Genomic DNA, 119,931 nt, shown 5'->3' on the forward strand with positions numbered 1-119,931 from the left:
TGAGTCAATATTTTTGCATTTTTAATTTTGCGAATAGCAGCTGACTCATGAAATTCGCGAAATGAAAACCTCGCGAAATATTTGGCGTATACAGTATGCTGCTAGTCAGTGGCTGCAATGGTGGTGTATCTGTGACCAGCAAGATTGTTTTTGTGTAATGAATATACAGGCAAACCCCGTCATAACAAACATGGATGCAAAGAGGTTTCATTATTACCCACGCCGATGAAAATCGGCAGGGGGTTATGTAAAGGGTTCCGTATGTTTGTTTGTTTGTTTGTTTGTTTGTTTGTTTGTTTTTTTGTTTGTTTGTTTGTTTGTTTGTTTGTTTGTTTGTTTGTGTACAAGATAACAAGAGAACGGGTAAACGGATTTGCACGAAATGTTCAGGGAATGTTTGGATAATGACAGGAAAGAATCGATTAGATTTTGGTGATAATCGGTTGACCCTTGCAAATTCTGTGTGACCTTGAAGTTTTGACCCCATGGTATAGTGACCATTCCGAAAATTTCCCGTTTCTCACTTTGCGATTTTCCGCTACCATACGAAGACATAAACTCCCCAACGATCCGACTTCGCTGCTCAAATGTTCGTAAGAATTCCGAAATTTACGTTTAGGCCTATTTGAGGGACTATGTCCTTCTAGATTTATGAAAGTTCGTTCTCCGTCATCACAAACTGGCCCGTATTTGATGATTTTTCAAATTAACATTGATTGTTTTTTTCGTTGGAGGAGCATTTTGCTCGGTCGCAGTCACACTGCACGATATGCGTGCTCAATGTCAATGCGTGTGCAAGGCCGCTGAAAATGCATCGCGCTCTACACTGTTGGTGCAAAATTGCACCGGGGACGTTGCGGCGCTCGTTGGTGGCCGAATACTGGTGCAGTAGACATTTGCATTCAACCCTTGCATTGAATAATTCCCGTAGACACTAATCATAGGGGTAATTGCCTAGGGGGTACGTAAATTTTGTTTTTCTTTTTTGCTTTTGTGGATACCATCAAAGATCGTACACTCATACGACCTTTGATATTTGATGATTTTTCAAATTAACATTGATTGTTTTTTTCGTTGGAGGAGCATTTTGCTCGGTCGCAGTCACACTGCACGATATGCGTGCTCAATGTCAATGCGTGTGCAAGGCCGCTGAAAATGCATCGCGCTCTACACTGTTGGTGCAAAATTGCACCGGGGACGTTGCGGCGCTCGTTGGTGGCCGAATACTGGTGCAGTAGACATTTGCATTCAACCCTTGCATTGAATAATTCCCGTAGACACTAATCATAGGGGTAATTGCCTAGGGGGTACGTAAATTTTGTTTTTCTTTTTTGCTTTTGTGGATACCATCAAAGATCGTACACTCATACGACCTTTGATATCATCACACTCTCCGCTTGCTATAATCAAAATATCCCGCAAGAAAACGGCGTATTTCTCGATTTTTAGCGCTTTTTCCGCGACCCGTCGCGTAGACAATACTCTTAAAACTGGACTTAATTCGCGCGCGCTTGGAAAAGTTCCGATTCTGCACTTTTGACGGTGGAATTTGGGATTTTCGATGGATTTTTGGAGGAGACTTAAGGACTTTCCTGTACGTGAATGAGTGTTAATACCGTATGTGTAATTATGTGATTTGCGTGTGATGTGACTGTAGAACCAAAGATCGTACACTTCAGTGTACGATCTTTGGTAGAACTCACTGGCTGGTGATAAAGCACACTGGCAATTAAGTGGCCGAATTCTGTAGATGACCGAATGCACATTATGTTTACCCCGACTTTGTACTTAGGCGTGGGTCTGCCGCCTTTGACGGCCCCTCTCTAGTTTACAAGATGTTCCTGATACAGATATTTTTGAGTATTTGAAATGTAGCAAGGTCACACCAACTGTGCAGTGTACCAACATTTTGCATCCATAGCGTGTGGAATACAATATGCTTATTATTGTACCATTTTTTTATTTTTTTTTTTTTGCGCACATGGTTGTAGCAGATAGTGTGACTGATTCCCTGGCTAATCAGTGAATACATGTACTTCCTCTCTTGTGTATGGATGGTAGGATATCCACAGGAAATGTGATATTGAAATTAAGAATGTTCTCCACCCTCCCCATTACTATTCAATGTTTACACTTGCAGACCCACAAATAAACTAAATACACTGTATATTCATAGTGAGCAGTCCTATCAATGGTTTCAGTTTGTTTACCAATGTACTCATTCTGTTCAAAACATGCTGTATTTGACCAAAAAAAAAAGAGGAAAAGGAAATAAGCTTAAAAAGGCTACTTCTTCACTTGCAAGTGGGGCGGAATGTGTCGAGACGGTGTGTAGTTTTACACATACATGTATGTATTTGTGTGGCAAGCTACAGATGTTCAATTTAGAGATGTTTTACTGTGTTAAGAAAATTCCTATAGTCTCTATCTTGTTATAGTGAGGTTCACCCAAGTATATATAATATATATGTGTGTGTATATCATAATATATATATATATATATATATATATATATATATACACACACACGCGCACACATATTTGCGAAGAGTTTCATCACAAAATGGACTAAGTGCCATTTTTACACATTTTAAAGTAAGCCCAATATCAGAGTGAAATAAAACCTTCCCAGTTATACCTCATTCGTAACATAAGTAATATTCTTGAAGTTATGATTAAAAATATACTGTTTTTTTTTTCTTTTATAGTATTTTTTTTAGCAGCTTTAATCACAAATATCTCGATTTAATTAAAATGGAGTTAGCTCATTTTGCGATATATACATTATATATATATATATATATATATATATACTCTATATATACAGTGGAAACTCGGTATAAGAAGATCCTTGGGACCAAGACAGTTTGTTCTTTATATCAGATATTTTGTTGTATTGGTAGTCAATAAACAATACAAAAACAAAGGAAATAGATTCATTGGGACCGGACAAATTCGATTTTTATATCAGGGCCCTGTTTTATGAAGCGTTATAACTGATTATTACACATACAAGCCACTTTTCCGATACAATAATACCATGTATCGATATTCCTGCAAGGAGTTTGCTTAATGACATACAATATTGTTAGCATAATACCTGTCCTATGCATTTTACATTAACCGTATCAATGGAGAAAAAGAGTACAATATTATTTCCAATATTGTACTCTGCTGTCAATATCGCACTCAAATGTTTCTTCATACGCGCGCGCAGTATCGCTCGGATAGAAAGTAAAGTGCAGTGGCATTGCGCGATGAGGTTGAGAAATGCGCGATGAGGTTGAATACACGTAAATCGTCTGTGCTGTCTGCGGCAGTCGCTCGCTGATATATGCATGTACAGTACTGCACTGTACTGTGTGTAGATACACGTCCGTATACAAGTTGAAAGGTTAGGTTTTGTAAACAATATAATGGTGAGTGAAACCCTTTTTCATTTTTTGTTTATTTTTTTTGTTTGGGGGGAATTGAATGTGGTGTTGTCGTGGAAAGTGGTTTGTATGTATAATAATAATAACAATGGATTTCTTTCGTGGTATATCAGATATATTGCATTCATCAACATGAATATTGCACTCGTCTTCGACTCATGCAATATTCATGTCGATGAATGCAATATAACTGATATACCACTCAAGTGCATCCAATATTTACATAATATTGGATGGCCTTGAGATTAATACAAGGAAATATTGGACGAGCTATGCACAAATATTGGACGAGTCGAAGACGAGTTCAATATTTTGCTTAGCGAGTCCAATATTTCCTTGTATTAATCGAAATAAGACATTCAATATTATCATTATTATCCTACAGAGGATTAAGATCGAATTTTTAGTGCTGTAGTAGTCCTATGGCCTACTACTGTACTTATATAATGTACCGCGGTACAAACATGCATGCAAATTATGCAAGCGGCGGCGGCCGGCTACATGTATGTATTTGTATATCGCGCGGCGCGCGGGCTATCTAGCAGTAGCACTGAGCTGATCAATCGTGGCCTACACACACACACACAAATGCAACTTGTTTTCATCAAACCTAAATTTAAATTCCTGGTATGAAAGTGATATTTTGAAAAATTGTACGCAAAACAATTTCAATTATTATCCATACAGAGGATTTTTAGAGCCCAAATACAAGTGTTATTTTGTCGACGCACCTCATAACCTCCAACCCACTTAAAAAGTTTGTTGAACTCGACCAATATTTTTTGCCGAGGCGACCAATATTTAAAATATTGGACGGCAAGAGGGGGATTCCCCAAAGTTTTTATAAACTGCACCGTGATTGGTTGAGATATATATGAGATGACCTGAAATAAGAAGTAAAAACGTCTGTGATTGGTCAATCACGAATTAACTAGAATATCGTTTCTTCTAAAATTCTGTGTTTATACAAACAAATGTCATATATCAATTAGTTGAAATTGTTTTTCACACAATTTTTCAAAATATCACTTTCATAACAGGAAGTTAAATTTAGGTTTGATGAAAACAAGTTGCATTTTTTTGTGCATGCAGGCGCAAGGCGACGATTGATCTGCAGCTCTGCATGCTCAGCGCTACTGCTAAATAGCCCGCGCGCGATATAATGTAGCCGGCCGCCGCCGCTGCGCTTGCATTTGCATGCGCGATATGCATATTACAGTTACTGTACATGTACGTACGTGTGTATAAGTACGTTATATACAGCACAGTAGGACTAGTTGTGGTAGTAGTAGCCTAAATCGATCTTTCACGATCTACGGTAGATGTGACGTGAATTGTTTCTCAGATCTCGGATACAAATACATCTAATTCTGGTCTAAATTAGCTAGATCTCGGTCTAACAGTAACATGACGGCTACCTTTGATACATAGATCACTGTTTTATCAGAGACTGAAGTGGATTAACTTGCACTGAAGAGTGTACATGTACCATACCCCATGTCAGGATCACTACACAGTAGGAACAGCACTCGGAGTCGGAGACAGAAAGGGTAGGCCAAAGTGAAAACATTCTTTGCTAAAATCCTCTGTAGGATAATAATGATGATATTGAATGTCCTATTTTCGATTAATACAAGGAAATATTGGACTCGCTAAGCAAAATATTGGACTCGTCTTCGACTCGTCCAATATTTGTGCATAGCTCGTCCAATATTTCCTTGTATTAATCTCAAGGCCATCCAATATTATATAACTAATTGATATATGAAATTTGTTTGTATAAATACAGAATTTAAAAAGAAAAGATATTTTAGTTGATTCGTGATTGACCAATCACATACGTTTTTAATTCATATTTCAGGTCATCTCGTATATATCCCAGCCAATCACGGTGCAGTTTATAAAAACTTTGGGGAATCCCCCTCTTGCCGTCCAATATTTTAAATATTGGTCGCCTTTTTAAGTGGGTTGGAGGCTATGAGGTGCGTCGACAAAATAACACTTGTATTTGGGCTCTAAAAATCCTCTGTATGGATGATAATATATAATTAGTTGATTTCTATGGTAAGTCTATGGCAGCCTGTGTGGTAAGGATATTTATAATCGATTATATCTTTTGATAAAACAGGGCCCTAGTATTTGTAATATCAGATCTCTTTGTATTGAGTTTCCACTGTATCATAACACAAAAAATGCACAGACATGATTGTACACACACACACACACACACACACAGTCAACCATCATATTGATTGGAGAGCGAAAGTCAAAACAAGCACATCTGAGGCCTCTGGGTATAGTTGTTTTTCTGGAAATTTCTCTCATCATAATCCTCTTCTGTTTTCTTAAAAATGGTAGATAGCGAGTCTACACTCATCGATGACCACATACATATGATGCAGATTTAAAAAAAAAAAAAACAGAAACCAAAATTCTGATATTTCACAATGAGAAACTGCTCTTCCACAGAAACACAACACTGGATAACATACAGTTGCTCTAATTTCAACAAAGTCATACATAATAATTTAACTCCTACACTTTTTAAAATAAATACATCAATCAGAATGAAATTGAGAACAATGCAAACTTGAATTCTCCACGTGCCATGAAGACATTGACTGTTGGATGCAGAGGGATTTTAAAGTTGCATAACCCCCTCAACTTTTGACCAAAAAAAAAAAAATTCTTTTGTGACGGGTCAGGAGCAGGGAGCACTGAAAATCCATTGTAACCTTTGTCACTCACAGTTATAGTAACCACCACACTAGGACCTAAAGAGTATGGGATATATGGGATATACTCTTGGGCATTTTATTCCCCCAGTAAGTCCGACTCTCGTTCACCCATCCCAAAGTTCCTCTCATTTGCATAATTCACGCAGACTTATGAAAAAAAGAATACTGGTAACCCGCAATAACAAGTTCTTTTTGATCTATCAGCTCCATGTTTTGCAGACTGGCCGGCACAGATGAGGAATCTTGCAAAATTTGTGAGCCAGCTGAACATTTTGTAGCCGTGGTACACGACAACTATGGAGCAAAGATAAAATGGCATGAACAGAAAAAAAAAAACCATCCTTGCAAAATATAAAACAAAGACTATCATGGTGGAGGAAATTTCCACACACATATAAAAGATATCCCAGAATTGTATGAATGATGTACATTGTATGGTCTTTGTTTAACAGATGGTGTACCTACTCATGTTACCTACATCTTCCCCCCTTTTTTAGCGGTCAAATATATGAACTGTATCGCCTCAACCTAAGCCTATATAATGTTAATATCTATATATTTGTTTTTATAAAACTGACAAGAAACAAGAACCAGCTTTAAAAGGTGCCTTAGAAAAAAGAAATTAATAACAAGAGCTAACTGTTATCCTCCAATGTCCTTGGCAAATTCTATTTACAAATAACTGGGAGGGTATCAGCCTATATGTCTAACAGGGACAGAAGGAGGGTTAGAGATGGAGGAGGAGGAGGAGGAGGAAGAGGAGGCGGAGGAGGAGGAGGAGGAGGAGGAGGAGGAGGGGGAGGAGGAGAACGGGGAGAGGGATTCTATTCACAAATGGGGACCCCTTTGGAAGTCAGATATTTTTGGCACATGCTCTTTTGATACCAAATCACCAAGAAACAAGAAAAAAAAAGGGGGGAAGAAGAGGAAAAAAACACACCTAAGCAGATCTCTTGCAGCGCTTCTTTTCTATGGCACCAGCTGCAGAAGTGAGTTCCTTTTTTTTAGTTTTTTGTTTTTCTACAAAGGTTAAAGTCACATTTACATACTCTCTGATAAGAGTCTTTGTCCATTCATTCCCAGAATTGTTCATAAAAAGGGGATACTTTTTAGTGATCATGCTCATACCCATATCTACAGGGGAATACGAAATCTACACTACCTACGACACCTGCAAGAAGTCTGAATAAGATCTACACCGAGTCTGAGTTGCCTTTGAAAGATTTGACATTCTTGTGGGCATTTCAGAGAGAGGGGATGGAGCACAAGACCAGCTCGGAATGCTTTCAGATTTAGGAAAAAACTACCTGTGCTTATCACACAGATTTTCTCTCTGTTGTTGGTTTTTGTTTTTTTATTCATTTCTTCAAGAAGTTAGGATCTTACCAAGCTAACATGAAACTGGGAGATCTTGTAACCAAAGCTTCCTTCCCCCCAAATGTTTGCACTGGAACATTTTTTATTGCTCTGAAAGCACCACATCTGAACTGTCCTATATTCACGCCCGTTTCTTTCCCACGTCATGAAGACTTACTTCCCCCTTCAGACATCCCTTACAGGAACGATACATGTATACCCATGCACACTCAGTCACTGCAGGACAATAGTACAATCAAGTTGGGAAAGAACAAAAAAGTGGCCGATATGCATTTGAATGTCTCCGGCATGCACTGCATAGCAACAAGTGTTTGTCATATGATATTATAGATCTAAAATTGACATCAAATCATATACTAACAAGAAGCAATGTAAAAATGCAATTACCTGTCATTATTTCAAATTCCTGGCACCCCTACACATTTTGTTCCTTTTGCATCCAAATGAGGATGATGCATGCAAACTGGCATATTGTAGACCCTACTGCTTAACCCAAGAAAATAATACTCTTAAACCATAGTCTGTGAGATACCTAATATCTGACACTTGATGTCCCCATTCCAACACACGACGTTGCCACTGAATTTATAGCTGTGCCTTGTGTACCAGTATATCTCGTACATCCAGGGCCCCGTCTTATATAGACTTCAAATCAATCGCAACTTGCATTGCAGCTCTCAGTAAACTTGTGATTGATTTCTATCACAAGTCTTTATATGACAGGGCCCAGGCTTACAACCTTTTCGTAAGTTGAGGGGCCCAAGGGCGTTTTTGGCATTGTCAACTCTTTGGCACTTGTGCCCTTCTGCTCCCAAAGTGACAATGTCTTTCAGTTACAAAGTTAAGATGCTGATTTAGATTCTAAATGACACAAGTTGACTCAAACGGCTGCAACATTCGGGGGAAGCGGGAAGGAGGGAACAAAACGTCACAAATTCTGCGGGCATTGGTGGCATCAAATGAATCCATGGACAAAATACAATTCAGCTACAGTTTAGCCAACATATACTAGTACTCCATCAACCGTCTCATGGCAACTGTGGTGGTGGGGGGGAGGGGGGTAATTCTTGGTGCTACGCCAATCCCCAAGCACAGCTCTGTCTGAGGAGCTTTCCGGCATTTTAAATGTATCAAACTTTCTCTCTTTCTGTTTTTTTTCTGCTTTTGGCAAACAAAATCTGTAATTTTTCTCCCTCAAATGCCCAACAGTTTTGATCACTTGTCATTTACACACAATTGCAAAATACAAAATTATGAAATCTTCATTCTGAAAGCAGTCACGAGTTAAATATATTCTACAAGTTGATCAATAAAAAAAAAGAGAAAAAATGTGCTACTGTGCAGAAGAGGGAAAAAAATACACATTGACATTGGAAAAGGGAAATGCATAACAGACTGCACATGTCAGCAGAAATTAACAAGAGAATCATTGACTAGGTGATAGGATTATTAAAAAAACGGCTGTAACAGAAGACAAGCATCCCCATAGATCATCTGTTATATACACATTAGGGAACACAGCTTGGAGATGTGTTCACGAAGGTTTTTTTTTTTTTTATTCCACCGTGTCTCGTGCCGACACAAAAACCTTCTGATATTCCCATTGTTACGCTTTCTCTCAAACACTTACATTCTTTGTTTTCACACTCCCACTCTCACTCTCTCTCTTTCTCTTCTTCTACTTTATCTATCTATCTATCTCTCTTTCACTTTTTACATAAATTACACCATGAAAGAGTATTCATTCTTTGTACACCATAGTACATATTATACATACACACAGAAAAAATTAGTGTATTATCTAAATATTAAAACTACCATGATCTGATCGCACAGTTGTTTGACAGGGAGTTCCTGGCATATCAGACTGGGGGAGGGCAAAATTTGTCATGTCGAGACATCTCGTCAGCATTTCAAAGACTCATCATTCACTACGTATCAACGTCATGCATAGAAAATTTTCTTACATTTTCAGTGTCCGTACACTATGCCAGACCATTCAACAAACTGTTGCCCTTGCAATATATCTGATTATCACATGAATAAATAAAAAAATATGGGCTTTACATACATACATTACATTTTGACCCCATCTTGGACGTTGTATTCTCCAGTACTGTGTACCAATTGGGGGGGGGGGGGGGGGTGGGGGTGGGGAGAAGAAAAACATGGTTCAATTAGAAGTAAGAATGTGATTCAAGCTGGTGTAGCTCAGTGAGAGTGTACAGAAAACTCAGACTCCGTCCCCACCTAGAAAGCCTGCCTGCGGGCTAGTTACTTCTTGTTACAACACGGTTGGCCCCGTTCACACTGTACTTCTCATTGCATCTGCAACACATGTACAGGTGACCTCCAAGATCGCCCTCCTTGCTCTGCTGGGAATACACCACCATGGCATTGCAACTACACATAAAAATGGGCAGGGTTTTCATAGCAGAGGAAGAAAGGTCACATGACCAATCAATGAGTCACGACGGCATCCACGGCCGCCTCAAATTGGGTCCAAGACAGGCCCCAAGGGTGGACCTCAGAGAGAGTCTTGAGGTAGACTAAAACTGAGCAGCCTCGAGGCTGGACTAGGTCTTTCTCTGGCACATGCTCGTTCGTGTCAAAGGAGCACTAACTTGTATCTCTATTTGCCTTGGAAGTACCAGGGCTTAGTTACTCACCAGCAGAAATGGGGAAGGAAAAAAAGATATTAAAGATCATTCTGTTCTCTACAGGCATTTCCAACGCCTTCACATTGTACCAACATGAGAAAAATGTTCTTTGCCATTATGTCCTGAGATAAGCACATTTGTTTTTAGGATAATTTCATCCACAGTACTAGCACTGAACAAAAAAATGAAGAAAAAATCACAATAGAGCTACAAAGAAGTGCTGAGACTCAATACTGTTGCTAAGACCTGTAAAAAATTACACACTAGATTTTGTCTCTGTTTTCGGTGTACACCGGACTATAGTACTACTATGCCCTAATGCGTAGTACAAAAAGCAAGATAGCCTTTATTCTTATCAATGCTATAACAAATCATGGCGCAAGAATAAAAAGAACAACTTTGTGGTACTATACGATGTAATAACATTCATTTCTTACTGCCAAGGGTCAAGTTACGCTGCGGTCGAATTTCTGAAGCCTAATGAAATCCAGCAGTCGGTTGCAACTTGCTGCAACCAAATATTTGATCATGGGTTGTTGTTGTTGTTGTTATTTCTCTCTCTCTCTTTCCAGAGCTCTCAAGCTTTCAAGCTTTAAAGTTCTCTTGCAAGAATATCACCTTGCACCCACTGTACAGACTTGGTCTTGGAAAGACTTGTCATGAATGGGACTGACTATACTTCTGTCGAGATGCTTACATTCATAACTTCCCGTATACTCTTGATCATACAGCAAACCAAGTTGAGGCACGCTCCTTTAACCTCCCTGGAGACCATGATGATATGTATGACAATGAGCACCTACTTCAGTTTGTATGTGAGGGACTGGCAGACATTTGCCAAACTTTGTATGATACTAACGGTGGCCTTCTCACTGGAAGCCTCCTCGCAAAAATCTTTCATCATCCTACGATCACAACGAGGAATACTCTGAAGCTACATTTTTTTCTTTGTTAATATCTCTCTCTTTTCCAAGTCGTGTCCCCAAAAGTTTAATCTGGCTTCTAGTACCTAAGGTCTACCTGAAATTCTTCAATATCTCCAAGAAAGAATCACAAGCAAGTTACAAATATTTCCCAGGATATCGACAAAGTCACTTTTATCAGTGTTCTGATGTGGTCTTCCTGTTCAGTGAGATGAATCATTTCTGTCCTAAACTTCATTTTCACTCATTTTTTTTTGGGGGGGGGGGGGATAAGCCATTATGCCCCCCCCCCCCCCCCCCCAATAAGTGACTTTAGGCTAGTACTATTCTCCCATGTTATATTCAATGTCATTAGGGCAATGTCTGCTCTCCAACATTTGCTCTTTAGTTTGAAGTTCTTGATGTTTCTAATCTAATTGCAAATTCATTGGGTTTGGTGAGAACAATACCGTAACATAGTATCATTCAAGACAGTCATTTGGAGAGATGATGATTGTGAAAAATCATTCCTTCCACCACCACACCTCTACATCACCCAAACAGGGTAGAGCATAAGATATCAAGAAATATGCAGGCTATATGAGACAGTGAGAGAGAGAGAGAAACAAAAAACAACAACAATAAACTGCTAATTGGAATCAAAAGTTGACAAGAATGGAAACTTGACCACTGCAACCACATCAATTGTGTAACAACTTTAAAGCCTACTAAAGCATTAAACACGACAGTGCATTACTCTTCTCTTTTGACAATGTGGTTGGATTTGACATGCTCATGACATAGACTGGAAAGACCGTTTAAAAAATAAAAGTTCTCAGAAGTTGTGTAAATCTACTGAAGCCACATATATCGAGGTTTCACAAAGATGCTTTCATGTTTGCCATTTGTTTGTTTATTTTGGGGGAGTATGAAGATAAATCCATCCATGATATGACACAAGATGCAAAGGTGTCCTCCGGAGGGAGAATCATCCTCTTCATATTTGTTCAAATTTGCAGTAGCAGTTGGTGAGCTCTCCTAAATTTGAAATTTGTGAATCTCGACAGTAGTCCAGTACCAGAACAAGGGACTTGCTCGTTACGAAATAACTATCATCGCTCTATTGAACAACATCCCCCCTCCCGCTCCTCAAAAATCTCGACTCGGTTGGGAGCATCATGACCAACTGCATGCAAAATTGATTATCTCATGCCCTTGGATGAATTTCTTCTCATTCTGGCCACGGGCTCTCAGAACACGACCAACAAGAGCTTGTGTGGATTTTACCAGTGGCATGTTCATAAAAAGGAGAGGGTTAGCCACATCGTCGAATTTCAGAGCAACAAACTGTCCGGACCGAGACCTCTTACAGAATCTTGACTCTAGAACTGACTCTCTTTGCTGAGATGGCTCTTCCTCGTCCCATTTGAGAAATTATCTTCATCTTCAACCCCTCTCTGACGCTGAATTTCACCCGTACTGTGGCAGCTAAATTAGAACTGTACTTTTCATTGAATCTTACACGATACGCCCTTTCACACAAGAGATATAATAAGGTAGTTCCACTGTGAGTACGTACGCAATTCTCCTCTCTTTTTTTTCTAAACTTTTGGTGGAATGTGTCTCGATCACGCTGACAGAAAAACAAATGAAGAGGAAAAGACCTTCAATCTACATTTCTATAGCATACAATTACTAAGCAACATAGGTCAGTACTTGGATATCAACAAACGGATATTTTTGGTTAATTAATCTCTTTCACTCCTTTGGTCCCATCGTTTGACTCCAACGCAACATAAATTTGTTTAATAAATTAACAATCATCTGAAAAAACAAAAACAACCTGATTACAACAACAGCAATAAAGTCAAGACAATAATGAACAACTGGGCTAACAATACAGCTCATCGACAATACAGATTACACAGTGACAGCAGTGCAGTAGTAATGGACTGGATAGAACTTGGCTGTCTGAGGCTAGATGCACAAGCCTTTGACAAGAAAGAGACAGAGCAGGTAAATGTTTGATTTCTTGTCTTTCTGATAAAAAAAGAAAACTACACTTTTCTGAAAAAAAAAAATGAGTAGTGAAGATCCACCCACTGTGACAGCTGTCTGTCCCTATTAGCACATTCCTAAAAAACTCCTCTTTTTTCTCCTCCAATCCTTTCATTCTCAAAAAAAAAAAAAAAAAAAAAGAGTAGAGACAAGAAAACCACTTGAAGCTAGACAATATTATGAGGGTGGGAAGGACCATTCAATATCAGAATTCTTGTTGTTGTTTATAGTTCAAGTCTTTGTAGCATAGTCCACCAAAAGAGATGGTTAAAACTTTCATTTTGCTCCTAAAAATATAGAATGATATCATTCCTTATGTATTAGTTATGTTAATGATGATCAAAGATTTGATTTTTTTTTTCTTAATTCTAACATAAAAGGCCAAGGAACAGTAATGAAGGATTGTGGTAGGGCAGTTTCTCCTCTAAAACTCTCTAGGAAGATTCAAAATATGTTTCATACCCAACTACAAACTCCCACTTCTTTACAACTGAGAAATCTAGGATTATGACATTGAGCATGTTACACAACTCACTTATGAAATTTCTCTCCCAGTGACGTACACATTACATTTTTTTTTTATGCCTAACCCGTTCACACGCCACCTCTTTTTCAAAATCTTGAGAACCATTTCAGAATCTCAAGAACTGTTTAACTGGCATGATCTGTTTTTAAAAAGGGAAGAAGGAACATCTCTGATGCATTAAAAAACACTACGGCTACCCAGGAAAGCCCGAAACTGCTGGTACGCCCAAGCATCACACCTTCACGCTCTGAAATTCATACTTTTGTACACATGATTCTATCGCCATGCCGACTGGACGTGTCGGCGTTTGTGCCAGCGGCTTGAGTTTTGTGCTCCGACGGTCCACTTCTCGGACACACACATACACACAGGGACAGCAGCTCATATGGTAGGCTTCAAGGTTGCACTTTTTAAAGCCGACCCTCCTACAACACGGAGAATAAAGTGTCGGGACACTTGTTCACGGTCCAAAATTTGGCAGACCTTTGTTACACAGGGGAGAGACCCAAGATGCCTACACTGATCTGACATGAATGCTAAAATATTTTTTGCTTCTTTCTACACAACACTCCTGTTACACATTTAATCAACATGTTTACATCTGCATAGGAGTGCACCGAGCAAACAAACAAAAATAAATACAAATAAATAAATGGGGGGGGGGGATAAAAACCATACCTCTCATACATGAGGATTACTCTCGTCTCTTTGATAATGCTTTCTGCAGGCATGACTTGCGAAACGGCAAGGCAGCAACTGAGAGTCTTTCGTGCATCATTCCAAAGTCTTGTGTAAAGGACCAATATGCATTGCTGGTGGGCAGTGATGACTCACATCCATACAGAACTTTAATCTACATGACAGAGTATTGTGACAGGGATTTGGTCAGTGTTACTAAATAAAACAAAACAAAAACAAAAGCTATGGTCTGCTATGCAGCACTGTAATGTCAGTCTAGCGCACCAGATCAAACTTTGCTTCCAACGAGTGACTGATGAGGAAAAAATCTCTGTGGAATGGGGGTACTGAGAGACTAAAGGTTAGGACAATGATTTTTTTCTTTCATTTTTGTGTGTGTGTGTAACAGAAGACCATCAAAGGCTAGACTTCAAGGCTTGTCAAAAGATCATGGGTGGGGGGAAACCTATTGTTTTACATTGGGTAGGCCGCTGATTGGTTGGCAAAAGTACAAATACTGTCATTCTTTACCTTTAAGGCAGCCATACTTGTATTATAAGATTCATTAGGGTGGGTGAGTGGGCAATCCAAAATAGAACACGCTTTCAAAGACTTCAAAATGAGGCTCATGAAGCAGATGCATCCAGTTATATCATTATCCCTTGACATATGGTATTTCCGCCAATTCCCTTTCCCTCTCCAGAATCTAAAATGTCAATGCGAACGAACCTTCTACTGCCACTTTAATGAGTCACTGAGCATATACGTGACAATTCTTGATTCTTTCTAAAATCTTGGCATAGCAAACGAAAATAGATGATTAAATCCATGACATATTCTTCATTGATTATGTCTTTCATATATCATTTACAGTAGGTAATTCCTTCAAAATGTGTGTGTGAGTGCTTACTTGTACTGGTAAATTTGTTTTTCCTCTTTCTACAGATTCCAGCTTTAAATATGTACCAATAATGATGAAAATGAAAATAAAAATTCTGTCCATCTGCATAGCCAGAATTGTGAGAATTCAGCAAAACTCTGTCATCAGAGTGTAACTTGGGGGGCGGGGGGAAGGCACCACAATAAAAGTAACACATGATCTTATGGATTCTACCAATGGCTATTGCATCTCAGTGCTTGTTGCTTTTTCTTTTTTTTTCTCTCCTCTTTTTTTCTTGGGGGGGGGGGGGTTGAACTTAGGGGCATGGATGTCTGAGTTATTGTGCGAATCACAGTCACTAGCCACCAGCAATGCACCGATTATATCATTCACTGACCTTTTTGCATGTAAACACAGTCTGGCAGGAAGGGGAACATTTTATGGCAGCTCAGTAAGGGAGTAAATCAAATATTTACCTAGCTTATGTCTGTGAATTTTGAGCAGTCTTGGACAAAATTGGACTCTCATGTTGTCTGTAATGCGCAATTTCAAGCATATCTTGCTTTCGTATGTTCACTTCTGAATGCATTATCAAACTTTCTGCATGTAATCCAGTTTTCTTAATGGGAAACACCTCCTCGCAAAAGCTAGTCAAAGTCGCCGGTTCTTCTAACACTTTATTAGTCTGCCTTACAATATTACATATACAATGTATAACAAAGTACTTGAAAGTGATTATCTTAAATTCTGCAAAACAGAAATAATACCAAGATTAATGATTTTGTTCTTGTCAAATTCCACCATCATCTCTCTTGGCCAGTGATGTCATTTGCGAAAATATCAACAGGCAACATTCCCTCCCACTTCACTCCTAAAGTTGGACACCCAAAACTGTAATCATTGGTCTGCCCAGACCCACAAGGAAAGAGGATCAAGCGAACAGATGACTCGAAGGACACCTCCACTCATTAGCAGGAAGATGAACAGATCAGCTACCCTGGGCGGAGTCATCTGTCGTGGTGTCTTGACTTGGCGAGAAGATCCGTGGGTCGCAGCTGGGGACGTGGCTACTTCGAAAAGTGCAGCTAGCACGAACTTGCAGTGGGGACCTGAAGCAAACATACTACGCACTACTCGGTAAAACACGCTGGCCCCTGCCATCCAGGAACAGGCGTGGAAATCTACAGGCGTGGCATTGTCCCCACAGATCGGACGGAGGGACTTGCGCGTCGTCATCTACGAATTCCATACCATGAGGGGTTTGGCCGATAGCATCAATCTTCTTAATTAGAGGGGGGAGGATACCCACTCCTGTTAAACTCAGTCTGTTGTGTAGACACCATGCAGACACTGTGTAGACACTGTGTATACACTAAGGTTCCAACTGTCCACAGAGTGCTGGGAATCGTCATACAACTGCTTGTACTGTACTCGCAACAATACAAATGACCCCAAAATATGAAATAAAAGAGAGAATAAGAATAAAGATACATTGGCAAAGAGAACTTGTTCTCGTTCTCTTCCTTTCTCTCGCTCTATCTCTCACTCTCTCCATCTCTCTCTCTCTCTCTGTCAGGGAGAGTCCAAAAACCGCTATCATACGAGGGAGGACACGCTCGTTTGGTAGATGACGTCATCGTCGTCGTCCTCTCCCGAATCCGTGCCAGAGGAGTTCTGGTGGTCGAGGAGGTCGTTCTCGCTCGGTGACGGGCTGAGGTTGCTCTCGCTGGGCTCGGGCGTGGGTGGCGCCTGGTCGCTGGGTGATCTCGAAAAGAACAACTTGACCTACGAGATGAACACAAAAATAATTTTGGGGGAGGCTGATATTAGTAATCAACAATTACAAAGCTGAGCTCCTTCATTAGATGAAGAGATATATGTGATTCCTAATGACAATACTGAAGTGTTCAAAACTTACATAGATCAAACATGCTCACATCTTTGCTTTCTATTTTTCAGCACAAATGTGACTGCCCAGCTCAAAACCCATACATGCAGGCAAGAATGATTTTCCACTTTTCTACATATCTTTGAGAGAGTAAACTCTCAGCTTTGAAATGATATATAACATGTGTAAATTGGATTATCCTTACCCATTCTGAAAATGAGTGAAATAAAAAGAGAGTAACAGAAGATGAAGTTTCATAGCAAAGGGAGAAGAGTGGCTTTTAAGAGTAGGGTCACTTAGGTGTGCTAAGCAGAAGATGAAATAAAAATGTGTTCTATTTCTCAGTGAAAGCAGCGCCTGTCCAAGAAAACATGGCCCAGAAAATTGCTAATAAATCAATTTGAGAGTAGGTAGAGAAAAAAAATGCTCTCCCAAGTAAGTCAAACTTTAAAGATTTGAGTTGGTCAACCAACCCAAATGACATATTTTGGTTACTTACAGAGAATCCTCATCTGTAACTTTTTGTGGGTTTTGAGCTGGGCCGTCATAAATGGTCTTCAGATGGTTGTTTTACACAATTTTGAATTTTTGCTAGCCTATATATAGGTTACAGCTAAAGGGGAATTTGTACATCTGCATCATCCAATCCAATCATCCGTGTCACCGTCGAAAAAAGAAATTGACTTGACTTTCTGACACTATGACAACTTACACGTCTTAGAACGAGTCTAGCTGCAATCATAAAGATTCTACTTTTTAGTAAAAACACCTCACATGTATGGCCATTATGACAGTTTGCATAGATATAAAAATCATTGTGAAGATGTTAACAATCGCAGTGAGTTCTATAACGATAAAGGTATATATAATCATTTCTCACAACAACAAAAAAAACAATCATAGGTGAAGCATACGATGATTCGCTCCTACTGCTGAGCTTCGTAAAGGTTATGCTTTTGTGATGTATATATGCTTATGACTGAATTCCTGATTTACTTTACGAAGAGAAATGAGAATGAAATAAATGAAATAAATAAAATAAAAAATAACAATAAAAAAAGGTATCTGAGCGAAACGTCATACGCCTCAGCTACGATTTTCCTTGCGAGACAAACGATTATACATACCTCTATCGTCATATAAAGATCATGTATATCAACACTGCAAGGAGCTCCTTGTTATGAGTAGCATTGAACAAGAAAAGCCTAATATTGCTTTTTTTTTTCTGGCATTCTGAAAGGCAATGTACTTTGGCTGTCGCAACATCCTTGATGAGTCAGACACAGAGTCATTAAGAAAATTTGTCTTCTGAGAGAGAGAGACAAAAAAAAAAAAAACAATTAGGGAAATCAGTAACGTTACGTGTGCATCAGACAATAGAAATCTGAAAATGACAGCAGCCGAGCAGCAAAAATGACAAAATTACAGGTGCCCCCATAATGATGCTCTTAATGATTTGACTTTGTTCAGTTCATCTCAAAAATATTTCATCCTTTGTTTTGCTAATTGCATCCAAAGTTACTGTATATTACCCCCGTGTAAATTCTCTTTCTAGAATTGAATTAACCTTCAGAAAATTTGCATCCCACAACTAATGGCAGTATGGTTTTGATTAAACAAAACAAAACAAAACAAAAAAAGATCAGTCACATTTTGCACAATGACAACATTTTCAGGTAAATTGGGCCAAAATGAAGGCAATGCTAATTTTAGACAGACAATGACAGAGGGAGATTAGCTGCCATCACACTTGCCAGACTTCTCGAAATTCAACTCCGCGATCTTTTCGCAAACTTTGCTCGTCCAGTCACACTGGCAGCCAATCTTCTCAAAGTTTCAGTTTTCCAAGTTTGGGTCACCGGAGTGCATGCGCAACACAGAAGAAAGCGCGCACCGTCCGACAGCTAATGATTGTGACGTAACAATGCACACACGTACCTCCCATTGAGCGCATGCTTTGGCAGCACCACGATGGAATGGTCACATGGCAAACTTCACAAACTTTCAGTTGCGTGTGTCTGGACTTCGAGAAGATTTGCAAGAATTCAGGAAATTTCCCTAGTTTTAGTGAGAGGTTTTGGGAAGCTTGTTGTCACACTGGCAAAACTTTGAGGATTCAAACTTGGTAAAGTTTTGTCTGTGTGACTGCAGCTGCAGAGAAAGAGAGATGGTGGGGGGGGGGAACAGACAGAGAGAAGGGGAGAGAGGAACGGTTGCAAAAGTTTTCTCACCCTCAAGTTTGGTGAGAAGACTTTGTTGGTTTTATCCTTGTTGGCCTTGTCGATCTCGTCCTTCTTCAGCTCAAGCACGAACTCCTCGCCCCCGTTGGCCATCTCCTCCTCCTCCTCCTCGGCGAAGCAGGGCGCCCTCGCCTGCTCCGACAAGCAGGAAGCCGTGCTGTTGGTGCTGCTGAGGCGTGAGTGCCTGCCGCGGCCCCGCTCCTCCCGGTCTTGTTGGATGGGGTGGACGATGAAGTAGGTATTGAACCAGAAGTGGAACATGGGCTTCTTGTCCTGTGGTGACCCCGCGGCCATTTTGGTTTGGCAACAGAGAGGGGAGGGGCATGGTAAGGGGTTGGGGTTGGGGAGGGGATAGGGAGAGAGAGAAAAGATGACCCAATCAGCAAGTATCATAACCATACACACAGTGGCAAATATCTTCGGATCAAACATGCACAATCCTATACGGCAAATACTGTTGTGAAAAAAAAACAACCTGTGACTCTTTTAAGGCTGTTCCAATTTACGACATAAAACTGATTAGGCGAAATATGGGGCATGCTATTAAACTGAACAAAAAATTCACTTTGTCTCCTAAATATGATTATCATCATTACACTTATGATGAAAGAAGTGAATGTGTAATTATGTAATTACGAAAGCATATGTACATTCATGATAGTAATGATGTTCATACAGTAGCATTTTAGATAACACTGACTATGCTAAATATGGGGCATGCTAAACTGAACCAAAAAAAGATTCACTTTGTCTCCTAAATATGATTATCATCATTACACTTATGATGAAAGAAGTGAATGTGTAATTATGTAATTACGAGAGCACATGTACATTCATGATAGTAATGACGTTCATACAGTAGCATTTTAGATAACACTGACTATATTAAATATGGGGCATGCTAAACTGAACCAAAAAAAGATTCACTTTGTCTCCTAAATATGATTATCATCATTACACTTATGATGAAAGAAGTGAATGTGTAATTATGTAATTACGAGAGCATATGTACATTCATGATAGTAATGACGTTCATACAGTAGCATTTTAGATAACACCGACCGTGACAAAAATATACTAATTAAAATTGGTTGACACAGACAAAAAGATCATCATTACACTTATGATGAAAGAAGTGGCGGTGTAATTTTGTAATTACGAGGGCATGTATACATTCATGATAGTAATGACATTCGTACAGTAGCATTTTAGATAACAATTGGACGCATGGCACAGTGTGAGTCAGTTAAAATCAATGTATGATAATTGATTAATCAAAGAGCAGAGATTCTAAAGCCCATTTTATAATACAACAGAGAGTGCGCATCTTTGTGGTAACTGTTGTAGTGACATATACATGTATTCAATTTTTTATTCATATTTCTATGGTTAGACGACTTAACATTACCCTGTCAATACATACAGTATCAAAAGCGTACAATTTTAAATCCATCTGCTGTCTCCTGCAGGGTGTATTGATATATAAGTTTATAAAACACCTATATGAAATGTAGCTATCCGATTGGTCGATTGCCCATCACATCACATTTAGTGAAAAGTTCCATTGCCCACTGGCTGACGTCATCCATTTCCACTGACTCCCGTGTTAAACTCAAGATTGACTCACAGATTTTGTTCCATCACACGGCTCTGATGTCACAATAAACAAACATTTGCCGCGCGCACTCAACAATGACAAGTACGCTTACAAGAGCGTACTTTTGTCACTCATTTGTGTAAACAACTTCGTTTCGCGTACCTGTATGTACGTACACGGTGACTGCGACTGTGAGGCTACTCATACGTTTTTCACAGAAAATGGTTGCCAATTCTGTGCTAAGTTCAAGAATCTGTGAGGACCAAATCTGATGACGTTCACGGTGTTGCATAAAACAAATAGTGTATGGTCTTTACTCGTGCAATGGAACAAAATTTTGCACTCGGTGAAAGATGATGCGCACTATTCAACTCGGCTTTGCCTTGTTGAATAGAGCACCTCTATCTTTCACCTCGTGTGAAATCTTGTACCATCGCACTCGTGACCATTCACTATTTGTATAATAATCAGCAGTCATGCTGTGGCCAGGGGAATGCTCAGCTATTACCTATTTCCACCTATTACCATTACCTTCTTCATTCTTTCTTTCCTTTTCATTCCCTCTATGTATGAACCAAGCTGCAATCTTGGTAGAGCCTTGATCAGCAGGCAGCTATTAAACACATCTCACTCAATGTACTGGAAGTTTCATTCCCATCCTCTCTTTCTCTCCTATCTCCCCCCCCCCCCCCCCCCCCCCCGGCAATGTTTTGTTTTTACTCTACTCTGGTGCCTGTTGCAGCAATCGAGGAGTTGTACACTGTAGTCCGTGGTGAACTATTCTAGCAGCCCTACGAGATATGACAGGTAAACGAGACAATCAGATGCAGTCCATCTTTGCAGATTTCCGGCCATAATGCGTGTTCCTTGATATCCCGTACAGCATCATTTCCTTCGGAGGTCTAAAGGTACATTAGACACTGAATACAATTTGGTGCTTTCACTTTGCCCCAAGATAGGACAGCTTATCCCAATCCCCCCTCCCCCCCCCCCCCCAAAAAAAAAAGTTTGATTTCATTTCTTCTCTCTCTCTCACTTTTTCTCTCTCGCTATGTGTGTATGTTTATATGTATGTGTATACATATATATTTATTTATTTTTATTTTTTATTTTTTTGTCTCTCTCCATCACTACAAATTTTCACAGTTTTATTTTCAAATTCTGAATCACAGATTTCCCATGGCAATATGAACAATTCAGTTCCCTTGCTCTAAAAAAAGAATTAAACTAAGGACCAATTTATAGAAAGATAACAAAAATCTATCAATATCTCCCACCTGAATGAACATGGTGAAAAAAAAAATCAGTTGAGGGACACAACGATTAGCCCATATCTACACATTTAAATCGATTAAATGAAAACCCAAATATACACCAATGCATACAGTTGTACCTACAGTTATACCTACCTACACTATACATGCATTATACATACATACATACACACACACATACACACATTCACACATACACATACATAGATATATACATGTATGTGTGTAGGTGTGCATATATATGCACCTACACATTTCAAAAGTGACGCATTGGTAAACTTGATCCCATCATCAGTTAAAGTGTACAGTACCTCCTGACCTCGAGTGTTCCACTAAAGACCACTCCACAGGAAGGAAAGGCGTAGCAGCCCTCTCACTTCCTTGTAAAAGGTTAAGTGCTACAAATAATATATATTACACACACTCACACCTCTATATCTATCTATCTATCTATCTATCTATCTATCTATCTATCTTTCTTTCTTTCTTTCCTTCTCTCTTTCTCGCTCTCCTTTTCTCACTCAAGAACTCCCCACCCCTTTAGACAGACAAGCTTACTACATACATACACACACATACTGTATACGTCATATATTTAGCAAGTCTAATTTTTCTGCAAATCGGGACTTCCCGCCACTTTAGCGAGTGGTCCAATTCACGATTGTGGAGTACAAGTACTGAACAGAGAAGTGTATGTATGCCCATCACATACATGTCAGGATCACAGTTGATAGTTTTGCATGTTTTAATCTAAATCTGCAAAAAGCACCGGACTCGAGAAATTCGTGAAAATAAAAACTCACCAAATATTCGGGGTATACAGTAACATATGGACACTTTTATAAGATCCTTACCTGTGGACGTATTGTAAAACTAGAAATTTTCATATGCATGAGACTTTCGCGAATTTCGCAGGGAGCCAAGATTTGCAAAAGTAAAATGCACACAAAAAGTTTTGTCTATACAATGCACTGAATACCAGTGGCAGTTCGAGAAAATTTCATGCTGCAAAAAAAAAACAAGGACTGTCGGCTCCAATTCTAAAAAGTTTCATGGGGCCAATGTTTTTTGTTTTACAGTATTCACAGTATTTTGCTTCCCACCTTGGGCTCAGAGGCAAAGAATATTGCAGATCACCACAGACCTGCACACTTAGATTATTCTGTCAACTTATCTTTTATTATGTATTGTGATGTAATTTATATATTCAACTTCTGTAAAATATTTATATGTTTCTGTAGGAAATGAAAAAAGAAAATAAAAGAATGACCTATCGCTGCACTCACAGTCATGTCATTGCATTTAATTCTCCGCAGAATAATTTTAGGATTTTTGTTGTTGTTGTTGTTGTTACAATAGGCATGGGATTCTTTTTTCTCTTTCTATTTTTTTTTAGTTGCTATTTTCTAAGGGGTTGAGGTCATTTACAGTCTTCTAGCTTTCCTCATTAGTCATTAGGGTACATTCTTCATTGCCTATTTATATGTCGGAACAATGTTTGCTTTTATCATTACCATCTATCTTTAGTAATACCTATAAATACACAATATACATACATCTATAGACGTGGGGAAAAAGATGATAATGCTTTATATACTGAAATATAAATGTTTCAACACTACCATTAATTGCAAGCATGTCCTTTTATCCCATGTTATTCTTATTTTATGCTCAGTTTCCTTGCAAGGGACTGTAATTATATTTTTAGAAATGTGGGCGTCTAGATTGATTGTCTGTGGTGTTTTTTTTTTTCTTTCTTCTGCCCTGGGCAAAATTACTCGTATCTCCTAATTGTAACCACCCCAGGCTGAGGAGTAAATAAGTTGTGTGTACCAGGTTAATGGCAGAGCACAGTAAATGAACCATCCACACACTGCTTCCCATTCAAATATTCCCCAACGGATATAAACTGGCCCCTGCGGCTGGCAATTACGGTCATCCAATTGCACTAACACGATCACGAATGCAACGAGCGCGCACGCCGGGGCCGGAAGGATAATTCAGTTTGGCGCCCCCAGACGCCTACCGGCGCAATGGAGAATTTGAACGCAATCTAATCCCGCACGAGGGCGTCCTGTCTGTGGGTCTCCATACTCCTGCAGGCATCTGCCTACCACAACTCTTCCCCCCTCCCCCCTCTCTTAGAGCATGTTCCGTTTGGACTCATCACGCCACATCTGTAATTTAGTAATCTGACCGTCCCCCACCGACATCCACCTGTAAATGTATTCTTACAGGGGGATCAAACTTTGCAGAAGTATCATCACACATTTGCCAGTCAGTGAACCAGAAAGAAAGAAAAAAAAAAAAAGGTGGGGGGGGGGGAAAGGAGGGGAAAAAGAGCCTTCATTCAACAGGCTAATCACCACACATCAGCTTTATGGGGAAGGCAGACATGGCAAAACTGTGCTGGGCAGGTGGTCGGGTTGGAGGAAGCTTGGTGGCAGTGGGATTGGATATCCATCCAGCACGTTTTACACCCAGAGTAAATCGCTAGTGTAACCACATCCTGTCTGCTTTCACACTTGCACCCTTTACCCCGGGACCGAGATGACAATGAGATGTTGAATAATGCCCGTCTCTCACCCCTATCCCCCCTCCCCCTCCCCCCCCTCCCCCCTCCCCCCTGCAGCATGTTGCAGACATTCATATGGCCACCACGTCCCCAGTGCGACACTCACAGTTCAATAATGCACAGTATGCATCCCTTGTCGGCAATTAGGCGACCAGCCGCTTTTGTTGTGGGGAGACTTCCCTTTGTGCGTATCAAGTGTCATGCGCGATTATGCAGATGTAGAAACCACAGAGTACTATGCTATCAATGAATCATATACGGGACTGTGGTATTAATGTTGAAACTAAAACAAGGGGAGCTGTTCTGTCTGTGCGTATGTGTGTGTGTGGGGGGGGGGTAGGGGAAGGGAGGGGTGGAGGTTGCCTATGTTTGTTGGGGGAGGTGGGACTGGAGGGGTTGGAAGGGGAGTACACTAGTGGTGTGGTTAAGAGTGCTTATGTGCATGGAATATACTATAATTTTCAGCCGAATGGTTGCATACCATCGGAAATGGGTAATGACTTACGCAACGACAACGGCCATCTACCTTCCCTTTAATCCATCATAATGGTGGAGAGAGTTTTGCAGTCTCTAGATAGCATTCTGGTATGACAGCTACTGGCCAATGCCCCCTCCCAGATTTAATAGCCATTTGACATTCTACAGACTTGGATCAACGTAACGGTAGGTGCAATAACGAACACAACGAAGGTGTTTCACTTCATATTTCCACATTCGCACAATAGGTCAGATCATGCTAGAATTACCATGATGATATTGTCAGTGTTTCACTGCAATGAAACAGTATAGCTGAATTTGAAAAAAACTATTTTGGCATATCATGCGCAGCGTGTTGCTGCCACATATTTGGTACATGATATCACATACATGTACATGTGCTAGCTAGCCACAATGAGTTGTGCGCAAACTATCATGATGCTATTCATTATGTGCTGCTACGCTGCCAAAATATTCCATTCAGAGGGAAAAACTTGCTCCATTCTAAAAATTTGGTTTGCCATCACAAGCAGGTTATTTGGTTTCACACTGCACATCAATGCAATAATGACTAAAACTATCATCACATTACTTTGGGAAGTATAACACTGCCTACAGACACATACGCACACAAACACACCGAGCTGAGTTAGATGTACTTTTATGTAGATAATTCTGAGGTGTAATAACCCAGAACCAATGAATTTTCAACCCAAAGACCATCATATCCTTAGTCGGGGGTGCCGCAGAAAGTTGCCCATAGCTGAAGAGCCCCTGCTTCCTTCACATTATCTGCCTCATGTATTTAACAATTTGGAAATATCTGAGAGCAATAATGTTACGCTAACACGACATTCTTAAGCTTAAAGATTAGCTCAAAGTTTCAATCTTCAATGATTAGCTCGTAGTTAAGCCTCATGTGGATGCACTCACATGTTAACAGTCTTAAAGATTAGTCGATGATTAGAATCATATGAAATCCTAGGTTTTATGCTCTATTATATCCACGAGTTGCAGGGGTCCCCACTCGTAGTTCAATGTGGACAAGGGAAGACATGATAATCAACAAACTTGAAAGTTAGGGTGACCTCTCAGTGAACCCTATTCCTCCTCAGCTTCCGGGTCAAGAGGTGAACACACATAACATGGACAGACAAAGCTATCACATTTTTGTCTGTCCATGTAAGTATGTTCACCACTAAGTCTAGAAATGATATAAAACACAATGTTCAATAGAATTTCAGGGCTATTATTGTCTTTCCTAATCAGTATTAGGCCATTCACTTGAAAAACATATTTGACTGTCATATGTTAGTACATATATAGATGTCTGTCCAGCGTTACATACGTTACCCCCAAATTTTTCATTTTGGCAAAAATTCTAATAGATTGCTTCTATGAAGCAATTTTGCAGCAAAGTCATCTCTCATTAAACTGTTCTAAAAGATCCTATCACATTGGGGGTCATGCACACTGGAAACAGAAAATGAAGCAACATCCCTGAAATATACCCTTTTACTGTGGAAGTGCCCACATCTCTATAAACACGATGAATTCACAAGTTCTTGTCAAATACAGACATCATAGGCTAAATGAGCTACATAAACGTAACATACTCGTGTATTTCAGAAGGGAGCCTGCAAGTTTCTAGTTTCTTGTAACTACTCTTCAATCATATGTTCAGAAGAGACTGATGAAAAGTAACGGAAGTTATGTCATTCTAGATGCATGCTCAACACATCAGAAATTAAGATTGTAGGATCAGGAGTGTCCATGGAAACTACTTAACAAAAGTTTGAGAAACAAAATGTGTTTATGATATTGATAACTACATAGATGCACTTCTACGCACAAACATACATATAAACAAAACACAAAAACTCACACACAAAATAACACACAGACAAAAGAAGCAAAATATTACCATTTTTAGGAGCCCTGATTTGTGATAGAATTCCACTTTGACGTCATCATGTAGCTGTAACGGTTTTGGCAGTTCAAATTCGACGCACGATAGTCCTTTCTTGATTCCCTGGAAATGCACAAGGTTGTAAAGAAAAGGAGTAAACAAACAAAATTAGGCAATCATGAGCTGCATCGTTTGCTTCCTAAACTGTGAAAGCAACATCCCCAATCAGTTGCCGTACACAAAAAAAAAAAAACAAGGAAAAGTAGAAATTACGCGTTGCGTAATATATGTCCCCGCCGGAAGTAGCATTTTGTAACAAAATGTGCAATATAGGGAAAAAATCAAGGTCAAAGGTCAAAGAAGTCAAAGGTCAAAATTCTGTGTACAAGTTTTGAAGCCCTCACCTAGTGCCATCACATAAAGCAAACGGAATTGAAATCAGGTTGGAAATGGCGAAGGAGTAGCATTTTGTAGCAAAATGTACAATATAGGTCAAAGGTCAAGGTCAAAGGTCACGACTGAAATTCTGTGTAGGAGTTTCAAAGCTCCCATGTAGTGCTATCATATAAAGCAAACAGAATCAAAATTGGCTCATAAATGACAGAGAAGTAGCAAATTGAAGATTTTGATCACACACGGACGCACACACGGACGGACGGACACACGGACACACACACGTACAGAGCCCGTTTCATAGTCCCCTGCTCGAACTCGTTCGGCGGGGACAAAAATCCCCCAATGCCTTGGAAAAATTCAAGGCACAACAATCATAGAAAACAGGCCATGACTTACTACCACAGAGTAGCTTTTTGGCTTCTCATTGTTTATTCAAGATATATACTGCGGCAGCACAGTTTGTACAACCCATGGCTTTCAAAGCAGAAGAAAAAAAAAATGTTACATTTCGTTCATTTCTTTTTCTTTCTTCTTTTTTAATTGTTATGTCTTTCTTTCAGCAGCAGACCAGAGTTTATTTTAAACCTCAAGCCTTGTGTAATTGGTGTTGTAAGACCAGATAAAGAACTTATTTACGTGGATGTAGGGCAATTTGTCAATCAATTGCAACGGAAACATCTCGATGGAAGAATTTCATGAATTTGAATAATTACACAGTACCCGCTGCATGCTATAAGGATTAGAACCAACACTTGCTGTCTGGCGAAAGCTCGGCAGTCTAGTGGAGATGATGCCTGTCCGGAGATCAGGAGGTTGTAGGTTCGAATCCTGCTTGAGTACGTATGCCCATGATTTTTTATCATGGCTACCACTAAAACACTGATCAATTCAGTGCTTATTTACGTCGGATGTAGGGCAATTTGTCAATCAGTTGCAACAGATAAAGAACTGCTCTAGCAGCAAACCTCAAACATTAAAATAACCAACACACACTTCTGTTAAGACAGCAACAGGATGTGGAATGTACTGTATACACCATATATTTTGCGAATTTCATGAGTTGAGTGCCATTCGCGAATTCTAACAATGCATGGAAATATCAAATCTGATCCCGATCATAGTGCGACGTGCACACGTGCATTTCTCCGTTCTGTACTCCCCTTTCGCAAATTTAACCGTTCGCAAAATTGTCGGGAAGTCCTGATTGCCGAAAAATTAGACTCACTAAATATATGGCGTATACAGTATTATGAAGATATATAAGTTAAAAGGGGAAAAAGCAACAAAAATATTCTGGTAACAAGCTAAGAACAGACACTGTTCTTTCAAATCTTTTTTTCTTTTTTTCTATTGATTTTCTTTTTTTTTAAAGGTGCTCAGTCTAGATGTGTAATATATCCAGTGACCACAAGCAATACATAAAGGCATGTTGTGCTGCCCTTTTAACATTAGAAGTATCTTAATGGCAACAGTATATCACTGTTATTATCTCACCCACATCATCCACTTTGATCAGGACATTTAAAGCTTCGAGTGCGCCGATTTCTTCTCCGTGAAGCCAACGACTTTTCTGCTAAGGAATTATGCAGCTTCCCATCGTGCACATTTTTTTTTTCCCAACCAGTTGCCATTTACGTGTGTTCTCAATTTTCCCCCCCACAAACCGACACCAAAATTTGATCTAGGATGCAAGTTTGGAGGTTGCACCAAACGGGCAGTGCAAAAGGACACTGACACATTATGGTAACATGTATTTGTCATGGCCACAAGTGCAAAAAAAAAACTGCTTCAGATTAGAGACTGCTTTCTAGAGACATGCCCAGTAGTTTGGGCATATAAGAGGGGGAAAAAAAATCTGGACGATAAAGTTTATCTTTCTGCAGCAAGATTCAAGCACAACCAATGCCACAAACTCTAGAATGACTAACTGGTCTTTTGCATCAAGTTTAAATCACACAGTACTCCTGTTGCTGACTTACATAAAAAAATAAAAATCGTAAAAAAGAAAAAGAAAATAGACTTACACTTATCATTCAAACACACCTCATCTTTCATTCATACGATTCAAGAAAGCACATAATTTTCTCAGGAGGTTTGAACCTGGATAATTTGGCTGCAAGCACATTATCACAAAAATGTGGACTTCAAGCACCGCTCTGATAAACACAGAAGTTTGCGTCCCCAGGACAGGTAGCTGGTGAAATAAATGGGTTGATTGCATCAATAAATTCTCACCGACACGCTATGTTTTTGGGGGTCAAAACAGGGCTATAAAGACAGCAGGTGAATGCTTAAAATTATCTCTCAATAGATCTTTTTACAAAATATCTCAGGTGAATAAGACATTGGACAATGCCTGATGTTTCATATCTCCACCCCCCTCCCCCCCCCCAAAAAAAAAGAAAAGAAAAGAAGAAGAGGATCTTGACCCCACAACATGTACGTTGTCATAATGGATACTTCTTCGTTTTTTTGTTCTTTATTCGCAGTCTGTCTCAACTATGCTGTATGTGATTTTAATAGCCAGGAATGAAATATGACGACGAAATACCTGCATACAGGCCTGATATCTCATTAACTTTCAGAGATGATCTGACTAAGCCAGTTTCACACGTTTGCTGCAGATGACAGGTCTAAGTTTCTTATGACAGTCATCAGTGATAACAGAAACATATACTTCATAGGGGTGCTCAATCGATACTGCTAGGCGACTTCTCGCTTGCACATACAAGCTCTTTGACGGCAGTGCTTCCTTTAATTCAACCAACAAAATCGGGCCACACACAAATGAAAATGCACATTAATTCCGCTGTTCCACCGAAACGCCCGATTCATCACATACATACACCGCAAATTTAGTTAAAACCCATCCAGTCAACCACAAGGAACTTGCATACCCCAAGGCTTTGGGTTGTGTGTGTGTGTGTGCATGTGTTTTGTTCTGTTTCGTTTCGGGATGGTTTTGTTCTGTTTTTCAACAGATGTATTATGCCTGCCGAAAGTATGTCAGTTCATAGGGGAAAAACAATTACTCCAGGAGGAAGCATAATTGAAATTCAATTATTGACAAAGAAAAAATAATAAAATAAAGAAGAAGAAGAAGAAAGGAAGAAAAAAGGCCTAAGTTATAAAGGATATGCAGGGCACAAGATAAGACATTCTGTCATTCACGTCACAGAGGATTTTCTGAAACTATGGGAACTTCATTATTATCCACCTCTACAGAAACAAAGAATTATTTCTGCGTCTAGACTGGTATTGCCAGAAAGTACATTGCAAATATTGCAAACATCATATTCATATTGCAATTGCAAACACACTTTTTGCTCCTGTTCTACTACCACATCTGTTCTTCTACTCCAGTTCAAATTTTTTGCAATTTCCTTCTTTTTTTCTTGTATTGATAGTCAGGATATGTGTCAATTTAATACCTCAGTGACATCTCTCAAAAATCTTGATATTAACTTACCCTCTTAGCAAGTAGATGCACTGGATTGCACTAGAAAAATTCCAATGGCATGATCATATGTCAGTATGTTGGCACATTGAAATAATGAATACTGTAAAAGTGGATATTTTCGCGCAACAAATCTTTTAGCACTCGGCCAGGTAAGAAGAGTTTCGCATGTTTTTAATTCTGCGGTATCAAGACACCAACTACTGGAACATATGGCAAGAAAAAATATTTGGGTGCCTTTATTTTTTGCGCTAGTTTCTGGCTGTTAGAAATGTGCGAAAATTTCTACTTTTGCAGTAGGTTATCTATGCCTAACTCACACACACTGGGAGAGGGGGCAAATCGACATTCATTTCATATTTTTGGGTATTCTAACATTGATAATGGATCTCTGAAATGATATACTGAATTGCCCAAGTTGAATATCTTTTTCTCTGGTGTTTCGTCAAGATGATTTCATACAATATTCTTTGTATTAATTATTCCCCCCCCCCCCCCCCCCCGCAAAAAACAAACAAACAAACCTATATATTTTTTTTTTAAATTACCCCTAGGATATCAGTATTTAGCACAATAAACTAATTCCAGAAAATTTCCCTTATCCTATTCAAAGCTAACAAGTCTGAATTGATACAACCAGCTACACACAGCACTCTACCTGATCAACGAGCCTTTCTAATCTAAGCATCTGTCTGACTGGGTTTTTTTTTTTTTTTTTTTTTTTTTTTTTTTTTTTTTTTTTTTTGTCCCTTCAACATGACTGAAACATTCCCCATTTCCATGGCCAAAACATTCCCCATTTCTATGTAAATTGTCATGCTAGATCTTCAAACTGATCTTGTGAGCTACATTTTCCTTTACTTGATTCATCATCACCCAGGCTGTCTACATTTTCAGTTGGTCTGACAAAAAAAGAAAACAAGCAAACACCTTTCCTCAATTCCAAATAATCATGCCACTGCATTTCCACGTAACTCTTCCATCAGATTATCAAACAATCCTGCAAGTGGCATTCCTGATTCATGATGTTTTGCATTTCATTGCCTCAACTTCTTAACTCCAAATTCCGAGTCTGTTCCAGCCCATGAAACCCCCGCAGCATTCCAAAATGCTTTTAAAAATGCACCTCACTTCAAGACGGAGAATCACCAGAGGTCTTGCACATGCTCACACATCCCCCAAATTTCCCGGAAAGGCGACATTTTTGTGGTCAGCACCAAATCTCACACTTCGACTGATATTCAATGTGGTATTGGATACCACTTTGCTGACTGAACTTTGCTAAATACTCTTTGATGATAGCTTTCTGGGGAGACATTCACTGGACTATCACGTCAGGCAAATAACAGGAAAATGTCAACTACCAGTATTGACTACATCTGCTACAGTTGAAGACAAAACAAAAAAACTAAAAAAACGAAACAAAACCACAACTCATCTCATCTGGAGTAATCACTTCAACCAATATTTTCCACAAAATGAAAGTCCCTAATGCAACCATCATACGCTCCCAGCAAATCTCATTGTATTCTTGCTCTTTCTTTAACCCTTTGGATACCTTTACATCGTTCCGATACAGATTCTCGAGAGACCGGAACTCCAAATATGTGCTAGATTAGCCCTGAAATGGATAATAATCATCCCTCCTCCCTCCCTCCCCCCCCCAAAAAAAAAGGAAGTTTGCTTGGCTTTGTCTGTGCTAAGTCTACCCATCACTGCTAGGTAAAGTTACCAGTGTCACATAAAAAAAAGAGCCCCCTGTTCACGCAAGCCTGTTTATACCAAAACTCGATAAAGAAACAACATATAAAGAATCACCGTATAGCCGACAGACTGTTCAGACGCTGATCTCGACCGTTCTGGAAAACGTCGCATAGATGCGCAGTTTCCCACTGCTCATATTGTTATGGTCATGACATCGCCCGTTTCGTGCGCACTCCCATTAAGCCTCGTCCAGTTATACTGTTCTTTGGTCGCCATACCGTTTAGAAGCATAATGGACATGATGGAATGCTGATTTGTTATCGAGTACTAGTTTGAAACGATGCTCTGACCGTCATTTCGTTTTACATTGTTTTATTATAAGTTGTTTCGTTAGTCAGTGTTTAGACGTATAAACTAATCGTATAGCTATACCATTTTCATATAAATTTTTTGCATCTGAACACCTTGAGGGTTATCATTGAATGGATGCGGTTGGGCAGGACGCAGCTGCTTCTGCTGCTTCTCACCTTGACAACTTCCTGAGTATGAACTTTGACCTTGTGCTGGTGGACCGAGAAGAACGGCGAACACGTGCCGCTGCTCATCATGGGTATCGTGAAGAGCTGCACCCGCTTGAGTAGCACCATCTCCGACTTGTAGATGGCATTTTGCCTGACCAGCTCCCCGTAGTACTGTACATAGCGCCTCTGACTTGGAATAGTGACCCCTGATTGATGGAGAAAGAGGGGTAGAGAAGGGGGTAATGAGTGAGCCAAGATGACGTTGCCCCCCTGCGGTCAAGCATTTTGAAATGCTTCTGTACTCCATTCTAGAAGACAGGCTTTGGGCTAGGCACATATACACAATTGAACATATCGTGATTACACTGAGCTCCCTTCTTCTATTGTCAACAGATCTATCAAGGAGTATTTCAAATGCCTTTGTCTTAATTAAGCACATACAATGTACATGTAGACAATGCTAAATCACTCAAAGTGCTTATTAGCTCTACACTGATACTACAGGTTGTCACTGATGTATCTGAAAAACCACTACTATGAGAAGCAATATTGTCCTATGTCTCTTACAAACTGTTCTGTCTGCAAACCCATGTGGCTGCACTTATTAGTCTGCCTGCTCCTGTGACCGTATAGGAACATGGACCCCGTTCACATAAAAAAACATCAACGAAAGTTTTAGATGATTGTTGTGAGAGGGTTAATGAGTTCAAACGGAATAGAGTATGCATATTTCAGATCGTCTAGGAGTTGCGAGTGCATCAGACGGAGATCCCATTCGAACAGACTCTCTCGAACTTTGAACCGGTAGGGTGGGCGGAACCTACCTTTCCGTCTGTGGTCCTGACGTTGCCGTAGTACTCCATTGCATTGGCCGCCGTCAAGCACCGCCCCTGGTGCAAGAGAAGGGCGCACACCATCACCCCTGTTCTCCCCTGGCGGAGGAAGATATCAAGATTAGAGAGGGAGAAAAAAAAGAAGTGCCTTTGATTCTTGGAAACATACCCTCTTTCTTTTATAACTCTTATTGTCACCACTGGGACAAAAACTGCACAATTAAAAGATGCTGATGGCATTTTTGAAGTGTTGGCCCCGTAAGGATTAAATTGGATCCTTCGTGCAAATTACAAGAAGGGGCAAATAATCTCCTATTAATATGCAGCTTGAGAGACCCATGGTAATGTCATTCCAGATGTGGTTATGATATCCCTTCTTTGCCTCCCCCCCCCCCCCCCCCATCAAAAGAAGACATTACTATAGTCACAGCCAGCTCTGCACTTCTAAAAGCCATCACTTCATAATAGATTCTGGGGCACAGGCCATGTGTTAATTCAAGCAGCCCATAAACGAAAAACTACAAATGTTGCATGAAAAGAGCACTACATGAGTCAAAAACAAGGAGCAAAACTGGGCAAATACATAGATTATGATTGCTTTGAATGTCAGAGAGTCACATTAAATGTTAAATGGACATCTCAAAATCGTCAACTTGTAATGCAAAGTTCTATAACACCACTGCATACATTCCTTCCCATCTGCTTTGGGCCGGGAAATGTTGGCAACTTCTCGTTTGCTTGCCGTTTTGTTGTTCATAGGTAATTGTTTTCTTCTGTGGACGAATTTTCAAAAGCCTCTAAATCACTAATCTACATTGGATTCTTAAAGGGATTGTACAGTTTTGGTTGAGACCTAATTTTGGGGTTTCTAACATTTTTGGTGAAATAATGAGAAACCTCTTATGAAATATGAAAGAGCATGTAATCTTATGAGGAATTCAACGTTTATTTGATGAAAATTGGTTTTGAAATGGCTGAGATATCCAAAAAAGAGCGATTCTAATAAAGTGTGGGACCCACACTTTATTACGATCGCTTTGTTTTACTTTGTTTTTGGATGTTTCAGTCATTCCAAACCTGATTTTCATCAAATAAACTTTGAATTCCTCTTAAAATGGTATGCTCTGTACTATATCATAAGTGTTTTCTTGGTATCTCATAAAAAGTTAAAAGCCCAATTCTCATCTCCACCAATACTGTACTATCCCTTTAAATTCACAAATATTTCTCTCTCAGATTGGCAAACTTTATACGTAGATGTCTTTCCGATTTTGTGCACGACTCTTCTAACAATATATATCAAGTTTATCTCTATTTTTTTCATATGCATTAGGATGTTTTGCACTCCTTTTGCTCTCTTGGCACTATAAACCTGGAACAAGCAAATTAGTTGCAGAAAGAGATGTCCCCTGGAAGTCAATTCTGCAGGTATGTGATTGTATACACTAGATTAGGCACTGAACTTCTCACACTTAGGCTTGAACCCATCTTACAGCCATATTTACACCCACACAAGAATACAGGGCCTTGTTGCAACAAGAGATAAATTTCCAATCAAATATACATCACCTTCATGCTCAATTCTAATTGGTTTAAAGGGGACTGCTGGACTGAGGAAGACGTTTGTTTATGTGTTGTTGCTTTAAAAACACATGCCAATGAAATAAACGAAGCATGGCTATGATTTTTTTGTGAAGATAACACCACTAAATAATTGATGGCCTCTACCATCTTTATCTAGCAAATGAATTCCGTGTGTGACTGTCATCGGTTTTGGTGTTTTAGTGATATCATACATTTTATGCTTATTGTTTCTAAATTATTTGGTCCATTATTCCTTGGGGAGGTTGCAGAGTCAACTGTCATAACACTAAGCCCCAGAGATCACATCCCACGGATAGTGACCATAAAAAATTCCAGCATCCTCTCAAAACGACACAGTAAAGTCACTCCTCAGAGAGAAGGGACACATTTCACTCATCAAGTCCAAGAATTCACATTCCTGTGGTTTGATGGTATATCCTTTTAATTGCAAATTTTACTATTCATCACTATTGTAATTGAGTACCAAAGTGTGATGTCACAGCTGTTCATTGCTGTGGAATAAACTGGTTCTAAACAACCTCACCTGCCCGAGTGTCTCACCGTGTGCCTGGTCCCAACCCAAGCTATAACAAAAGGCTGTTACATCATCTCTTCAGTACTCTATAGTTTCATAAAGTATAGCAAACACAGGAAAAAGAGTTCTTCCATTTGAGCCCTTTGTTATTCATAATCATATATGATTTTTTTTTTTCAGTTGCAAAAATTCTGAATACCTTTTTATCGCTATTTTGTAATTGATTCTCCGATTGGCAACACATTTTAAAAGACTAAATTATCTTTTCTCTCTCACTTTGGCAAATTTTGTACACTTCTTTCTAATTTTGTGTAGATGACATGAATCTGAGTGGTTCCATCTAATCTTTCTCCAGACTTCGACACGCGGTGAATTTTAGAGTGGCCAATTTAATGATGGCAGGAATGATAACATTTTTGCAGGGAAAATTCCACCAGGACTTGATGGGTTAAAGGAATGGGTATAGTATTGGCGGAGATGAGAATTGAGCTTTTAAATTTTTGTGTGTGAGATACTAAGAAACCACTTATGAAATGTTTGTTACAAAGCATACCATTTAAAAGGAATTCAAAGTTTATTTGATGCAAATCAGTTTTGAAATGGCTGAGGTATAAAAAAACAAAGTAAAACAAAGCGATCCTAATGAAAGGTGGGTCCCACCTTTTATTGGGATTGCTTTGTTTTGGATATCTCAGCCATTTCAAAACCAATTTTCATAAAAGAAAAGTTGAATTACTCTTGGAATTGTATGCTCTTTCAAATTTCATATTAAAGGTCCAGTTTACCTTTGGGAGCAGTCATTTGCAATATGTTCAAAATATCGCCTTTCATGCATATGTGTAAGTCTGTCGTACCACAAAACACCCTTCCATGTGAAAGTTTTGTAATAAAGCCTAAGTTTTAAGGAGATGTCAGTATTTTTCTCAATAAACTGTAGCGGTATACGGTGTAGCTTGGAAACATTCCTATTATAACTATTGTTCACATTTTGTATATTTAACAACACTTAGAATTATTTTTACTGATTCAAAATTTCACAGTGGTTATTTCTATCCCTAACTCACACTTAAGAACTATTTTAAAGCACTAATGCTGGGTTTTTGTTTCATCTGCAAATGGTAAATTATGCCTTTAAAGAGGTGTCTCATTATCTCTCCATCAAAAGTTAAAACCTGAAGCCAAGTCTCAACAAAACTGTACCATCCCCCTAAAACCATGAAACATTATTATGATGGAGTCCGTACCCACGAAGTAATATCAGACATTTGTAGCTGCAGAACTTCCAACATACTTGCTACGGAGCAATGACCGCAAGTAACATCCGACTACTTGTTGCCACAATCTGGAACTTTTGATGCGCTTGGACATCCATGTGTTTCTTGCTTTATTATCCCTTTTTTCCCACATTTCCTGCTAACTTCCGTCAGCTGATATGACTTTGACAGAGATTGTATATCTGTAAAGGTCATAGCCAGCGAGTCGACAGGCTTTTGTATTTCATCCCCCCCCCCCTCTTTTTTTTTGACAGCAATGACAGTGAAATCAAGGAATTTCAGGAGATGGGGTTGCAACAGTCTTATTCCCTTTGAACCGGCGGCAGCGCCGTCAATTAAAAATATGTGAAGTACATGTCAAACTAGATCTGCCTCACAGATAAGGAAGATATTACTGATTCATGTCTCATTGCATATGACCAGCCTCTATCTAAGAAAGATATGTCTTCATGATGATAATTACTCTTCACCGTCCTCACTTATAATATGAAAGATGAGAGGTACATAATGGAAACACATAGGGATGCGTGAATAGAAATTGCTAAGATTGCTGAAACCAAAATCAAAATTTCTCAACTAGACATGTCCGGACCCTAATCTGAAATATTAGATTTTAAAGAACAATACTTGAAGATTGTACCATATCAGCTTTATTTAAAAAAAAAAAAACAATCCCAAAACCATAGTACTGTAGTTTGGAGATAGAGATAGTGCTCCATGCTTTTCATGTACACCCAAATAGAGCTGGGGTGCACTGGTGCAGCGTTGTCACCACATTCTTTGAATATGAAAATTGAATAGCACTGCCACTGTTTTGAGTTTTTACGGGACCTTAGGGAAGATCGTTCCTAATTAACACATGTGGGATCATGATATGGCAAAAAGCTTCCCCTTTTACTAGAAAAAAAGAAAAATATATGAATATGTACATCTAAATAGAGTAATGAACTATGCATACCTTCAAGAAAAACAAAATACAAAAACAAAACATTAGAGCAGGTGAAAGTTTCTTGAGGCTGAACCTGGATATGAATCAAAGCTGCATGCAAATGGGAGATCCCTCTGAGCTAATCATTTCTCTGTCTCCTATTCACTAATGCTGCAGGTGAATGCCCTGCTCTCTATCTCAATCAGAAGGACAGGTGATCCCAAGGGGGGGGGGGGGATCTTAGGATGGGTGTCAGCAGCATCATAGACAAGCAAAAAAAACAAACCAACAAAACAAACAAATGCATAACACAGATTGGACAACCTTCTCTCTGCCACCTTTTTCTTCCATCCAATCCAATCCAAAACCACTCTCCCTCTGCAGTAGCGTCAGTATCAAACCACACGGGTGATTACTTTCCTTGCACTGGTTATTCACGTATATCTATTCGGCTGAAAGCCCGGAGATCACAAAGGGGGAAACCGTATATACACAGATGGATTGTAACAAAAATATTTGGTGCGAAACGTTGCTCTATCTTTTAATATGCTGTCGGCCAGGAGACCTCCCATCATATCCTTATGAGAAGCAAGGGCAAGCTTAGGGCAAGGTTGTCATTTACTTGACTGTACCTGTAATTCTTTCCTCTCGTAAAATCTTTCAAGGCAATGAGAGTAATGATAAATAACAATAACAATAACTAGAAAAGCACTCGTAGAGCACAGACCTCTGCCAAGCAGCTCATTTCCACCCACTATACACGCATACTGAAAATCGCCCAATATTTCCCAATATAGAAGCCGTTTGTTTACATCATCAGCTTCCAGTTACGCGGCGCCTTGCCTAAGCAGAGCACGCGCTTCAGAGTGTGTGTGCAAACCTCTAATACGCGCAGCTTGAGCTCCCAAGTTCATTGACCCTATCTGCTAAAAGATCAAAAATCCTTCAAAAATCCATAATACCAACAATGGTTGCTTTCATCACTGCCATTATCATTATCCTCAGAAGAAGAAAGCAGTGTCAAACTACTGTAAAGAATTACATCTGCCTCAAGTCATTCTTCTTTTTTTTCTTTTTTTTCTTTGAAAAAAGGAAAGAAAAGTTGCAAAGTTTTCTGACTGGCTTTCTTCTTCAGCAGCAACCAGCCAAGCCAGGAAAGCAAAAGGGAAACAAGAGCCTAAAATGTTTTGGCCCAAAGTGTGTACAAACAGACATCTGCTAGGTGTCATTTTATGCAACTGAAAATGTGCATTTCAAACAGTCACATGTGGTACCATGTCTGATGCAGAAGTCCAAACTCAGTGAGCTGAAGGCCTACATAAATACTAATACCTACCTCTGCATATTTGGGACTGGTATGGTTATATCCATATGAAAATTAAATGGGAATATATTACTGTCAAAACTGAGATATTGAGCATATTTTCCTATCAGCCCTTAAAGTACACCTATCATATGGTGTTTATTCAGCAGCATATGTTTTTGTTTTGTTTTGTTTTGTTTTTCTTTTAGGACTTTCATACAACCACACTGCAGTGACTTTGAACCAAAGGAGTTCCCTGTATCAAGTTTGAGTGTATGACTACAGGTTGAATGCTGTCATACTACTGCCACGCAGGGTATAACTTTGAGTGACAACCAGCCTTTATAATATGAAGGGCCCCTAATCGATTCAGCTCACCCCCCCCCCCCCTCCCTCCCGCCACCAAAACTGTACAAATATGGGGCTACCATCTCCAAAGGTCACTAGCAATTGCAAGTCCAGCTTGTGTTGGGAAAAGATAAAGAATTCCATGTCCATCTTGAAAATCTTGCACGCAGACCGCTTCTGGACTCCACCCGCTACACAGGCTGAGGGAATGGGGGCATTATAAATCCATGGAGGCGGTATACATAGCCATGCCAGTCGGGCTCATTTTGACGGGACAGAGCGGCCGTCCAGGACACTGCACTATCGAAAGTGGTCGCCTCGTGCGACAAAGCCAAGAGCGTACCGTCACACTGGGTATCCTGCGATTCTCATTAACTCCTGCAAATTTGACTAGCTAGCAAGTGCAAAATGACAAGGGGAGAGAGAGAGGGAGAGAGAGAGAATATGGATGGGAGGAAGAGAAGTGACAAAAAAAGGACAGTCAAAGTAATAAAGTCACTTTAGCATGAAGCTCTCCTTTGACCTTTGACCCAGCTGAACACAGGGGTCAAGGGAACGTTATGTTGGAGCAAGATGAGGAATAAAGCTAGAGAGCTGGAGGTGTTTGAGGCACATTTTGGAGGCTTTCTCTGTGTCGCAGCCTCTAAATCCTGCCTTTTTTCCCCTTAAAAATATGAGAAATTATAGTTAAACCTCTCATTTGATGACTTTGTTATGACATGTGTTCATTTCAGTTGGAGATCTCACAGCGTTCAAGTTTGCAAAACTATGAAAACATTAATGGTGGCACATTTCAGAGCTCGGGCACCGGCCATCATTTGATGGGGGAAAACCTCCCCATCTCAAAAATGGGAGAAATTTCACTGTGGCTCAAACATTTTGCACAGCATTGTTAGAAGATTAATGTAACGTACTTCCAGGCAAGCCTCCAAAATTCCAAGAATTGGTACACCACCCCCTATTGTCATAGAGAGCAGTCCCATGGCTACAGAAATCGACATCCTGAAACTCAATTTCACTGCAGCCTGGATGTCCCTGCTTTGTATCGCAGGGGTTCATTTCACATTCTGATATAAACAATGCAGTCTACATTTTTCATCGTCACACTGCGTGCGGTACTAACTTTCAGACGTGCAGTATAGAAATGTAGAAGAAAAGTAAACGTAGCAATTTGAAGAATACTTTCGCTGCCTCTTGCTAATGAAGCCATTGTGTTTTGGCTAACACCCAACAAGTGCCACATATCTTCATGCAGAGCCACTAGAGGATGACAAGGCAAATTACAAAGAGTTTGCAAAAATAAAAAGAAACCTTTGAATTCCCGTAAACTCCTACATGAGTGCCTCTGGAGACGGGGAAATCCCTCTCTCGCACATCGGTGATGCCAGTCACAAAAACTGGTTTGCAGCTTCCACAGCGCATGACTCACTTAAGATGGCAATTTTCATCTGACACCTGGTTCGAAACTCCTTTTATTTTTCTTTCGGATACGTGAGGCATCGCACAATCACATCATCATGAATACGACAAAAAATCAACAAGACAAAGGCCAAGCAATGTCTCACCCACATATCACAATTTGTAATTGAAGTGTTTTTGAACGTATAAGTTTGTTGATCTTTTGACCTTTGACCTTGTCCAGCTTAACCAATATACAAATTTGACTGGCATCTTTAGGTGATGTACCTGTGGTCTGAGTCTTGTGGTCAAAGTTGAAGGCTGTAGAAAGTTATTGAGAGCCCACAACATGGCACTTAAATCAGGGAAAGTTCATAGACACTTTGACCATGTCAGAATTCACCAATATTCGAACTTGACTATATCGTTAGGTTATGTATCTGTGGTGTGAGTTTGGTGGTCATAGCTCAAATCTGTGGAAAGTTATTGAGAGTACACCACAATACTATGAGTAAAGTGCTTATCAGGACAAGTTCATTGACCTTTTCACCTTTGAACTTGTCAGACTGCAACCATATTCAAACTTGACCTGCATTTTTAGGTTATGTTCCTGCGTTGTGACTTTGGTCATAGGTCAAAGCTGTGGAAAGTTAGGGAGAATACATCAAATAGTTGATGCTAACGATGACGGAAGAGGCCGCCACCACTGACAATGCTAACGATGACTGAAAAGAAACTGATATAATGTCTCGCTTTGGCTACATGGAAGAGACAACAATAAATGAAGGAAAAAAGCAAAACTGGTCAAAAACAAATTTTGCCAAGGTAGACTATCTATCATATAAAGCCTTCACAGCATATCTTAAGGAATACTGATTTCTTCATTCCTTTCCATTTAGAAATTATCAGCCTTTTCCCCCCTTTAAGAATGCTGGTCATAATGTCAGATCATTCCTCAGTCGATTATTCCAGAGAAACAAAAAGAAAAACTAAATCTAAAACATTCATTTCCTTGTTGGGTTTTTCAGGGACAACTTTCAAGGGATGATTGCACATCAATACATTCAAGTGTTTGGAAATAAACTGTGGTTAACCTCTGTATATCCAGGGCTGCACACTAATCCATATATTTTCTACTGGTCCGACCTGTCTGTCGGATCAATGAGTACCCAGTTTTTCCATTTTTTACTGGTCCATTCCTGAAAAAGTTACTGGTCCAACAATGATTTCTACTGGTCAGGGACCATCAGACCAGTGCCAGTGTGCAGCATTGATATATCCCCTTTTTCATCATTGCCAATAGTCTTCATACTAGCAATAATCTATATTCAAGATTTACCTGACTTCTACATATATTTTCATTCCATTGTGTTCATTCTTACAGGACAAGAGCATTATACATTGCTGCCCATAGAAAAAAAAAATGAGCAACTTTGCCAGAGGAGGTAAAGAAACAACAAAACAATGGAGGATTGTGATTAAAATAAGCAATGACTCTCATTAAAAATGCTTTTAAACCCCATTAAAACTTACTCAAGGATAATACCTCATTATGTGTACAGACACTCATATATTATCCTTTTTTAAAACTCTAACATGTAGCAATCTGTACATCTTTCAGTATTTAAAAATGACATTTATAAGCATTTAATGCCCTACCTACAATGCATGATAATCCATCACTTTTCTTTCTCCAATGTCTTGCTCCCATTCATTTTGCTGAGTGCACGGTTCCCCAGTCACTGAAAGTGTACCAACACCCTGGAAATCAAATTTGTGTACAGCTAGAATACACAAAAAACAGCCATATACCTGTGATAGCCCCTGAAAGTATACATATCTCTGTAACAATTTGGCACTCGCGCTCCGCGCGTTTAAGTTCTGCTCCGTAAGCACCGGCACTGATATGTGTGTATTTCAGCTATACACATACATTTTGACGACAAGTATCCAGATTCCATGTTCATCGGTTAGCTGATCGCGTGCATGCATTGTATATCACAATCGTTCAAGATGTATTTGGAAAAAAATATAGACAGTGCAATGGTTTGATTGAAAGAATTGGGTGATCGACTAGTCTATGTCAAGTCATTTTTGTTTTTGTATACTCTCTAAGATTTACATTTATACCCCAATAAATAAAATCAGAGTGCCAAAAAAATTTCAATATTTTGAAGAGGGCATGTCTCAAGTATATTCTACAATATAGCAAACATAATACTCAGAGTATTGGTACACTTTAATATCCGAACAAACATAATTTCATTCGCACCATCCATGAATCCATAACATTTCTGTTGATGCACCTTACCTTAAACCTGACCTCTTTCAATGATAATGCATCTGGTACCTCTTCACCTCTTACAGTTTGCTGGCTTCAAATTAGCTTCATTTTGTCATTTGCCACTTCAATAATTCAACTCTCATCTCCGACATGAGATCCTCGCGATCCCATTTGTACCCAATCCACGAGGACACGAATGGCACTGATCATATAAAACTGTTGTAATACCCGCAGTTAGGAAATTGCAGGTCAGCTCTGAGTATTCAACATGTTGCCAAAGTAACGGCAAGAACTGCAAGGACTATCCGGTAAATGTCATCATGAAATGCCCCCCCCCCTTCTCTGACATATTTTGTATCAAATTTGTTGCATCCCATGCATATCATCTAATCCAGTTTTGTGCCTCGTCTACAACATCATTAGCTTGCATGTCAGTTACTTAATCCTGTCTCTGTCACCCGATTTTTTCTTCTTTTTTCTCCCTATTTTCATTCTATCCATTCGCATCTCTCCACTGTCAATCTAATCCGTTTTCCGCCCATCATCTCTTGCAACAGCAAAACGGTATCAACCTGGCACACTATGCCATACAAGAAGAAGATTTAAAGGGATAGTACAGTATTGGTGGAGATGAGAATTGGGCTTTTAACTTTTTATGAGATACCAAGAAAACACTTATGAAATAGTACAGAGCATACCATTTTAAGAGGAATTCAAACTTTATTTGATGAAAATCGGGTTTGGAGTGACTGAAACATCCAAAAACAAAGTAAAACAAAGCGATCGTAATGAAATGTGGGTCCCACACTTTATTGAATCGCTCTGTTTTGGTTATCTCAGCCATTTCAAAACCAATTTTCATCAAATAAACGTTGAAGTCCTCATGGAATTACATGCTCTTTCATATTTCATAAGAGGCTTCTCATTATCTCACCAAAAAATGTTAGAAACCTGAAATTAGGTCTCAACCAAAACTATACGATCCCTTTAATCTCTTGCACCTCAGAGGCAGCATTTCTTCCTTTGCATCCAGTCTCTGGCTTTTTTGCATGTCATCCCTCCTACAGCTACGGTACTTTTTGGATCTCATCTGTTGCATCCACTATTTTCCACCTCTCCTTTTGAGGTGGTCTTCTTCTTCCTCTCATCCTTCTTCTCTTTCTACTACTACTACTATTTCTTCTTCTCCTTTTTTTCCACCTCCTTCTCCCACTCCTCCTTCTTCTTTTCCTTCTTCTCTTTCTCACCTTTTGCATCTCAGAACTTTACAGACTTCGGAGACCCCTCCTCCTCCTCCTCCTCCTCCTCCTCCTCCTCCTCCTTCTCATCTCTCATACTTTTTTTCTTCTTTTTTTGTTGTTGTGTGTGTCTATTCCTATTCCTGAAATGCTCATCTCGAAATTCCACAGGGGTAATGAGAGGTGTGTCATTGCTGGGCGGCCTTCCCAGGGTGCAATATCCAGGCCACAGCACCCTCATTAGACTGCTAATTGGGTAGTCCTCTCGCCTCATTAGGGGGCCATTAACTACTCTTTGCGGCTATGAATAGCTGCGGGTACTCCCAGCCAACACGCCAGAATCACATGCGCCTCTCACGGCGAGAGGGGCAAACTCGGGGGCCGGTACGAGAGAGGAAAGAGAGGCAGACAGAGTTCACTGCAGATATCCACCTCTGATGGTGCATTTATCATTCGCTTATAGTCATGTGCCTTTCTTTGTCAGGGCCTCTATACCATGCCATTACTTAGTGAGTTTTTTGTTGTTGTTCTTTTAGTTTATTTTTCTATAGGTTTCATACATTGATTGCAAAGCAGACAGGGAGAGCTCATGTGACAATGTGATTCCCTGCAAACCTGACTTAGACGTCCAATTCAAAACACCATGGTCAACCTGACTTCAAACTGACAGAGCAATAATGGAAAAACAGCATGGTAGCAGTTCAATCAAAATTAGATACAAATTGACAAGACTATACAGTTCTACAGTTTCGTGTGTTTTGGCTGAATAGTGGCAGTGGTTGCAACTACATATATCAGCGGCCATATTCCTTTTCCCTCTAAAAATCCTCATTGCTATTAAAGTTACTGTAGTGTAACAAGGATGTGATGCACAGAGGTTTTTTTTTTTTCGGTTTCATGCAAAAAAAAAAAGAAAAAGAAAGAAGAGAACATCAGCAACATTTTGTTCAGCAGTCTGCGGGAGACTAACGTAGCCATGACATCACCACCTCATGTTATTTATATACGATGTGGTTGTTACTAATATTGCCATTCTGCGAAAACATGCGGAACTGCGAAATGCCACACCTTTCTTCTTTTAGGCCCTACTTCAAGTCTGATGAAACCTCTACCTGCCATTCTGATTCTGTTTGTCTGATTATACTCTCTCCATTACCATCGACTCAAATGTGGCATGGAATTGTGATTCAAGAATTGTTGATGCCTTCAAGTCTGAACTACAGACCTATCTTTTCCAGCAACTTTGTGAATAATGTGTGACATATTGTGGGAGATGGGCACCTTTGAATGTTCTTAACAGACAAGTAGCGCTCTAAATGCTTGCATGCATCTGTCAAAATCTACCTAGTATTAAAAATATAAGCTGTTTTTAATAGTTTGAATACTGCCAGGTAACACTATGAATTTCTCCTTACTTTAAGTCATTTAGATTAGCACCCTCACAGTTTGACACAAAATGCTGAGAACTACTATGTGCCCAATCTCTTTGTTATCAAGTTAATCAAAGCAACAACAACAACAACAACAACAACAACAAAATCAGATGATGTTAACCACCAACGCAAAGAAGATAGTGTACTACATGATAATCATTGTTCTTTTACTTTTCATGAATTGAAATGTGCTTCTGGGGTTAGAATATCTACCATTATTGTTTCAACACACTAGACTGCTGAATTTCACACTAATTTTATCACATGTAATGGCTTGATATCAATTTAAAACATGCCTACTTTCAGCCAAACATTCCTACCATGTCAGCAGTACACAATTTGGAAATATTCCTTTTAATTCCATTAAACAATACTTGAGTACTCGACGCATTTTCCTGTTGGTCCTTCCTATTGTGGGAAAAAATTCCTCTTTTTAAAATCAGTAGAAAGCCAAAGTTATAGAATAGTACGGGTTTGAGCTCAATTTGAACAATGCTTACAATTGGCTTGAAATTCAGTCAATAGTACATCTGGGCATATCATGGGAAACTCAAAATATCTGCTACGGCCCTGGGACCAGTGCATTGGTTGCAAAGAAATCGCATGGGGTTCTGTACTGAAAGAGATGAACAAACTAATGTATTTTCTCGAATGACTATGAATGCAGTCAGCTCCTTCAACCTTGCAGGATATGTCACACAAAACAGAATGACCTTGATAGATCTCGTGAAGAGTCATGAAGGGAAAGCTGTAACATTTCACACACAACGTGAGCAAATATGGAGTTCGGCAAAGGTCACGTCAGTCACATGATTGGGACAACTATTTCACAGGCCCACTACACTCCACTGATGGTTCAGCGACATTCATATGGTCATGGCTCCGTTAATATTTGTCTGATCTCTTTTGGGCTACGTCTTCTATAACATATCATTTATTCATATGAAAAAATTTCTGTATCTGTGAACGTGCTGGGTATCAGGATTTGTACCAATATCTCTTGTGTGAGATGATCCTTTAGATTAAACTAGAGCCAGACAGTGACAGGTTACAAACAGGAGAAAGAAATGTTGGCCTTTTACATCTTTCTAAAAGGCTGACCGAGAGGTAAGGTCACTAATAGAATCCATAATGGGGCGTTCGTAGTCCAACATCACCGTGGCGACTCACCTTTCCCGCCTTACAGTGGATGACGGCGACGTTGTCTTTGTCTCGGGCAAGCCACTGGATGACGTCCTCGCAAAACGGCCTGATGAGACCGATCTGGGGGGGATTGTGGTCATCAAACGGGTAGTGCGCCACCCGGTTGTCGAACCTCGATGTGTCATAATTCCGCTCTGAACATCTGGGGTGGTGTATTGGGGGAGAGAGAAGAGAGAAAAACGGCAGAGGCAAACAGGGATTATTAAGGTTCAATTGGTCATCCACTTCCTTGCCGAACAATGGACACATTTCTTTACATTGTTGTAGCCATTCCTCTGCAGTTTGGATGACTGCTTGAGCTGATGGTTTCAATAATACCATTCAAGTGTTCATTACACATTCAATTAAACTGAAAGAGGTAAATCGTCGCAATCAAAACCGCACAGTAATAACTTTACTGACCACATAGTATCAGTGATAATGAAGAAATGTATGTTGGGGTTTCGCAAATGACATTATGAATTTGAAGTGATTTCTGTACTGTCGCATTGATGAGCTCAACGAGTTCAGGGAAGGCGACAAAATTGTTTGTTTCTTTGAATTCCAGAAGGGGCACACAAAACAAACTTTGACTGTACCATGGCATGAATCTATACATAGTCCCACATATTCATATGTGTGTGCAGGTCATGATTTGTTTTGTACATAATCACATCCATGCACATGCTTTTCCATTAATTCACATGAATAAATGATCTATCATTGTCTTAAAAGAATGCATCTGAACAGACTGCCCTCACTACATCTAGAGCATTGTGACCCAAATAAGTACTGAATAAATCAGAAATGAAAGAAACAAAGATATTCCTCTCCCCCTTCCCCTTTCAAACAGGTCAAAATTAAGTGATCTTTTATCAATAAAACAAATGGGAAGTATTCCACATGTAACAATGTCATAACATGACAAAATCAGTTGTATCCATGTGCTTCTCGCATGTCATGGATGTTTAAGACCTGCACTTCCATTTTCAACACAATTGGCTGACTTTGCTACAAATTTATCCAATTATGCTTGAATTTCACTGTTTTTATTCAAAATACCTTAAAACTTATAGTGAATGTACGATAGATATTGCTTCAGAAATTATTTGTCTCTATAAAAGAATACCCACATCAAACAGATTAAAAAACTTCAGGGAATGTATGAAATATGAAGATTCAACATTATGATCTAGTTTAGTGTCAATGTTGACACACTATCCAAACACATAAACATGCACAGCGGCTGAAACTTGACATAATTTGTAATCCCGACGCTGGGATATCGCAGAGTCGCTTTCATCGTATATGTCCACTCAGGAATTCCACAAATGCACAATAAAAGTAAACTGACATATTATTTCTCTCATTCGTGATACATTTATATAAGGGTGGGGTAGACAGATTTTGATATCATCAAACCTACGGAAGAAATGTGTTGACTTTTCACATAAATATTTGACTGAGTCAGATTCTACATAATTTGCTATTTGGGGAGGAGAATTTTTTTTTTTGCCAACAAGAGAAATCCTTTCATTTTTTAAATCAAATTCCAAGAAATTTGGCAGTGTAAAAAACCAATTTTCTCCACCACTTGTATTCATATGTTACAAAATATTCCAGCTTACGTACTTGCAGTGCCATATATATATATATATATAAGAAATTAACATGCAAACTGAAGAATCATTACACTTTATGGCCAAATATAACACAAACTCACTAAAAACATTCATGCACTCTCAGTATGTTCGCATAGTGCGAACACCAATCCTCCAGCCAACAGGGCTGTCTTTAGGCATTATACTTACAGATTGTACACTTTATAATGATCTTGATGATGGGAGTTTAGGAATCTGCAGAGAGAAACGAGATAGAAATATAAAGAAATACATGAAGATAATGGATAAAGACAAGGGACATTAGAGATTTAAAGCACCAATCAATCACTTTTACTTGGCAGCTTCTGCTATTATCATTCCTGCTCTTTCCATCATACTGCATTCGCTTTGTTCATACATCTTCGGAAACATGCATCAAGTATCATGCCACTTCCTGCAATAATTTGCGGCAGTATGAACGCACAACCCCCCCCCCCTTTTTTTTTTGGATAAATTCAACCAGACTCACAGATACAGGCTCATATCACATAACTAGCTTTTGTACCTGTACAATCAAATATATGCAAAAGAAATGATAAATAAACTTAAAGGGATGGTATAGTTTTGGCAGAGATGAGGATTGGGCTTTTAACTTTTTGCAAGATACCAAGAATCCACTTATGAAATAGTACAGAGCATACCACTCTGAGAGGAATTCAAAGTTTGTTTGATGACAATCGCTTTTGGAATGGCCGAGATATTTAAAACAAAATAAAACAAAGCGATCGTGATAAAAGGTATGGGTCCCACCTTTTATTAGGATTGCTCTATTTTGGGTATCTCAGCCATTTCAAACCAATTTTCATCAAATAAACGTTGTAATCCTCTTGGAATTACATACTCTTATATATTCAATGAGAGGTTTCTTATTATCGCACCCAAAAATGTTAGGTCTCACCAAAACTATGATCCCTTTAAAACAACAATCACATACATTACACGCCCAGCATATACATTTAAAGCTTCATTTGCTCAGAAAGGACCCTGCTTTAGTTGTTTAAAAAAAAATTGCTATTATTGGGTAGTGGCTGTAATTGACCAATGTCGAGGTCACTTATGACAACTGTGTATTCAGATGCTGTATACAGCGACATGTCTGTCTCCTTACTCGCCCCCCCCCCCCCATTTTAGGGAGGGGGGATCTTTCACCGACATCAACAATTTGGTGAATACAATCACAGCTCTGCTCTCAACACAAGCTCAATATGAAGTATAAAAGTTGTAAACCTCTACTTGCATATATCAAGGGTTCTCAAACCAGACTCTGGGTCTTTCTGCGGCATAGACAAAGGGGACGACAACTTGGTGCCAAGGTTTGATGCAGTTTAATATTTTGATGCACACTGCAAGCTACAGAAGTCATTTCACAGATATTGGGGGGGGGGGGGGGGGGGAGAGGGAGGGGGTGATGATATGCAAGATAAGTGCCCGCCTCTACTCTCGAGCTTTGAACAGAATTCACATGCAATGCCTCACTCACCACATACACCATACATTTCGCTGATCGTGACTTCTAAGAAAAGCTTGCTAGTGATTATTGAATTGGCAATCGAAATTCACAGTTATGGTATAAGAAATAAATATCATCAGTTTCCAAGAAGCAAAGTAAGTGATTTTCCACCTTGGAGACAATATTCATTGCATTTGTGTTATTTGGTTTGTTTGGTTTGTTTTTTGAGGGGGGGGGAGGAGAATTTTTTTTTTTTTTTGCAAATTTTAGTCTACATTGTATATCTTTCAATTTTTTAACAGTAAAAATCCTATGTGTTCATAAGAATCTTTTTCTGTAAACATTACTCTCTCCCAATAAAAACCTGCCACGATTCTTTGCAGGTTTCTCATTCTCTTTCTCCCCCTTTGTTTCTATGTCTCCAAGCGTTTTTTTTTTTTCCCCTCAAATTTTGAAGAAGTCTCCAATAGCTTGATGTGAGGTTGATGACCTGTCATACATACTCGTATCATCAAATATTCTGAACTGTTCTTTTCCCAATTGTGCATCATAGCTGATGCTCATATATGCCGTCAGCAATGGATAAACTTGTGTGCCCAGTGCTACAGGTTGTGGAATGCAAGCGAACACCCTTCAGCCACACGAGAAGGGTTACCGGAGAGCCGGCCCGATCGACATCGGGGTATATATAGCCAAAGAGTGTGCATCCTGGGAATTTAACAGGGGGATGAATCAATGCCGTGCACGGCGCCGCACCCTCAGAGACGTGGAGCAACGGACAAATTTAGAAGGTCCTGCATCATTTTGTAGGTTTTCGATTACGCTTTTTATGGAACGCACCAGGCTCTGTGGCATGTTTCTCCTTTGCACTGGAGGACGTCAGCTCTTTATGTGCGTATAAGGGGTAAAACAGTCCATGCACACTAAATATAAATACTGACATTTAGGGCTGCGCAAATTCACAGCGTCACTATCCATGCAGGCATCCGCTGCACAAATCCCTCGTCAAAGGACTGAATGATAGTTAATGAGTTCTCAATTTTTCAAAGGAGGCAAACGTCTTTTATAGGTGGCAATCACAGGTGTCAGAACTTGACAGTGCGAGTAGAGATGAAATGAAACTTTTCTGATTGCACCATGCCTCTCTCAGCAAATGAATGCAACAAATTTAATAGCCGGTTTTCCTTATTAAAGCAAGTACTTCATCACCAACCTCACTGAGGGAAAGTTTTGCACTTTATACCTAGACAAATTGTGCCCCCAATGTTTGTAACTTTCATTGTAACTTTGATAGTAAGAGTTTCAGTACAAAGCATGAATTTCAGCTCATATGATGAAAAATATTAGAAATACGCACATATGGAGCTTGCATCTGGGTCACCTAATATCTCCTGTCTGTCACGTACACTCTGAGAATTGACACACTGAAATTGTTTTTACACTCAAGTAATTTGCATTATCTCCTGATGACAACAGTTCATAAAAGATCTAAATGCTGGCAGAAAGTGCAAAAACACACCTCGTTGCAAACTGACTTCCATTCATAAGCAGAATAACATCAGACAAACACAATGGGCCACAAAAGTTTTGTCAAGATCAGACCTAGTAAACGAAGAGAGTTATAGACTTGTACTTTCACACAATGTCATTATTGCCAAAGCCTGAGATTTGTTGCCACTCCAACACACAAATCATGAGAGGGAAAGACATCATCACTTCATAATCATTCTAATTTTGTTTATGCACATAAAAGTAAAAAAATATTAATAATAACAGTAAATCACATAATTGGTCAATATTCAGCACTCACAACCTCTTCTCCCAGAAAACTCATCACTGCTAGACTATACTATCAGACAATATTTCAGTGCCAGGAATACCATTTCCTGTCCTTCATTTCATACAAAAAACTAGATATATCGCTACGGCTACTGATATGCCTCCGCCATAATGCATGGTTCTCCTAATAGGTCTATAGTACAATGTCTTGACAATGTGTGATGACAGTTTCACACAATTGGCAAAATATTAAAATGACAGGTTTGACACAAATGTGCTGAATGTTCACTTTCCTAGAACTAGGTTCAATTGGATGAATGATTAAAATGTTAGAGTGCAGGTATTTGGGGAATTGATGATTTTTACTTGACTTTTGACCCTTTTATAAGTTTATGCATTGAGTAATTTTCAAGGTATTGAGAAAAAGCATAATTTCAGTATCAAATGGGAAAATAGCATTATCTAAACCTGGTCTTTGACCTTTGACCTCACAGTTCCAAAGAGAATCACTGTTAGGTTGAACATGCATAAATATGTAAGTTTCATGATGATACCTTGGGTTACTTTCGAGATATGGAGGAAAAAGTGCAATTTAGCACTTTCACTTGACCTTTTACCTTTTGACCTTTGACCTTTAGGCAAGAAACTTCCCCAAAAATATATATTGGGTAATAAATGCCATACATCAAGTTTAAAAAAAAAAAAAAACAACCTTCAGGCATATTGCATTTTAAGGAAAGTAGTGATATTTTGAGGAGTTGACCTCGACCTTTGACCTCCTGACCTTTGACCCATGACCCCAACTTCCCTAGATAATCACTGCCCATCGGTACAAGCATATATACTAAGTTCCATGAAGATACCTTGAACCATTTGCGAGATATGGAGAAAAACATGAAATTTTAATTTTTTTTCACAAAATAACCTGTGACCTTTGACCTTTGACCCTGTGACCCTAAAATCCACACAAATTATTATCCCCCAAGGATATACCCTCATACCAAGTTTGATGTAAAACCATCACACGGTTCTTGAGATATCGACAAAAACAAAACGGGACGGACGGACGTACGGACGGACGGACGGACGGACGGACGGACGGACGGACGACCCGAAAACATAATGCCTCCGGCCACTTCGTTGCGGAGGCATAAAAACAAAAACACACTAACTGCCAAAAAAAGTATATACATGTGTCAATGACATTATCAGCTCAAATTTGTATCATACCTGGTTTTAAGTTGTATTGCCATTATGTAAAAAAAAACTATTGTGAAAATTCAAAATTCAATGGCTTTCTTATGTTAGGCCCAGTCTTGACGAAACATTTATTTGTTCGATTTTTACTCCCTTCATTTTAAATAGAACTTTAACATGGTGTGGAATTGCACTTCAATTTATCTAAATCCTGCAAAGCACTTTAAATGACTAAGCTTTAAGCTTTTCTTCTTTTTTTTTTAGCACATCCGGACTGAGGCACAACTTGCGTGAGACTCTGCAATGAGACGTCTCTGCAGAATAAATTGCCACGTAACATGCGCCAATGCAACATGCACTTCTCATCATTAGTCGGCATTCATAACGACAGACGTTCTTCCCTCCGGTGGGCAGCCCGAAACAAAGTGAACGCACATTAATCAAACTAGCGCAAATCTCGACACAATAAGCCTCATCACTCTCAAACCATTGTGTCGTATTACATTGTCTAAAAAGTGTGAAATAGAATTTCCAAAGACAGACATCTCCGTTTGTGCACCAGAATGGACTGCCCCTTGAGATTTTTTTTTTCTCTCTCCCCTCCTTTTCTTCTCACCTTTATTCTTCAGATCATTCTGCATCATTGTAAATATTTTCACTTCTGCTTTGAAAGACTTTTCTTTCTTTCATTACCCACTACTTTCACTTTCGTACCAGACGGGTACTCAACAAGCGAGCTGTCTTCCGCAATGATTCTCAACCTGCACTGTGGATTTGATGGCTGTTCTTATATTACAAAAACCAGGTGTAAGAAATCAATTAATTTCGTATCAGAGTACGCTAAGGACGTGCTGCCACATGCAGACCAAATGATGATATCTCCTCCTTGTGTCTGACGTTGTCATTAAGGAGTTATGTTATCGCTGTACTTAGACGCACATGCGGAAATTTCCAGACAGCCGTCTCATACGTTCAAAAGGATCCTATTACATTCTGCTTTAAAAAGAAGGAACTTAAAAACTGCTCTCAATCACGCTTTGGATTACCAGTAATCCTTCATAATGCTGTAAGACAAAATAATGTGTGATATTCTTGAAAATGAATATTACATATTGACTTTATATAGCGTACAGAAGATGTAATGTGGATATTGCACTTTGAAGTCCTCATCTTTTATCTCTAAATAATAAAAAAAAAGAAACCAAACAGAGCACTATTTCATACCTGTATCAACTTTTTAGGGCAACTAAAACGAAAGAAAAAATAAAGTAACTGAATAAGATATAAGTTATGTTATTATCTATAACTGAAAATTGTGGCCAAGGATATAAAAAAAGACAGCAGAATCCCCGAATCCCTCCAAAACGATGCTTGGTGCACTCTACAGTGTACCTACTCTATAGGAATACTACACATCAATGCTGCAGAAATTGGCCTCCTCAGATCCAACGACATGACGTAAGTGGATAGCCCCAATCTCTTTCGAAAAAGTCACATGATTTTTTTCGCCTCCACAAAAGAAATCATGGAGGTCTCGCGCCAGAGGCATTTCGGATTCACGTGCTGAGAAGAATGAGAGTCTTGTGGGCGTTTGCTGCAATCACAAAATCAATACTGAGCAAAAAAAAAAAAGAAAAAAAAGGGACATTGGAGTATGGGTATCTAGACAAAAAACAAAACAAAACAACAGAACAAGACAGAACAGAAGGAGGAATATACAGGGAGGAGAGAGGAGAGAAGGGAGAGAGGGAAAGAGTGAGAGGGAGGGAGGATGAGAGGGGGAGAGAAAGAAAGAGAGAACGGAGGAGGGCAGACTGTGTGCAACAGCACACAATGTATCATGCAATACGATGCCTGGAAGATACAATATTGATGAGCCCTTGCCGGCAAGGGCGGGAGAAATCATAACTTGATGAGCAAAAGCCTGCACGGCATGCGAAAGCACAGAAGCATTTCCCTATCACGCGAAGAGAAAACGTGACTTTTATTGTATAACTTTACAACAGGATATATGATTCTAAGAGGATTACATGAACATACATGCTTTTTGAAACAATGACTGCAGCTCATACTGAATCAAAAGATCCTTTTTTCCTTTTTTTTTTTAACATTTGATTTCTCTCCTCCTTCAATGATGGGGAACACCATAGAATTATGCACACGGATCTATTTCATATCTGTTTTTGTCTTTTGGAGCTGTTTGTACATTTTTTGTTTTTGTTTTTGTTGTTTGGATGGGGTGTTGTCTTGACACCATTTTAGGAAGTGTCTTATCATGACAACAGGTTATAAATTGGGTCAAGACAAAATGAAGAAATGAAATAGATTAAAGGCACATACGAGAAGGTCAGGTGCTAGATTTTTCTCTTCAGAGAGGGAACGAGAGGCAGGCATTGTGGCCATGAGACAGAGGATGGATGACCACTGGGGAAATATTGGTGTTACGTGCAAACGTGGAAGAATCAAAGGAAGAAGAGTGAAGTGGGAACTTACTTGACTACGTGCTCCATGTCGTTGCGGTACACCCGTTCTAGGCTCTCCGCGGGGAACCCCATGGCGATAATGTTGGGGCAGATATCTGTTGCAGCGCAAAGAGTTAAGGTGATGACGATGTAAAATGGCGCTGGATCCACAGCCTGAACAAAGGAGAGGTTACAGCACACACACACATACACACACACTAACACACACACACAACATATTGTCTAATTAGTACACCTCTGCATCTTTGTACACTAATGCATCCCATGTAATTTGATTCTTCTTTTGATGATGCATGAGATGGTCTACTCAAAAACAACAACAACAACAACAGCAAACTGAATTGAAGTGGTGATCAAAACATCTATAAGGAATAAAATAAGTACATAATGATGCAAACAATCAAAGCGAGGCAAATTACATTAAGCCTCGGTTACACCAGAGCCGAATCAGCTGTGAATCCACCCGAATACACGTATTCAATTCAATTCGTTTATTCATCTCATTATCTGATAAAACAATACAGCAGTATTGAATTTTACAATACAGAACAAAAAAGATAATCAGTCATTTATATCTGTAAAAATGAAAAAAAGAGAACTTGAAAAAAGCCAAAAAGGCCTTGTAAAGTATTAAGTGTAAGTTCCCTTATGTACGAATGTGCCCAAAATAATTGATTTTTAAAGTACAAAGTGTAGACATGGACAGAAAACCAACAAATACAACAAAACATAACAAAACAGAACAAAACTTAAGACAAATGATATGATAGATTGACTATGTGTGATTTGCTAGAAGGTACATTTTCAAAAATTTCTTAAATGAGGACAGGCTATTGCGTGAACAAATATCTCTAGGAATCGAATACCAGATCAATGGAAATTGGTGACGTACAGAGTTTGAAACCAGATTTGATTTTACTACCCACATATGAAATCTATTGCAATTTCGAGTGTTGTATTTACGAATTTCATTATTGGTGCAAAACATATATGAAATATTATGAGGTAGCATACCTTTGAAATAATAAAATCCCAAAACAGCGGTATTATTCAGGTGGATTCGGGAGCATTCTGTTCTCCTTCCCCGACTGGGCAAAAATTCTGGAGGGATTCTGGAACATTTGTGGAGAGATTCGGCTCTTTTTGAAATGTTAAAAACCAGCCGAATACCCTCTAAAATACTCCCGAATGTGGCTATGACAAATTTCATTCAGGCCACATTTGGGATGTATTCGGATGGAATTCGGTTGGATTCGGGGAGGCATTTGGCCCATTCTGGACAGATTTGGGCCTATTCATATCACTAGGGGAGTAATGGCCCGAATCCTCTAGCCAAATAAACCCGAATATCACAAATACAGCCGAATCTGCCCAGAATGCCCCGAATACCTCCCCGAATCCATCCGAATCGTTACCCAAATGCAGAGCAGAATACGGGCAAGTGAGCCGAATAGGCCAGAATGCGGCCAAATAGCAGCCGAATAGGTCAAATGAGCGGCCAGAATGACCCAAATAGCCTCGCAAATATAGCCAGATTGGCCATACGCGTGCAGGGAGGCCTCGTATTCGGCGCATTTGGCCATATTCGTCCCAATTCGGGTCGACATTCGGGTGGTCATTCTGCTCTATCCAGCTGTAATCGGGGCATACGGCTCGATTCTGGCCACATTCGGCTCGATTCTGGCCACTATTCGGGTTGGCATTCCGCTTTATTTGGGATGCCCAAAATTGATTTGGGTCAATTCTTGGTAATGCTGCTCTGATTCGGGACCTGTTCAGAACCTATTCGTCTCTGATTCAGGGAGCTCCCCGTGAATCAGAGACAAATACGTTCTGAATCCCCCAAATCCATCCGATTCAGGCCATATTCGGGCAGAATCAGTCCAAATTTATTCAGGAGAATTCGGTTCTGGTGTAACCCTGGCTTTACCAGTAGTCAGCACTTGAATACACAATACCTGTTTCATATTTTCAGATGGAATGATATACGCATGTAGACAATGTACAGTGAGTCACACTGGAAACAAGTGCTTTCAAAGAAGTTTCCTTGCATAATTGCATGTATTTTCATATTGGGTAAAACAAAATAAGGGTCATAAAAGCAAGCAATGCAAAGGAAACTTCATCTCCTACTGAAATAAAAAAAAGAACAACAGTAATTATCTGTCACTCAAATTCGGATGTTATTTCATTTTATCTTTCAAATTAGTTAGTAAATGGCTACTTAAAAACAATTGGTAACAGATAAGACTGTTAATTATATACTTGAACGTCAAAAATCAAACACATACATGTGGGCATGCAATTGTGCACACCACAAACTTTGTACCCCACTGGTCTTCCGGTCCAGATATAGACAAGATATATTTACAATAACCCATCGCGTCAGAATAACAACATTTTGGTGGTTTGGTGAGAGCAGTATCTTTACATCATATCTTCTTGACTATTCATTGTTAATATTTTGCAGAAGAGGATGTTGATGATCATTTACTGAGTGTTTCTGTTCTTTGAATTTCAAAAATTAAAAATTCCTGTTTCTGTCTCAAATTGGCACAATTCTAAAAAGAATTTTGCCAACTCTGTGCAGATTTTATAAACTTAAACTCTTCCATCCTTCTATTTTCTTTTTTTCTTTTTTTTTTTCATATTGACTGATTCGGGTTTGTTGAGGGCAGCAGACATTTTGTGGCACTGGGCACAGCCATGAGGTGTCTTAGCCGACCCCCCCTCCTCTCCCCAACCCCACGGGCAACATGTTTATCGCACACTTGTAACAAAGGTTCGCGCACTAAGCAAGCATTCGCGCACTCAGTACGACACGCCCATTGGCTAAAACAACCATGCATCAGTTTTTCATTTCGTGCGCGGAAGAGGGTGGTGGAGAGGGGGGGGGGGTCGGCTAAGACACGGCATAATGGCGCTGCCCATGCCAAAAATACACATAGCACGTCACAGAATCAGTCAATACAAGATATGGAGGGAATTTTGAAGAGTTGAAAAAAAAAATGATTTCAGGAGCAATTTCTCCATGGACTTGATGGTAGAATAATGTCACATCATTGTAAGAGTGAAATTTTTTACGCATTTTGCCCACGAAACTACCACAAATACAACAAGCGTGTAAATTTCATCTTTTACACCCAACAGAGCGTGAAAAATTCACTTTTGCAGTATCAGATTTTGAGCGATGTGAGTCACTACTACATGTAGTAGGACTTACACAGTGAATTGTTCAGGTAGTTCTTTTGGTTGGGATTTTGAGACAAATTATAATCCCAGCAGTAGACTGAAGTATGTGGATCAGGGAGGTGTGCGGAAGAAAACAAATGGAACTGTGGGTTCTGCACAATGAACTCTATACATCATGCCAATTGCGTGGAATCTGATGTTACATCACGGCTTGAGAGAGTCCATTACATGAGCATGTGTTTCAGATATATTTAGCATTGTAACTCATCCATTTACTACTAGCAACAGAACACTGAAGACATATAATCCCACATCAAAATGAGGAATATATTGGAAACTTCATTATTACAAAGAGATGCCGAGGAACTCGTATCACACAAAATCCCAGAATTATGAACGCAGATTTGGGTGAGATGCTCTCGGCTCCTCAACAGCCATTCATTATCACATAAATTTTCATACGCATCACAACAATTATAAACAAATACCGTTTAAACAGAATGATGCACAAATACTGTTTAAACAAAAAGAGGGTAATCGTGGCTCTATGTGCAACTCCTCTCTCCTCGCTTTCACACGTACTGAGAGTGCTTAGTTTGTAACACAATTGTAACGATGCATCACTAGAATTGTGTCTCAAATTAAAACATTCTTGTCATGTGAATGCAAACTGGAATCATGGAGGGTATATGAATTTAATTCCAGTCGTGTTTCAAATTACAGTCTGGGGGTATTTTCCGATCACATTTCACAAGAATTACGGAGCGAAACAGTCGTGTAAACAGATTGACCATCAATTGTAGTTTTTTTTTTGGGGGGGGGCAGGGGGAGGCGGAGCTTTCGGTGACCTTTCAATCACTTCCGCAGAAAGACTGCACTCCTGAAATGCTCGTACTGCAGTCAAAGCTCATGCTACTAATGGCTCAAGAGTGATTGAAGATTGACAGAAAGAAGCCAAACTTCCCCTCCTCACTCTGAAATCCAAAACTCGCAGAATTAGCAAAGCCTTTATTGGTCATATGAACAAACGATGATTTGAATCATAATTTGCAATCACGTTTGTAATTCAGCATTATAATTATGTATCGCAATAGGCGTGAAAACAACCTTTGTTTACGTGCCATTGAGATAACCATAGCACTCTTCTCTTTCTTTCTTTTTCCTCTCTCTTAATACTCATCATAGACATGCCTTGATATGTGAGTGCCAACATTTCTGATGCTGAATCAAACTGCTCTCGGTCAAGTACCAGAGGAGATGTGACAACGACAATAAAAAATGTAAATAAACATAAGAAAATAATGCAGAGGTCGCAACAGCACATGCTCTGAAGGTGTGTAGCAAATGAAACGCCAGACGTTTAACACTCTCAGACCCCTAAATCTCAGTGACATTATATACAAGTTGCCGATGGTAATGTCACCAAGGTAGTTGAATCCGCTTTATGGTAAAAACATCAACGCCTAATGTAGAAATTGGTAGATATTACTGAGAATTCATAACAAAGAAAAATAAAACATGACTACCAGATCAAACTTTGTATGTGTGTTAAATGCTCAAAGTCATAACTTCTTCAAAAAGTTCAGTGACTTTGTAAAGAAAGGATGTGCTATCAACACGAGTACATACCAGGAAAAGTGAGTTTGGTTTTTCTCTTTGTTTTCACAGAGATAACGATTTGTTGCACTTTTTCTTTTTAATGTTGGTTGTGGAGTTTTACAATGGGGTGGGGTAGGCCGAGCATGAGGCGACTAATAAATCATATTTCAGCGTGATCATTAAGTGAGCTTCTGTCAGTTCAAAGTTGATATCATAAATCTCTGGCATCGGGGGCTCCGTTGGTATGGCCCAGCCGGAAATAATGCAGTTGGTAGCGATAAGAGAGGTGGGCAAAGTTCGCACGGGCTGAGAAGTGTGCTTCATAAGAAGCACGAGGCAGCTCATGTACTGTACTCTCCCAGTAAAACTGGGGTTTAAAGGGAAATAGCTTCCACGGTATCATCAGATATAAGGCTCAATAGAGTGCTAGTTTTCTTTTCTTTTCTCACCTGGCAACATGGACAAACTATTTGATCTCTAGTAATCACACCTTGGATAGTCTCTTTGTACAGAGTCCATAGTGGCATAGACATGTAGGAAAAAGAAACAACTTGCCTTAAAAAAAAAAGAAAGAAAATTCAAAATTATTCAAATCATACTTCATAATGCAACAGCTCTCCCAAGAATGATGGATGTATGTATTACCCTTGCTGCCATACTTGAGTCAGTGATCACAGTTTTCAGTGTCTAATATCTTCACCACACTTTTAGCAATCTGTTCACATTTGCCTAAATATCATCATCCATGTTGTGCAATTGTATAATTACTGCATTTCAGTCAATTTTGTACTAAAGTCTCCAAAAAGAAAAATCTTTGTTTTGTATACTGCCAATGCTCTCCATGGAGTTAAATGCTAAGACTTAACAGATACTGTAAAACACGATATATTCGCGGCATGAATTTTTCGTGAATTGGAGCCGACGGCCTTTTTTGCGGCATGAAATTTTCGTGAACTGCCATTGGCATTCAATGCATACAGTGTAGACAAGAACTTCTGCGTGCATTTTAATTTCGTGAATCTTGGCGCTCGCGAAATTTGCGAAATTAAAATGCATGTGAACATTCCTCGTTTTACAGTAATCAAATAATAAAAGCTAAGGTAAAACCAGCAAGTAAGCCCTATATCTTGCTGTTTCTCTATGACATGTTTGACTTAGAATAATTTTAAGCACGGCACGTACAGTATTCAAGATCTCTAAAAAATGCTGCACATTTTTTATATCTCGGCCAGAACACACACACACACACACACACACACACACACACCCATTCCCCAAAAGAATGGGAGTACTGAATCTATGACTGAAGCTGGTATAGATTTATTCCAATTCAACCACGACAAGATTCTCGAGATGTAACGGGGAAACTGTGTGTGCCTTTAATGCACATTTATTATACAGATGAATCACAATACTGCACAATATTAGAGATAAAACAATCGAGACAATCACATAAAAGCGTCTCTCAAATAGATGATATATGCACTTCCCTGCCAGGTGACATTGCCAATCTGAATGTGCTGCAAATTCTCAAAGTTGTATTGAGATATAACCTCTCTACTGTCATTATTCAAATTTTTGTGAGTATTCATAGTGCTCACTTTCCTGTCTCTCTATATAAAAAACTACGGCAAATATATTTTCCTACAATACAGCAATCAAGAAGCATGCTGATGACAGAAAATAGTATGCACCATATCTTTTCATCGTTTCTTTAAATAGATATTTCTTCTTCCGTAATATCAGCACCACGCATGCATTTTTGAATCCTATATGTGCATGACAACACAGTGCATAGCCCCAAGACATGCGCAAATAACAGGAAGGAGAGATAAAAGCGATGATAAAGCACAAGAATTACACATTTGTAGCATAAATGTAGCAATTTCATTTTAGTACAGAGATAAAAGATAACACAGGAGACATCTTCGGGGGGGGGGGGGGGGGGGGGGGGGGGGACTAATTGTCTTCAGTTCTAAAAATGTCACTAGATATTTCCCTGTTCTTGTTCTGTTTTTCCTCCAGCACCGTTTCATTTTCATTTTCCTTGGTAACAATAACAGAGAGGGGACTGCATTCAAATGCCTCTTCAGAGCCACTTAAGCACAGAAGAGCCATCGATATAAAATGTAAAATCTGATTGGTAGAACGAAATGCGTAATAGCATAGTTTGAATTTGCAATGTGCAGTGTAATCATGTACAACATTTAATTAAGTGAGAGTCACATTTCCATCCAGGTTGATGTAACATTACACTGATGCCCAATTTTGTGTGTAGATTTTCAAGGAAAGCACATACCAAAGGCAGGGCTACAACCACAATAATGGCGACTAACAGCACAAACCACAGGCCAATGACACCAAGAATGGGGGAGGCTCAATGTACTGTAAAACATGATATATTCGCGGCATGAATTTTTCGCGAATTGGAGCTGACGGCCTTTTTTGCGGCATGAAATTTTCGCGAACTGCCACTGGCATTCAATGCATATAGTGTAGACAAGAACTTTCGCGTGCATTTTAATAGCGCTCGCGAAATTTGCGACATTTCAATGCACGCGAACATTCCTCGTTTGACAGTAGTCATAGGTTGAGATATGGGAAGGGGAGAACATTAAATATGCTATAAGCCTGAAGTGGAGGCTAGTTGCTCCTCCAGCTGCCAAGCTGTCATCAGAATTTGTGGATTGCCACTGACCTTGACCTGTCCTGGACTAAGCAGCTGAGTTGCACTTGCAGGTCAGAGGTCAAGCGAGGTGACGGGTAATTGATCTGCAGACTGGTTCATCTGCAACATGTGATAATCATTCATCCCCGCCACCACTGATGGGTATTGTCAATGACGGTTTTTGGGAGGCATGATGTGTGTGGGTATACAAGTGTGTGTGTGCGATATAACCAGTGTGTATAGAACAGTGCTGGAGGAAAGAGCAAAGCTACAAGAGCCTCGAAACCTACTGCCAGTCAGTATTCCAGTCTGCACCACTGCAACTTTTCACATTATCATTTGCCAGTTTTATATTGGGGGGTTGGGGGGGGGGGGGGGTGAAGGGTGCATCACATGTACATCCATTGGTGTAAGCCAGACGCTACTATACACAGAAATTTCACAAAACCTACTGGACTTGATACACTTCACAGAGAGAATGCTTCAACTCAAAGAAATGTCACTTGGTTGGTCCACAAAGATTTTTATAAATAAAAGACAGCACTATTTTTTGACCAAATGGTACAGTCACAAAATATTGGATGAATTATATCACTCTGGTAAATTCTGTGCATCATCTACAAAAAGACAGGGAGAAAAAAAAAAATACAACATGTCTGTGTCTGGAACTTGCAATTTCAAATGGACTTGTCTTGGAAAATCTGCAAAAAAAGAATTCTCATTGTCACACATACTTCTTGTACACACACATTACACACGCATACACACATAAGCACTGGACAGTCTACATAGTACAGCTATGTGATAGCATCCATGCTTGTATTACAGTACATTTGTATTCATTTACTTTTTTAATGTATTCATGTGCTTTTCTTCCCCATCACATACAGTTTGTGCATTGACATGGTACATAGCTATGCCCTTGCACTAACTAGTAAATTGGGAGTTTCCCCATTAGGTCTACATAGCACAAGCTCCATGCAGAGCATACAATGTATTTATTCATATCACTCTTTTCACCAAAGCAAGATTCTAGAATACCGTTGGACATTTTCAGAGGGGTCTGTATTTAACGGGAAAAACCCAACGCCCCTGTATAGATACTACCATAATGATATCGTAATGCATCACTTTGCGCTCGCTCTCCATAAAACTATTTGCTAAACAAGTGATAACAAAAGGTATACTTCTCCCCTCTGAACACAGAACCATACACATACATACCCAGCCAGCATCTCTTCAGGGGAAATTCCCCTGAGTAATTCCTGGGAGCAATTTACAGTCTGTTGCGCAATCACAATCCACACCCCCTGCCAGTCCCATTGCGAAAAAAAAAAAATGATCTGAAAACATTATCTTCTCCCAGTACAAAAAGTATGTCCATACGGCTGTACAATTTCAATCACACATGTATCAGTAGCTGAAATCAACGTAAGTGATAAAGTGGATTTCCAGCAACTATGAAACCTGTGGTATGGGTAATCCCTATTTCAATGTACGAATGATATCCATAATCATCCCATCAAAAATGTTCAATGTCTCCAGTAAATCCATTCATAACTAAATTAGCAATGTGAATGAGATTCTAAGTAGTACAGTTCTCATTGTAAAGGTGGATATTTTCGTGCACATATTTTTTTTTCTTCATCCAGCTGGGTATAAGTTGAATTTTGCATATTTCTAATTCAACAAAATCAAGACATTAAATTGTGGCACATATTACAAGCAATGATATACTACCATGCTTTGATTGTCGTGCAAGATTCTGGTCAAGCGAAATGTGCAAAAACTTCCACTTTTACAGTACCGTGACATTGCAAACATGTAATACCACTCTTTGTTGTTAGCACATCAAAAATTTTATTCAAATAACAAAATGCAATAAAGTATACATCTACTTGCTATCATACAGCAGTGGAATAGCAGTTCAAGGTCATACTTTTTTTTTTCAATTACAGTGGACAACTCTCTGTGATATTTCAAGGAGTCTGTAGCCACAGGGGTAGGCTTTGTTTTTCATGAATAAGAAGTGATTAAAAATACACAAGATGTTATCAAAGATTTATGTAAAATTGGACAAATATATATACACCTCAGGTCATTTGAATGTCAAGGAGTCAATTACAATGATATACTGAGGGACTCCTACCTGAGCTGTTAATGTTATTTCACAACCATATAAAATTTATTGCGCATAATTTTTTAATGTATTTCACAATGTGACATGTCAATGATGATTGTCTCACTGGTTTTTGTTGTTGTTTTTCATTTCTAAAAACATACACGTTCATTGCGAATATATGCCTGGGGTTTGCAGCGGGCAGTTTGTTCTCATACACCATCTAAAATTGGGAAAGTAAAAATCATCACAAAAGTGAGAGGAATTATAATATGTACATGTACCTTGTCTACTTGCACACACAGCTTGTGAGGAGTAATATACAACAGATAGCATTATAATGTAATATAGCCTACAATGTACACATGCAGCACACGTCTTTTCCAAGGTGACAATGGAAAGCCAAAGCCACACAACATACTAGAAATCACATATCATCAATCTTGCTTCAGATCATCTGTCCAAATATTTCTCTCTGATCTGGCATCCATTTCTCTTTTTCTTCTTCTTCTGTTTTTTATTTTTTTACTTCATTCTTTTTTCCTTCTCTTTTTTTTTTTTGGGGGGGGGGGGGGGGGGTAGCACTGCTTTTACGGGCAATAACAATTCATTTTTGCACTGACGTTCTTACATCTATTACACAGAGTAAAATCAGACAATCAGAATGGTAGAATTTTCATGAAATCTAAACAAAAAGAAAAAGGAAAGTGCTACAAAATTCCTATAAATGTTTCATGTTTGCCCGGAACAGTGATGTTGGCTGCATTCACAAGGTGAAGTGAAAGAAGGAAATCATAGTTTCACAAGCCTCCCACTGACCTACATACATAGATAGTCACCAATTTCCCATTCCTGAAAGCGTCTGGAAAAAAGAATGACTCGCATTCTTTGTAACAAAGTATCAAAGTGATGTGATAACCTACGGTATACAGGAAAGGTGATATCTAACTGGTAAGAGGTTGTAATTGCTGTATAAAGTTACTGATAAGAAGTACTTTTATGATGTAAATGCGATTTACGAATATAATGCTGTGCACAAGTCAATGGGAGTGTTGAGAGGTGCTGACTTGTGTAATTACCACGTGGCCTCACCTGCATACAGTTGTGACCAATATCTTTGAAATGGGACGTATGTCCAATATCGACCATCATTCTCTCCATGTGTAGTTTCACACCATTCATAAAAGTATACTTGGAACATTGAGTGACAGTGCACATTTTCAAGAAGCATCAAGTCCCTGACATCAGTAGTCTCTCTCTACAGGCTCTATCTCAAAACTCGCTGCAACGTACAGGTTCATTCACAGCTTGTAGCCATGCATGCAGAGCTACGTATGTACGTGATGACATTACTACTGTGCTACACATACACAACGTACAGTAATGCAATCATAGCACATATGTTCATTTAAAATTTTTGAAAATGCAAATGCAAATGAAAGGCTGCTATTAGAACATGCAATCCAAATGTTCAAACATAATTTGGCATACATGTACATTTTTTCTAAATGCTGGTATCTCTTGTACATGAGAATTTCTCCTTTGCTTTTTTTTTCACAATGTCATAATTAAAGTATATCTTGGCATCCAAGAAATTCATAATCTTGCTGCTATTATTACTAAACAGCACTATTGTTCCCCCATGATAACTGCTTTTTCCCACTTCAAATGTGTGCTTGTTTGAGTAACTGAGACACAGATGCTTCTCAGACGCTCCTGTGGTTTCGGTTGCCTTATTCAATAGAACATATTCTCCTATAGAACACGTGCAACAGCAGCATTCATGCCATATCAAAGCATCATGACCCACATTTGTACATCACATCGTTTGATAACGGCTTGTACTCTATGATGGCGTGTACCAGTATGAATCATAGGACGCCCATTTTATATTCAGCAATGGTTTAACATAAACATGATCTCAGGTTCATTCACACTCTTCTCCCAATTCCAGTACAGGGGGTTCCCCCTTGATTTCCTCTCTGGCAGATGCTAGAGGGAGAGAGAGAGAGAGAGAGAGAGAGCGTGATCTATTGCCTTATGTGTAAACAGTGGTTTGCATAAAGCATTGAAAAAAAGTTTCTACCTGTTGGAGAGATATACCATGGACATAAAACATCATACAATCTGGTGTCAAAACCTGACTGGTATACAGGAAAGGGCACGCAATCAATTTTTACCTCCGCCAAGGGAGGAGGTTATGTTTTCATTACCGTTGGTTTGTTAGTTAGTTAGTTTGTCCATGTGCAAAATAACTCAAAAAGTTGAGAACGGATTTGGATGAAACTTGCAGGAAAGGTTGAGAATGACACAAGGAACAGATGGTTAAATTTTAGCAGTGATCTAGCAATTTTTGTGGGTTTTATGAAGGATTTTCGCTATTTTGGCAGGTAGGGTCAATGAACTTGGGAGTTCAAGCTGCGTATCTTTTAGGTTTTCATATGCGCACAAGAGTGCATGCTCTAGTTTCTGGTCCAGGGTGAGGCGCGCCGGCATTGATGACTTAACAAAAGGTTTCTATATTGGGAAATCTGGCGATTTTCAGCATGCATACGTATGGTATGGGTAGAAATCACTGTTCTCTGCGGAAGAACAAGATCTGTGGTGGAAATTAGCTGCTTGGCTGAGGTCTGCACTCTCAGAGTGCTTCTCTAGTTTAACAAGCTACAAAAATGATGCGCAACATCATTTCAAAATCCTGTGACCATCGAAAACAGACTCGAAACAAGCCCATTCTCATCAGAAAAACTCATAATACAAAAAAACAACAACAATGTATTACTTAACCTTTCCGTTCATACTGCCACAGCAAAGAAAAAAAAAATTGCAACGTGATGACGACACATCTGCATCTATGATGTGAGCAACAGCCTGGCTGGCTTGCTGCACATCTCACGTGTCACGCACCGCAAGGTGTGTATAAGAGTGAAAAGTCAGTGGACAAAACTCCAGGTTTTTCTGTGTCGACCAAGGCGGTGATACTTCCCTGGTCAAACAATTCTCATGGCAAATTATTGAAGCACACTTCAGATTCGATATGTTGGGTGTGTTTGCATGTCTGCCTCTTTCATATACTGTAAATGTTAATATTTTTGTACAAAATTAATTTTTCGCACCACCAAGTGGGTCAAAAAAATGTATTTGCTGGTTCTTGAATATACGCTGCACAACTGCTTTACATTTATATGCTTTGATTAGGTGATCTACAGTGTACACCTAGGGCTCTGTTCAGTTGCCAGCAAACATTTCTTTTGGTATTGATGAATACTTGCAATATGCTTAAATGAGAATCTAGAGAGATCGAGAAGTGTTGATAGACAGGATATAAACTTCAAATAACTCACATGGATCATCTTACATATGCATAGTATGTATACAAAACAGTGTATGTATCACAGCCAAAGTCAGCGGATAGTGGTACCTATTCTTTCTTCCTTTTCATATTTTTGTGCTACTGCTAGATTTAGTCATTACAGGGTAATATATCAGTTGGGATAAACAGGAGCACTAAATGCGCTGTTTGGTTTAATATGGCAAGGATTATTTGGATAAAATCTACTATTTCCAGTCATATTCAAGGACCAATGGAGGACACCAGGGCCCTTCTGGATAAGGGTATGATTGATCACATATGACCCACACACAAGAGCCATGCATGCTTGACTTTCATCCTAAACTGAACAGCGAAAGTATCTGAGAGTCCTATCCGGATTGATCGATAGCCAAGTTCTTTTTTTTTTTTAATTCTTTCGTTCAACTTGCAAATCAATCATAACTCTAAGGGGTCCAAGCAACATGCCGGAGTTAAAGGACAAGTTCACCTTCATAAACATAAGGATTGAGAAAATGCAACAATGTTTGTAGAACACATCGGTGAAAGTTTGAGGAAAATTGGACAATCGATGCAAAAGTTATGAATTTTTCAAATTTTTGTCTTGGAACCGCTGGATGAGGAGACTACTACAGCTTGTGAGTCATATGCGTACAACAGTATAAAGAAAATGTAAAAGAAAATTCAACATATTTTCACTTTTTTCGCATAATAAAAGAGCACTTGACTTGCCTCTTTCTAAAGGCAGGGGGAATAATATTACCCATAACATTTGTCGGTAACGAGTCAGGGGAATGTATACTTTTTTCAACAGATGGAATTTTGTGAAATTCTCTTTATATTTTCCTTATATTGTTGTACGCATGTGACATCTAAGTTATTAATACACTGCAGTAGTCTTCTCATCCAGCGGGTACTGCACAAAAACTTCAAAAATTCATAACTTTTGAACGGATTGTCTGATTTTCCTCAAACTTTCAATGATGTGTTCTACTAATATTGCTACATTCTCTCAATCCTTATGTTTATGAAGGTGAACTTGTCCTTTAAAGCATGTAAAGCTAAATAGGACAGATACGACTTCATACAATGAATACAAAAATTTGTCACAGCTGCTAGGCCAGCTACAGTATTCGGCTGAAAAGAAATTGCCCTATCGTACCATCTTGTTCTGTTGTAATAACGGTAGCACCCGAGGACATTCTACTCTTCTTCGTGGTGATTCATATTTCTCAAGAACACACGGCCAATCTTTAATCACTTAGCAGCACGCAACGCAGTGCCTCTAGACACTCACGCACACGTAATTCTACTTCTGTATGGACAAAAATCTATTTGCGGTTTTCATACGTGGTCATTACCACTTTCTATCCACATTTAACAATGAGGCACAGTCCACGGCAATCTCAATAATAAGACATCGAACAAACTATCAGCAGATCTATCAAGGTCTACATTTCGCCTGTAAAGTTACTATCATTAGCACCATCATACCACAGCCTCAATACCATGCCCACCTCCTCCTCCTCCTCCCCCTCCTCCTCCTCCTTTTCCTCCTCCTCTTCCTTCCCTCTTCCTCCTCCATTCCCTTCTCCTCATCTTCACATTTGTTTCTCCCTGTCATCTTGAGGCAACTAAAAAATGCTTAATCTTTGTTTCTCTTTAATTGTCAATATGAAAGCAGTCAAATATACATTGTAATCTAGAAATAAGCATTATTCTGAAGGCATTTAAGATTTTCATGAGAAAAGCAGTGACGTAGGGTAGGACAGCTTATGAAAGTGTGTGGCTATTATAAAAAGTGAGTCAGCAACAAAACAGATTTTTCTCAAAAGTTAGAGTGACTTGTTTAGACTGTGAATCACTGTGACTTAGGGGGTAGGTTTGCATACATGCCAAACACTTTTCATTTATGGAATGTTCTGTAACATTTTGTGTGGTCTTATTAACATGCTGCATAATCATCTTTAAAGAACTTCTATTGCATTCTCTGCAACATTAAATGACTATGGGAACAGATCATTGTTATCGGCACTAAGGTGGATTTTCTTTCTTATTGGTGCTATGCTCTCCATATCACAACAAATTATAAATGTAATCATTTCCTACTTATCTCAAATTTTAAAGTTTTACTGCAGAGTGAAGCAATTCCTCATCTTTTAAAATACATTGAAATGCTGAACATGCTTGTAAGCAGAATGAAAAGCATGAAAAGCTAGCTCATTTCAATGAAAATTAGTACAAATTAACTTTTCCCATTATGTTGTATATTAATTATCTCCATTGATTTTACAATACAGTCTTTTCAAGAAAAAAAAAAAGGCCATTCAATTGACAAAATTGGAAATTTATCATCCGCAGTCAGTGATAATTAGTCTACACAGACTGAAATGAAAGACAGTGTATATGATGTGCTATGGTCATATAAAGAGCACAGCTCACTTCAGCTAGGCTGTCTGTACATACAGTGTATATACAACTTCAGCTTGCCGCTTGCTACAGCTGTGGCGCATGTGACGCCGTGCAGCCAGCCGTGTTTGCATTGGTTCCCTAACTTCCTGGCAGCGGTTCCGGTTCTGTTTTCTCGAGACCCCTCGGAGTACGAGTACGGAAAGTTCCCTGTTTCAGTTTTAGTTTTCACAACCCGCGGCGCGTGCACACAGTACACGGGCGCATCTCTCATCAGACTCTCTTCCCAAATGGAGGGGGCAATGCAATTAAACCCTGCCAGACAGACTCGTCTCATAGATCCTATACAAAAGTACTTGTTTGGAGAATGATAGCCTGTGTGCCACACAAACATATAAAGGCAACGCACTTTGTCTGCAATGAGGTCTCTGTGTTTCACAGAATCTTCCTATATGATTTCCTGTGGATTGATGAGATTATCTTAAAAATTATACATTTATGTCACAAAAAATTTATCGCCTATCAAGCAGAGAAGCTGACATACAATGTTTGTAATACTACATGTAGCTGCATACAGCAGTGTACAGTCCAAGTGTAACATTTTCTATTCTCTTGAAAGTCCCATTTTTGATGAAAATTTATGCCAACATGACGAACTGCTTAGACAAAGAAAAAGAGTCTTAAGGAATAACAAACATTTATTTGAATATACATGTACATCAATAAACAAAACAAAAAATCATGAAAACATGGCATCAAACTGGTGACTCAAGAAAGCTATCTTCTGTGATGAATGAATTATTTTTGTCTGTCACAACCTTTTAGAAGCATAATCACCTATCCCCTAAAAAACAAAAACAAACAAAAACAAACAAAAAACAAACAAATGAATTAAAAATTAGAAGGGGGAGGGGCTCCGTAGTATGTATTGGATCCTCCACAGGAATAGCCTTTTTGAATGGCTTCATGCTATTGTTAACACTGACAACTGCACGTGAAGCAAGCCATAGTCAAGTGCATTTTGACATCTGTGAATGTGATCACTATTCACGAGCCAGTACAAAGTCTAATCCTTGCACTATTCCTGCTATATGATTCAGCGCATCGCTTTGACCAACGCATTGGACATTGCCAAATTTGCCCATTGGCTAGCAGTGCAAAAATGTACAATATGCATATATCACAGCCTTTTCAACACATACTCTATCAACTGGTTGTGATTTTTGTTACCAAATTTTAAAAGCAGATTCAAAGACTCCAAACCCAAGCACCTCTAAAACAGGAGATTCTCCCCCCCCCCCCCCCCCCCCCCCCCCCCCCCCCCCCCCCCCGGACCTACAATTTGTATATAAAGCAAGTTTGAGACTCTGGTCGTGCGAACATATATATACAGGATATTATGAGACGATAGCACACATCACAAGTTCTAGGTGCTGCGTTCCTTGCAGCCTGGTCTAGGGCCAGTTTCAGGGCCATGGATGTTCTCTGGCGCTATCTCAGCCTTTTATAATTTTGTACACATAAATTTAATGTTGGGTGGGAGAAAGCTAAATTCTAAGACAGAGAAAATACATCTGGAGCGGGAGACTCACAGCTGAAGCGAGAGAGCGGGAGATTTTGGGGAAATGGTCTCAAAGCACCAGAATTGGAGTCTCAGTAGATTTCAGTAATTCAAAATTATAAGTTGCAGAAATTAAGATGGGTCTATAAAGGCCCTCTCACGTAGGTTGTTTTCACACTGAATTGTAATGCTGAATCACAAACACAATTGCAATTAAGATTCGAATCATTGTTCGTTCACACGACCGAAGAAGGCTTTGCAGATTCTGCGGTTTTGATTTTCAGAGCAAAGAGGGGAGGTCTGGCTTCTTTCCAAGATCACATCAATCACTCTTGAGCCGTATTAAAATATGAGTGCTTTGACTGCAGTGCGAGCATTTTAGGAGCACGGTCTTCCTGCGGATGTGGTTGAAAGGTCACCGTAAACTCCGCCCCCTAAAACACGATTGGAGGTCAATCCGTTCACACAACCGTTTGGTTCCTTAATTCGGGCAAAACGTGACTGGAAAGCATCTCTGGACTACCATTTGAATCACAATTAGAATCACGATTCAAATCACCCCCTGCGATTCCAGTTTGCATATTTCACAAAAGGAAGAATGCTCAATTTGAAACACGATTCCAGTGATGCGCCTTTACAATCATGTTTCAAATTAAGCACACTCAGTACGTGTGAAAGCAAGGCGAGTCTTGCCTCACCCTGATGGCTTAACTCTTGCTTGTGCGTCAACCCCCTACTTGTTTCTCTGGCAGTTTTATACCGTATGTTCCCCAAAAAAAATTATAATGGGACCCTCCGCACTGATAACTTTAAAAGTAGTGAATCAATCCAAATACAATTTCAGTGTATGAAACAATGTATAATTTATTACCCACATCTTACAGAAAACCCCATCCAATTTGCTGAAGTGGTCAAAGAGAAATCAGGAGTTTTTGTAGAGCATAGTCAGGAATCCCTTCACTCCAAGTTCTGTCCATTGTGTTCACACATTATGAAGTTCCACAGGCATCAAAATGCTGAACTTGGAAGAATCAGATTTGTGACATGCATTACAAATATCTACATTTCTCTGTGACCGCTTAACTAAATTGAATGGGGTTTTTTGCAAAATATAGCAATGATGTTATATTTTAAGACCTTGAAGTAGCATTTAGACAGTGTAATCTTATTAGAAGTTATCAATGCAAAAAAAAAAAAATCTGACTGTCATTTTTTGGGGGAACATACTGTACAGCGAGCTGGTCCTTAACAGAGATTATTACATGCACAGAAAATGAATGACTGCCCTGGCAGTACACCAAGTGTGTGCATCTTATCACATTGTAATTTTGTGGGTAGTTCTATACGACAATATCATCGCAAAGAACAAGCCATCAAACAATAAAGACAGTACAAATATTTTCTTAACAGATGAGTGAATTCATACATTACATTAGCAATCTCATACATTCATGTGGAAAGATTCCAAGTTCCTGACAGAAGGTATAAATCAGTTGTAATTCCTTAGAAAGAGGCGTTCTCCTCATGCCCACTGATGGGTGATGGGTAGGCGATATTATCGGTCACTTACAGGGAATAATTTTCTAACTCAAATTTGATTAGCAATTTCAGCTGATGAACAATATTTCACATAGTATCCTGTACATTTCTATGGAAGAAAACTGCTACACAAAAGATAGTTTGTGTAGCAGTGGTGTAAAAGTGCATAGCAAATTGCGATGCGATACCAGGAAAATTATTCCCTGACTTACCCGGGCAACATACAACGTAAAAGCACAACAGACACTCATGTAAAGATTTGATAGCCTTCCAGGAAAAAAAAAAGCAAAACAAACATATCACAAATTTGAAATGATTTAAAGAACAACTGAAATATAGGTGCCTGTCTACATGTATGTATATCTATACCTATGATAATGAGGCAAAATTGTGGGTAAAAGTTTATTTCACCTGGCATTCATGCACGTCCCCTATTAAATACAATGTATAGGCCTACATCTAGACACAATCAACGGGATGAGTTCTAAAATGAAACCAATTGATACCGTGCTATTGGAGTTGAGATTTCCATCACTTGAAACAATGTCATTAATTGTTGGTAGAGACTACACATACAGTGGAAGAAGATTTTTTTTTAAAACCATTATTGGGTGCTGTAGTGTGATGTCTGAATAATTCCCTAATCATATCATCACATTTGTGTTATTTTTTGCTCTAACATTTCACAATGATTGCAATTTTATATTTTGCATTCTACCTAAACTTTTCTATTCTGTATCAATGAATGTGGTTAAAAATGAACATATAGCTCTAGATAAATGTTATTCATTTATTCATGCCGTATACGCACAAAGTGGGAACATACATGTAGCTTTCCTGATTATTACGTAATGATGCCATATGAGACTTTGGAGTTGTCTCCAGCCTCCTTTGGTGCTTGGGGCACAGACTGAGGAGCAAAAGAGAATGATACGGTGGGGGTAGCCTTCCATGTAAATCAAAACCAGTGAAACAGACCATATATCGGGGGTGTATAGGACAGTAAATAGTTCTTTGGAAGTGTTGGACAAAGTGCTCAAGACTACAAGATTGTAGCACCTTGCGATGGGACACGTGCTGGTTTTGCCACTCCCATGATCCCTCTTGAAACTTCCTGATTCTCACCGACACACTTTGAAGCTAGAGGGAAGTCATGTTCTCAGACATCTAGCAATGAAGCACATTATCACCACCAGGGTTGTCTATACAGCTTACAGGTGACATGCGCAAGGACGGTATCTATCATACAAGTATCTATCCTCATACAAGAAGTCATACCAGTCGAAACTGAATTCATACAAGCAGTGATGGATGTAGACAAGAGATGGGACCGTCCCCCTCCCCCCCCCCCTTGCAGCAACTTGGAAGTGTGCCGCTTGTCATCATTCCAGACACCTCCGGGGCAAAATTACTGCCTAATTATGAATTGATGAGTTGAGTGGAGACAGCGATCACGCCACATCGCTGGCCAATTCCATTGGCGAGTTAATTAAAACAAGGTAATCATGGCGATTTACATTCCACACGAGACGTGCACGGACGCATACATGTACAGCCTGTTCCGTCTGCAGAAATGTCTTGAAGGAGGCGGTGTCCAGAGTAGTACATTACAGACAGTTGAAGAAAATCAAACAACAATGTCAATGCCATGAAAATTAGTCACTTAACGTCACATATCATGCATGATGACCTCATATCACATGTACAGATTGGCTGTATTGGTCATGTGACACAGACCATTTCACAGCCACTTGTTAATAAAATGAAGTGTCCTAAATTTTCCTTCTCTGGAAAGAGTTACATGTATATTAAATGTTCTCAACGATACTTCGATATGACTGACACGGTTTCCTCATGAATACCAACATCATTTCTGGTATTCAAACAAAGTTTCTTGAAATGCTCCTTCACACAAAACCAAACTTTTCTTTCCCTGAAACAAACTTACTCAGTCTTTTCTTTCTCCTTATACACTGTATCTGCTCTACTTGCAACCATTTTCATACATCTCTGCCCACTCCTTGGGTTAAACCTTTCCCCTCCTCCTCCTCCTCCTCATTCTCTCACATCCTCACCTTCTCATGCGCCCTTTTTTGACAGTGGCTCTCTTCAATCGGCCATCCCCATCACGTACCCGCGAGGAGTTCCGCACTCACAATGACCAAACGAACGCACCCGCAAGAGCAGATGACGTCATCTGCATCGCGCAGAGAGCGAAATAGGGCTCTTCTGAGTAGACAACGGTTTTCTTTCCCTCTCAGCATAATAATTCTCTTTTTTCCCTTCATATCTTTCAACAAAAAAAAGGACGGAAGACACGATCTCAAGGACATTTTTTTCCCCATATTACGTCTCCTCCAATGCTATCGCAATACAAAGGAAAAGAGAAAAAAAGAAGCCTGCAATAAAAAAAAAAAGAGCACAAATGGAGGCAGATAGCATTCTGGAGGAATTGTCCCCCATTTCTGCCCACTTTGCATCCTCTCAGAGTTGCCTCGAGTCTGCGGAGACCTTGATCGCCGACTTATCTACCCGGCAAACTCTCGTTATGACACGTAATGAACAGGATTAGCCAGTTAGGTTTAAGACTCAGCACAGGAAATGCATTTGTACCTATACATGACTTTCCTTCACAAACGGACATGTCTTTTCATCTGCACTAAAAGAATGCCTCAACTTTTCGTGAAATGTCACACATATCTCCTTTTCTCAGAGCCTTCAACCCGCTTCTCACTTTACTGCTTCATCTGATTGTAAGAAAGAATCAGGTTATTAACAGCCTTTCATCCACAACTCGAGATATTTTTGACATGGTTGCTGAATTGTAATATTGTAGCAAACGCAAGATAAAATCTCACTCAAGTATCGACCTGCAGAAATAGAGCCGCAAACTATTCCTGTCATATTTGTGTGTACACTATATATATATATATATATACATGTATATATATATATATATATATATATATATATATATATATATATATATATATATACACAGTATAGTATACATTCATGGATACTTCATGCCTGATCACTGCTATAACAAAAATGGTCACAGTGTCCTTTTTTCAGTGACGAACAAATTGGATAAGCATGTCAAATTTTTGCTCTGCCAAGTACAGCATTTTCCTCAACCCTATGGGGGCCAGCTCCAAGTTCACTGTAATAAAGCCAAAATCTCTACACACGTAAAACTTTCATGAATTTAGTGAAAGTGCAATGCATGCAAAAGTTCTTCTCTACACAACGCATTGAATGCCAGTGGCAATTCACGAAAGTTTCATGCCGCAAAAAAGGCAGTCGGCTCCAATTCGCGAAAGTTTCATGTGGTGAATGAGCTGTCAACAGAGAATGCAGTATTATACATTGCTCACAGACATAGTATGACAAATAGCATAGTTTAGATACAACAGGTTAACAGCATCAAATCATCTCCTGGAGGTGTTAAAGAAGAAACTCACATCACATTCTAATATCTAAATGATGTCTTGTTCGCGAGACCATCATCACCACTGCTCCCACTCCCAATACTCCTATCGTTGGCACTCTCACAGAATGGGATATCGCCTAAAAAAATCTTGTCTGCATCTGTTATGCTCCTCTTTTCCTATTCATCACGGCAGTTTACATTCACACAGCATTCCTAAACTTAACAATTAGCTTGAAGTTTCTATCTTCTATGATTTATAATAGCTCGTACATTGTGGCTTAATAGCCCCATATGGGCCCACTCAAAGATTAGCAATCTTAAAAATGAGTTGATTAGAACCACTGGACATGTGAGGGTTTACGCTCTATCTACAAGCCCCAGGGGGTCCCCACTCATAGTTTAGCGTTGTGTGGATACGATTATCAACTCGAAAGTTAGCATGACATCTCCACAAACTCTATTCCCCCTGAGCTTCCCAGTCAACTTCCAGTGCATGATGTACAATGTACACTTCAGTATTGTCACACATTATTTGGTTTTTCGCTAGCACTGTGTGAATGTATTTCTTTCAATTATGTGGTTTTGTCATTGAGTAGGACTCTCGCTCAAAAACTCAGTCTTTAAGAATTGGTGCTGTGTAGATGCACGTTGTAGTTTATTAAAACGACAAGCTAATTGAACACTACAAACACTGTGTGAACATGACTAGCGTCTTTTGTCCACGAAGTCAACGTATTCAAAGACAAGAGTTTCCACGGGTAGCCAATGCACTCCCTGGACAAGCAAGAGGAAAATCATAACAGCACCCTCAGTCCAGCTTCCTGGAACTTATCAAGCATGGAATGTTGACACTGGTATCTGTGTATCACTGATGAGTAAGGCTAGGGCAGATGGAACGATTCCTCTTTAAAGGGTAACGCCAGGCAAGGACTTTGTTTTTGCTGTATGACAGGCAGAAGAAGTCTTCACATCGGTCGTGATACAAGTGACATGCTGTGTGGTCAGAGAAAATCACCAATTTGTTCTCCAGCGTTACCATATTCGACTGTCATGCACAAACCAAGTGGCATCACAAACCAACCACCGTCAAACCACTGTAGCAGTTGTGAAGGGATGCCAGCCTTGTTATCAGCATTTCAGTATTCTGAGAGCTGAAAAGGCATACAATTGGTGGGAAAACAGTATCTTTCACCTTTCCTGCAACAGATATGTAAAGTAAAATACAATTCCGGAAAACAGTCCTTTCCATGAAACCTCCAATATTTTTGGCAAAATTTTACAATACAAATTACTACCCCCCCCCCCCCCCCCAAAAAAAAAAAATACCACTTGGCATTATCTCTGGCAATGACTTTCCAAAAGAACATTTCATGACATCATTTTGATATGTAGTACCGGTACGTTCTAATGTGCATAACTAGATCGCACAAATAGTTGTGGTGTACTACTGCATACATCACACATTACGAAATGGGCCAAACAAGTTTGCCAGAAGTTCTCTCCTACCTGACCCTGTAGGGCACCTGCGATTCAAATTCTGTAAGCACAAAAGCAAGACAGTGTATTCTATTGAAACTCTGACTACACGACGACTACAGCAGAAAATTAGGTATTAAAAAAATGGATACATTGGTGAAATGTGCACGGTCTCCACTCAGCACAAACAATGTACACAGATGAGAGATTTTTTTGAATTTCATTCCAGGATTGCCCCTTTGAAACAACTTCTCCAGAAAGTCATTCTCTTTGGCTAAACTTTGCCTTGGCTCTAACAACAAGCAGAGCTCAAATATTAATTTCCTCTCATGGGCAGTGATTAATGAACGTTGGTCACAGTCATATTGACTAATGATGCCGCACAAATGGTGTTAACGACCATTTACAATGAGCCATTTCCTAGAGAAATTGCATCAGATGTCAATATCAAATGATATCAATTCATGTCCCCCCCCCCCCCCCCCCCCACCCTTCAATGGGGAAACCCATTCAAGTAGTATTAATATCTGTCTTCATTCATCTCTCTCACATTTTATGTATAAATCAATTCTGTACAGGGGTCTATGCAACATTATGTGCCCAGGCATTTCACACTAGCAGAGCTGGCAATATGTTATTTCACCAATGTTTCACCAAAAAAATGCCCCAATCAAAACACATTACACAACAAGCCTGACCAAATAGCACTCCATTTCAGACTGTATTTGTTTCAGCCAACAAACACAGCACTAGTAGATGGGAATCAAAAGGCAGAAATTATGACAAGATATGGCATGATACGATAATACAGAATTCTGCTAATAAATGAATACCAAAGTCACTATTTTGATGCAGCAAAGGATAGGCCTATCCGCTGCACCGGCTTTGAAGGTTTGGGTTATGTACACTATTCACAGGGGGTCAAGAAACGGTCAAGACCAAAATGGGTTAAATGTTTCATGGGCAGCAGCTGTGGCCTTTATAGTATACGGTGATGCTTCACAGGCTGGGGATGTCGTGCCACCCTGAATCCCATAAAACATTGCTCTTTTTCACACTGGTCCCAAGCATTTCAACAGGATGCACTTTCACTTTGAGAAGATAAAATCATATTGTACCTGCACATCTGTACCACACTGAAAATAATCTGGATGAGACATGTTCAATTTTCACTTTATTTCAGAAAAGCATCTGTACATTAAACTTGGCCATCAATTATATTAGGATTTTTGCGACAGCCTCGCAACAGCTGTAAAATAAGGGCAGGCTTTTTGGGTGCATTAAACTTTGTAAAGTAGACTGTAAGGTAACAGTGTCATCACCTACATGCAGTTTCATCAATTTTGCTTTGGTTCAGAGATTCTTGTATGAGCAAACTCTAGGGTTCTACATTATATTTGGCTACACTTGTAGAGCATGTATGTATTTTTTTTTTAATGGGTCCCTCTAGCAAATAGCAATCAGCCTACAATGTAGTTTTTTTTAAAAAAAGGTTTAGCAGCAAACAAATACTTGCAGACATGTACACTGTATAATGCTCATTAGAGTATGTGTTTGGGTCTAAAATGAGAAATAAAGGAAATAAAAGAGAACAAACAAAACAAACAGAGATGTAACCTGGAAGGTGCTGTGACATACATTTGTATTTATATTCATATTGTAATGCTGGATTTCAAACATTTGCTACTGTACATCTTCTCTCACGATTCTCTGGTCCTTGGTTGTCTTTTGCCGATTCCTATGAGAAACGTTACTGTAGATACAGATTGTATCACGCCTCAAAACTCATTTCTGCCCCGTAATTTGTCATCATTATTAAAGCTGCACAGGAGTGGCTGGCTATGATTAAATGGGGGACAAGATCTTCTACCTAGTGGGCGGCCTGTACACATGCTTTCACAGTCTCCCTGTGGGGCAATCAGCACGCACATGCACTGATTGAATTGCAAAGAGATCACCAAGTAAAAAAACATAATAAAATAAGAAAGTGAATAAATAAAAATAATAATTATTTGAAATTCCATGAAACAACAACAATGTTCATACAGGACCCATAAAGCATACATTTAATATTGAAAGTTTTACAAATCTGTACTAATCAACTCTCACATTCAAGATGAACAAGTACAATGTGACATCGTAAGTACTGGTACACAATTTTCACAGCTTGGTTTTCCAAACCACTCAAGGCACAACGAGGGGAAGCTAATGAAATATTAAGACTCAAGAGCGTCTTTATTACAGTCTCCAAAGCATCACAAAATTTTATCACATATTTAGTGTACACATTCTCTCGACTTGTTAATACTGACGTGCTAAGCATGATATTAATCCTCCTGCTTTCTGAAAGAGATTCACTGTACATCGACTGCTTTTTCATTATGCTAGATAAATGAAATATGTTGAATTCTCTTTACATATGGGCAATTCCGTGAAAAATGTTACCCGAGGGTGGAAAAATAAAAATCAAGAAACAACTTTGTTTTACCCTGGAAAGTATTCAGGAAGGGTCATATCATACTGATATGATGAAAAAATTTGGTACAATTTGGAAAAAATATAATTTTTTAGGTATTGAAATTGTGTGTTTTTTCTAAGACATTGCAGAAAAATTCAGTATAATTTGCATGTAATTCTTCTGAAGTAGAAATTTTCCCTACAAAATGACTTTCAGGCAAACATTCTTATGCTATGATAAAGCTGATGACTCATTTTTACATCATCCTTCTTGGTATTGAAAAAAAATAATTCTTTCTTAAAAGATGAGCATTTCAATTTTTTGAATTTCCACCTCTTACAAAGTGTAATGTCCGTAACGTTTTAGATGTAAAAGTTCTTGTAACACACTGTGTGTTTGTCCAATTTTGTTCTAAATTCAAACGCAAAGCTAAAATGTGATATCACGCAATATATCCACACAGTTTTTCGGGAACCTGCATAATTCTTTTTAAAAAGCGTTACGGACATTACATAGCCAGTGCGTTACGGACATTACACATTTGTGGCAAAAGTATTTGCTACATAAAATTATGATTGCTAGGAATAGTTTGGATTCTACCCTACAATATTGATATCTATCACAATGAATGCCCTAGTCCTTGCATGAAAATTGATTTGGGACTTTACTCAGCAACAAGTGCAGTGTTTCAGCAAGGTTTTGACTAATCTTCTGCATTCTTCTACAATCTTATTTCTTGTGTCTACTTATTTCTACCATGAAATACGGGTACAAGGATGTAAGCTATATTACAGCAACAGCATATCAAGTTGAGTAATTATACTATGATGGCAAAAATGTATGTTAAAACATTGTTAAAGAAGAGAAACAGTCAAAAACATCTCTGGACAAGGCCTTTTACGCTATGGTCAGTTGTGGTCTGACTTGTCTGTTAAGGAAATACAGTCCAACCTCAATATCTAATCATGTCGTGAACGGTAGCCATCTGGATAAAATGATATTGCTCGATAAGGGAGATATATGCTCACGCATGACACTTGTAAGCAAATTGTGTAGGATATTATTAATTGACTATTCAATATTATAGTTTACATGAACATTTCATGTTTTATTATTAAATAATGTGGAAATCAAATGGAATGTGAATGAAATACAATTCCTCATTATTCCTTCTAGCAACAATATTTTGGTTGGTAGAAATATAATGTACCATAGCGATTAACACTGTCCTGAATCACAATTACATTGTAAAGAATAAAAAAGTGTTACGTACTTTTGGTCATTGCACCGAATTATGCAAAGAAAATCATGTGCCAGTCCATATCTGAATTTAGAGCAATCCAGAAAAGTGATTGCTGGATAACTGAGGTTGGACTTTCTGTAATGAGGATAGTCCATCGATTATGAAATTTCTTAAAAGACAAGGATCCATGAATATTTCTTTGAGTGTAGTGAAGGAGAGCCATTTTTAGAACAGGATGGAATCACAGTATTAGACCCTATCCAACAATTGGTCAAGAACACCTTTCTAGCTTCCAAGGTGATTTGGAAGCAGAATAAACAATATTTTCCAAAACAGACTTTTCTGACCCTGGAAAAGACTGAGTACTTCAACAAACTGTAGGGAAAAAGAAAGAAAGTAAAACTAAACATTCATTGTGTACAAATACATACTGAGCATTTGTTGAGCCATTATTTCATGTGATTTTGATTATGCATTAGTTTTGATTGAAATAAAAGTTGTTTATTCGTGCAGAGTTATGCTCAGTTATGGCTATGTAGATGTGAATAAAAAGTGTAATGTCCGTAACATTTCTTTAAAATTACATTTTGAGTAATTAAAAGTTTGAATATCATAATAGAAAGTCAAAAGGCTGATCAATATGTTATTTATAGATCACAACTGTATTGCAGGCATTAAATAAGTTGATTAAATTCCAATATGATAGAAAAGTCAACAAATTGTTAGAGTAGAGGTCCATACTGAACAAATAGTCCTCAAATTGGCAACTCCTGAAATAAAAGATCTCATGAAAGGGCTATGGCAACATTGTCAAATGTGTATTGATTACCATCCAAGTGAAAAAGATAAAAAATATTAATACTTGCATGTGACTCCTGCCACTTAATGAAAGTGGACAAATCTGTAATGTCCGTAACGCTTAGAATGTAATGTCCGTAACGCCACAATTATAGCTCTAGGAGGTACATGTGCCATCTATTTCACTAAATTTGATTTTATTTTTTTTTTTACATTTCTTTACCTTTCAATTTATTCCTACATTGGTCTAATTATGTGCTTAAACTCACAGACTTTTCAATGATTGTATAGGCATGCAAAAAGTCATGTCCAAAAAATGTAATGTCCGTAACGGCCAACATTTCATGCAGTAAGTGCCATATAATGTGGTGAAATGGATTGAAATTTTCACTGTTTATGATTTAGCCTCATATGTGAGTGATTCCATTGTATGAGTTCAGAATGAAAACATTTTGTTATCTTAATGACCTTTTGAAGTTGCAAATTTTGTCTGAAATGTAATGTCTGTAACGCTGGAACTGCCCATATATCTTTTATAACATTGCCCGGCAGTGTTGTCACAAACTGTTGTAGCCTCTTCATCCAGCAATTGCTGCACAAAAACTTTAAAAGTTTATAATTTTCTAACAGATAGTCTGATTTCCTCAGACTTCTCTGATGTATTCTACTGATAATGCTGCATTTAGTCAAATCCGAATGTACTGTATCCCGGGGTATAATTTCCCTTTAATGGGACATTTTCCCACAAGTGAAATATGGTTTAACCACTCACAGCGAAATAAAATGACAGATATACTGTAATTGGAAGTCATAGTGACACAGTATACTGTACGCAGAAACAAAACTTGAAAACTTTTGTCATTGGGTCTGTTGAAATAATATACAGCGTTTTGCGTGCATCTTCAGATTAATAGCCATCTTTGGGCATGAGACTGACACCACTCAAAGACAACGCCTCATTTGTTTGCAGAATAAACACCAAATCATCCTATTTCATAATTTCTGAACAGGAACACTTCCCGCATGACTCAATTGAAAACGGATTTTCTTACATATAGAATTCTCAAGTCACGGGAAACAATTCGCTAAGATGCAAATCAAGAGAAAGGTTTCTATTTTTCTTTTCATGGTCCCCTCTCTGGGAAAACCTAGGGAAAAGAAGAGAGATAGATTCCAGGATGTCAATGATTCACAGTCACATGACTAGAAGAACACAGTTTGAAGTTTACATTTGATTTTTGACTAGAAGAACACAGTTTGAAGTTTACATTTGATGTCACAGCAATTTGGTTACTCACATTGATACAAATCTAGTGATGAATTGTGAACATCCCACTCTTCCTCACATTTTTTTTCTCTTAAAAAAAAAAAAAAACTTGAAATGTTCCTATGCCGACTGGTATGCCTCCGTCATAATGCATGATTCTCCCAATAGGTGTATAGTACAATGTCTTCACAATGTGTGATGACAGCTTCACATAACTGGCAAAATACTGAAATGACAGGTTTGTCAGAAATGTCTTGAATGCTCACTTTCCTTGAACTACAATACGGTTGTAGGTTTGCTATAATTGTCTGAGAGTGCAGGTTTATTTGGGGAAATGAGGATTTTTACATGACTTTTGACCCACCCTTTTAAAGTTTATGCATTGAGTAATTTTCAAGGTATGAAAAAATGGCAGGAAATTTCCAAGAGAATCTCCATTAGGTTTTATGTATTATTAAGTTTTAAAAACAATCCTGCAAGCATTGCATATACTAGTATTTATGAGGGAAATAGTGAAGTTTTGAGGAGTTGACCTTGACCCCTGACTATTGACCCATGACCCCTAAATTCCCTAGATAATCCTTGCCAGTCAGTACATGCATATGCACCAAGTTCCAAGAAGATGCATGGACATTGTACATTGAACCATTTGTGAGAAAAGTGAAATTGTAACATCTTCACCTCTTCTTTGACCTTTTTACCTATGACCTTGTGACATAAAACTCTCTCAGGAGAATCTTTATGCAGTAGTACATGTCTACACTAAGTTTCAAGAAAATACCTTCGGGCATTGCATAGATATGGGGGAAATATCAACATTTTTAGCATTTGACCTTGACCTTTTGACCTTAATCTCTTTCAAATTTCACTAAAAAACTACTCAACTAATTGCCCCATCTAATGTCATCCTTGGACCATGTTTGGTGAAAGTTGCTTCATCCAGTTTTGAGTTATCTCGTAAACAGATAAATTTTAGGATTTGACCTTGATCTTCGACCTTTGACGTCTGTCTGACTTCACTCAAAAACTAATCAAGTAATTGTCCCATCATACATCATCCTCAGACAAAGTTTGGTGAAATTTGCTCAATCCAGTCTTGAGCTATCGCGTAAACTAATACAATTTCACCCAAAATCTAATCAAGTAATTATCCCATCATACTTTATACTTGGACCAAGTTTGGTAAAATTCCAGCCAATATTACTCAAGTTATCGCGTAAACAAATGCGGACGGACGTACGGATGGACGGACAACCCGAAAACATAATGCCTCCGGCACCACTTCGTGGCGGAGGCACACAAAAAAAAATGCATCAATTTATCACCATAACTGTCCCTTAAACATTCATGCAAGTACATGTCACGACAACTGCTTCACCATCAAGATGCTGGTAATCTGAATACTACGTAGGCCTACATGCAGTATAACTTCTCTTTTTCAGATAAAACCCGAATGTGTTGGTACATTCTTCCTTATCAGTACATTGTATGTTGGTCTTCAGTGAAAAGGTTGCACACGTCGGTATCATCTTTAATAATTCTCTTTGGGTGCATCACGCAATTAAGCATTTATAGAAGCATTGCTATGCGAATCAATTGTTCTGCAGAATTTGATACCACAAAATGACGAAACTGGTCTGGAGCCAATTTTTCTGAAATTTTCAAGGAAAAATAAAGTGTCTCCTTCATCTGCATTCACACATGTAGTACCTGATATACCGTACTTTCGTATGTATATCCTTGGTGACATTTACAATGGTGAGGTCAGTCCAGTTTCTATGCATAAAGTACAAGGAAATGTCACACTTGAATCACCACACGCCTTGATATGCTCCTTTAAAGTGACAGAGCTCTTGGTTCCCGTGTACATGTAATTGTAGAGCAGAATGGTTCAGAATTCAGCAGCCAGACGCTACAACTCTCAGATCTCTCTTGGAAGTTGGATATGGAATGCAGATTACAGTCGGGTAATGAAGATTGCCAAAAAGCTGAAGGACTGGACAGCACACAAGGAGTAACAAATTACCGGGACAATCCACGCATCTCAACTGGCAACATTTTGGCGTGAAAAAGAGACTCGCTGGAGGCTGGCATGTGTACCTGACCAGGGAGGTGAGACAAAAAGGAGTGGGCACTCTGCCCTGAGGGTTTTCCCTATCACTCAACACAGGATTACAAGGGATCAGTGCCCCAACGAACAAGTAAACGACCTCTTACGTAATGAGGTCAGTCTGATCGTTATCACTGCTGTTTGATGTTCGATCCTCGGGGCCGCGGTGATTTGGCCCTCTATCGTTAGGAGTATGGACAGGCCAGTTGACTTGTGTGTGTTCACAAGGACGTGTATGAGGGTTTTACATTCTTTATGCAGGCTCACACGGCATATACTCTTGGGACCTGCTAGTCTAAGAATTCAGCTCTCGATAGATACAAAAATTTTGAAAATCGGCCAAGAAGAAGTTGAGTTTTGACAGTGTAACTGTTTAACAATAGCCATTGTTTTGTTCTTGTCTTAATCAAATTACGACGCAATGTCAAGTGTAAATCCTGACTAGTGCTGACGAAATTCACCTGTAGATCAGCAGATGTTGGGGTTTTTCTTTAGTCTGATGTATCACTTCATTGTTCGCTCGTGTTGGTTCTCTTGTCATATTTTTGGGGAAACTTGCGTACATCCGCCAAGACATGTTTTTTCTGGTCCCACTAACATATTTTTGTGAGCAATTTTAGTTCTCCAGGGGATGAAAACACTATTTGAATGTTTTTTTTTTGTTGTATGCTGGGGATATATTGAGGCAGGAGGGCTCGAATCTACAACAGAGTGGTCATGATAGAGACTACTATAGGACCTAATCTTGGTGAAATAACTTGCCTCCTTGCCTGCATGGTGTATGGTGAAAACATGTGAGAGTTCAGTGAGAGCTCACATGTCCTGTATCACTGTATGCCTGATAAGATATTCACCATGGCGCTCTTTTTTGTCTGTCTCTCTGTTTTTGTTTTATTCTTATTTGAAAGCTGAATGGGTATTTTTATGATGGTTGTTGCTGTTGTGGTTGGTATTTTCTGTGCTAGCTTGGTATTGAAATTATTATTATCATCAGACATTATTATGGCCTGTGTTCCACTACTCAGCTGTTCATGTTTCCTTCATATTCTTACAATCAGTATATTATTATTGGTGCTGCTAATCATTATTATTAAATGTTTTTAAGTCTGTGTTAATTTGTTTCCATTTCATGTAAAAGTTATTTCACCATAATAGCATGCAAAGTACATTTGTTCCCAAGAAATCTTATAGTACATGGACATGTAAATGCACATAAGTTATAACACCTTGAATACTAGCTGCAAAATTCAAAATGTGACCCTGCAACCAGTTCACTGCACATCACAATGCACCAGTGTTGTTTGCAGGAACAGCAATGGGTAATGCACCAGTAATGCACCAGTATACACTACCCACCAGTACCACGTGGAGTAATCCAGGTTCTGGCCAGGGAGGGGTGAGACCCACCAGCCTGTTGACAAGGATTGCGCATGTGCACTGTGCGGCCAAGCGGCAGTAATCTAGTTAGTGGAGTGGTCTCTTGGGGAGTGCGGCTCCGAGGATGGTTCAAAAGACACTAATCCAGTGCCCACTCCTTTTCCTCTCACCTCCCTGACCTGACTCAAAAGATAATTGCTAATTGCTGATTGGACTTCAGATGAGAACTGCATGTACTGCAGATGAATACCAAATCAACAGTTGAGTTCACTGTTCCCAGAATAAAATATGTTTAAACAATATCAAACAAAAACATTTCAACTCCCATTCAGAGCTTTAAAGAAGAGAGAACCCTGATGCACTATGTTAAAACCTTGACTGAGTTTCTAGAAATGTTAGCTGATGCCTTTGATCACTGCTATCATATGGAAAATTCTTTTGCCTCATAGCAGATAATGGTACATCACAGGGCTGCCAACTCTCACGCATTGAGCGTGAGACTCACGCAATTCAACCAATTTTGACTGTCTCACTCTGATAAACGAAATCTCACGCTAAACCCCCTAAATGGACTGTATATGACTACAAAAATAAATATATCTCTAAATTCTCTGATATTCCGAATATCGATATGCCCAAGCCCAAAATGTCGAGATTTTCCAGCGCCGGTGTAAAGCTTAACCAATAATAATTGTTTTCGGTTCGCGCGCAAAGACGAGCTATTGGATTACGATTGGCTTCTACCTATACCACGTGAGCGTAGCTTGTACTTTTGGCAAATTACAGTACATGTATGGCTATGACTTGTGCTTTACATCGCTTTACATACACTGACTGTGTACGTAGTACGTACGTACGTACGTACGTACGTACGGCCGCACAGCAGGCCTCCAGGTGCTAGCCAGGAGGTCGCTCCGCTCTCTCGCAGTGTCTCACGCCAAACTCTCACTCAAGGTTGGCAGCCCTGACATCAACACGTGTACTGTTGTATGTAGTTAGATATAACCCTTTAGTCCCTAGATGTTTACAATAAAAGCTGAAAATTTCACATTTCATTTTTAGCTCTCAACAGGGTAAGGTGAATTTTGTGGATGGTCAAAATAGAGCAAGCACTTCAAAAAGCTCAATGCTGTCAGGGAAGTTAAAGGGATCGTACAGTTTTGGTTGAGACATAATTTCAGGTTTCTAACATTTTTTGGTGAGATAATGAGAAACCTCTTATGAAATATGAAAGAGCATGTAATTCTATGAGGAATTCAACTTTTATTTGATGAAAATTGGTTTTGAAATGGCTGAGATACCCAAAAAAAAGCGATTCTATAAAGTGTGGGACCCACACTTTATTACGATCGCTTTGTTTTACTTTGTTTTTGGATGTTTCATTTACTCCAAACCCGATTTTCATCAAATAAACTTTGAATTCCTCTTAAAATGGTATGCTCTGTACTATATCATAAGTGTTTTCTTGGTATCTCGCAAAAAGTTAAAAGCCCAATTCTCATCTCCACCAATACTGTACTATCCCTTTAAAGCCAAAACATATATCTTATAATGTCTGCAGAACTGTCAAAAATTACCCCCAAAATGTACCCGTATGTATATGCACACAAAGTAAAGTAGTGTGAACTAACGCTGTAATAACACAACACAACTTTGCGTGCTGTAATTTTTGTGCTACTAACCAGTAGTTTCATGTCATGCGAAATGCATGAAAGATTCCACACCACAAAAATTTCAACTTTTACTATACTTGCAATGCCATCCCCTAACTTGCTCAAGACAGGGCATTTCAAACTTTCAATGGAGATGGAAGTATCAAATAAAATGTACAAAGCAGGGTTATACGATGATGATACGAATCAGACAGAGAAACACACATGTATAGACTTTCACACATTACAGTGTACTACACAAGTACACGCACATACAATGTATCCAGTATGCATTGAATATACACAAGTACATATGTATCCACACGGATGGTCATGGGTGGTTCAGGAGTTCAGGGGTTTCCCCTGTCACATCTGCATGTATCACTTCATCAATTCAGTATCATGTGTTACACTGTTCAAAGACAGTCACACTGAAATGGTGTGATTACAATGCTAGTGAACATACTGTACTGCCCCCTCACTTTTGGGAGATCCCCCACCTGCAAACATATTCTATTACTTTCATGTATGTAAAACTAGGGTCATTTACACTGTGAAATCATGTGATTCCTAAAAACTCACATTACAGTGAATGTTGCTCAGGAAATGCACTGCGAGCCATCTGAAACATCGCCAAAAAAATTGTGCATTGCAAGCTGGAGTGCTACTTTCCCCAGCTGCGCATGAAGTTTGCTTGTTACACAATTTGCAGTGAGAACCCTTATCACAGAAACTCATGACATTTGCCACATGACTTCCACTGCACATCTGGATTATGACACAAGGAAAAATATATGTGTATGAATAGCAGCTACAAGTGTAGCCTGCCAGGTGCTGGAGCTATTCTTGTATAGGCCTACATCGTATGCACACTACAATGGCGAAAACATTTGCCTTTTTCTTTTCTTAAAAGCAGCAACATGGCACATTTTCATAGCAGCGTGAAGGAAATGGTCAAGCATCAGAAATTTTATGGTCAGAAATTTTCTGGTGAGAAGAAGCCCACTGTCCAGACTTATACAGAATTCTGATCATACAGTGTGGCATGGCACTTTATACGTACAATTTGTATGTTGCCATTTTTTAACCCAGTATTTATCACTCTCTACCCTCTGGTCCTCTAACCTTCTATCCTCCCCCCCCCCCCCCCCCAATTACAGAAATGAAATGTGTACAAGGAGAGACATAATTTGAACGCTCCACTCCATTGCAAGCTTCTACATCAGAATTTCTAAAAACATGTTTTATGACAAGACAGAGCTGATAAATCTATCATTGGCTCACGCTATATCACTAGCACATCACATGTGTATTGACACTATTCCAATTGAACAATCCATATCAAAACTAAATTTAATAAAGCAGATGAAGGCACAGAACCTCCAGCTCAGTCACCAGCCATAAATCAGCAAAGAAAATCATAGTACAGTATGTGGTGTTAAAGATAATAAAAAGTTTTGGTACCTCAAAAGTGTCCTTGAATTTCCTTGTCTTAGTTTGTGTTTCAGGTTAAAGTACCTTTCATATAACTAACACTGTGAGACTTACTCGCCCCAAAGTGCTCTCATGTCTTAGTAATCATGCAATTAACTGCGACCAGCAGCCCCATACGCATAGCGACCAGCAGTCCCATACGCATAGCGTAATCGGGCTTCGCATTGTAGCATTCAGGATCATGACAGATTTAGTATCGCAGGGTAAATGTCAACTTAAAATCCCATAAATTCTTCAATTTGAAGACTTACCAATTAAGTTGAAGTATTGAAAACAGGCTTCGGGCAACGTTTGGTTCTGCCTATAGTCCCTTTCTGTTCGAATTGATGACTGAATGTGACTCGGTCGACAGGACCTTAGGAGAGCTACATACAGTACACTGAATACTACAGCCAGTGCATGCGAACACATCACATGCACACAAATTTCAAATCCATGAACGGATAAGATGTCTGTGTGCGCATGCGCTGGCCATGGTATCCAGTGTATGTAGCTCTCCCAAGGTCCTCTCGACCGAGTCACATTCAGTCATCAATTCGAACAGAAAGGGACTATTGGCAGAACCAAACGTTGTTCGAAGCCTGTTTTCAATGCTTCAACTTAATTGGTAAGTCTTCAAATCGAAGAAATTTTTGGATCTTAAGTTGACATTTACCAACGATACTAATTCTGTCATGATCCTGAATGCTACAATGCGAAGCCCCATTACGCTATGCGTATGGGGCTGCTGGTCGCAGTTAGCTATGCGTACAATGGGTTGCACGCTGCTGGTCGCAGTCAGTGGTTTCGTACAATATTTATCGACGCTGTACAGCGTCGGCTCTGGTACGAAACCATTATTGCATGAATACTAAGACATGAGAGCACTTTGGGGCGAGTAATTCTCACAGACAACGTACTTTAACCTGAGACACAAACCAAGACAAGGAAATTCAGGGAAGCTTCTGAGGTACCAAAACTTTTTATTATCTTTAACCACACTCTGTTTGTACAACAAACACAAGGAGTTTTGGTACAACTGGCTTGCCATTTTTTCAGTATGAAGGTTCTGTTAGATCCATGTAGACATTTGAAGCTGCGTTAGCTGTTAATGGGGACCCTGAACTCTCTTTGGGCAGCACCATTTCCTGAAGAAGATAATACAACTTCCCGCAACTTTCACTGGGACAATGCGAATTATGGGCTGGAATCGAGCTTAACGTTCACATCAAGAGCTACGTATGTAACTTTGGAGTGGTTTCACGTAAGCCAAGCCAAAAGATATTGACCACTCTAAAGAATCTGGCACACAGCAATGTCCATACTACATCTTCTCAGTGGTAATGTTGTTGTTTATTCTTGTGAACTACTTGATAATGTTACAAGTATCATTAATGAAATGGTATTAAAAAAAAGAAACAGCATAAGCCTCTTTAAAATGAGACACAGAAAAATGAAACAGGGAATTTTACAATTCAATATAAATATTAAGAAACAGTATGATCAGTCACAATCACATACTGCAATTTAGACGAGGTGAAAATTTCATCATAAATTTCTAAGACAAAGGGGCGGCTACAACTTGTACAGTGTACAATACTTGAGTACTGTATACAATTGTACCATGAATGTGTGCAACACACTGGATAAGAAATTTCTGACACGTAATTCAGTCCATGCCCGAGAAACATGAACCCTCAATGATGTTGTCACACACAGAGTAAATTCATATTTCTTTTTTTTTTTTACAAAGTCATACTAACAGTAATCATCAAAAGCTTTTGGAGACAGGTCTACAAATCTTTTTGCTCAAGATACATAATTGTTACAGAGCAATCATCTTAATAACATGAGAAAGAGTCAAAAATATTTCACATTAATATATTACATATACAGCACATGATGTTTGGATATGAGTAAGTTAATATAGGCCTACATCGCATACATGAATATAAGGTCTATACATCAGTTTGGAAAGATGCCCTGTACACAAGGAACTGAGTTTACAGCAAGGTCATCAGGCAATATGATGGACATTAACAAGCCACCATAAAAAGGTACAATTGTAGAGGTCAAGGATTTCTAGAATAATAGTTAATACAACATACATTTTGTATGGCTATATAACATTAGGCCTACAAATGTATAACTGACTCTGTTGTTGGTATTATTTTTTTTTCACCAAACCATGAATGATCCATTTTGAAATTAAAGTGTGAAGTTGGTGTATTCCCACCTCCCCCGCACACACATAAAAAAAAAGAAAATCCTTCAGCAGTTACATGTAGACGTTTAAAAAGAAGGAAAAAAATTGTCATTTTATTTGAGTCATGGGATTCAAAGTCATATGATAGTCGATACTCTGTATTTGAGTTACATTGTAGTAAAATACTATATTTGCACTTCTATACTGTCTTTAACTACATAATACAGTATGTCCCAAAAAAAATTACAACGGGGCCCTCCGCAATGATATCTTTCAAAATAGTGAATCAATCTAAATACAAATTCAGGGTATGAAACTACTATAACTCATTGCCCACATCTTACAGAAAACCCCATTCGAGTTGCTTCAGTGGTCAAAGAGAAATATGGAATTTTGTAGAGGATGTCGGGAATCTCTTCTGTCCAAATTCTGTCTATTATTCACACTCAAGAGCATTGAATTGCTAAAATTGGAAGAATCAGACTCATGACATGCTTTACAACAATCCCAATTTCTCTGTGACCGCTTACCCAAATTGAATGGGGTTTTCTGCAAAATAGAGCTAAGATGTTATATTTTAAGACCCTGAAGTAGCACTTAGACAGGTTGATCATATTAGGTGTTATCAATTCGAAAATATGGTTGTAATTTTTGGGGCGACTTACTGCAGTATGTCCCCAAAAAAAATTACAATCAGATTTTCGCATTGATAATGCCCAATATGATAAAAAATTTTAAAGCTACTTCAGGGTCTTAAAATGAAAAATTTTAGCTCTATTTTGCAGAAATCCCCATTCGATTTGGTTAAGTGGTCACAGAGAAATGTGGATTGTTGTAAAGCATGTCATGAATCGGATTCTTCCGAGTTTAGCATTTCGATGATCTTGTGTGTGAATAATAGACAGAACTTGGACAGAAGAGATTCCCGACATCCTCTACAAAATTCCGTATTTCACTTTGACCACTGAAGCAAATCGAGTGGGGTTTTCTGTAAGATGTGGGCAATGAGTTATAGTTTCATACCCTGAATTTGTATTTAGATTGATTTACTATTTTTAAAGATATCATTGCGGAGGGCCCTGTTGTAATTTTTTTGGGGACATACTGTACATTGATTATGCTCTCTGTTCTCCCCAGAATACATCTAGACTGGAACACAAGCAGTACATGGGGGTTCTAAAGGCAAGCATCCTCCCCACCCCATCCACTCCCCCATGAACAGCCACAGTACAGCAGGGCAGAGCAAACTCACACCCCAAATCATTTTTGAGGGGCAGCAAAAACGATTGAGTGGCCTAACACTCCTCTCACTTCCTCATTTCCTGGTTCCATAACATGTGAACTTTGCATCAATTGCTGCCTTCTACCATCAAAATCCCTCACGTGTGTACATATCAAACGGCGGCTACACCTCTTGTCAATTGTAGTGGTAGTACTACTACACTGTGGTAGTCAGAGGACATTTAGACCAGAGTGCCTGGTTTGGAATCAATTCGCATTGCCTGTGTTCCCTTGTCGCATTTAAGTCATCACATGACCTCATGTAGGTCACTTTTCTACAACACTCTAAAACTCAACCCTGCAATATTGCATTTGTACTGTAACTGAGTGCCTGGCTCATCACATTATAAGATTCTCGAGATAAAAATGTACATACTGCTTTTTATAAAAAATAGAATAAAAAGCTACAGATTGGCACTAATGGAAAACTTGGAGAACTACATTGTACATTCTGCAGCATTCCATAAAATTGACATGCATCAGATTACTTTGACAGTGACCAAGTGGACACTGCTGATTGTTTTCCTTGTGAACAGATTATCTAGAATACTTACACTGTGGTCTCACTGAGAGGGATAAAAAAAAAAAATCATCTGGGTCCTACGTTAGTTCTAACTTTTACACCCTTTTGTACCATCATACAGTGTACATGCGGCTCTGTCACAGTCTTCCTGTAGATTACAAATACAGTATCACCAGTACATACAAAGTACAGTGTATATTGCGCAATGAGAGATAAGGATCCACATACATTGTAAGGGTAATTCCATGAAGTTGGGGCAGTGTCCATGTAGCATCGTGATATTTAAAAAATACATTTCAGCATAACTCAATATTAATTACAAATGTATGCATTTATTGTTTGTAGGCTTTACATTTGCATTGAGGCCACACATTTTCCTGGAAATTTTGTGCCATTCAGACTCAATTTTGATGAAGTTATCAAACAATATGTCACAGTGTCCTGTAGCATCGTGACGTGTCCATGTAGCATCGTGATATTTTAAAATTTGGTCCTAAGAGACAAATTATGGCAATTAGCTTGACCAAAATTTGATGCAATATGCATTTACAAGATATGAATGAGATAGCTACGTGTAAATATCTCAAATTTCCTGTACACAGTTTTAATTTTAAAAGAAAATTACAAAATGTATCACGATGCTATGCGGTGTCCTTTTTTGTTACATTTGGTGGACACCGCGTAGCATAGTGACATTGTGTAATTTTCTTGTAAAAGTAAAACTATGGAAAGGAGAATTAAGATATTTAGCTATCTGACTAATCAAATAATTTTGCATATTATATCAAATTTTGGTCAAGCTAATTGCATTAATTTGTCTTTTAGGACCAGATTTTAACTATCACGATGCTACATGGACACGTCACGATGCTACAGGACACCGTTACATATTGTTTTAATAAATTCATCAAAATTGAGTCTGAATGGCACAAAATTTCCAGGAAAATGTATGGTCTCAATACAAATGTAAAGCCTATAAACAATATATGTACAATGTATCGCATAATTAGTACTGAGTTATGCTAAAGTGCAACACTTTGTGCCCCAACTTCACGGAATTACCCATTATAAGTAAAATCTCTGTACAAAACAGATGTACACATATCCACACTGTAAACTGTTTATTAAATGGTATTCATATTTCCGTTCTTCATTTTCCTGACTTCAGAGCAAATCAGTCCCACACTATAATGTAGTAACTTCCTACCTACAATATTGTATAGTTTGGGATGAATTTCAGTAAGAAACAATTTACTAAAGCAGGATTCTCAATAGAATTGTAGGATTTGGCCTAGTCGTCAGATTTGTGTACAGTAATACATAAAAATACAGCATTATGCCCATGACGTGTGTGTGGTATCACAGTGCAGTCTGGTACTGTTTCATACATGTACGTACATTGTAGGTACATCTTTTCTTCTGTACAATGTGCACCCTATGATGATATAGAATTGGAATGGTGTGCGGACAATCGCGCCTTCATCACACTCTTACAGTGTACACGCACGACATTATATGCATGCCTCACATATTGTACAGTACGTACACTGTACATCTGAGTGAATCTTTTAGTAAATGTATTGTTTTGGGAGTGCACTGAAGATTGCAGAACTTCAAACTTGAATGTGGAGTAAAAATACATACAATGTACATTTGAATACAAAAGTGACAACAATGACGTGGCGCTGTTTGGATAACGATTTCATCTAGTCAGATAGACTGAAAGTAATTATGAAAAATAAGTTACAATCATAATTCCAATCACTGTCAAAATCACAATCATCAGTATGACTACTCATATTAAAGCACACCCCATGTAATGCAAAAAGGCCAGATGGTTGCAGCTTTAAAGGGCAAGTTCACCTTCATAGACATGTGGGTTTCAAGAGTGAATGCAGCAATATTACTAGAACACATCAGTGAGAGTTTGAGGAAAATCGGACACTCCGTTCAAAAGTTATGAATTTTTCAAGTTTCTGCTCAGTCACGGCTGGATGAGAAGACTACTATAGCTTGTGATGTCACATGTGTACAACAATATAAAGAAATAATAAAGAAAATTCAACATATTTTCACTTTTCTCGCATAACAAAAGAACACTCAACTTCTCTCTCTCAGAAGGCAGGGGGAATAATATTACCCTTAAGATATGTTAGTAACAAGTCGAAGAAATGAGCACTTTATTCAAAAAGTAAAAAAAGTAAAGTTTTGTGAAATTCTCTTTTTATTTTCCTTATATCATTGTACGCATGTAACATCATACACTGTAGTAGCAGGGGTCGCACTTAACTTTTTTTTTTTTTAACGAGCCAGGCAGACTACTTAGAATCAATTTTGACACTGAAGCAATATTTTGGCTAGCCAGACGGACTAGTAACTTCAGAATTTTATGATTTTTAGCCAGTCCGACGTGATTTTGGGTGGCCAATGGCCAGCGGACCATCGCCGATTTCGAACCCTGAGTAGTCTTCTCATCCAGCAGTGACTGCGCAGATACTTTAAAAATTCATAACTTTGGAACGGGTTGTTGGACTTTCCCCAAACTTTCACTGATGTGTTCTACTAATATTGTTGCATTCACTCAATCCACATGCACCTTTTGTACAACCTGTATATGAAGGTGGACTTGTCCTTAAAAGATCTTTACGATCTATCAATTTAGAATGCATTCATCCATTGCAGCTGACACAAACTGAAGGGAGAGGGATGTGTACTTTTGGCCTCCTTAGACTGTCTACAGCCACTGAGTAGAGCAAAGATGACAAACAGTTATACTGTATACCATACGTGTACGTACGACTTACATATGCATACATATTTCATAGGAGTTCCGGTTGTATTTTTGCAAATTTCACGAATTGCGAGCTACACTACATTCGCAAATTCAACAACTTGCAAAAATATGAACTCTGATCCCGACATGAATACAATATACAGTGTACATTTTTCCATTCACTAATTTACTGCACTCCAAGATTGCAAATTTAATCACTTGTGAAATTGTTGTATAGTCCTAATTCGCATAAAATCAGACTCCCTAAATATATAGTGTATACAGTACGCTTGTAATGTCATAGTCTATAAAGTAGGGAAGTGCAAATTCCCTGACCATATAAACTAGTTGCCTTGTATGTAGCATGTCAGACATTTCCAACAGTTTTAAGTTCATAAAAATCTGTTCATTTTTATCAAAAATGGAAAGAAAAAAATGTGTAGGGCCTACTATATCAACTACAAATGTACTATTTATTTCTGAATATTTCTTTGGAGGCAAATTTTTTCCATTTCTCCTCATCTAGTACAAAATGTGTAGGTGCCCTACACAGATTTTGTATTTGGTCATCACTATTCATTAAAAAATTGTAGAAATAAAGATCACATTTCAAGATGCTGTGCATGTGAAATATATGTCTGCATATATAGTATGTGTTGTTACGAGTACAAGTACCAATACATGCTCCTTACCACTGACATTTTCTACAATGTGTATCTGTAGTGGCACAACTACATGTATACCAATGCACCTTGTCTGTGACAATATCATGCAGTGCACTTCCAATCACAAATGCCTATGAAATGCATGCTCTGGACAATGGTACTAAAGAATCCTGTCAAGGCCATGCAATGTCACAGAAAAAGAAAATGAAAAAAAAAAGATTGAAGAACAAATCTTGTATCACTAGCAGCGCAGCTTCACTGCAGTTCAATGGAGCCACGCAGACATTCACAATTTCCATGTCACTCTAGTTATTGTCTCATCGACTGCTTACCCATTCTTGCTTCCCTTACCCCCCCCCCCTTCTCTCTCTCTCTCCCCTCCAAGTCCAGTCAAATTTCATTCAAAGATGGTGTGAAATTTGAATAATCACACAGAACACTTAAAGTTTCATTAAAATCTGACATCTACAGTATACAATGTACATTGAATTTGAACATTGCATAGAAATAAAATTGTGCATTGTTTTTTAAGTTTCACATTTTGTCACAATAATGCAAAATCAATGAAAAGGGAGAAATCTATTCTCTTACCTTTCAACTTAGGAATAACACAAAGTATTTGTGTGCTAGTCAGTGAGATATGTTATGAAAGCAGTAGGCGTACAGAATGTGGTTGCAACCCATATGTACACCAGTGTTTCTTGAAAACATAAACTCTCAAATTCCACCAAATTCTCACTTTTTTTTGAGATTTCAATCAGAGATTGCTACCACTCTGCGTGCCTGCGAGTACTCAAAAACGTATATTCATAAGAGTTAGCTTGCACATCAAGTCCCGTTTCACCTTAATGATGGGTGCCCCGAGTTCTGTCTAGATAGTATGATGCATTCAGACTTGAATCCGTTTAACCCATCTTGCCTTTACAACCCCATCCCCCCCCCCCACCCCACCCCCACTATTCACCGCTGGGATGCACATTCAACTTTGAAATACTGTACACAACCCGCTGAAAAGCACAAAGGTACAAATATAAAAAACATTTATGTCTGTGAAATACCAGCACATTCCGTTTTCGGCATGCCACACTGTAAGCTACTGAAAAACCTACCTTCTCGAATGACACTGCTGCTGCATTTGTGAATACCCTTCTGACCCAAAAGGGGGGGAAAAAGAGGAAAAAAGGGGGGGAGGGAAAAAATGGGGTCTGGATTCCCTCATCCGACACTACAATGATCCCTATTCAGGTTGCTGAACCAAAACCATGGCAAAGTGCAAATCTGCCTGATGTATTTGTGTGTGTGTGTGTGTGTGTGTGTGTGTGATTTTCATTCAAAGAAAGAGATGCTAAATTACAGGGACAGTGTCTCAGTTTAGATCAGGATATATCCCATTCCAAGAAGAGAGAGAGTAAAAAGAATGAAACCAGTAAAAAAGCACATTATACATTGCTGCATAAAATTGTATTAGCAATACATGTACAATGTATGTAACCAATACTGTGGAATTTCAATTTGAACACCGATTCAAAAGCACGACACTATCATCAAACATGCTCTCTTGTGATGGCCATTCCAGACGCCCATTTTGGTCACGTGACTATTTAAGGATATCTCCGGGCATACTCCTTATCTTAATTGAACCCTTGATGACAGATACCATCATCTTTATTTAGTTTGCACGATGTTATTTGAGCTCTCTGTCTTTGACAATGGGCAAGAAGTGAAGTGATACAATACTGTAGTTTGGGCTTGATTCACAAACAGATTGCTGCTTTTGTTTTATTGCATTTGTTCAGCATGACAACATTCTGCATTGGCTAAATTTTACTTTCTAGGGGGCAAACTGCACAAAGTAGGCCTATATTTTCTTTCATGGCAACTGGTCTATGGCAAGTCTGAACAGAGGGCTAGCACAAGGCAATGTTCTCTGTGCAGATGCATGTGTAGGTTATTTATAAAGACACGACAATGCATGACTTAATACATCATACTTGTCCATAGTTTTTGCTACTCCTGCCAATACACTGAAAGTATCACACTACGTGCAGGCTTCTTGAAAGAGACTGAACATACAAATTGTACATTATACCATACATTAATGCTCTTTTGAAAGTGCATTAGCAAGAATTTACAGAGCCTATCAACATCTTGCTGTACATGTGAGACTATTGACTGATCCTCCATTGTTTGCCTAGGTTATGATTTACAGATAAAATCTCAACGACAAATGTAAAATATCATAATCACGAGTCAGAGAGAACTTCTTACAATCAAAATAGAAAATATGATAATGATGGAATTATTGTTCACATGGATTCATATCAATTTCTACATTAGGCATTTTCACATCAGCCCGATAAAATTCCAAGCTCGAGATATTTTTCGCAATTGCGAATTAGCGCGCTATTTCATTTCTTATTCACATCAGCCCAAAGAGAATTAGCCCGAATTTTTGCCGAGCTAATTCGACAGCTGAGTATGTGCAAACAGCATCAGTAATGTGTGTGCCCTCTCAAAAATTCCTCATGATTTGTGTGCAGTTTGCCTCGATCGATCGGGTCACACACGCTAGGCATGATGGGATGCATCGCGCTAATTTCTTGAGTCGTTTTCACATTATCAAATAGCGCGCTACTATTCCGCTATTTCAGAAATTTTCCGAGTTGGACTCGAGATATTTTCTCGATCAGAGCAATACAATTAGCGCGCTAATTTGTGTTCACATTATCAAATAGCGCACTATTTCATGATCGGGTTAATTTCCCAAGTCTGAAAATAGTGCGCTATTTCGAAACATCGGGCTGATGTGAAAACGCCTAGTGGATACAAATACAATATATGCAACATATTCATTTGGAATTTTTAAGAACAAAGTTAGCCAGGTATGAGTAACAGCTGCTGCATCAGTCCAAGCTCACTCTTGTTTGTACATACAGCTGGAACTTAAATACCAGTACTCATAGATCACCATAATTTTGTTACTGGGTCAACTCATATCCAGGATATCTGGTAAGTAAATCAGAACAACTCCTCTTTTTTCCGTGTTTCTCATCAACCCTCCTTCAACTCCAAAATACCTCATTTGAATAGTTCTTTGTTACAAAAACATAGCGATTACGACCAACGTGAACTTCAATCTTGAAGACCCCATGCAAAAAATGACAGGAATTTAAGTTGTTCTACGTTGAATGGAAGCACCATGACATTTACCCAGTAAAGATTCATGAGCATTCTGACAAGATCCTTTGAAACGTTTTTAGCTCAATCTTCATCAACGCTAAACTTTCCACATGTAGGGTAGAGATTGCCAGACTTGCCCATAGTACCTTTTGAATACTTGCTCCATCAAATCACCTAGCTTTGGTACACTGTATTTAATGAGAAGCACAAGTGGCAAGTGATGAAAATTTAAGACAACCTACAGTACGATTCTATGAAAGGTAGATACACTTGTACAGAGTATGCACGCTCAACTTTTTGGAAGTGCTGAAAATTTGCCAGGACATTTAGTCATCAGTGAGACCATAACCTCAAAACGAACTTACTGCAGTCTTCCTCTATTCATTACACAGTAAGCGTAGTGTGATTTCAGTACAGTACTTGATTGTAAATTGGGGAAATCCAAGTGAAAAAAAAAAAAGTTATATTGTTAGAGGGCATGATCTCAATGGCTATTTCATCAGGCAGTCTGGTAAATGATGTTCACCATGATATACAGTGTAGTATGCAAGTTGACCTCCATCTCTATTCCATTCTAATAATTATCCCAGAAAAATACCACAAGTTTTCTTTTCACTTTTGAAACATATTAAAGATGGTGGTAATCACTAGTTTTCACAGTGTTCATCTACAGAGATCCATGCGCATGAAATGAACCAGCTGTAAAAGATTTGACACATGCAGCCACTGGTATGTGAAAAGACACAATTCGGATGCATCATCGCAGGTATAGCCGGTGTAATGTTCACAAGTAAAATGAAACACGGTATCAAGGATTTCATGAACTCTCTGAAACTAACACAAATTATGTACACTGTACTACATATCGTCTGTTGAGAATGAGAAGGGCGCTAAGTGGTCTTGAACACTATGGTCCGAATTCACGAAGGTGGTCTAAATTTAAACCATGGTTTATATAAATTTTTACTGCGTAGATATAATTGATAGATTGCGTACGCTAACAGACATCCAGTAAAAATGCGGGCATTGATGCGCGCATGTATTGGTACGCCTATTTAACGCTTATTTTAGACCATGGTCTAAATTTGTACCATGGTTTAAGTTTAAACCACCTTCGTGAATTCGGGCCTATGGGTTTAGTGACAACTTAACGCCCTTATCATTCTCAACCGACGATATGATACTTTGTCACGTGAATATTAAAAATAAATGTATTTGTGTTACAGACCTACCATATGTATACACATACAGATGAACATGTCTGGATTACACTATACATCTTTGTTTTAAGTTTGCCATTTACCATGTACAATGTATGTGTGTGTACAAATTTACGTACTTGGAACTTTCAGCACATATTGACCGACCAACAACTTTGATGTTTCCTTAAATGTGCAAGAAAAATCAGCCATTCTGAACATATTTCAGACAGTTTCTAAAAAATAAAAATAAAAAAAAAGGCTCCTCAAAGACAGGCCTCAATGTGGACATTTACAGTCTTGTGAGAGAGGAAGCATAAACTTGGTAGACAGACACCAAAAATATGTTTTCTTTTTCTTTTTGACGACTGACAAAGTACAACACCTAAATTATTTGAAACCTTTTCATGTACTTTATTGATTCATAAATGCACAATAGAGAATGTAGGCCTACTTTAAAGGGATAGTACAGTATTGGTAGAGATGAGAATTGGGCTTTTAACTTTTTGCGAGATACCAAGAAAACACTTGCGAAATAGTACAGAGCATACCATTTTAAGAGGAATTCAAAGTTTATTTGATGAAAATGGGGTTTGGAATGACTGAAACATCCAAAAACAAAGTAAAACAAAGCGATCGTAATAAAGTGTGGGTCCCACACTTTACTAGAATCGCTCTGTTTTGTTTTATATCTCATCCATTTCAAAACCAATTTTCATCAAATAAACGTTGAATTCCTCATGGAATTACATGGTCTTTCATATTTCATAAGAAGTTTCTCATTATCTCACCAAAAAATGTTAGAAACCTGAAATTAGGTCTCAACCAAAACTATACGATCCCTTTAAGCAGTATGATACAATGTGTTTCTATACTTTATGCACAATTAATTCATTAAAGACTATGGCACAATTCCTCAATGATGATCAATACAAAGTGTAAAATCTCATGCAGTGAAACTAACATCTAAAAAAAAAAAAATCACTTGGGCTCCTGATGAGAGCATTTTGTTCTGAAACTAACAAAAACGTGTTTGGAAGTGAAGTACACTGCACATGTAGAGAACACTTCACTGCATATAATGGTGCTCTGTTGATTTGATCTTCATTAAAGATGTGATACCACTGATGACACTGTGTGTTACCTACGGATACCAAGTATTTAGTACAGACAAAGTTTTTTTTCTTTCTTTTTTAGATAGTAAAGTACAAATGTACATGTACATACAAAATCTGTGAATTACATTGTGCACGTAACATCATTCTATCAGTGTACATTGTATAGAAATCACTGTTCAAATCTTATCCACACAAATTTATATTTGAAGAGTAATGGGTAAAATTTATGTAGTATTACAGTGATAGCATCCACTTTGAAGCCGAGGACACATTGTGCGTTGTTTTTGTATGTTTGAATGGTGAGCACTACCAATAATGTACAGCAGGGAACTACGGCATCTCTATCAGTGTCAACAGGCACCATGCCCCTTTATGCACCACAACATGCTGTATCATGTCACCAGCAGCCTACTGCCACAATAGTACACCGGAAACCATTCACAGACCCAGCTACAAAGTACCATATATTTCTTCCAAGAGCAATGAGATGCAATTACTCATCATCTGTGACTGCAATGCCCTGTGACAAACAAGTAATGCACTGGACATCCCTACCCAATGCAGCTCTTGTTTAGTCACTGACTCCTCTAGACTTTATATAACACATAAGACTGGTGTCTGGGATGTGTGTGCTTGTCAATCATTCTTCATGCACTTGTGCTGATGATAGATTATGACTGAGACCACGAAGGAATTGCAGGAAACCTACAAGAATCTAGCCATCTCATCAAAACTATCCATTGTACTACGAGCCCAGGAGGCAATCGCGGAATATGTGTAATGCAGTGTCTTCACTGCTTGAGGAGTACTCTAAGGTACTGTATGCCTGCCACCATGGACAACATCAGGTCTTGTATGATCATGCACAAGTGTTCTTAGAGCCTTATGGCCTACCAATCAAATTTATCATGGTGCAGGTTTGACCATAGAATCAGCCTATAATGTACACTAAAATGACATAAAAAGTGTAACTGTACGTCCTATTACAAAGTTTTGGGCTATCTTTTCCATCAACATTAGCAGCCTTTACCACATTGATTAGATGTTGAATACCAGGTCTGCTGAGAAAAATGAAATAAACAGTGTAACCAACTACTCTGTTATGACATTAAATCACATTCAAAATATTGTAAGATATAACTTTGCTTTTTTTAATTTTGTTTCTGATTTTTTTTTTCCTCAAAAGCACAGGTTTCATAAAGAGGCATCTCATACCTGAGCAAGAAGCTGTAACCTACAATGTAAATCAATTGGCCTAAATGATTTCCCACTTCAAGTTTCCACAACATGGTGGTTTGTGATATAAATTTGTGAAAAGAAAAGAAGGAACTGCAATCAATATTTTTGTCCCAGCAAGCAAACTGCACTGTCAGTCAAGTCGATCATATCAATTAACATCAGCCAAAATGAGACAATTTCATGTACTATACAACATATATGGCTTAACCAACTCTGCTTCCAAAAAATAGTAGAATACCGGTAATGTAGAATGATAATAATAAACAAAACATATGATCCAGAAACCAGGAGGTACAATGTATGGGAAATCGCACCTACAATGTACACTATTCCATTGTGAATCAGAGCCCTGGATGTCAAGTGTAATAGCATCCCTTACAAATGATATCCAAATATGGTGGTATCCATGAGTTGATCTTCCTGTGAAACTCCAAAGTTCAATTAAATCTATATCCGAGTTTGATTTCCTTTGTTCCTTTCAGGCGAATAATTGCTAGTGGTTCTTTTACATGCAGCTGCACAGCATGTACAATGTAGCTGAGCTGATGACATGTTTTTGGGAGAAAGCAGAACAAGAATAAACAAAGCTAAACAAAACTAAAAATAAAACCCTAAAAACTCTAAAGAGTCACCCCAAAACCTAGTGTCACTCACCAGTAGTTTATGATGGGATAATGCAATAGAAAACTACCATGTCACATAATAAAACAAGCTTTAGATTGACATGCTTTTCAACATCATTATATATCCTCTATGTGATGAGCACTTGAATAACCAAACACAATTCACGAATGGCCCGTCTACTAATGACATCGAGAATAAGCTTTAAAACTATCATCCAAGATGCACTTCATGGCTACAATGTACACTTGTCATGACTTGGAACTTGTAGTGCTTTAACTTACAGTAAGGCACATAACTTACAGATCAATGTGTGTGTCCAAGTGATGTGAGTCAAAACTGAAACAAAATTGCATCATATACACTACAACCATGTATCCATAAAAGATCTGTTGGTGTGGAATGATATCCTAAGAGGTTAAACTGCATGCAGACATGTGAATATCAATACATTCACTGCATGTCAACTGTATTCTAGTTGCCCATGTGTGTGTGAGAGAGAGAGAGTTAAGTTAGCATTCAAAGACTCCTTCAGGAATATTAAATACCAATCTATAATCATTCTGTCCCTTTGTTTTTCAGGGGTAATGTTCCTTGCCCTGGATATTCATTTTGAAATAAAGATTGAATTTGAAATGCCAGTAACTTGCACACATATTAGAAGTAGGCAACATGAATTTTAACACTGTCCGACAGTTTTCACATTCATCAAATCCTCTGTATGGTCAGTTGTCATATAACTGTAAAGCTGATATGAAACCAAACAGCAGGATGCCACTCTGTACCAAATCTACAGGGATGGATTTTTCCTTACGTCCAAGGGTGCACCCTCTATTTATGTTGGCAAAGCCTACGTGTACAAGTACAAGGAATTGTATTGTCCATGTATCTTACAATACACACAAACCCTAATTCTGAATCTATTTGGCATATATTTGGTACATTTTGGCACATATTGAGTAAAGTCCATCCTCAAAATGATCTTCTTTAAAAAAAAAAAAAAAATGCATTAGGTACAATGTACAATGTTCTACATTTATGTATACTACATGTATGTCTAGGTGGAGGGTATACTGGGAACTTTTGCCTCACACAATAGGAAAATGTCAATAGACTGTGCCATGATTATAAGACATTTTGTGATCAATTTATTTCCACCAAGGATTTGAGAAAGAGGTAGACAGCTGTCAGGTTCTAGTCAGAAATAGAAGAAGTAATGTCTCCTAATCTTTGCGATTAAAAAAAAGAAAGAAAGAAGGAAACAGAGTCTGCACATGAATTGACAGGTTATGCCTTGCCTCTCATGCACTGTACCAACTCTCATGAAATCCATGCACATTGTTGCACTTGGCCAGTACGACTGGCAGTGGTCTTAAACTAGCAAATGTATGTAAATTTACGCTTTGTCTAGACAATTGATCTGTTGTAGCATTGCAACATGAAAGCTCTAAGTATTTAAAGGACAAGATCACTTGTACATATGTACATGTAGATGTAGATTTGAGTGAGTGCAGTAATAGAATACATCAGTGAAAGTTTGAGGAATATTGGAAACTCTGCTCAAAAGTTATGAATTGTTGAAGCTTCAGTGCTGTCAATGCTGAGTGGGAAAACCACAGACAGTTTGTGATGTCACATGTGTAGAACAATATAAAGAAAATATATAGAAAATTAAACATATTTTCACTTTTCTCACAGAATGAAAGAGCACTTGATTCATCTCATTCAGAAGGCAGAAGAATAATATCACCCTTATTACATAATGTATACATTGTACAGTTGTGTATGTCAGCAACAAGTTGAGGGAATGTGTACTTTTCAAAAAGAATTACATTTTGTGGAATTCTCTTTACTATCATTCAACATTGTATGCATGTGACATCACAAACTATAGCAGTCTTCTCACCCAGCGATGGTGGATTGATTGAAGCATTGAAACTTTAAAAATTCATAACTTTTGAATGGATACAGTCTAATTTTCCTCAAACTTTGACTGATATGTTCTATTATATTGCTGCATTCCACACATACATGTATATTAAGGTGAACTTGTCCTTTAACTCTTTTGTGTCACAAGTAACATGCCCAACTCGATCAACAGTGTGCCAAGTTTGTATATTTTGCTCACACACAATCCCGCCAAAACCGATTGATAAATCACCAAATGCCACAATACAATGTAAGCTTCATTCGTAATTCCATTCCTCACAGGGCCTACAAAATATGTAGGCTAGATCTATACTTTGCATTGCATGGCCATGGAGAGTGAATAGCAGATTTTTGAGTAAATTATCACTTTCTGTTGCAGTTGTGCCCATATCTGCAATTCACAAAAATCATGCCTGTCAGACCTAGACAATATTGTAGCTACTAGCCATTTTGAAAGAAAAATATCATCATCATCATCACCATCATCATCAGTATCTACTAATTAGCAGTGTCACAAAGTTTTCATCACAGAAAAGCTTGGAATTTTACCTTCAACTTTTCTCACTGTACATCTAGCATACACATTTCTACGAAAAGTTACATGACTTTGAAAAACAATGTTTTCCCAAAGCACTCATGGTCATCAACATTGTGTGGTCTTGTTGGATTGGAATAATTAATGTGGCACACCATGACACACACACATGAATGATCGCATGAATACCAAAAGAGGCACGACTCTCTTTACCACTGCACCAACAATGCCCATTTGCATTCAATTTCATGATATAGAAAAGGATACATGTGAGATCAAGGTCAAAGGTTCCATCTCGATGTCTGGTCTTATTCTTGCTGACGATTGACTTAATCTTATTCCCTGCCATTATTCCTTGGACACTCAGCAAAGCTAGCTGCAACTGCAGCTAGCTGGCTGTCTGTTAGTGTCTGGGCTGCTGTTAGAGACCTTTTTGTGCCTTGCTGATCTCCGACAAGAGAACAAAATCGGTAGTATAGTGCAAGATATTCTCGGTGATCACCGCTACATCAACAATATTCCAGGGATGCAGACAGAGGGGTCACATTGACAAATTTACACGTCTTAGGGCTTGGGACCGGCCATACTCGATTTCACAATTCTGGCTCTGAACACGGTCGATAGGAATAGGTCGCCATTAAATTCTTGACAGTTTTTTACGTATACCTTGACTTAATAGTCTTAGTTGCACGTATGAGACCATCATAGCAGATGGTCATTTTCCTGCTGAGTTGGAAACACCATTCGATACATTGCCATCCTGTTTACATGACGGTACTGGATAAAAACTACATTTGAGGCTGGTAAGTCACCTCTCCCTCCAAGACAGTCCCATCAATGGTTTTCCGTGTAGGCCTATATGTGAGCACTCAAAATTCGCGTCACTCGATCCCATCTAAAATTCTATGCGGTGAAGTCCGTCTGCCGACTGCCCCTGTCGTACTGTACTGTGACATCTAGCATACTGACGGACTGGTGCGGTGTATGTATGGTACATACACACACACACACACACACACACACACACACACACACACACACACACACGATCCGGGCAGTTGTATTGTAGCTAGCGAGCGATCATGGTTAGGATCGTGCGCGCACGCACACTACACACACAGTACATATCCACACACGAACGAACGCACTCACACACACGCTTAGTTGCACACAAGAGTGCAAGTTATACATCGCACAGCATCACCGAGAGAGCGAGCGGAGAGTTCCCGTTTCGCGTTTGTGCCCTCAATCGTACCATGGAGCTCCATGGTAGTAATATTGAGTATTGCAAACACACACGACACACACACACGTGCGCGCGCGCACGGGACATACAGTAACGTGTGCGTGCACACACCCAGAGCACACTCGACCTGCGAAACTTCGCTTCCATTATCATCTCGGCAATTAGGTTCAAAATTTTATAGTGGCGCAGAAATAGAGATATGACTGTATTATAGATATATCTATTAAATAGAAATATAGTAATTTCCCTTCCATTTGCGCCGACAGTTTCAGGCAAATGGCGCCCTAAACGACAAATCACTGCATTTGGTTTCGTTCACCAATTTTGAATGCACTATAAAAAAAAAAAGATGTTCAGTGCTATCAACATTTTAAGATACAACTATGCAGCATGGTAGAAGAATCATCAAAATTTGACGTGGATAAAGAAAGTTAATGAATTGACCCTTTTACAACTTATTTTGTGAGGAACAATGATGAGATAAGGTTCGTTCTTCCGAATGTTCGTTTATCCGAAATGTAACGAGGGTGCGTTCTAACGGACCTTTAGAATTACGAATCCTTTTTCTCTCTTCTTCTTCTTCTTCTTCTTCTTTTTCTTTTTCTTCTTCTTCTTCTTTTTCTTCTTCTTCTTCTTTTTCTTTTTCTTCTTCTTCTTCTTTTTCTTCTTCTTCTTCTTCTTCTTTTTCTTCTTCTTCTTTTTCTTCTTCTTCTCCTACTTCCTCTTTCATTCTTTTCTTTTTTATTATTAACGAGTCTTCGGAATACCCGAGAAGCATATTTCATTTCGGATTCATGGACCGTCGGAACTGAACGAACCTTATTTCATTTTTGGATTAAAGAAGCTTCGGAATAACGAACTGTATAGGCCTAACCTGCTGTATTTAAGAGCAATCGTTCCCTTTGAGTGGTACCTGGCCACAGAGGTGACGGGTGGATTCCTAATTCCAATGTTTGGCAATCTTTCATAACGAAAATAGACAATGGGTGTGTATATCACCCTTCGTGGGAGTGTACAATAGAGATATCTTCGCTGAATATAATTTTATAAAGAAAGAAGAAGGAGAATGATTTTGTTTTGTTTTTGTTTTTTCGTTGTTTATTTTGTTCGTTTGTTGTTGTTTTTGTCTGTGTGTTTTTGTTATTGTTTTTTTAAGATGCTGTGAAAGGAAAGTATGAAGGAAAGTTGACTACAGTGTACATATAGTTTCTCAAACACGAGAACAACATCTCGGTTGCGATAGTCGCATATATACACGAATACATCAAAATGGACATTATTCCGCACTGATGCTCGATACTCGATTTTTCAGCCTTTATCATTGAACCCCAGGATTTCATTCCCGTTTTTTTGTTTTGTTTTTTTGTTCAATCTGTCGCAACACGCATTCAAACTAACTGATGTGTTGGCCCCACAACTTTCTCATTTTAAAGATATATTCTTATCTATTTCTTTACTTCTTCTTAATTTCTTTCTTTTTAGTGGGTGGGGATCAAATGTACACTACGTACTTTGGAGGACACTCATCTTTAGCAACATAGAACAACGCCTTATGAACATAATCCCCGTTTTGAAAATCATCATCCCTCCCAGCTTGACTTTAATTATGTAGTAATTCGAATGATTGTATATAAAAGATTTAAGTTGTTCTTGAAATAGTATTTTTTTTCTTGTTGATGCTGTTGTTGTTAACACAGAGAATTCAGTGAAGAATTGCGTGCAAATCAATGGAAGACATGTTAGGTGGTTGACTTTCATGAAATGCGAAGTAAAAAATGATAAAAGAAGTAATTGTAGAAGTTCTGTAAACTTATGCTTAAAACAAGAATGTTATTACTAAGGGAATTTTACATTAAACATTTTTCGTATGTTTTCACCCAGTACCGATGTTTACGATCAAGTCCCCACACGCAAAATATAGAAGAGGTGGTGTATTATAATCGCCTCACAACACAACTATCCCATTTGTTGGTACACACAAACACCTCTCTCTCACACACACAATAAAAATAATGTTTTCAATTGATACCAGTATTTATCAACTATAAAACATCTTTCCAACCAGCCATGCATCCATATTTGCCACTGTATATAGGTTGTTACAAGATGATCCACAGAACATGCGTGTTTGGTGCGAAAGACATACAAGTTGTGAAATGATTATTACGTCAAACGGGGACGTTTTGGTGAAGCTCATAAATGCATATTACAGTGCGACAACGGGAGACAAGAGGTGACGCCATCGTCGCCTCCTTCAATTTGCACACTGCTGTGCGTGGTCGCGTCTGTACTGTTCAGAAAAGCATATACCAATGCGAAACTTTGATTCAAGTTCGATTTCGACGAGACTTATATCTGTGTCATTAATTTTCAGGATTATTTCTTTCTTTCGTGTATTGTTTTCCATATAGTACAAAATTCGAATTCTCATTTTATCCGATGCATGTGTGTGTGTGTACATTATAATCATAAATATAATATATCACAGGTCCGTAACTATCAACGGGTGCTAAACGACAATCCCCCCCCCCCCCCCCGTGAGAAAGGTCCGCTGAAACATAATAATTTTTTAAATCAAAATAATCTAGTTTTTTATTTGTATTTTACAACTTAAATAACCAAAGTATGTCTACTTTTTTTTATTGGAAATTTTCCAAATATCCCTCACAGAGTGATATCGTGAGAGTTCAATTCGAAAATGTAAAAGCTCCCTCTATAATGAGGGAGATATATATAACGCTGAGTTAAACAGTGTGTTCTGTTGGATATTCCCCCTCTCAGCCCAGCTCCGCTCGTGGTCACTGCGCTTATTCAAATTATTCGAGCAGTAAATGAAGAAGTCACGCAACTACAGAATTCATTTTGTCTGTGTCTTCTTCTTCTTCTTCTTCTTCTCCTCCTCCTCCTCCTCCTCCTCCTTTTCTTCTTCTTCTTCTTTCAACTTGAATAGATAGCCAAAGAATCGTGGTACTTTCTTGATTGAAGATTTTCCAAATATTCCATCCAAAATGGGCATCAGATCGTTGAATTTCAATTCCAAAGATGCCAAAGCTCCCTGGTACCCGGTGGTCGGTCACTGCGCTTTATAGATGCTATAGATTTTCAAATAATTTTGAGCAGTGAAGAAGAAAAGTCAGCCGATAACGAAAAGGAACAACTAAAAGGAATTTATTTTGTAGGGTGTTTTCTTTTTTCTTCTCAATTTGCATAAGGCTTGCATAAATAACCAGCTTACTTTTTCGACCGAAAATTTTCCACTAAGTGTGGACGCATCTGTGATAATCATAGAGTATCCTGGCGTGTCTTGCATTTCCCCTTTTTCTCCTTTTTAGGCCTATTCCTGGTAAATCTCAACCGCTTCGGCCGAGTTTCTCCATGGTACAGACGAATATCCGATGACCGAAGTAAGTTGGGAGCTCTCGAATTTCAGTACTCTAACTTCCGTGTTCGATTACTAATATATACACGAACAAAAGACGGCAAAGTTTAGAGAAAGTTCACGGAAAGGTGGTGCATAGGCCCTGCTGCGAATCGATGGTTATCAAAATCGTTATGATTAGCTTTGTGTAATGCCATTAAGTGCGTTATAAAATATATGTTTTACCAAATTTGTTTTTCAAGCTGTCTGTTTACTTCTGCCTTACTCAAGGAAGGGTACATTTGCATACAATATCGGGCACTCGCAGGAATTCTGATCATTCTGTTCACGTATAAATATATAGGCAGCACATTATACAGGACAAGCAACAATACCAAGCATTGCCTCTTGCAAAATCTACATGCACCCAAATAAGAGAAATACCAATGATTTCTGATCACAATGAGACATTTTATCTTGGCAGATTTCTGATGGGACAGACAAAATAATTTGAGATGAAGGGCTTGGGCGATTGTTCAGAAGGAACTGCCTAACCTTCCCTTACAAACAGCTTTGCCTAACAGACCACTGGTGAGCCAGCATAGGGCCTACTAATTATAGAGAGACTGTCCAATTTATATATTCATATAGAAACCTTAGCTTTCGTTTTGATCAATCTGAACCTATACATAATGTGATATGAGTCTGTGTTACTAAAAGTATGGAAGTCTATGTGAGCATGAAATGAATTGAAATACTTTAATGCCATGCACACGTTAACTGTCATGCCAAATTAACTATTTTAAGTTTAGGACATGTCTATAATCTAGTCATACATGTATGTATGTATGTATGTGTGTATGTATGTATGTATGCACATATATATACATTTATATTAATATATGTGTGCATCTGTGTGTGTATCTAGTATAATGTATGTGTATGCATGATATATACATAAGTTTTATACTGTAGTATTTAAGCCCATTTCATAGATCTTTTGATAATCATTAACAAATGACCAAACCCTGATAAAATGCAATATCAAAGAAAACATCTAATCTCACTAGAACACAAACCCACATATTTTCATGGTATATATATATATATGTGTGTATATATATATATATATATACATATGTATATAGTATACAGTTTTCTTCTCATTTTGGGGGTTATAAGAAATGTTCAACAATTAATAGCATTTGATCTTGTACATGCTACACAAGATCACATATACCACGTCTATGCATAATTAGCATAAGTGTAGTTTCATTTCACACAGAGTCTATGGTTGTGGTGCATATATGCTCAACATGGGAAATTATAAACTTGCAAAAGAAGAACAAATAATTGTGTAAACATTTCTACTGTATGTACACACAGCCTTAGATACAGAAAGAGAGATCAAAATTGAAGATAAATGAATGCCAAACACAACTTTACACCTTAAAAATAAATCTGTTTATTTTCATCTCTTCCTTTCTGTTTAGTATCATATATTTACAATGAGATATATGGTATGCTTTTTATTAACACCAATATGCAGTCATCAGCATTTCCTGGATGTGTCTTGTAAGAACGAACATGTTTTGACAAAAATATATGATAACCTTACCAAAAAAAAAAAAATGCAACATATCAAACCAGATGAATTTCAGTACAAAATATCCATACTGTGAACAGGACTAAACACGCTGATCGCAACAATGATAACTTGCACATATGAGGAGAGTTATTTCAAAGCAAACGTCTTCAACAGTCCGCCCTGCACATGTTAGATCTCAGGTTACGAACTACCTCTCTCATCATTTCCCTGTTTAAAGACATCACTTTGTTAGACTGAGAATTTATGGCCCATCAGGATACTCTCTTACACAATGGAATGGGGAAGTTGAAAGTTCTTTCGCACAACGATGTCAAAGCGACCGAGTTGTCTCTTGTTTAACTTTACGATTACGAGGCACACATGCAGTACCCTGGACAGAGCATCACTATGTGGACAGCCATGAGTCTGTACTACACAAATTCACACTGTACTCCAACTCGACAAAACCTTAAGATGTGTGTGTGAGCCCATAGTAAGGGTGCACTAATACATCAATATTACATAGCAAAAAAAAAACAACAACAAAAAATGTAGAAAATTATCTTCTTGGGTAAGCACTACAAAACTTCGGCCTGTCATTCCCTCCTTTAAAAAAAATGATAAAAAACAAAAAACAAATTCTAAAAAAGAAGACAAAGAACAAAAATATGCCTACATTTAATTGCCAGATTGCTCAATGTCAGACAAAAACTTCTTAATGGATTGTAAGCAGCATTTCTTCTTTTTTGGTTTCTCTCTTTGATGATTTGATCTTATTTATTCAATAATCATCTCTTTCTTCATTTATAATCACTGTATAGCCCAGTAATTGGACAATCACTTTGTTCAGTTTCATTTTGTCCTTTTAGTGCAAGGACATCTCTCATGGATATGAAATGTGCTACATAGGAATTTGTCATATCAATCATTATCACTGTTGTTGTTGTTATTATTATTATTATTATTATTATTATTATTATTATTATTATCATCATCATTATTATTATCATTAGCATAATAATATATAATTATTTTTTTATTATCATTATTTTTATTATTTCTATTATAATCATTATTACTATCATTTTCATTTTTATTACCATTCATATTTGTATCATTACTATGATCATCATTTTACTATCATTGTTACCTTATCATTATTATCACTGCGACGACTACTACACTAGTATCATCATTATTTGAATGTTTATTCCAAAGGCAGGTGTAGGGATAGAGATGAAATGAGATTGGCTTACATGACCAACTGTGTATCCCATCCTCACGCTCCCCCCCCCCCCCCCTTTCCTTCCTTCCATACAGGCATGATGGAATTCTTAAAAAGAGCAGTGATATTCAGGATGAGGTCTAATCAGCCCGACAATTTGAGGTACAAGCTGCCCCATTCTTATACTTCAATTGAAGCAGAGTCTGGTAAGGAATATCATCATTGAAGCTAGGAGACGGCAACTTTGGCAAAGTGGAAATCACCAAACCATCAGAATAAACTCTACCTGATGAGCTCTATCTATGTAACACTGATCTAGCAAACTCACTTTGTTCCAGTAATCTTTCAAGCCCCCGCCCAGGGTGTAGGTTCCTTGGTACTGACACAGCTTTGTATCTCTGGCACTCTTTTTTCTTGGGGGAAGGGGGGGGGGTAGGGGATCATCCTGGAGAGGTTACCATTACAATGCATTATTTTAGCAGTAATCCTAAAATCAACTCATATTTCTCATTTACATAGCTAATCACACAGACCTTCAAAGTATTTACTAACTGCAGAATTATTATTCGTAAGCTGAACAGAATCGCTACAATAGATCAAATTTATTCATCACAAAATTCACTGCCCCTCTCTATCCCAGCAGCTTTGCAAGACAATGTGAGATTTGATTTAAATATGGGATTCAAATTGTTCCATCTATTTTCTCTTGACGTGGTGTCAAGTGTACACAATCCATTTCAGTAGTTCATCACATCAATGTGATATTGAGGAAGACCAACATTTTTTTTTTCTTTTCATAGACAATGGATGTACACAGAAAGCGACCTTCAAAGGGGAAAAAAAAAAGAAAAAAGAGAGAAATAATACTACTCTTTCCATAGAGGGGTTCTGCCTGAAACTAAAACAAAACATAACAATTCTTAGACCTAAACTGGCAACACTCCCACAGAATATGGTGAAAAAAAAATTCCTGAAGGTTACACAAAGCCCCCTAACCAGCACAGAACATCACAACATTACTGATATAGGGGAAAATATGGCTACATGCATTCATTAATTTGGTGCATCTTTATACGTTTTGAGTTAAATAACTTCTGCATAAGTGTTAGACAAGTGCGAGTTCGGTGACGACAGTGTCTCTACACCTTTCTGACACAACTTCGTAGCAAACGAGTAAACAAACAAAAATGTGTTCTCTACATGGCAGAAGCATTTGAATTGCACAGTTTGATATTCATCATCACCTCCATCATCCAATATTGACAGTAACGCTGTCAACATCCTGAGAACGGCACCACAAAAATCAACATCACCACCATCATCAACAACATCATCATCATCATCATCATCACCTTCATCGAGTGTATATAAGGAGCAGCAGCAGTACCATCATAATATAATGTAATCAAAAATCTACTACAAACATGCATGAACATTGTACATCTGGCCCTCTTGGGGCTCTCCTTTTCGCTATACCAGATAGCACAAATGAAAAACAAAAACAAACAAACAAAAAAAGCTACACATTCGCCATCTTCACGTTATCTCTCCTCACAATAACTACAGAGAGATGACTGCATGAACGACATCTTCCACAACCCAAGGGAGGAAGCACACCCCCAAAAGATACATTGGCCCATCACTAGGGACGCTGGCATCTCCATGGTGATGGAGGAGGAGAGAGGCGGGTGTATACAATAAGTGAGCCGTCACGAGCCGACACAACTCCTGTCTACTTTTAAGGCCTTACTTATGGATCCTGGGACACGATTCACATACTATCTTCTGGATTAGGTGTATCAATAAATATTGTCTTTTTTCTTTTTTCAATATTCCTGACCCAGGGTGTAGCTCAACATGACATCCCCAATGAGAGATGGGGGATTAATAATTTTGTGGATGTTAGGGGAGACAACACTGACCTTCTCATCCTTGCATCATGAATTCAAGTTCAAGTTCCAAGACCACTGTTTGTTTTGTTTGATTTCTTTTTTTTTTAATCAACTCAGAGAGAGAAAAAGTACCAAGCAGAAACAACAAAACCACAAGTTAATCTGACTGCTTTGTGGGTGTTTTTCTTTGTCCTTACAATGTGGACAATTTGTGATTGTGCAAAGCCTTGTTCTTTTCTGACAAGAAGTTCTGATTTGGCAACAAGGGCAGCAAAACTCAATTTAACAGGTGAAAGATTTCCTAACGAATTTGAAGACCAAGTAACACCACGCCCACGTCCTCTACAAATCTTCCTGGTGTGCACTGTCACAATAGGGGAGGACCAGGGAGGGGAATTTTCGATGCCACGAAACCAGAAGTTTCATAATGAAAGATGGGCACTTGTCCACTGTTTTTTATCGAATTGTATTGTCTCGTATGTAAAGCAAGATTTAATTTCATCAGAGGCTGATGCTTCTTCAAAATGATTTTAAAAAATACAAATAAATGAATAAACAAACACAAAAAAATCTTACAGTAAGAAAAAGGTACCACACTAAACTCTTTGTTGATTTAAACTTTGCAATGCTGTTGTTACACACATGCTATATTCATTCAAGACACACTCAAATAAAATTACAAATTAGAGGAAAATGGCACAAAATTGAAATTTGAGATGACGAAGGGGAGGGGGGAAACAAAACAATACAAATCATACCAGACCCGGAGATATTCTGAACATATAGTAGCAAGAAAACCCATGGAATGCATATCACGAAACTTGCATCAATCATCCGTTTACGGTATTACTGTTTGGTCGCTGAGAATTTTGGAAAAATACACAAGATGCGATGTCTGGACATGGGCAACTTTCAGCCCAAAGACAAAGACACGAAACGCAAGGATCATTAGTTGACCAACTGTTCATTTCTCCCCCTTCCAGTAAACCCTAGAAAGTGCAGATTTTACAGTCAAACAAAATGCAAAAATGTAACAAAGCATAAGCTACATTTGCTCCATGAATGAGGCAATTTGCTTTTTGTAAGATTGAAGAGGAATTCCAGACCAGTTTAAAGTGAGTCTGAAAAGAACGAGTCCAATTTTACAAGCCCCAAGGGGAAATTTAATCAAAATGGGTTAATTAGGGAAGTTATGAAATTATTAAGTTTTGCTAACTTTTGCAAAAGTGTTCTAGAACAGTTGATATGAATATGCAAATGAACGAGCTGACAATGTTATTACCTTTACTCTGATCGTGTACAAAACGCTGACAAACATAAAGTTTTCTGCTGCAAAAGTGTAAAATGTAATATTATCCCTGGCTGCATAACTCAAAAATATTGATCAGTCAGGTTATATATTACGATTTGAGACTGGGGGCATGATTGCTTTGGAACTACAATAACA

At 38.6% G+C, this 119,931-nt stretch overlaps 1 protein-coding gene across 1 annotated transcript; it reads right to left on the reverse strand.

Moving 5' to 3' along the window:
- Positions 1–15,567: 15,567 nt before the first annotated feature.
- Positions 15,568–110,122, reverse strand: LOC139724733 (phosphatidylinositol 3,4,5-trisphosphate 3-phosphatase and dual-specificity protein phosphatase PTEN-like). The gene is made up of 9 exons (XM_071635855.1): positions 109,443–110,122; positions 56,212–56,296; positions 49,443–49,487; positions 47,620–47,794; positions 34,112–34,223; positions 33,298–33,497; positions 27,229–27,336; positions 19,373–19,654; positions 15,568–17,038 (listed from the first exon to the last, which is right to left on the reverse strand). The coding sequence occupies exons 1-9, from the start codon at positions 109,522–109,524 to the stop codon at positions 16,850–16,852; spliced, it is 1,278 nt and encodes a 425-aa protein (XP_071491956.1). The 5' UTR covers positions 109,525–110,122; the 3' UTR covers positions 15,568–16,849.
- Between the last annotated feature and the right edge of the window lie 9,809 nt (positions 110,123–119,931).

This window comes from Diadema antillarum, unplaced genomic scaffold, assembly GCF_040938485.1.
Source record: "Diadema antillarum isolate AM-2024a unplaced genomic scaffold, OU_Dant_1.0 scf00000226, whole genome shotgun sequence".
In the NCBI taxonomy this organism is placed as follows: Eukaryota; Metazoa; Echinodermata; class Echinoidea; order Diadematoida; family Diadematidae; genus Diadema; species Diadema antillarum.

Excerpts from the sequence above, each read along its gene's own strand:
- LOC139724733 (XM_071635855.1), bottom strand. The coding sequence starts at position 109,524 with ATGGCAGGGAATAAGATTAAGTCAATCGTCAGCAAGAATAAGACCAGA. Across the intron at positions 34,224-47,619 it reads TCCACTGTAAGGCGGGAAAG|GGGAGAACAGGGGTGATGGT; the intron begins GTGAGTCGCCAC and ends TTCCTCCGCCAG. Across the intron at positions 27,337-33,297 it reads ATACTCAGGAAGTTGTCAAG|GGAATCAAGAAAGGACTATC; the intron begins GTGAGAAGCAGC and ends GTGCATTTCCAG.